This window comes from Centropristis striata, chromosome 18, assembly GCF_030273125.1.
Source record: "Centropristis striata isolate RG_2023a ecotype Rhode Island chromosome 18, C.striata_1.0, whole genome shotgun sequence".
In the NCBI taxonomy this organism is placed as follows: domain Eukaryota; kingdom Metazoa; phylum Chordata; class Actinopteri; order Perciformes; family Serranidae; genus Centropristis; species Centropristis striata.
The window spans coordinates 4,009,501-4,153,679 of NC_081534.1; the positions used below are offsets into that span (position 1 = coordinate 4,009,501).

At 39.3% G+C, this 144,179-nt stretch overlaps 6 protein-coding genes across 11 annotated transcripts; 2 read left to right on the top strand and 4 right to left on the bottom strand.

Moving 5' to 3' along the window:
* Window positions 1-22,830: 22,830 nt before the first annotated feature.
* ppp2r5cb (protein phosphatase 2, regulatory subunit B', gamma b) lies at window positions 22,831-52,636 on the bottom strand. Of its 5 annotated transcripts, none has more exons than XM_059356180.1 (16): window positions 52,567-52,636; window positions 51,972-52,031; window positions 47,136-47,298; window positions 33,852-34,051; window positions 29,510-29,620; window positions 29,312-29,404; window positions 29,066-29,196; window positions 28,906-28,965; window positions 28,556-28,664; window positions 28,373-28,426; window positions 27,619-27,789; window positions 27,394-27,521; window positions 27,183-27,284; window positions 26,883-26,955; window positions 26,471-26,587; window positions 22,831-25,706 (listed from the first exon to the last, which is right to left on the bottom strand). In XM_059356180.1, exons 1-16 carry the CDS (start codon window positions 52,591-52,593, stop codon window positions 25,572-25,574), a joined length of 1,734 nt encoding a protein of 577 aa, XP_059212163.1. In that variant the 5' UTR covers window positions 52,594-52,636; the 3' UTR covers window positions 22,831-25,571. The 5 variants fall into 5 exon arrangements, with proteins under 5 accessions (XP_059212163.1, XP_059212162.1, XP_059212164.1 ...); XM_059356179.1 differs by having other exon boundaries at window positions 47,136-47,301; window positions 52,567-52,635; XM_059356181.1 differs by lacking the exon at window positions 26,471-26,587 and having other exon boundaries at window positions 47,136-47,301; window positions 52,567-52,635.
* Window positions 52,637-54,005: 1,369 nt separating this feature from the next.
* hsp90aa1.2 (heat shock protein 90, alpha (cytosolic), class A member 1, tandem duplicate 2) lies at window positions 54,006-60,804 on the bottom strand. The gene is made up of 11 exons (XM_059356175.1): window positions 60,668-60,804; window positions 58,722-58,871; window positions 58,183-58,549; window positions 57,629-57,762; window positions 57,194-57,529; window positions 56,914-57,079; window positions 56,640-56,830; window positions 55,796-55,943; window positions 55,430-55,698; window positions 54,598-54,931; window positions 54,006-54,441 (listed from the first exon to the last, which is right to left on the bottom strand). The coding sequence occupies exons 2-11, from the start codon at window positions 58,869-58,871 to the stop codon at window positions 54,329-54,331; spliced, it is 2,208 nt and encodes a 735-aa protein (XP_059212158.1). The 5' UTR covers window positions 60,668-60,804; the 3' UTR covers window positions 54,006-54,328.
* Window positions 60,805-61,532: 728 nt separating this feature from the next.
* Window positions 61,533-66,097, bottom strand: hsp90aa1.1 (heat shock protein 90, alpha (cytosolic), class A member 1, tandem duplicate 1). Of its 2 annotated transcripts, XM_059355916.1 has the most exons (11): window positions 66,086-66,097; window positions 65,052-65,171; window positions 64,580-64,946; window positions 64,338-64,471; window positions 63,944-64,249; window positions 63,682-63,847; window positions 63,340-63,530; window positions 63,084-63,231; window positions 62,723-62,991; window positions 62,017-62,350; window positions 61,533-61,929 (listed from the first exon to the last, which is right to left on the bottom strand). In XM_059355916.1, the coding sequence occupies exons 1-11, from the start codon at window positions 66,095-66,097 to the stop codon at window positions 61,820-61,822; spliced, it is 2,157 nt and encodes a 718-aa protein (XP_059211899.1). In that variant the 3' UTR covers window positions 61,533-61,819. The 2 variants fall into 2 exon arrangements, with proteins under 2 accessions (XP_059211899.1, XP_059211898.1); XM_059355915.1 differs by lacking the exon at window positions 66,086-66,097 and having other exon boundaries at window positions 65,052-65,198.
* Window positions 66,098-69,472: 3,375 nt separating this feature from the next.
* wdr20b (WD repeat domain 20b) lies at window positions 69,473-76,215 on the top strand. The gene is made up of 4 exons (XM_059355917.1): window positions 69,473-69,727; window positions 72,930-73,112; window positions 73,241-74,740; window positions 75,020-76,215. The coding sequence occupies exons 1-4, from the start codon at window positions 69,479-69,481 to the stop codon at window positions 75,074-75,076; spliced, it is 1,989 nt and encodes a 662-aa protein (XP_059211900.1). The 5' UTR covers window positions 69,473-69,478; the 3' UTR covers window positions 75,077-76,215.
* An 8,792-nt stretch (window positions 76,216-85,007) lies between these two features.
* On the bottom strand, window positions 85,008-89,309 carry mgat2 (alpha-1,6-mannosyl-glycoprotein 2-beta-N-acetylglucosaminyltransferase). The gene is made up of 2 exons (XM_059355665.1): window positions 89,130-89,309; window positions 85,008-86,942 (listed from the first exon to the last, which is right to left on the bottom strand). Exon 2 carries the CDS (start codon window positions 86,681-86,683, stop codon window positions 85,259-85,261), a length of 1,425 nt encoding a protein of 474 aa, XP_059211648.1. The 5' UTR covers window positions 86,684-86,942; window positions 89,130-89,309; the 3' UTR covers window positions 85,008-85,258.
* A 2,786-nt stretch (window positions 89,310-92,095) lies between these two features.
* On the top strand, window positions 92,096-93,301 carry rps29 (ribosomal protein S29). Its single transcript, XM_059356578.1, has 3 exons — window positions 92,096-92,239; window positions 92,753-92,852; window positions 93,178-93,301. The coding sequence occupies exons 1-3, from the start codon at window positions 92,178-92,180 to the stop codon at window positions 93,184-93,186; spliced, it is 171 nt and encodes a 56-aa protein (XP_059212561.1). The 5' UTR covers window positions 92,096-92,177; the 3' UTR covers window positions 93,187-93,301.
* Window positions 93,302-144,179: the final 50,878 nt, after the last annotated feature.

The following is a 144,179-nucleotide window of genomic DNA, read 5'->3' on the forward strand; positions in this document are numbered from 1 at the left end:
TTGAAAATTACAGTGGTGGCCTGAGACTGACTGATAACAGGAGGGGGAAAAAAGAAGGCTATCACTGTCAAGCAGGGCGAACCTGTGTTTCTCTGCAGAATCTGTCTTGACAGCTTTGATGGTGGAAGGTGATTGGAGTTGGGAGGCTGACGTCAATGCTACATAAACCTCATGTTTTTTAATTACTCTGGATGCCAAGGATATTTACATCATATAACAACAACATCTGTTATAGAACACAATGTACATCTGCATAACAGGGCCAGTGTAAAAGAAAGATCACAAAGTAGCAGCCAAAGTGATCTCACACGGCTATAACACTGTTAACTGCATGCAAAGGCGTGATAAACTGTCATTGGGTGCAGGATTGATGTATATTCTTTGATTTCACAGACAGTTTTCTGGTTTAGTTTCTGCTTCAGAAGCCTGTGACATTTTGCGTGTGTCTCACCAACACCTGGGTCCTGCAGCCAGAAGAGGGCCAAAGGCACAAGATATCCTTGGAATTGGCTCACACACCATCTGGTAGCACACAACCAAAATGTGACGCACACATCCAGTAACGCACATTTCCAAATGATGTCTTATAGAGGCATTTGCACTTAGCTGACTTTCTAATGCCGCAATCCTCTGCACTGTTACGCGTGTCAGCTATCAAGCACGCTTCTCAGGCTACCTCCCGAAGCACAAGACATAGTGAGGGGTTGGTGGCATTCATAAATAAATAATAAATGAACCAGACTGAATCTCTTTTAGCCATGCTTTGACCCCAGGAAACTGCACAGCCATGTTATTGGCATCATCAGAACATCAGTTTTTTCTAGCAAAATGTTTGAAACAAAAAGGTTCAAACTTACGTATTTATAGCTCCTGGTAGCAGGGGGTGCTGCAGTCCCCTCAGCACACCAGTTACCGCTTAACAGCTCACTTTGTCTCAGATTTAGCTCTCTCCGTCACAAGAGAAAGCATTTAAAAGATTTTAACAATTAACTTGGTTAACTTGATTGTCACTGGGCTCATTGCAGGAACTTTGAAAACGGGTGTTGGTAGAGCGGTCGCACACTGATTGGGAGGTCGCTGGTTCGATCCCTGACCATGGCAGCCTACATGTGGAAGTATCCTTGGGCAAGATACTGAACCTGTTGCGTTCAATGAATGACTGTGTGTGAATAGGTTAATGAGCGCTGTCTGTAGTGTAAAGAGTAGTGCCTAAGTGGTCGCTAGGGTGGCCATTCATCCGGCTTTAGGCCGGACAGTCCGGCTTTTAAATGCCCTGTCCAGCTGCCACTCATTTGTCTTCCTTTTAAGAAAATAACAAAAAAGGTGCGTCTTGAAAAAAGCTGTGTCAAAATAAGTAATTTTGTTGGTTCTATTACATGGCTCATTTGAATATTCAAATGAGCCATGTGTTGATTCCCAACACCAGGCTGTCAATCAAGCTCTCAGCGACTGAATGTCTGAAAATGCCAAACGGAGACCTCCTTTAACCCGGAATGTGCAAGAGAACACGAGTTTGTTACAAAAAGTAAGAGGGACTTTCTTTTTTTTTGTACATTAGGTTGAAGCGATGTAGATGTGAGCAGCAAAGGCAAAGCAGCTATGAAGAGACATGCTAGCACTGACTAGCATCAAGCTAATCGGAGTACAACTCTGCTTAAAACCGGATCATACCAAACAAATATCTGCTTGCGTGTCCCCGTGTATGCAAAGTGTCCTCCTATTTGATGTGAAGGAAATAGCCACTCTAGTGGTCGCTAAGACTAGAAAAGCGCTATACAAGTGCAATCCATTCACCAAATAGTTTTTTTAAAGGTGCTGTGCATGACTTTATGAACAACATTCAGTCTGGGCTGAGATTGCCCCCACACAGCTCTCGCCTGACAAACATGGAAGTGTCTGAGCCAAAATGATGCGGCTCGCAGTGCTAGCTACAATTGCGACTGAGCTAACTATGTTTATGTGGGTTAATTCAAACTCACCAGAGCAACATGGCTGATAACACCGGACCGCTACTGTGGATCTGAACAACATTATAACAGTGGTACTGGGGGTTAGCTAACACTCACCAGGGCAACCTGGCTGACACCATGGTTTAGTCACGCTACCAGACCCACTGCTGTTGTGGCAGAAGCCATGCCGTTACCAGCTGTAACCGCCAAATGGAGATGGCCATATAAACAAGGTCGGAGCGTCAGCTGTTAGCTAGTCAGGAGGACAAGAACATGGGGAGGGCCAACAGTTTCAGAGTTAGGGACTTATATGCGTGTGTGGCAAGACCGACTTCCAAGAACTGAGAAGCTCAGATTGCAACACACACACACGCACACACACACACAGAGAGTGTGCCCTCATTCTCTGCTTAGGACATTATATGTACATACACCATATATTTACATAGCAAATATTTTTTGCAGCTATATGCATATTCTGCTGAATGTGTACACCATGACATACGTGGGCGGGAGTCAGGTCAGGCCTTTTGAAAGAACATGCCAGTTTCATGTTACAGCTTTACGACACATACGTGCACTGTACTGTATTACTTTCTAGGGACTTTCTTGTTTTGTTTGTTTGTTTCTTGTTTTTTCTTGTAGGAAAGGTTGGAATAGGTTGAAGTTAAAATCTTTAAATTAATATAATGGGACATTACAGATTTGAATATTAAATAACTGAATTCTATGTTATGTTATATATATATATAAATATATATAATTTAAATACATATATTTACTGCATATTATTTTTACAGGTTTTAAAAAGAAGAAGTTTCTCACAGTTTACAGTGTGGCTTGCATAAGGAGCTGTTAGACTCGGGGCTCAGAGATACAGTATGTTGAAGCTTATCAGATAGTTTGCATCAGACAACATGTTCTTATTTTCATGGGACCAATTGTTGCTATGACAGACTAGACTCAAGGGTTTACTTAAAGTGCTCTTTCTCAAAATACAGACAGTTAAAGTGTGTGTGTGTTTTAGTTTTCTACAAGATGCAATATTGACTCTTGAGATTAAAACTAAACTTTTTTCTTCATAATAATGAATAGATTACCTTGGGATCTGTTTTTTTTTTACCCATAATACCTCACTCCATTTACCAAGAGAAACAAATGCCTACATCTAATGGAGTCAATAGAAGATATTTACATTTTTCCACACATCTTGCGATTAAGTTGTTTCAGAGTTATTAAAACAAAATCAATGACATTGTATCGTCAGCTTAAAAGTCAAAAGGTGGAGCTGACGTGACTTCATTAAAGCAGCAACAAGTGTTTTAAACTCAAAGTATCAGTTTGTCGCAATTACATGAAAGACAAAGGCGTGAAAGCAACAGATAGTTTATCATTCCATACTGAACTGAAGGGAACAAACAAAGTTTGTCAAAACTGATTGACAGTAAGGCAAATTGTTATTCATACATCTAGAAATCCATGGTGACATTTTTGGAAAATGTAGCCCATTCTGCTGCTTAATTTCTACAATTATCTCCCAGACATGCAGGCACCAGACAAGCAGAAGATGCAAGAACACCCCTTTTGTTGTTGAGACTTTTATTGTATTATAAAAATGTGATTTGATTTAGACCAAACATTTTCTTTGCTTACTTGGACAGCACACAAACGATTTATAATCCCAGTTGAGGCGTCTCCCACTCTAATAAAGTCATGAACTGTTGACTAACACACACAAAACAGTCTCAGTTCGTAAATAACAAAATGTCTAGATAACATGAGTGTAGCTGTAAATCTGGTATGATCTATTAGCATAGCATCTTCTGATCCAACATCCCAATACATTGGTCACCACACACTGGATGTTATGGAAGAGGCTTGGGGCCAGGTAGAAGAAAAAAATAATGAGAAGAGGATTTTTTTTCATTATGCAGTTAGAGAAAAAAGTCAAAATTATGAGAATAAGGTCAACTTTTTGTGTTCGGTAAAGTTGGAAAGATATTCACAGATTAGTTGTTCCTTTGTCAATGCAATAAGTCATCATTGTTTTCTATCTGAACAGTTAAACAGACTGCAAGTCACAACCTGGTTTTCATCAGTGTCATAAAATGAGCAGTTAACACAATATTTAAGGGTTTAGTAGAACTAAAATCCACCTACACATAAATGCGCTATTTTTGGCAGTAGGCTACTACATTTTTGGGGAAAATCCTTTTCTATGTGATTTATCTGAATTTTTTTAGACATAAATTAGACTTATTGAGGAAAATCAGGTTTTAGTTCGCAGTCTCCTTAACTGAACTGAAAAATTGACTTTATTCTCTGCATTTCAGCTTTTTCTCGAACTTCTATTTTAACTTTTTTTTTTCTCTGCATTTCAACTTTTTCTCTTGAAGTCCATTATTCTTTTTTTTTTTCTTCCTATCATTATTTTATTTTCTGCTACCTGGTCCTGATCCTCTTCCATAGGATGTAGAATCTACGAGGCCAAAATTAATTATTGCAGTTTAAAATACCCACTAAAAGGAACTAAAGGCTTGTTGATATATTTATATATATATATATATATATATATATATATATATATATATATACACAGTACAGGCCAAAAGTTTGGACACGCCTTCTCATTCAATGTGTTTCCTTTATTTTCATGACTATTGACATTGTGATTCATCAAAACTATTAATGAACACATGTGGAATTATGTACTTAACAAAAAAGTGTGAAATCACTGAAAACATGTCTTATATTCTAGTAAGCAAAGGGTGGTTACTTTGAGGAATCTAAAATACAAGACATGTTTTCAGTTATTTCACACTTTTTTTGTTAAGTACATAATTCCATATGTGTTCATTCATAGTTTTGATGCCTTCAGTGAGAATCTACAATGTAAATAGTCATGAAAATAAAGAAAAACGCATTGAATGAGAAGGTGTGTGTCCAAACTTTTGGCCTGTACTGTATATATATATATATATATATATATATATATATATATTTACTGTTTTGTGTAGGATGTCCTTATAGTTGCTCCAATCACTCAACTCCACCCACGCCTCCACCCCTGGCATGTACGTTTTCTTTTACAGAGCATAAAGAGGCCCATTCTGGTGCAACAAAAACAGCGCCCCCACCTGCTGCTCTATCTCAGCCTGAAGTACGGACTCTGCACGTGCCAGAAATAGTCTCAAGCCCATAAAATAAAATGATCATTATGTTGTTTGAGGTGAGGTCCAGCTGACACTGCCTTGTTGAAATGTTATCTCTTCATCAAGCCAATCCCATGACTCCCCAGTTAGCTGCAGGCCCTTGAAGTCATATGATGTAGAAAACAAGGTTTGTAACCATGGGACAGTGTGGAGCACCGCTTTGTAACGTTATTATTTTAGATGTACTGACCTCAGTGACCCTGAAGGCACCTTTACAGTTTTATCACAAGAACCTTTATATATGATATAGGACTAGAGGCAGGTTCACCTTTTTCTAAAAGTCTAATAAATGGCATACAGTTGAAGGAAGGTATCATAAAAATGGCTTCACACCTGTTCCAAACAGGATGGCATTTTAATAGAATAGTCTGAGTCTTGTGGATATTAGTTCCTGAGGGTGAAGTCTTATATAGAAATGTACAGACACAGGCTAATAATAGATTGAAGTGACTAGACAACAACTTTGCACACAGCATAAGAAATAATATTATTACTGGAAGAATCATAGGAGCAGTGAGGAGGCATTTCCAGTGGAGGAGTTGATCAGAGGTGACAGTATGCTGGTGTTTCTATAAGTTCATAGAAGTTTGAACATGTATGAACATGACCATTTACATTAATGCATTTGCAAGAACTGTTCATACTATTTATATCTGACATGTCTGTGAAATGATCGACCCGTGGCTGTCATCAGGATGACGCAGATGGGGCGAAACCTTGGTTGGCATTTGAATCACATGCCTCAATAGGAAGAGATTCGTCATGGACTCAATGTACATGCTTGAGTATTGTACATGCTCATCATTCTGCCCTCTTTTATAGAGAATTGGGGGTGGATGTTTAGGGGGAGATAGCAGGTCAACAGTAAATGCAACATAAAAGTGGTGGACATCATCTGACAGATTCATTTGAAATGCAGCTCACCATTGTGTGTCAAGTTATTCTGGTCATGAATCTCTAATAAAAATGACTGAATTAATTATTAGTTAATTATGAGGGCTCAGAACAGTAGTATTTTTCCTTTTGAAGTCCATTTCCATGTTCAACTATGTCCCATAAGTTGTTGCAGCAATTTTTGGGTTGATACTACTTGTTACACACATTTGGTGCCCAATTAGGCTTTTTTATATCGAGAATGGATAAAAATCATCAAAAATAACATCAATACAACCAAGAAAAATCCATGCTGCTGTGTTTTGGTTTCAAAATTATTTCGGAGATTTCTGTATTTTAAACCGCTGGGGGGGAAAAAACCCTTTCTGGGTGAGGGTAAAAAAAAAAAAGTGCAGGAAAGTAAACATTGGGTTAAAATTAATTATTAATACTGATATAAAAGCATGAAATTGGCAAATAGAGAAAACACTTAAAATAGATTAAATGTACAGTATCTGAATTGCATGTTGGGTCTGTTTTTGTATTACCATGTAATTAAATAGACAACTATATCTCAGCTACATTAGATATTTTGGGATAGTTGGATTTGCATCAAGTACAGCCAACCAGAAAATGGAATTTTCCAACACTAGAAAAAAACAAGTTCTTACAAATGTCACTCCCAACTTTTACAACTATGACTGATCTGTACTGAGCAGAATCAATCACGGTGCGAGGAAGCTGCTTTGGAGAAATGGTAAGTAATTAGTGTTAAGAAGAACAGGCAGGAAATGGTAGGAGGCCAATGATGCAGACAATAATTTAGGGATGGAAACTAGATGAATCATTCAGTTATGTTTTTTCTTATTTTGGAAAAAGTGTCAGTCTGGCAGCCAGTCACTCTGCATATCACCTCAGCATGGCATCTGTATCCTGGTTGCCATGGCGATGTGGTTGCTATGAGATCATTTTATCTGGAGATCTGGCAGTTGCAGATGTCACCGGGTTCTGCTCTCCATAACAAAACCTCGGTCAAATTACAGACAGTTAACGCACATACACACCGACTAAGTGAAGACAGAAAACACATTCATGTAGATTATTCTTCTCATCATGCTGTGGACCAAATGCACACTGGGAAGGAATCATTATATCAGATAAGATGCCAGTCAAGATCAAAGTGCAGCTTGCCAAACAGTCCCCTCCCCTCCATGCTCACTCTCCTCTCCCATCCTCCTCCTCCTCCTGCTCCTGCTCCTGCTCCTGCTCCTCTCCGGGGCTGCGTGGTACAGTGCGGCCCCTGCATGACGCATGTCTCTGCACCTCTGACGTGTGGATCCGCACAGGAGTGGGAATACCACCTACTTGCTCTCCAGTAGTTAATACCCCTGAGGAGCAGATGAAAACTGCCTATTGCTCATCTGTATTCATCCCGACGCGGCTACAATCAGTATGAATCACCGCATGTGGAGACTGCAAACTGGTTCACGCAGGGTTAACTATTAATTTCATTAGACTTTGTTTGGGTTGAAAAATTGCAACAGGGATTAGTATTTACATTGCAAATAACATTCTGAAGCACACTAGAGAATGTCTGTGTTGACATTAGACCTAATCATCTCATCACTTGAAAACAAATTGATCGGGTGGAGGCAGTGTACGGAAGACTAAAGTGGGACCGACGTGTCAGAGGGCTCCATCTAATCAATGGATGAACTGTTGTGCTGCATTTGAAGAAGTCACACTGAAAACAAATCCATTATTTCACCTAAAATAGTAGTCAAGCATTTGACCTGATTTCTAAATTCAAACCACAACCAAAAAATTACATTAAGAACACAAGACTCAAATTCATGCTTGGCTGGATCAGTTGCGTATTGTTGCCTTGCCTGCTTTCACATTGTTGTTTTTCAGTGTGCACAGATTATTCTGCAAGGGAACTGAAATACATACACATGCAAATTGATCCCCATGCTATAGTAGCAGTCCCTTGTTACAATGCACCACTAACATAAAGGCAATAAGGCCCTGCATACACACACAGTACACAAGTATGTGAACAGAGCTGTTTGCTTACATATAAACAGCATGTATGATAAACCCTATAGGCTCATGCTCACTTGTTTTTCTAACATGTCTACAGTCGTGGTCTCTTCCTGACCAATGTTCATCTGACACGATCAATAAAAATGATTTATTTATCCTCAGATAAACCTTTACAAACAGATAGCCCACGTGTTAGCTCAGTGCACGCTTTGAGTGTCCTCGAACTAGGTGGAGCTCTCATTCATGAGGGTCCAAGGACCATGAGCCACATACTCACACAGCTCCTTTCACAAGACTCCTAAGGTAGCCTGAGGCTACATGCTTTCATAAGTGTTTTTCCTCCAAAGCGTGCAGACAGGGGTAGCAAACGACCATGAACTATGAATTATCTTGAGAGGCTGGAAAGTTAGTCCCAGCAGCAACAACAAGGACACCATCAACATCCTGTCTCCTGACACTGAGGTCGGACGTCCAGCAGATTATCCCTCCTGCAATACCTACAACAAAATCAATAAAGTCAGGTTTCTTTCTGTGTTTTATGAGAAACTCAAGGGCCTGAGCTGTACTAAGTACAACTCATAAGCTTGACCAGAGATCAGGATAACATTTCAATTAGATCCAGCAGAAAAGGCTCCTACTTGCTTGCTATCTCTGGAGTACATCTGTTCAAAGATTACGTGTGGCTGCATGACTTTCATGGATAGAATCATATCTGAAGTGAAGATTGTTCTCTGTTTGTCTTTTCTACAATTTCCAAGCTTGTTCCTATTTGTCATGTGTTTATATTCACAGTGCATAAAAAATGTACTGAAAGCTATTTTTTCCTGAAATGAATATGTTAAGATGCAGCAGAGACCCATGGGGGTACGTAAATGTTTACATCCTGCAACATGAGAGCTTATCCTGATAAGAGGCCCTATAGATATTACCTTGAAATTGGATGTTTGCAGTGTACACATGTGCTCAGAACATGTCTGAGTGGAACTTACAGCGGGTCAGATGAGGTGGAATCTACATTTTGTACAAATCGTTGTAACACATATACACTGGTGAACTTTGGAGGGGCAAGGGGGCGATTGGTGTTCCCATGAACATCCCAGAACGTGATAAACTGTGCCCTTCTGGTCGAGGAAACACGATGTGCCCTCTACTGTGTCCATAAATGGAGAAAACATAATAAAGTTAGAGGAGAAATTAGTGGAGAAAATCAGTGGAGAAAATCTGATGAACTTTCTCTCTAGGGTGCCCTGAAATGGAAAAAACATGAAGTAGTGCCCTCTAGGGTGCCCTGAAATGGAAAAAACATGAAGTAACGCCCTCTAGGGGGCCCTGAAATGGAAAAAATGTGAAGTTGCGTCGTCTAGGGGGCCCTGAAATTGAGAAAACGTGAAGTGAGGCCTTTAGGGTGCTGTCAAAAGGAGAAAATCTGATGAAGTTCCCTCCAAGGTGCCTGAAAATGGAGAGAACATGAGAAAGGACCCTGTGGTGCCTTTCTAGTGGAGATAGTGATGAACTGCTCTCTAGGGTGCCCTTAAATGCCGAAAACATGAAGTAGTGCCCTCTGGGTGCCCTCAAATGGAGAAAACGCCAAGTAGTGTCCTCTAAGGCAGCTGTTCTCAACCTTGGGGTCGGGAACCCAATTGGGGTCGCGAGATGATTTCTGGGGGTCGCCAAATCATTTTGGAAGTCAGCTCTGTCCCCACTGTGTTAAAGTGTTCATGTGTTAATGTGTTTTAGTCTTTTTGGTCATTTTGTGTCTTTTTTAAGTCATTTTGTATCTTTTTTTTAGTCATTTTGTGTCTTTTCTGGTCATTTTGTGTCTTTTTTTTTTGGTCATTTTGTGGTCAATTTGTGTCTTTTTTGGTCATTTTTTTTCTTTGGTCATTTTGTTTCTTTTTTTGGTCATTTTGTGTCTTTTTAGTGGGTTTTTTTTCTTTTTGGGGGTTATTTTGTTTCTTTTTTTGGTCAATTTGTGTCTTTTTTTGTCATTTTGTGTCTTTTTTGGTCATTTTGTTTCTTTTTTAGGGTGATCTGAACTGTGCGTGTGAGATTCTGTTCAGTGAGTGGGGGTCGCGGACAACATGCATGTTAAATTGGGGGTCGCGACTCAAAAAGGTTGAGAACTACTGCTCTAAGGTGCCCTTAAATGGAGCAAACATGAAGTAGTGCCCTTTATGGTGCCCTTAATTCAGAAATTATAATTTTTCTAAGAAAAGATGATAAAGTACCTTCAAGGGTTCACTTAGATGGATAAGATGTAATGATGTACCATCTCAGGTGGTCTTAATATTAAGAAGATGTAATAATATATTGCCATATAGGCTGATATATACTAAAAGCTTTCCACATGCTGGGGCTCTTTGTTGTTTTTCTGCCCCTAACCCCTCAGACAGCCTGATCCTGCCACTGAACACATACTTTACTTTGTAAAAAAAAGTGGGCAGAAACAATACATCTGTCGAGCACAGCCTTGTAACATACACAGTAAGTGCAAAACACCCATCAATGCACATCAATGCATCTGTACACATGCTGAGAAAAACCTTTCACCCAGATTAAGCCTCTCATCTGAACATCCCCTTTTGCAAAAGGTTGCCTCCATCAGTTTCTGTACATCCGTCCATCACTCAGCCAAGTGGAAAAAGAGCAAGAGTGTGAAAGACCTCTGCCCGCGTCTCTGTCTCTTCTTGTCATTTTCTCCATCCCTCTGTCTTTTTGTCCCTTATTTCCCAATTCAAGCCTCAGTGTTTCTGCCCTCCGTGTCCCTTAAGTGTGTTCTGACCTTGTGTGCTGGGAACAGCGAGGCACCAGACGGTCAGGTGAGGCTGCCGTGTCTACTCTGCTCTCTTCATCTGCCCTACATATAATCAGACGGCTACCTGTGTCCCTTGTACAGACTCAGGCTTATGTGTGGCTTCAGACAATGGGGTTGTCCCCGGGTGCCCCAGATACTGGAAGATAATAAAGGTTATATGTATGTTCCAGACAGTCACAGTGAAAGAACCGCTCTGTTGTGCCCAGACTGACAGGCAGCAGGATTATTGTTGAAGAGGTTATCACAGTTTTATCTCACAAATGGATGTGCACACACATATGCACGAGGTACACTAACACAGGGTTTTGGAGAACACACACAATGTCAACACTGTTAGATATGTTTGATCAGATCCTACTGATTGGAAGGTTGGTGGTTCAATCCCCAGCCTACATGTCGAAGTGTCCTTGAGCAAGATACTGAACACCAAATAGTACTGTACCATTGCAATTAATTGTTCTTTTCAAAATCATGTTCATTCCATAATCTTTTTCAAGTTAATTTACATGGAAACAAGGTGACAATGTGACAGTGGGCTCTTACAGGGCTGCAGAGCAAGGGTCCTTCCTCATCTCACATTTGGAATTCTGCGATAATTCCCATAACTTGTTCCCAATTTATTCCAAAATGACCATCATTCATCAAATCGGTCATTCGCTCCATTCTAAAACAACAAAATGCTTTCTATGTTTCTTGCAACCTCTGCAGCTCTTTGGTTAAACAATAAAAGTATTACGTGTTCATAAAGCAACATGTATACTCATATATTCTATATTTTTGAATAATAGACCAACATATTCAATAATTCATTAATTAATAAGGCTACAAAGTTGAATTTGGCGAGGGAAAAACTTTCAAAGGGGTCCTTTGACCTCTGACCTCAAGATATCTGCATTAGTCTAGAAGAGGGATAGGAGGGTGTCATGCACCCCCCGGAAATAAACTTCTAATCAGTGTTTCTAGATTGTAAAAAATGTGTAGAAAACAATGAGCTATGTTAAAAAGTTGTCAGGATGTCCCACATATCATTTTTATGCAAATGAGTGCCCCCATTATCGAAATTTTTTTTTACTATATCTCAGCCAGTATTGCAGATAACTGAACAAACAAGGTGTCTAGACCCATGTTTTGAGGGTCAGAGGTCATAATAAAACTATTCATAAAGTGATCACATGTTGGTGGCATGCTAGTAAGCAATGCTAACTCTTTTACCAATTACGAGACGCCAATATTGGATATACCAAATAAGGTGTCTCAACAGAGGTTGTTGTGTGTTTAACCAAGGTTTATTTCCTTTGTAGTACAAGGATCAAACATCATAACACAACTCTTCTTGATGTGACCACTCTTCTCTTTCCCATGCCAGATAAACAGTCAAGTAAATGGTTCTCCACCATCAATCACTCATCATGGTTTTTACTGAAATCATCAGAGTCAGACTCATCCTGTCCTTCCTCTTCCTCTTCATCAGCTCGCTTGTACAAGGCGACACAATGGTTTAAGTTCCTCTTTTGCCTCAAAACTGTGTGTGAGACATTGGAGAGGCTGTTGATGGAGCGATTCCCTGACGAGGAGAAAATCCTTATCACTGACCCTTGCCCCGCTTCTCAACATGACCCAGTCTTGCAATCGAGAGCAGCTTGATGAAGCCCTCAAAGACCCCTCAACTCTAACCTTTATTGTGAAGTATCATGCTTATGAGGAGAAGGTGCACAAGGGCCACCTGGGGAAGACATCTGCCTTCTGAATGTCCTTTATTACCCAATGTCATCTTGTCTTTGTGCTTCTTCACTCCGTTACATTACATTACATGTCATTTAGCTGACGCTTTTGTCCAAAGCCACTTACAATAAGTGCATTCAACCTGAAGGTACTAGACTTAAACCACAGGAATCAACTAAGTACAGAACTTTAAGATCCATCTGGAATCGCTACAGGAGTGCTTTACGTTAAAGAAGAAAAGAAGGAGAGAATTTTTATATTATCTTGTTTTTTATAGGTGACCATGACTTAACCAAGGTATTGTTGGAAGAGATAGGTCTTCAGCCTGTGGTGGAAGATGTCCAGGCTGTCTGAGGTCCTGATGTCGGTGGGGAGCTCCTTCCACCATATGGGTGCCAGGACAGAGAAAAGTCTGGAGGTGGTTTTGAGGCGAGTTGGCCCACGCAGGGTGGGGGTTGCCAGCAGTTTGGCTGATGCAGAGCGGAGAGGACGAGCAGGGGGGTGTAGGGTTTGACAAGGTCCTGAATGTAAGCATAGGGTGACCATATTTTGATTTCCAAAAAAGAGGACAATCGGCACGGCCTCGAGACACAAATACGTCGGAATTTTTTTTTGCAGTTCATCTGTGAAGCTGCACTTACGCTTCGGCATTTCCCGTCCAATGCTTCTCCGCTGTTCGATCTGCCCTCTGTCTGCTCTGCTCTCTGTCTCTCTCTGTGTGTGTGCGCGGCGCTGACCCGCCCACAAGGCAGCCTCTTGGTAATTACGTCTCACAAAATTGTGTGCAATTGTGTGAAAAACAGTGAACACCGGACATTTTCGTGAATTTATAAAACCCGGCCGGACGCCTCGGACAGGACATAAAAAAGTGGACATGTCCGGGCAAAAGAGGACGCTTGGTCACCCTATGTAAGCAGGACCTGAACCGTTAGCAGCGGAGTACGCCAGAGCTAGAGTCTTGAAGCAAATCTGCGCAGCCACCGGTAACCAGTGGAGGGAGGGAGGAGGGGTGTTGTGTGTGAAAATTTGGGAAGATTGGAGATCAACCGAGCAGCTGCATTCTGGATGAGTTGTAGAGGTCGGATGGCTTTGGCAGTCAGACCTGCCATGAGGGAGTTGCAGTAGTCCGGGTTGGAGATGACCAGTGCCTGGACCAGGACCTGAGCTGCCTTCTGAGTGAGAAACGGAACCGTTAAGACCAACAATATCCCAACTGTTTCACATTGCTGCTCATCAAGCTCCACTGGCTACCTGTTGCAGCCCGCATCAAATTCAAATCTCTACTACTGGCCTACAAAGTTGTCTCCGGTACTGCTCCTACCTACCTGAGGCCCTGATTCAGACATATGCTACCTCACGACCGCTGCGCTCTTCCAATGAACGGCGCCTAGAACGGGTTAGAGTTGAGGGGTCTTTGAGGGCTTTGTCAATCTGCTCTCGATTGCAAGACTGGGTCATGTTGAGAAGCCGGGCAAGGGTCAGCGATAAGGATTTTCTCCTTGTCAGGGAATCGCTCCATCAACAGCCTCTCCATTGTCTCACACACAGTTTTGAGGCAAAAGAGGAACTTAAACCATTGTGTCGCCTTGTACAAGCGAGCTGATGAAGAGGAAGAGGAAGGACAGGAAGAGTTTGACTCTGATGATTTCAGTAAAAACCATGATGAGTGATTGATGGTGGAGAACCATTTACTTGACTGTTTATCTGGCATGAGAAAGAGAAGAGTGGTCACATCAAGAAGAGTTGTGTTATGATGTTTGATCCTTGTACTACAAAGGAAATAAACCTTGGTTAAACACACAACAACCTCTGTCGAGACACCTTATTTGGTATCTCCAATATTGGCGTCTCGTAATAGGTAAAAGAGTTAGCGTTGCTTACTAGCATGCCACCAACATGTGATCACTTTATGAATAGTTTTATTATGACCTCTGACCCTCAAAACAAGGGTCTAGACACGTTGTTTGTTCAGTTATCTGCAATATTGCCTGAGATATAGTGTAATTAGATTTTTTTTCGATAATGGGGGCACTAATTTGCATAAAAAAAAGATATGTGGGACATCCTGACAACTTTTTAACATAGCTCATAATTTTCTACACATTTTTTCCAATCTAGAAACACTGATTAGAAGTTTATTTCCGGAGGGTGCATGATACCCTCCTCTTCCTACTAGAATAAATGGAAATGGTTTCAATGGGTCTCCACTTTACAGATCACATTATGCTAATCACATGCAGTTTGGGGTAAAAGCCATGCAGTTTTTCTCATTCAGTATATATTTGTTGTGTGTGACTGAATATTTTCATACACTGGGGTCCAGAAACGGCCTTGCAATTGCACAAAGTAGGTATGACTGAAAAGCTGTGACTCTTGAGGATTAAATGAACCCAACTGACCCTTTGTTCCGCCCTCATAAGCAAATTGGCCAATCATATTATAGCATCAGCCGGCTCTGACAACTTTACAGCTCTGCTCCATAGACTTTAATGCCATCGTGACACATTTAGTTGATTTTCAGGCTGGTCTCGTGGATTTTGAGCTAATCAAACGATATGCATGAGGTAGGTGTAATAATGATACTTGTTACACAGAAATGTTTGAAGGAGATATAGATATTTTTCAGATCAGATGGGAACAAAAACCTGTAGAGCTAACATTAGAAGAGTACAGCAAATCAATCATTGACTAACATTTCTGATACACCCGCAACTGAAGGTTGACTAAGGGTGCACTGTACAATGTACACATGCTGCTTATGACATTTAATGATTGTAACAGTGAATAAATTAAATAATTCCTACAGTAATAGGCATTTTTGTGAAAGAGTAAAATCCTTTTTGTTTAACCCAAAAACAGCAGCCCTCGCCCAAACACACCAGACTCCATTGACAAAAACAGTAATTTTACGTTTTTAAATATATATCACAACTTTCTATGCTCTTCTTTGAGGTCTTTGTTTCTTAATGTGATATTTCAGAGGGATTTTGACCCTTTTTATGAATCAATTAATTGAAATTAGTGTATAAGGATTTTAGAACATTATGATATGAGTATATAGAGGCCATTCTCATGCACAATTATGTCTCATTAGTTGCAAAATGTAACTATTTTGAGAACTTGAGAGTTCACAAATGTCACTCTCTTACCTTCTTCATGAATACTCACACAAGAACTGAACATTTGTGTTAATGAAAAACTTACAAATACAATTATGCTGCAACAAACTTTCATTATTAATTGATCTGCCTTTATTTTTTTCAGATTCTAGTAGTAAAAATCAATTGATTGGTGTCAGAAAATAGAGGGAAAATGCTGAGCAGAATTTCTCAGAGCCTAAAGTGACATCTTCATATGTCTTTTGTCCAACCCAAACTCCAAAGAGATTCATTTTACTACCATTGAAGATGAATAAAGACTTCAGTCTGTACCTGAGGGCAGCAGGGTAAGGTGTGTGGGTGTGTGATGTCCTGTTTTATTAATGTTGCAATCCGTGCAGAGGCATTATTGTTTGGCTCTGCGAGGCTGGGCGTGGGGAGACCAATTATCTTGTTGCTTTGACCTGTAACAGAGATGTTAAAGATGCAGTTCAGTAGGCTGGGCTGAATAATGTTCTGGAACAACAATAGCAGGAGACAGTGTGGAACAAAGAGTCCTTGAGGGTTGCGGATGACTGACACATTTGGAGACTCCTTTGTTGGATGTCATTTGTGTGCTGTTCAAGGCGGAGTCTATTGTCCAGAGTCACTCCGAGGTATTTAAACTGTCAACTATTTCAATTGTTTGGTTAGTCACAAGAATAGGATGCTGAGGTGAGGAGGGAGCAGCCACATGTGTAATTTACAACTGGGACATAAGCCATGCTTCCACTAGGGGGAAAATTGGCCACTGGGAAAGTCTCAGGCCACACCCCCTCAAAAGTCTGCTCACTCTGCGTGTCTCCATTACAAGTTGGACGGAGGTGACGTATGGTTTTCGACCGTCGCCTAACTGATCGCACGACGGATTAAACACAGGAGACTTAACTGTGGCCGCTGGCGCTAACTGTGCACAAAGTCAGCAGCTGATCATAAACAAAGCAGCATGGCTAATTATGCACAGCATCTCCCGTGATCATAAACATTGTGATTGTGAATTAACCAGCATCGCTAACTGTGCACAGAGTGTCCGGTGCTTGTTGTAAACAAACAGAGATGCTACAGAGCTAACTGTTAGCCTGTTAGCAATTTGCAGACTGGACGCTAAGGGGTTAACATCCCCTTCTCTGTGACTGCAGCTGGGAGAGACTGCTGCAGGAGGAATGTGCCGCTTCCACTCGTTCTTACTCTTCTAAATGAGCAGCCGACCCCGCGGCTCGTTAAGAAGAGTAAGAACAGGTCTCCAAAAGTCTCCAATAACATCAGAAAAAGTCGCTGGGTTTGTCTCCAGTCGCTTTCTTGAAAAATAGTCGCTAAGGTGATCCGAAAAGTCGCTAAATTTAGCAACAAAGTCGCTAAGTTGGCAACACTGCTTAGCCGGCTTTTACAAATGTCACAAATGTGTTGTTGTTGGGTAGCGTACTAAGTCACATCCTGCTTAGTAGATCACATCCCGCTTAGCGATCTATCCAATCAGTAACCAGGCTTTTTTTCAGGGACGAAAAAAGTCCCGATAAAAGTCCGTTCCAGACTGCTTGTATTCAAATTAGGGGCGTTTCGGCGAGTGAAACCCGCCTCATTCCGGGTATTGGGCGGTAGTGGAAACAGTCCTGTAGAGGACTTGTACCCCCGAAAGTTTCAGAATGCAATATGGACCCCTCCTCGGTCCCAGTATTTCTGCATACTTTATGGCAAATTACCCAGCAGGGAATTCAGGTCCATGGTCATAGAGTTTCTTCAACATGTGACAGTCTGCATTTCTTCTGTGCAAGTCACTTCATAATATGTACCTGCTTCTTTGTGGCCTTTATGTCGCGGTGGAAAAAGGATACTGCATCTTACCAGGGGCAACGTCAGGAACAGCTTGTATTGCTGTGAACAAAAGAAAAAAGTGAACTATACATTAACTCATCCGTCACAACTAACACGGCCTTCTCAATGTTTCCATCTCACCTTCTGTTCCTTTAAGCTTCCGTTTCGTGAGGCGTAATGCTGTCTGTAGAAAGTGTAGCAGGTTTCTGAGTCTACATCCTGCACTAAATGACAGAGATGACTAATGTGCACATGTGGAGGCACAATGTAGGTATTTTAAGTTGAATTTACTTAATTTTGACATATCTCCAGCCAGCGATGCATTGCCTCCAAAAATGTTTCTTGTAACCTCTGCAGCTTGTTTGGTAAACAATAAAAGTATTAAATGTTCAACAAGCAACATATAAACACGTATATTAAATTTTAAGCATAAGTCTCAAAAGTTTCTCTTTAACAGAAAATTGAGTATTTGGGGGGTTTTGGACTCTTTAAAATCTTTAATCAAGAAATAATCAGCAGATCAACAAATAATTAATTATTTGTGTGTGTGTGTGTGTGTGTGTGTGTGTGTGTGTGTGTGTGTGTGTAATGCATTTCAGAATTGGAAGCCTTTTAGCGGGGTTATTATAGTACACTAAAATTGAAATTAAAATGGAAACAAAAGCAGTAAAAAAATATTGTTCCCTTAAGAAAAACAAAACTTGAATTAATTGTTGACTAGTTAAAAATAAAGTAATCATTTATCTTTTTATCATTATTAAATCATTCATTTAAAAATAAATTAAAAAAGGACACAGCATAAATTTCCGTCTCTTGGGTCATTAACCACAGAAGTTGAACCAACTGAACACTCCAGGAGATGGCGCTATTTCCCACTTGCTTTGCATCGGGTACTAAAGTAGCCCAAAGACTAACTATTAAACATTATTGTCATTCCTTTACTGTTCTCCAACAACGTGTTTTGTATGTATATTTAGCTGCATATTATTGTACCTGCTCCTAACACAAAGAACCACTGAAAACTAAATATACTTTATTTAAACTTTCAGACTTAAACTAGCAAGCTACTATACTAAAACTATACAAAAAACAAATCCATCATAGCAGAAAATACTAAAAATGAGTGTTTACAACTTTTGTAGAAAGGTAAATGTGTTTGCATCAGTCTCATACTGTAAGTGAAGGGTGTTTAACCTAAGAAATTGTAGCTTATTTTCATTTTTAATTATGTTTTGTTCAACTTCATAACATCTTATCCCCCTGAGAAAAATACTTTCACCAGGCGTTGGGGTAAAAAAAAACAATCGTCCGAAAGTGTGATATCACCAACTTTGTCTTGTGCCCCCTGTAAGGAAGTTATCCTTGTTAAAGCCGGATGAACCCAAAGGGAAGACGGCTCTATCCTGTCTCTCTCTCTTGTGTGTTTAAGGCAGGATGCCGGGCCGCTGCTGGGCCTGAACCCAAGTCCCCGGCTTTGATGCAGAGGACTTTGAAGCCCAAGTGTCGAGCATCAAAGGAACTGGGACTGGGCTGCACCCCAACTCTGCATCCTCGGGGTGGGGGTGAGACGGGGGGGTGGAGGGTGATGGGGGGTTGAAGTGCAAGGTATGACTCGTCACTTTGCTCCAAAGGACGTCAGGTGCTACAGAGCTTCAGTGCGAGTGGAAAGAAAAGGAGAAAGGATATAAGACCACAAAGCTAAGTTGGATCTCAGCCCCCCTGGGTGCTGTGATGAGTCACTCTCTGGCTCACAATCCAATAAACACCAGCATGCTCATACACACACACACAGACACAATCCACCAGGCAGGATTGAACACACACACAAACCCAGACACAGAGTCAGTTGTGCACAGATGTACCCACACTGCACTTCAGAGTAAAGTAATGCAGCGCTGAAAGCTTTTCCTTAAATCTGATTGGACGTAGTCACAATGAGGGTCGACGCTCCAAACTTTTGAGCTCTGTTTCCATGGCGATAGGTGCTGACATCTCCTGTCGTGACAAGATGTTTTTTGGTTGCAAGGACCAGGGAGGGGTGCCGGTGGTGGTGGGAGGGTTGCACAGCAAGATCTGAACGCTGACAGTGAACGGAGGCTGTCAGAACATCCTGATCGTAAAAAAAGCAACACAAGATACTTCTGGATCGACAGCACAGCAACTCAGACTGCAGGCAAAACAATGAACCCAAGTGACCTCATCTGAGAGCAGAGAGAGGGAGCTTTTTACCCACGCACAAATACCACTGACGTATTCTGATTTCCAATGACGTATCCAGCCTGGAGCAATATTCCCTCTTCATCTTAATTGGGGTACAATGTGTTTGATAATGCAGCAAATTGGTGTTTTTTTGGTGGGAAACAATTTGCATCCTCATTAGGACAGTCTTTTAGAGACAAAGGCTATTATACTACAATGTTTTGCCCAAATAAGTTTATGTTTGGCCCTGAAAAAGGGATCTGTGGAATGCACCAAGGGTGAATACATCAGATAAAAACACACAGCAATAAAACATTAATAAGTTCAAAGGGGGTAGTTATAAATCAGTGATTGCAGAGTCGCATTCATTGTGTCATCATTGTCGTCGTCACAGCAGCAGCCCTGCATTTATTTGTGCTTTAGAGGCAAAATATGCACAAGTCTGTTTGTTTTTTCTCAGTCCCCGCAGGTTCATCTGGGTCCAGCGCGGATCCCAGCAGGAGTGCCAGACACAAGAGGGTGGGCGAGTGCCGAACCTCACTGTTGTCTTCAAATGAATAGAGGAACTTAAGTGACCTCAGACAAGCTGATCGAGAGAGCGTTAGGGCAACTGTGACTGGCTGATGGCAGCGCCTAGCAACATGTGAAGAGAAGCAAGCAGTGCCCTTCAAATTATACTGAATAAAAATATGCTTCTTATTCTTATGATGCGTACGAATTATATGAGAATATTAATGCCAGTTGAGTTAGTTATGCATGAGTTAAGTGTTGTGTGTTCTAATTCAGTACTGCAGCATGATAAAAGAAAATGAAATAAAATAAAGCAGATATATAAGATAACACAGCCTATAAAAAAAGACACATTTTATTCCTATAATGGAGAATAGAAACCAGAAAATCTAATTCATGTACACAGAATTTCATGAAAAAAAAGTATCAAGAGTGAGTAATTAGAGTATTAGTATGTTCACTGAGACTCGATATAATTGTGTTTACATCACTGTAAGTAGGGTCTATGAAACCTCATTAAAAGGTGCCCATTGTGACGTAGAATTACAGTAGTCTATGTTGGCTGGACAGATATATTCAATCACTAGATTTACACCTCTGGTAATATTACCAGTAGTGTGGCTTGGGTAAACAGTAATAGTGTAAGTGTTCAGTAATATTTATGATTAGGATAAGCCTTGAGATGAATCATCAGGTTTTCAAGGGTGTTGAATGGTTGCCAGTATAGTCCAGCAGGTGGCAGTAGAGGACTACATTTACATTTACATTATCAAATTCAACAGTGCTTAGAAGTACTCTTCTAGCCTGCTAACACTTCCTATGAAGCACATGTCTAAAGTGCATTACTCATGTGTCATAATCTGTTTATACCACTGTATAATTATAGTTACAAGTACTATAAAGGTTCATAATCCATTATAGCATTAATTGCATTTTATTATGTCAAGTATCATATTACTTCATAATTGCTGGTCACTTACTGGCATTGTTTTATCAAGCCCATGTCTGTAATGGATTGTAATCATACTTCTACTACTTCATAGGGAGAGGATTAGCCCAACCTCCAACACTAAGCCTAACCCAATAATCTCATTATAATGCAGCTATGAGAATTATACGACACTATGATGCTTGCAAAAAAAATGTCAGTGCCCAGTAATTATGAAGTATTATGATACTTTACCTTAGAAATCATTATAAAATGCTTAATAATGTGTTATGGTTGTATAATTAATAGTATAAGTATAAAAAGTATAAATATACAGTGCTATAAGATTATAATGCAAAATTAAGTGTTTATAATGCATATTAGAGATTGGCAGAAGTGTAGAAATTTCTACAACAAAATGCCATATTTCAAGAATAGTTGTTAGTGAAAATGTCTAGATATCAGCTCTTAAATTAAACTCTTATGAGCTATTTTTGTTATCATTATATTTGTCCAAACAAATGTACCTTGAGTTGTACCAGACATTAAAGTGAACAAGAAATTGAAGGAAAAAAGTGGTATAATATTTTTTTCCATGACTGTATATGAAAGCATGTACCAGAATTACAAATGACTAAATGGTGAATGAATAAACCATCCCTTTTGTATTCCCCAAATTCTCTGTATACTTATCCTGCTATATTGCTTGGTGACAGATGCATGTGGCGTTTTTTTTTTACCTCCATCAAAGAGGTCATGTTTCAGTTTGGTTTATTTATGTCTGTCTGGCAGCAGGATTAAAGAAAAACTACTGTCCCAATTTTAATGAAACTTGGTGGACGGGTGTGGCAGGGCCAAGGAAGGACCTATTACATTTCTGAGTAGATCTGAATCACGGGGCAGATATACAAATTACTGAAAATTTTAGTTTTTGTTTTACTGAAAACCTTTGCCAAAGTAGAGGTTTGTGCTTACCAAGGTCCTTTTTAGTTTAATGTAAAATAAATGCACGTTTTTACATTTATACATTTATAATAGTTATGTTATCCTGTAGAATTGAAGCAGTTACCTATTGGATAAAAAGGTGGAATGGAACAACTGATTAAGACTTCTGTCAAGTGATCCAAACTCAAGTCACAGGTTTGTTGATTTGAGACTTCATGTGACTTTGGTAAGTCAGTTTACCAATTTAATTGTTTTGGTTGCCAAAGTGAAAGTTCGGCATATTCCAATTTGCTGTACTAAATTGAACCAGACTAATTTCCAGTCCAAGTCACAAGAAACTTTAAACTTCAGTTGACATTAATGATGCTGACTTGCTGTTGATTCACAGCAGGGACTATAATAATGGGTGGAAGTATCATGAAGTGGCTGCAGATAAAGACATTTTTATACACTGGAAACATCTGTAAGTGCCATATTTCTCCTCCTCACCCCTGAGATATAAACTGTGTTTATGCTAACCTGACACTGAAGACACGAAAAGCTGCAACATGTCACCTCTCCAGGAAGAAACATGTGGTTGTTTGATTAAAAACTCTCTAACGGGCCTTCTGGTGTTCATCAAGAGCGCTGAAAGGGGAAAAAAACACAGCGTGAATGCGACCAATAACAACTCGCAGAACAGTTTGGGGGTTTTTTAGGATGAAAATATAAAACTCACATGTTCTCTTTATTTGCTGTATATAGATAGATGTACACCACTGGAGATTTGGATAAAAGCACACACAAAAAGCTCATGTATGTAGAATCTCAACACATGTTTGAAGATGAAAAACAAAAAAAACGGAAAAAGATGTGGGATTACAAATAGATAAAAAACTATCCAAATTCTACACGGTTTCTAAATGTAAATAGTCACATGTGTTGAAGTCTGTGCCACATACCAACTGTCTGCAGTTGCTAATAACCTCTGTATTCTGTACATGGGGTATTTTGTACAAAATATGAAATCTACCATATAATAATAGATATAGCATAAAATAAAAGTACATTATATGTACAATATTAGATGAAGCCATTTAGTATGAGACATATACTAAAGGACACTTCATTCTTTTCAAAGAAAGAGAAAACAAAGCTTATGTAAAATGAAGAGAGCTCCAAAGAAGCCAATATTAAAGCCATTTCAAGAAGAACAGCAGTCACCAATCAGCGAACCACCAATCAGACGATGAAGTTTACTGAAGGGATGGAATCACTTTCATCAGATCCACTGAAATACCCAGAAGGCAACGGGAGATGAGGTTGGGCCTTTGGTGAATGTTGTTCTCCGAGACAAACATGGAGAAAACAGAACAATGTAACTGCAGTATTATTTACAATTTGCACATTCAGTTGAAACACTGACAAGAGGTTCTGCAGGCAAAGGAAGAATAAAAACCACAACAAAAAGAACTTGCAAGCATCCAGAAGCAGATCAAACAGGTGTCCAGATAACGAGCCCTACAGGGCGGTTGGTTCTACTGAAAGGGAGGGGTTACAGTCAGTGTGCAGGTCTGGGCAGAGGGGGTCAAACAATGGTACAAATGAAAAGCGGAATGGGACAATAGAGGAGGCGGCACAGAATGGAAAATTCACAATGGGAGGTGATTTCCTCTCCTGTGGAGGCTAGCTCTTATCCACCCCACCCAGGGGAGGTGACCCCCACACACCAAGACAGACAGCATCACGGATTTCAATTCTTTACTACTTTTTTTTTTCAGTTGTGTTTCTGTTTTTCTTTCAAGTTTTATCAGGAAGTGCTTCATCGCTGAAGTGGCTTGGGGCGACCACTCTGCTTCTCCTCTCTAGCTGTTAACTACAAAATCCACTTTGTAGCTTGGACAAGGCATGTGCTGGAGTACAAGCGGCGAGACTTGAACGCGTTGGGGGTTTTTTTTGGAAACTGATGTTACAATTGTTTTTTTTTTTTAAATGATCTGGTATTTTAGTTTATGCTACTACTCGATTCTCAGTTGAGCAAAATATCCCCTTAGACTATAAAAGGCACTGTGAAAAGAAAGGCTTATGTTCGACCTCTTCAAACCAAACATACCTCATCTACGGAGCAGTCTAACAAGTGTTTTATAAATAAAAGGGTCTTGCTTGAGAAGAGTAGAAAAGAAGCGATCACTATCAGCACAGTTTCTGCCCCGATTTTGACGTCTCAACACACACCAGCATTGTGTAAATCCCAGACGAGCGACTACATCTCTCTGACCTCTCGTAAGCTTCATATGAATGACAGCGACTTGTACTGAATGCTAATGACCATGTTGAACACACTCCGATCGCGGCTGGATGGGAACGAGCGACCAAAAATAAATCCCACAATCCCCTCTCATGTAACTGGGCGCAGCAAACCGGGATGGGCCTGGACTCATCCCAGTCACATCTCAACATGAAACAAACTATCTGACCATTGTTTGAGCCACCGACACACACTGCAAACCTGTTTAACTTATTGCCTACACAGTTAAAATGATCGTTTGAAAGAAAGGAACTAAATGAATGAGGTGTTGGCACCAAACTCGGCTTCTACGCAAAGATCTGTTGGATGAAAAACCATGACCTCTGTCAGGCCAGCACTGTTTGATGAACAGTTGTACTGCTGGTAGTCCCAGATGACCCTGTCCTGATTAACAGAACGATCAATGAATCTTCACAGCCAATGGAAAAAAGAAAAAAAAAAAAAACAGCAAGTTCCAAACAGAGCAGGAAGTGTGTTTTACTCTGAGAAGAGCTCCTAATATTCTAAGTAGGATAAAATAAAATATAAACAGCTGTCTAGTTTAAATGTTATGAGAATATTAAATATATAGAAACAACTGACAGTTTTCTCATCAACTGATGATGAGGGCTGTTTTTGTTATTTTTTTATTTTTGTTTGTTTTAAATCAAACCGAAGGCTCATATTATTTGAACAAGCACCTGACATCTATAAAGAAGAGGCAAGAAGAGAAGACAGCTCACACACAGAACAGAACACCTGAGAGAAATGACCAGAAGGGGGCAGCACAGCACCCCGAAAAACACAACAAAGTTGAGAAGACAGGAGAAGAGAAAAACGAGGGGTGGGGGGGAAGAGATCATGAAGTTCAGAGCCTCGGTGTGTGTCGTGGTCATGCAGGACCTGACGTTTCTGCTGGACGACAACCAGGTGGATAAAAGAGGGGGGGGGTCAGTAGGAATCGAGCGCCGCTTGTCCCCGATAGCCAAATGAGGCTTAGACGGCTTTAGACATTTTCTGTGTCAGGTGGAGCAGTTCAGTTCTGTGTTGTGCTGGACTGAGATACCAGAGTTCTGTTGTGCTGGCCTCTGGGGGCCTGTGGTTCCTCTGTGGATGCTGCTGCTGCTGCTGGTTTATGGTGGATCTGGGGTGGTCTCTTAGTGGCCGTCGTGCGTTGTCAACATTTCCTCGGCTCTGCGGTGCAACTCCAAGGCTGTGACAGTGCAGATGTCCTTGGGGAGTTCGGATTTCCTCCTCATCAGCGGGCGCTCTCTGCGCTGATCTTTTTGGATCTGGACACAAGGAGACAGTGGGACAGAGAGCCGTTAGCATTCAGCACTAACACACGCTGCAAACCAACTTCACACTTATTTCACTTCTGTACAGCAGGTTGTTTGCAATGATGAAAATCTGTGGCATTTATTTTTGCACTTTTTCTTTGTCTGAACTTATATCCAGACAGAAACATCTTGATTTCACACACACAGTTCAGCACAAGCCAGTCTGATCCAAATGAGAGATACAATCAGTAGGATTTGTTTGCTGCGGTTTGTAAACACAACATTTAAAGTTGCCCCCCTTCTCTCCCCCTGACCACAGCGATTAAAGACTAAAGCCAACAGGCAGAGGGCAGTGTCTCTGCAGATACACACACACCTCTAGTGGGTCATAAGTGAAGATTGAGCAGGCTTTTTTTAGTATGAGTCTATATATTTTTTATAGGGAAATCCTACTCATTCAACCTTAAAGGCAAAGAATATATTTCCATAATTGTTTTAAGTTTTTCCAATGTCTCACTTGGAAGTTGGAAGACAGCAGGGATGTCATGTCTGTTAGCTTTCAAACATCATCTTGACAAAAAAAATATTTATGGTACAATGTAGGAGGCTGTTTTTCTTCTTACATTACCTGAAATGGTTTTAAAAGTTTTAGCTGTAGTTGGTTATAAAAGTTAAGTTTGTGTACGTGGTTTCAGCTAAACGCTATTGATGATGGAATGATTTTATGAAACACTAGGCAATGTAAGACCTTAGTGCACAGTAATATTTACTGCTACCTGTATGGCTTCCTCCTCTACCGCTTTCTTTAGCATGTTGACATCGTCTAGCAGCGGCCCGTCTGTCTCCATGTCCATCGGACTACCTGAGCCTATTGAGTCAACGTATCTCAGAAACTGTACAGGGAGAGGAGAGGAGGAGATACGGTTAAAGGAAAAAAACTTTCCCGTTGTGTGCTGAATTACTACTGCTTTTATCTTTGAATCTTTGATTCAACTTTTAGAAATCTGACTCGTTTTGATACTTCTTGCCACTTCCCCGACCCAGCTTGGCTATGGGTTGGTGAACAGTGCCTACTCAAAGGTTGTGACTGGATAAGTGCAAACTGAAGCACTTCTACTAGACTGGGTGTTTATTGTCATACAAGATTACAGTTACTGAGGCAACTGAAGTTCTATTCTCTTTTCTCACTTGTGGGTTTGACTTTGCAAGATTCTCGATCTTCAGCCACGCTTCTTCTCTTTCTTTCCATTTGGCTTTCTCTCTGCGGCACAAAACAAAAACAGACACAAAAGGAAGAAATTACTTACTGATGTCACAAATCTGTTATGTTCAAATTATGTCAGGAGGTTTGTGGTTCAGCTAAGGTTTCTGCTTAGTCATATTTTCCATTTCTAATCATGTTTGCATGATATTTTTTATGTTGGTAATAAGACCAAAAGAGCTGTAGCTGCGCTAGAAATACAAAAGTGATTTCCCCGTGTGACTTACTTGCTTTTCTCTGCCCTGAACTGTTGAGTGCAGTCATCAAACAGCTTCTGGTTCATCTCCATGAAGAGTTTCAGAGCATTGTAGATCAAGCCATGGATCGTCCTGCAGACGGACAAAGATTAACATGGGTCACTCGATTTACGTGCTTCGTATCATGACAAGTAAGCGGGCAGCAGAAGAGAAGCTATGGAAGGCCTGTGGAGTGACTCACTTGTTCCAGTGGGTCTTGGAGTTGCGGTAGAGGGATGGGAACATGATGGGCAGGATCTTGGCTGCATTGTCACTGATGAGGCTCATGATGTACTCATTGTTCCAGTAGTACAGCGCTCGTTCTGCCACCTGAAGACACATGAGTTTACAACAGAGTTATATGTATGGACAGGCAGCAAAAGAAAGTGCATGTGACTTTATATGTTTACTGGGATGAATGTCGCACCTGGAAGTGTGGGCTGGACACACACTTGGCCAACTGTCTGAACAGCGGCTCCATGACTTTCACAAACTCCGAAGGCTCGATGACGTCCAGGATCTCCTCCAGTTCATTGAGGAACATCACCTCTTTTGGACTGTGGGTCTTTGGCCAGTACTTTAACAAAGCCATAACCGTCTGTGCAGAAGGACAACAGGATTATAAAGCAGGAAGAAAAAGAATGAATGGACAACTGATCAGTCCAACTAAAGCCCCTTTCAGACGCCTCTGTGATGTTTCGCCTTCAATCTGAACGTGCCAGAGGCATGATGGGGGAGCCAGGTGATCCGGCACTGTATGAGCTTGTTACGGCATTTTGTGGCACTCTGAAAGGGGCTTAATAATCGGTTGATGAAGTGTGGTAAGAACTACCATTAAAAAAAAATAGACCCAGAGAGATAAAGCACAAATAGCTGCATGTATACTGTGTTTGTACAGAACTTTATTTGTTGTGCGAGACTAAGGACCTTTTAATCCACTAAATTTAGCTTAAGTTTGTCTTCCTTTGTCACTCATACTGAAATCACAGAGGCAAAATAAAAAGGCAACATAAAAAAAAATAATGTGTGAATTTTACTGCACAAAAACAATAAAACCAGGCACTATAGTAAATAAAAAATCAAATTGTAATGAAGCAAAGTAAAGAATTGTCAAAATCAGACTTCAGCTAATTCAATCAACAATATTAACTACATAACAACATTAATAAATCATGTCTTACCGGTTCTGTGAGGGTGCTATCCTTCTCTAAGAACTGTACCACACAGTAGGCCAGCTAAGACAGGAAGACAACATAATGTTACCGCTGAATACAAAACGGGAGGATTGTAAACATTTTTATTATAAGGTTTTGTTAATAAAAGAGCGAAGCATAACACAATATAAAGACTGACAAAGTGGTTACCTGTGGGTGATATACACTAAGAGACTTGACTTTGTGCAAAGGCAGCAGAACTTTCAGCAGGAAAATCTTGTGCTCTTCTTTCAATGGTAACGCAAATCCATTGATTATGCTGTAAGTGTAAAGATGGTTGTTAGAAAAATAAAAGCTAGAGTTGTACTTAAGACTTCAAAGAAGTTCAGACACAACAGAAAGATGAAACAAAGGAGATACTTATATGAATCAATATGAATGTAGCCATTTAATCAAACCAATACTAAAAACCGTATTCGAAATGAACCAAAAACAAAACAACACCCTGAAGCATAAACATGAAGAAAGTTTGATGAGTGCACCTCTCAAAGATATCTTACCTGCCTAATATTTCCAGTAATTCTGCTATTCCATTATGATGTTCAGTCTCATAAATGAACCTGGAAAAAAGCAAACATGGTGAACCATTTAAAAAAAAAAAATACACTCCATTAGTCACAAACACGGCATGTCACTAATGTTCCTAATGCAATGACTCACCTATAAAATATGTTATTAATGTGTTTCCTAATGTACGCTCGCAGGCCCAGGAACTTGCCATAGATGCGATGAAGAGTGGTTTTTAAAAAATCTCTTTCCCTGGGGTCTTCACTGTCAAACAGATCTAAGAGCTGTGCAACATTAAAAAGGTTACTGAGACACTGAGAGAAAATGCAACTGAGCAACAAGTACACTCAATGATCCAATGCTATTCGTTATTTATAACTTATATCATTATGTGCTCACCTGCATTACAAACTTCTGGTCAATATACTTTTTGGCTATGTTTGGTTGAAAGTCAGGTGACTCTAAGAAGCGTAGGAAGAACTCATAGACGAGCTGTGGAAAGAAGAGCAGAGGTTAAAAGATGTGACAGTTACAGCTGTGTGGTTTTACTCACATTCATTTACAGTGTGTGTGTGCATATGTGTGTGTCCTGTGCACCTGTAGATGCGGCCACGCAGCCTCTAGCGTGGGCTCATCTTCCTCTGGGTCAAACTCAGCACCCGTGGGGTTGGATGATGGCGGCAACGTCCTGAACATATTCACAGAAAACTACGTGGAGAAAAAAAATCAGAACACAAAGTCAGTTGAACAATCGAGTGAAAAATAAGCATTCAGTCAGAAAATACCGTGTTTCAACTACTGACATATAGGGCTGGGCGATATGGCCCTAAAAGAATATCACGATATTTCAGGCTATTTTTGCGATAACGATATTCTATATAATATATAATATAATAATAATAATACTTAAAAATATATAGAAAATATGATTTTTTTTTAGTCTGTATAAATACATAAAAATCTAAAATGTAGTGTGAAGTGCAAATCTCAACAGTTGCCAAATACTAAAAAATTTACTCTTGACTCTTGAGTATGAGAAAATAATAAAATTAACCATTTAGGGGTTCCCGGGGCAAATTTTAATGACATTTTGTAAAGGAGAATAAAGGTTCTTGTATATGTTTTATTTAAGGCATCTTATTTTGACGGTCTTCTTGTAAGTTCTGTGGTGGATTCTGTTAACACACTGTGCTCTTATTTTGAAAGCTGCGTGTGTTTAGCGACAGAGAGTAAGTAGCTTTTTGTGATTAAAACAACTTTAATTGTTAGCTAATGTTAGCTTGTGGCTAACGAAATGCATAATGCAGCAGTGTGTTTGGAGGGCAGCTCAGTATAGTCAGTTGTGTACGTGTCAACCTTACACCACTACATCAAGAAGTAGGAATGTTGCCAATATCATGATATGCATTTTTTTTTAACCATAAAAAAAATATATCGATATTATCGTGAACGATACGATATGGCACACCCCTACTGACATATTATATTAACTACAGATTCAATCAGTTTAGTTTATAAAACAAATACAAAAATATTAAAATGACATAATTGGCCATAACAAGAAGTGCCGATACCCTAAATGTGCATTGCCCTATCATCACCTTTTATGTTGCATTTAGCCTTACATATAACCAGGGTGAAAGAATAACACTCGCTATTGTCAAACCCAAGCAAACATTAGCTCTGGCTGTTTCATTTGTCTACCCTACCAACCACTTTGCCAACCAATGATTGAGTGCTTGCTTCTTAAACACACCTGACAGCTGAAATAATGAATCTGATGGGGAACTTGTGAATCCATCAGCGACAGTATTTGACAAGCAAACAGTAACTCGTCCCATAAAATCACAACAACTCAATAGGTTGTTAGGGAAGTTGACTGCTATGTATCGAAGGGTTAAAACAAGGCTTTTAATTGCCATTTGTCATTTGAAAACTAACTAAAACAGTGAGATATGCTGGTTACACCCACGGTGTAAAAAGGAACGCTTCCGCAAATCATTCTTTCCAGCTGCCATAAGACTGTACAACACCAACACAACCTGACATTTTGCATAAATCTGCACTCTGCACATTTCTCCACTTAAATTTGCACTAAGTTGTATATAGTATATTATTACTATTATTATTATTGTATATTTGTATATTGTTAAATGTCTTTTCTTAAATTGTTTATTTTTTATCTTTATCTTAATTGTGTGAAACTTTGCGGCTGTAACAAAGAAATTTCCCCACTGTGGGATTAATAAAGTCAAATCTGAATCTGAATCTATTTTACTGCGCAGATCGCAGGAAAAACACGTTAAAACAAACACTTGTACAATGTTACACAAGCTCTGCAAACTGGTCAGGTTTAATTTTGCTTTTGAGAAAAGCTGTCCAATGAAAACTAAAGCCAAAAATCACTTTCTTTCAGTACTCCACCTAATGCCCCAAACTGTTCCAAGAGACAAGTCAATAGAAAGAGTGTTTTTGAATGCAGATATGTTATTCCATCCTCTTAATGTGCCCTAAAAATGTTAAATTAGAAAAAGTTGTGTTTTCTTTATGAGAAAAAGAATGAATGGAATTGTGGACTGATGGTTGAATATTCCCTATTGTGTTTGTCTGAGATAGCAGCCTGTTTCACTTGTTATTCCCCAAGCTGGGAAGCGTCCATCTATTTTCTTTCAGGGTCTATTCTCACTTACAAGACAGCACACTTAGACAGTCCCTCCAGAGTGCAGTCGACCAGAGGTCAAAACACACTCACTCACCATCGTGTTTATATTCTCAGCAGAAACCATTTCTTACTTCCCCAGAGGATGGGACTAATGGAACAACCACTGTCGTGTCATCCAAAGGTCTGCCAAAATATTGTTCTAAAGCTCGAACACCGAGGCATCAAACAGAACAAGGGGCTTTTGGAGGAAATCATATACAGCCTTAACATAAGAATACACTCTTTATGGCTAAAAAAGGAGTTTGTCGTGTCAATCTGTGTACTTTGATGATGAAAGCCATCAGTGGACTTCAAAGAGTTCTTGTCTTTAAGGGGGCAGAGGAAAGGAGCCATCAGGAATAAGAGTACATTTTCATGCAGATTTGGAAGCTCTGTTGCATTTTCTGCAGCACTGATCAAATGAAGCCACGACAAGGAGGATGGGGGGAAATTTGCACCTTGATCATGAGCAGTTTACCATGTGGCATTGAGGCAGGGCTTTGATTAAAATCAAAGGCTTTTGAATTTGGCTTGGGAAAGCAAACCCGGCACCATGAACACATCCGGGCCACGACATGTCTAATAAATATACAGTAGTAGTGACCTCGTGTGTGTGTGTGTGTGTGTTAACTTTCTTGGCCATCTTTAGACAAACACCACAAAGTGACCACTTGAGGGAAGCAAAATAAATGGTCCACTTAATGGCTTACCAATGATTTAAAGGTTGAGTTGGGTTTATGTGACACAGAACTTTGGGGTCAAATTGAGGTCATATATGTTCACGTGACTTTTCTATGACTCATGAGGAGCCAAAAAACAAAGATGAAATACATCCAAAACAAGTACTGCTGGCAGCGAGGTAGAAACCACAGCGCACTGTAGAGAAATGAGTCCACGTGAAAACAAAGAGCTATGTTCTTAACAACAAGCAGATCCTTATACAGCGGTTAATGGGACATAAAAGCTACATTCATTTGAGTCAGGTGACTTTTTAAGGTCACATGCATGAGTGATATACAGCTGAGCCTTATTCACAAATATGTATCATAGAACTTTACGGACAATGAAAGAAAATCCTTCTCACCCTAGTGTGACATGACAACTCTAGAACATGTAACAGTTAGTAGGCGTTTTCAGACCAGACGAAGTGGTAAACCCCCATTTTTATTGTCTTGCAAGAATAAGGAATGATTGTAGTTCTTAGAATGGCATTTGAGTAACTTTTTTAGCTCCTATTCACAATGAAAGGCCTGTTGATGTTCCTCCTCAAAGACTAAAAACATGTCAGTAAGTCTGTATGTGTTGCGATTTTTTTTTTTTTTTTTTTTACAAATAAAGCTTTTCTAAAAACTCACTGCCTCACTCTACATGTAACATTAAAAATAACTCTCCAAATTTAAAAAGGCAAACCTAAAAAAAAAAGGAAAGGAGATGTTATTTCGTAAAAAAAAAAAGAAAAAAAAAAAAGTAGGACATTTAGCTATGCATTTTTTGTAACTTCGCCTCAAAGTAGCTTCAAAGCAACATCCATCCTGTATCAGCACAGAAGAGGCCACATTATGAAGGAAATGAAAATACCACATTCTCTGTCGGGCCGATAACATAAGCAACCGATTTGCCCTATATATGGGAACTTTCAGTCTGGAGTTTAAAAAAATGTACAGTAGTCACAGAGCCAATATGATAACATAAACAGATAGTAAATAAACAATACCAAGCAGAAAGACAAAACTTTAGTCCACAAAATACAGTACAGGCCAAAAGTTTGGACGCATCTTCTCATTCAATGTTTTTCCTTTATTTTCATGACTATTGACATTGTAAATTCCTCAAAACTATTAATGAACACATGTGGAATTATGTACTTAACAAAAAAGTGTGAAATAACTGAAAACATGTCTTATATTCTAGTAAGCAAAGGGTGGTTACTTTGAGGAATCTAAAATACAAGACATGTTTTCAGTTATTTCACACTTTTTTTGTTAAGTACATAATTCCATATGTGTTTATTCATAGTTTTGATGCCTTCAGTGAGAATCTACAATGTAAATAGTCATGAAAATAAAGAAAAACGCATTGAATGAGATGGGTGTGTCCAAACTTTTGGCCTGTACTGTAAGTCCACTGTGGACCAACTAAAACCATAAGTTCTTGGACAAGTCATATACTTTGACATTCTCCACATTTTTTCAATAACCTTCATATGAATGAAATATCCAAGTGTGTTTAAATACTGACCATGTGAACCACCTCTGGGTAGATGGGTTCGGTGATGACGTTCCTGTTGTGCGTGATGTACTCCACCATCTCGCTTATCGCCGCCCGTTTCACCTCCTTCCATTTCAGGTCACTCAGTGGGTCGGAGACAAAATCGAAGAGGACGCAGCACTGCCGCAACTTCTGAATGAAGAGCTTCTCCTGCTCCGCTGGGGGAACATCTGCAAGACAGAAAGGGAAGGAAAGTAAGAATTAACAGATCTGATAGTGTGTGGCTGGATCTCACCTTTAACCCATTGAGGCCTGAAAAATCGCTGGGCAATTTTAAAATAAGCCTCTAATTTTCTGGAAATTCTGGAAAAAAAAGTGTCAACTCTTCTACTAAATAATAGATTTTTCAGCCTCTGTAGCAGATAGAAATGAAATTCAAAAAGGTATTTGAGAGCTTATACAAATACTACAAAACGACGTATCCGCTTTCCAGGCGTCAATGGGTTAAAACAACTACAAGGAGTTATTTACCATCTCAATTTAATACTGATGTTGCTATATGGCACTGGTTCAGATTATGAAAAATCAGACAAAATTATTTACAGGACACAGACTGGAGGAGTCTGTTTACATTTTCCCAGGCAAGGTTTGGCAGTGAAAATGCGGTTAAAAGTAGGCAGAAGGAGATTTTTCTTTAGAGAATTTTATTTTTCAGGTTATATTTTGTGATTATGGCCGATACTGCGGCAGGAGGAGACACCCATGGGAACACTAACGCTTCGGTTCAGGAGGACACCAAAATAAACACAAGTCTCTTGTAGTTGCTGTATCTGGGAAATTGTCCCCCATGCTACCAGGTCTGTCTCAGAACAACATCTTAGTTGCTTAACAATCACTGTTGAACTACCATGTTGATCCTACTGTCATCATCATAAAATAAAAGTGTAAGACTGTTTAAGTTAGATGCTTGACTAGAGCAATCCAAAACTAGACTAAATCCCCTCCCTCATCAAGGCAAGGCAAGGCAAGGCAAGTTTATTTATATAGCACAATTCGGACACAGGGACATTCAAAGTGCTTTACAGGGGCAAGATTAAAATACATAAAACACATTAGAAGACATTTAAAAGCGAATTTAAAAAAAATAAATGTATAAAACATTTAAGAGCGAATGAATAAAAATTACAGGTTAAAATGGAAACAGAAAAGTCTTCAGACTTGATTTAAAAGAGCTGAGAGTTGCAGCAGACCTCAAGTTCTCTGGGAGTTTGTTCCAGAGATTTGGTGCATAAAAACTAAACGCTGCTTCTCCTTGTTTAGTCCTAACTCTGGGGACTGTAAGTAGACCCGTCCCAGACCACCTAAGGGCTCTGGACGGCTCATAACGTATCAGCAGATCGGTAATATATTTTGGCCCTAGACCATTTAGGGCTTTATAAACCAACATTAATATTTTGAAATCAATTCTTTGAGTGACAGGAAGCCAGTGTAAAGACCTCAGAACTGGGGTGATGTGATCCAATTTTTTGGTCCTGGTGAGTACTCGAGCAGCAGCGTTCTGAATTAGCTGAAGCTGTCTGATAGATTTTTTTGGAAGCCCTGCAAGGACACTGTTACAGTAGTCAAGTCTACTAAAGATAAATGCATGGACAAGTTTTTCTAAATCTTGCTGAGACATAAGCCCTTTAATTCTTGATATTCTTGATATCAGTATAGTCATGTATACCAAGGCTTACTAACAGAGAGTTACTCAGGTTCAGGCTCAGTCCAGCTGTATTTTGCTACTGTGACGTTCATGTGGTGACATGTAGACACTTCATTAAAGACTTCATAAATCAATAATTCATCCGTTTAAAGACAGTGCCACCACTACATCAATGATGCAGAGGCTCTACATCTGCCTCCAGGAATATTGAGCCACACCTGTCTGTGTATAATCATTAATTTGCCATTTAAAAATCATTTCACGTTTTGTAGCTAGTGCACGCTCACTGCCAATGAGCCACTCTCCATTCTGAGCCAGCATGCATGCATTATCACCATATAACAGCTGCCTCGAATAAATCAATGACTGCTGCTTGCTAAACATAATATGCTATCAAATAACCATTTTATTAAATAAGTGAATAACTGTTCGAATGTTGCACCAAAAATGTATGTTTTGAGCTCATGTTAAAATCAACATCCCCCTAATACTCTGAGGCTGTGCCAGAAGCTAGCACAGGAGCTGAATGCAGAATCACCAAGGATTTCTGTACTGCACTTTGGAACTGTTACAAGTCTGCTCCCAGAGGACCTGAAGGGCTTTCCCAACTCGCACACCAAAAATATTTCTGACTTGCAAGGAATAAGGCCATGGAGTGCTTCATAAACCACTAAAATAACTTTAGAACTATGCTAAAAATATAAGTACCATTGCAGGGATTTGGAAATGTGTCCTCCTTCTGGTTCATGTCAGTACTCAGGCAGCACAGTTCAGGACATACAGCTTTTTGGGAAGCCCAGAAAGGACACTATAACTTTAATCTATGTATTAGTCAATAGTAATAATATACTGTGCCATGATGTATGTAATAAGGGAATAACTATTTTGATTTCAAACTGACAAAATGTCAGTAGCAGTTCCCCCTGCAAGTCATTTGACCACAGTTAGTCAGATTCCCAAGCTACAAAAAGGCCCCTGAAACCACAATGAAGTGCAACGGTGGCCATTCATTTTCATCCAACATGGGGATTAGAGACTGAAACAAAAGGTCATCCTATAAAACCTACCCATAGGGCAGCATTATTCTTTTCGTCACAGACTGTGATTTATGAGTCAGTCTTGTCTCCCCATCAACAATCTACATGTGTACCGTGCATCACCATGGTGACCACAGGCAGAGAAAAGGACTTTGGACCAGGGGTCGACTGCTGCTAATCAAAGATGCATGCAGGCTGCTACCGCTGTGACAATGGAATCATATGCTGCTCATTTGTTGAGCCTATCAGCTGAAGCAAAGAGACGTGTCAGCTCAACTGGCCTTTTAATGCAGTAAAGTGTGACCTGGCTATGGTGAGATGCCATGCAATGTCTATAGAAAGCTACTGCATTCGTTTGATTCTACAAACAAACTAAAAGTTGGGGATGGTTTAACTTTTGGCGACAAATTGCAGCCAGAGGGCACCGGCAGCCAATCAGAAAGCAGAGGCCTGTGACTTCTGAGACATGCCGACAAAGAATTTCTTCCCACTTGAAAGACATAAACACACCTCCAGGCCGCAGAAATATTTAATTATATGTGTGTGTTTTCAGTGTAAAACATGAATGTTGCCAACTGGGAGTCAAGAGAGCAACCAACACTCAGTCGACACTTTCTTAAAGGATAAAAATGTAAATGTAAAAAGGAGAAAAGTAAAAGTACTCCACTATGATTCATATTTTGTTTAACATGGGTTTCAAAACAACCCCAGGTTGAGAAAAGGTCTCAGATATGTATGACAGATTAAAATAACACTTACAGCACCTTACAGAAACATGTTCTGACACGAACAGCTTGTGAATGCGTTGTAAGCTTACATTGCAACCACGTACTTGCATCACAACAAGTATCGGCATGAAGAAAACAAATGTGCAATATGCAAATCGAAAGCGACCCCACCCTTTACTACTACAACGAATTCCAGCACATACAGTGCATGTGTTTACCACAAATACCAAATACACAGAAAATAAGTCCATACCAATTCAATGGAACTGCGGAACTATGACTAACTTGCACATTCTCTTAACAGGAAATAGATACATGACATCACGTAAATCATCTCTACATACACGGTTGTGGCTCAGATATGCATGACACAGAAAAAGGCTTTAGTCTCGCTAAGGCACATTTTGTATCCATTTGTTTAAGGAAGCAGTCAATGTTGTGGCACTGGTGCAAACATTAGAGGTGATACTTAATTAACACTTTAATATAATTACCAAGTCAATTCTAAGAGATCCAGTAGTGTGGGTTGTGCACACTCCCACACAGGCTAGAACCTGAACCTGGGACTGACAGCACCAACAGGCGGACTTTCCCTACACCTCCACACTTCTGAGTCACAGTGGCACAGCTGATATTCAACACATAGCATGAAAAGCAGGTACCTGCGAGCTACCTGTAAAAGCAATGTGAGCAAATGTCTTCTTTTCTGTGCATGTACCTTATTTACTTATTTCTCAAACCAAAATTCTTCTGTGCTATATTTCTCTTATGAGGTCACGAGTTAAAACGTATTTACAACTTGGGTTTCCTGAGGCGGGGGCCGAGGCTTCATACATCTTGTTTTTTAGAGAGTATATCCGCCTTTAGGGCTTGCTTGTACAGCACAGTACTTTGGAACAAGCAGTGCAGCCAACTGATTACAAAACACTTTTAAGTCTATATTCAGACACAGTATAGAATAGTGACAAGTCTGTAAGTAGCTCTGCAGTAACACCATACCTCATTCCCTCAATCCAAACTACTTGCCACAAACAGGATCTAATCAACCACATCAAAAGGTCACACAGCTGGCAATTTGCTTCACCCCTGAGCTTTGGCTACCACATCCGTGAAGAACCCTAATGGGGATCTGTTTTATGTTTCAACGCTGTGTTTATGTAAGCCCTAGCTGAGTATATTCTTTTGTTCTGTCTTCCTTTCCAACTAGCTGCCACTGAGTCAAAATATAACTTTTCTGGGGAAAACTTTCTGTGTCCATTAATGCATTTCCCTGCCTCCTCTTTAGCAGATGCAATACGTACAAAAATAGTGCAGAATTTTTGGACACTGAAGAGGAAAAGACATAACGTTAATGTGTCGCTTTAACTTAGGCATCCCCAAATTAACACCTGGGTAGCTAAGTGTTTATAGAAGTCTTAAACAGCATGTGTTCATATTTAACAAGTTATTTCAGGTTGTATTAATTACTACCTGAAAGGCTGGTGCTTATTACTAATGAGCTGGAACACAGGTCCACCTCATCTCATCAACCCCTGAGTACCCAAAGGTCTACCAGCTCCTGTTACACAACAGCACTAGGGTTTCTGAACAAGCCTAAAATATTAAGAGACATGCTGTGCGACTGCAGACTTCACACACAGGCCTCTCTGCATGGATGGGCAACTAACCTTTGCTCATCTAAAGTCTCCAGCGTGCACACAGGAAACCAGTCATGGACACAAATTGCTTCCAAGTACATATCTCTAATCCCACGATGTCTACTGGTGAGTGGACCGTTAAATAAACTTCCACCAAATACTTTGTACACCTTCTGTGACAATGCAAACATAAAGCCGTGTAGCTTATGTGTAAATATGCAGCTACAACTGCCTGGATGATTTTAAGCATCATGAGGTTATTTTTTACAACCGTGCAAGTCACAACATGACACCAACATGCCACCTATAGTAGCACATGCCTGCATTATTAGGCTGCACGTTAAACATAATGTGCCAAACCGGTTTCTGGAAAAACATTGGAAAGAACATAATGTATGAGCTCTAATTTAGAGGTAGTCTCTGCACTGATCTAGAGTCAGTTTCTGTCTTCCCTGCTCAACACTTGCTGTGGGTCCTTGCTTCACACTTGTCTGACTAGACAGTGACTCTATAGCCAAGTGGAGATTCAGCAACAACAAGAAGAGCATTTTAACTTTCCAACCTGCACGTGTGACACCAGATACTAAAAGAATACAGACGCACACACTGACAACAAGCTTTGACCTCACTTCCTATGACATCAGCAGTCTTGGTGGGGGATGGGAGACTCAAAACTAGCACTCCTTCTCACTCTCTCTCACCCTCCCTCTCTGACTGAAGCTAGGCTATGCAATGTCTTGGCAAAACCCTTCCTCGTTGACATACAAACACAATCCCCTGCTTCCTTTTCCAAAAACACTCATGCCACTAACACCATGGGGAGAAATGCTCACAGTCTCTTGCAGCAACTTTTAGAAAAGTCATCTGACACAAATCTTCTACAAAATCAAAAATTAGCAGCTGCAGTTGCTAAATGGCAACAACATTCTTGCCCATCTCCCCTTGAAACACACAAACACAGAACAGCAGAGGAGGCAAATTTCCTGTTCTCACCTCTAAAATGCATGAGGGCCACAGGCTGGAAAGGCCCATTGGTGCTCGGTGCATCCAGAACCATCCCACTGGCAGTTCTAGTGCATGCCAACATCAGTGAGCTGAGACAGGAGACAGGGGAGAAGAGGGCAGCTCGGGCTAAGGCGAGGAGCCAGCCTCCATTTTAGCACGAACACTCGGAGCAGAAAATGAAGCTCCCCTGCTGCTGGAGGGAACCAGCTAGTTAGTGATGTCATCCCCCACTGCAGCTGCCCGGTTGGCTGGCTGCAATCACATGGCCTGGCTGTCAGAATAAATAAACATGAGGGAAGGGATTGGCTAGTGGGCTGAGGGGGAAGGGGTGGGACTGTTGCTGTGATTGGAGCGAGTGCAGCTACATCTGTCAAGAGTTTTACAGCACAAACTACAGATCTGCAACCAGTTTAGCCTATTTTGTTATTCAAATACCAGAATGAGGCAAGGAAATACACATTCCTTTCTAACATGTGGGCTGTTTGTAAGAGCCAGAGGAGGGGTTAGGTGACACTTCTAATTTCTCATTCACAGCTTAACACCCAACAACCAACCCAATACCACAACTGACAGAACAAATTACAACACTTTGTGCAAAAAGTTCAATACATTGAAACGACACACCTGAAACCACAAGTGTTAAGCATGCACGCCACAGGGCATGTTAGACAGTTTTTTCTATGCAAAACAGCTACAAGAGGTAGCATCAACTAACAGCAGAGGTTTGTACGAGACAAGAGACAATCTAACACTGTTTGTCAGATAAAAGCCCTTTCATGTGCGTGCTGTCTTTGTGTGTATGCGTGAGTTTTTGCATGACAGATGGCACTCCAGGAGCACAGCCTGAGCCCAGGTGTATGTGACACAGAAACAGGAAGGCAGGAAGTCTCAATGCGAGCAACACAGGATGTGCATGTGCAGAGAGCAGCACTGTCTGTCTCAGCAGCGCTGGGGACAAAACCCGGCACTGTAAAGCTGTGCAGGAAAGGGCAAAGCTACAGTGACACAGACACTTAAACACACAGAGATCATTCTCACAAAATGTATTGAAACAAGCCTTGCAAATACACAATCACTCTCCATTTCATACATTGCCCTATAAAATCATGTAACCATTTCACCTTATTAGGTTGAAAGGTCAATTCATAGTGTGCAGTGCATGCATCGTTAAACACATATCCTGACATATACAATCACTAATGTGTACTGCAATGATTTTAACTAATGCTTTTGCAGCCCAGAGTAAGCAAAAACAACAAAAAACATTCAGTCTAAACTGCAGGAAAAGTAATTTCCTGTGCAATCCGACTTTGCTTACCCAACAAGGATTAGCATTTTATAACCAGATTTGCACCAACAAAGAGAATTCACTCACATTTTCTATGTAAAATGTAATGCTTGTGTATAGCACACTAACCTTTGTGTAGGTGTCCTATTTGTTAAGTACAAAGCCTTACAACTGACACATCATTTCTTATATAAAAGTACAAATAACTAATTACTTACATTCATGCTGAGTTTTTCTCTATTTGCTATTTCTGTGCAAGGAAAGTTATACTTTGTTGCATGTAGAAAATGCAATTCATATCAGTTTTTTCACATGCCAAAAAAGTAAGCCACTGAATAATTATTTGTTGCTTATAATTTTTCTTGGTCGCAATAAAAATACACTTTTATATAATATATTTGGGGTTTCCAGTTTCATAATGAAGCTAGTGTGTTTTAGGGCAAGCACCCAAAATGTCTCTAATTACTTTTTATAATACATGTGTATCATTATTCGCAGAGCCCAATTATTCTAACAATGTGACACAGCTCCTCCCTGTGGCGCTGTACTTTTGCTTTTGAGGTGCAAAATGTGGTTCAAGTCAGGATGTCACATTTGGCTCCAGCCCCTGAGTTTGTGGTCTGATTGCGTGTGCTTGTTAGGTTCTTGTCACCTGCTGAGCAGTGTGGTTTGTGTTCAACTAAATTTGACTGCTGAGAACAGTATACAAGTTTCTTCTTGCTTGATTTTTTACAGCTGGCTTCTTGTTTGACTAATGTTTACTTTTGCTACGCAGGCTCGAAACTGTAATCTTAACCATCTATGTTTGTCAGCAACGTACGAAACCGTTAATGTCTAAAATTAGGCTACACTGGGGAAAAAAGAGGGAAAGAATTCATATCCAGCATAATGATCTAGTCTCCAAACACAATTGCAGCAGTGGGACAGAGCTGCAACATCATGTCTGGCTGCTTCTAATATATACAATAATGGGGTATTTCAGCAGCAGGGCCTCGTCTGAGTGTATAAAGGGCTCTTTCTTGCCATTCAGTTCCCTAGTCATGGGGCAGTCTCCCATCAGAAGACCTGTTGTTCTGACCAAGACAACGTCAAACGCACCCTCTTGTTACAAATGCTCTCCAAATGCTCGTTTGGCACATGCATTCATGAGCTTGAGCTTTTTGCTGTGTCTGTGCTATTTCTGGCAGTGGCAAGAGAGTGAACTTGTGTGAGGCACCATGAGTCTGGTCCTGGACGGGATGGAGAGTGTGCTCGTTTGTGTTCTAAATCCATCACTGATAGCAGCAGGTCGGCCTAAAATACACAGTTGAGTGGTTCATTTACAGATCTGCTGATGCTGATCTTCAATGTCATGGTTCTGTTAAACGCTTAAGGCGAAATCTATTTGGAGAAACAGAGCCATCAACACAGCTGAGGCTCTTTTAACAGTAGCTGAACTTAATTTTCCCCTTAAGCAGCTTCCAGTGATAGAAACACAGGATCCTAAATCAATTCTCATTAATCTGCTTGCTCTAATTCTTATGGAGAGTGATCTGTTCAAGTAAGTGATGTCATGTTCATTATGCTGCTCTGTACTACCTAGTACTACTAACTTAAGGGACAAACGGGTCATGTTCTCAGCTGCAGTATATTGGTATTATTTTGGGATACGTGCAAGCACAAACGTAGACCTAGTACATGCTAAGTAGGAACACCTGATGCTGCATGACTGCAAGCGGAATACACTCAGTAGAAATCACCACAAATACTGCCTCTAAACCGGTGTTAGCTAACTGAGGAACATTTGGTCATAAACATCCAGAAGTTGATCATTTACTTTTGTCGGCTGTTGAAAAGGGGGTTGGTCTGTCTCAACGGTTGTGTGTGTCTGTAAAAATACTGTATATGATTACAGTTTAAATACATTGCAGCTCATTGTGGACTAAAGGGCTATTGTTTACAAACACCATTATTAACTCTACATTATGCCAGATTGTAGAATACTAGTGTCTGATTGGCTGTGGTGCCATTGATCTCTGTTTCTGACTAGTGTGATCCAATACAGATTTACAATAACCCCAGAGTGCTGCAAAATCTAAAAGTTAAATTGTACTGAAAAAACATAGACATCATCATTTTGGAAAATATGCAAAGTTTGATCCAACAAAACATTCTGCTTCAATACGTACTTATTGGCATTTAGCTTTCTCAAAAACATGAGGCCAAACTCCTGTATTAACAGGGCATTCTAGCATCCACCTAAAATGTATCTATGTTGATGAAAATGGTGAGTTATATTCATTTAATAAGAATGAATTATTAAAAAAAAAAAACTAATTTTATCCAAATGATTACTTTATTTAAATTAAGTATTTAATTTTAGATTTTTTAAGGCTGATTACATCATTAAATATAAAGACAAACATGCAGGGCTTTATTTGAAAACCTTAATAGAAGTGTCCAAAAGACACTTTAGTATAGCCCTACAGTCTATGATAGTTTGTTTTTACATTTATTTCAGATTTAAACTGACAGTTGTACCATGACTCTCTAACATGCTCTAATTTCCTTCCTCTGTAGGTCAAGCAATAACGTGTTTCACTGGAGACACTATTCCTTCAGCATTTGCATTTCTTCACTTACTCAAGGCCTTTTTCTTAAAATAACTTGCATGAGAGTAGATTCCTGCCAAATCATTTTGAGGTGTTTATTTACAGCTTCAACAGCATGATCACATCTCGTGAGTTATGTTTTTATGGAAGATGTTAAACCAGGGAAATCTCTTTCAAGAGGTGCTGGGAGTCTTTTCCTCTACCACCTGCTGGAGTGGGAGAGGAAACCCTTCCCTGAAACCTGCCTTGCCCTTTTGCATCCTGCTTTTAAGTATCTGCCCACAAAATAAATATATCTGCATTCAGTGTGCATTCACCTCAAACTTTTCTATCTTGCAAGACACTAAAACTTTAAGTTTTACCCTGGCTGTTGATTAAACAAGATAATAACAAAAACAAACATAAAGAGTTTTACAAAGAATGGAACAACATTAAGCATTCTTCTCCAATTTGTTTGACCCTTTTGTTTTTCCTGCATGGCTATAAGGAGTAGGTTATATTACATCCTGACAATTAAAGAGTTTGTTCAAATTAACCAACACTTTGGTAACAGTAATATTTGACACTCTAACCAGCAGATGGTGACAAACCCTACGAGACAGACGCTTCATTCAGGAAAGAGCATGCTTTAAAGGGGAACACATACAGAGGCAACAACTGTTGTTATTCTGTGCTTTTTTTGCAAGGATGTTTACGCTTGAAACAAGACCACAATGAAATAAACAGGAATGTTTAAAGCTTACAATCTGCAGGCAAAACGATCTCCGGTAAACATTTATCTAAAACACAAATTTCCTGATTTGTGTACTTTGGAAAAGCTATACAAAACAGGCTAGCCCTATCAGATGGGATCTAACATGAAACGCTGAAACTACTATGTGTAAATGCTTGCGCAGGTTAAATGCACTCTGGAGTCACAACAAGCACATTGGGTTTGAGGCTAGTTCGTGGCCTCAACCTTATGGCTCTGCGGGACAGGCTCTCAGACATGTGTTTCCATCGGGAGGTGGTGAACATGCCTGGAATGAAAACAGGCCAAGCGAGGAGCCTGTTTGGACAGGACTGTATGATAACATCTACCGGGCCACTGTGGGATAATGTTTTGCAGAATGTTATCGAAGCTCCCATTGGGGCTGTGGGAACTGTGCAGCTTTAATCAGAAATTAAGTTAAGCCTAATGGATTCTTGACACAGTACAAGGGTAATGGGGAACTGAGATAAAGAAACAGGTACATTTTATGATAGAATCAACTCTACTGTGTGTCCATTAAGTCACAAAACACAAAAGACTGAATTGTAAACAAATGGCACAGAGTCACACGACAGCTGCTGTAGCCTTTAGTCACAGATAGTAACTCCACTTTGTCCTATTAGCCAAGTCTTCCAAAGAGAGAAATAACATTTGTGAATTCTCTCTGAAAAGGAATGCTGCCTTTGCTCTACTGCGCTGCACTGAGGGACTCACAACAAGTAGGGTATTCTGACTTTTAAAAAAGCAAAACAAAAGGCATTCTTTTTTCACTGTTTCTGAAGAATAAATCACATCAATTATATTATTTTAGTGGCTAAAACCAAAGTCTTGCTTCAGAGAAGTCATTTCTCTTAGTATCTCAATTTTATATCACAACAGTAAAACAGTGAGATTATATTTGATACTATTTAGGTTATCACAGTCCTGTAGACTTTGTCATTGCTGTAAAGCTGACCATCAGAGCATTATTACAGCAATAAACAATTATCTATGTAAAGATATAGTGTAATGATGGTGTCCTGACCAGAAAATAATGTCACGATCCCTCTGTGTGCGTTTTAATCTGAGTTTCTATTTTGACAACAAACAACAATTTTTTTTGGGCTAGCCGGTCTGGCCGCATGTGCATGTGAGACCCTGTGTGTGTGTGTGTGTGTCCCACTCGGGGACACTGCACTGCTCTCATACGGTGGTTCTCGCTGATGACACCTTCCCAATCCCAACCCACGGTGCTGTCACCACTGTTGCTGTTTTTAGGACTGTTTGCCGTGGTGGTAGCACTGTCGCTGCTAACTGGCTCAGCCACGGCCTTGTTGGGAGCTGTGTGCAGGCAATCGATATGCCCTGAATTCAGTACAGCCACTATGAACAATTCAAATATAAAAAGAAAAAAACATCTGTCTTTGACAGGAGATGTAATATTCTACCTGTCCACTTAAACACCTCCAATGTCTAATCTCTAAGAGCTATACTTTGCTTCTGAAATGTATAATAGTGAAGGGATACTGCTACTGCCTTTTCCCTGCCTTGGATTTTTTTTTCTGTTTCCCAGACATAGAACTATTACAACACTGTGTTAGGCAATAATAAGCAACCTTTTATGCATCCCACAGAGTAACTGACTCTCTTGCTGTCAGTCTTATTCCCACCATCATTTGCAAAATCTGTTTCTTTAAAAGATGTTTATTTGTACCCGTACATAATGACCTATAATGGATTTCTGGCTGTTTGTTGTCAGTGCACTGCCAGGTTATATAATTATTGTGATGGGAGAAGGTAGAGGACATCATTGTTGTGTGTATTCATGCATGCATACACAGAAACATGCATAGATAGCATGCCCACAGGCTTAACAGCACTGCCCACTCCTTGCTTTTCCATCTGGTGCTGTGCTGGCACTGATTTTAGACATTAAAGTAAACATCAATATACATCTGCAAAAAAACCCTCTAATTTCTCTTCTACACGGGGAGGAAGAGAGAAGGAATAGTAGTATGCCTGGCAGACATTGCTGGTCACTGGCAACATCCTGAAACACAAGGACCATGGAATTAAAGCTTTATCTCTGGATTACCACTAAATATAGACGCTTGGGTTAAATCCAGCGCAAAGTCCATGCCATGTACGTCCTCTGTTTGTTTCCATGTATTGCGTAATGTCATGTTCGGCTTGGTATTAATGAGGGTGATGCAGCAGGGGATGTTCATAGATGTTTCAAAGTGGAAAGAAAATAACTGAGTGTGCGCTTGTAAGTATGCACGTCTGTGAGGCCTGCACTTATCTGTGTCAAGATTACAGGGATTTCTTGAGCAACCTGCCTAAAGGGAAAATCTGCTTTATGTATGACTTCTTTCTTGAGTCACGAATTGGGGCTCAAAAACATTTCAAATTCATGACTTTTTCCCCCACAAAAGGCAGATTGTCTATCACTCCACAACCATGTTCAGAGCTTCCCAGCACCAGAAACGGCACTTTACTAAATGTGTTTATATACGTGCAAAACCTACAGCAATGGTTGGTTAGTAAATGATGTGATTGGATGACAGGATTTAGTGATTGTACCAGTAAATACCTTTGAAAGCGGGCAGTTTCTGCAGCTCCCTTGTGTTGCTCAAGCTGAAACGAGAGGAGCTCTGCCTCTTGTCCTTTTTGACAGGTGTCTGGGAACCTGGCTGCTTCCCCTTTAGCAGCTGAGTTGTGGGAGGAACACTATTGCCTGCCTTCCTGTTAGAGCTCTGCTGAAACAAGAGAAAAACCCACATTAGTGACACTGAGGTAACAAAGAACATGTGGTGTCTGTGTGAAACAGAGTGCAAGCACCTCTTTAGGAATCTGATAAAACTGTGTGACTGCCAGACACTAGATGGGACATTTTACAGTATGTCACTATGTGCTAAACAGGACAATGCTGTGCATTATGCAACTAAGGTCATAAACCACACTTTACCCAATGTACCGATTCTATATATAGCTGTACATGTATCTTGGCACACTTTAAGGTCACATGGGAAAAAACAAACCATTCTGGCTTTTTTATCTACATCTTTATCACAGCATACCCAGCTGTGTCTCAGAAGACTTGAAAACACCCAGACCTGTTATGAGAGCTGGATATAATCCTGATGTGGGATCAACTGAATGTGACAAGTTTCTCACAGCTGGCGCCATCTACACCCATTCATCAACACACACCTGATGGCACAGAGCTTACTTCACCAGATGCAGCTGTGGCACTGTGTCAGTCTGAGTCGCATGGGGAATTATCTAATTCAGTTAAGACCCAGCTAAAGTTGGTCACAGTCTGCAGGCAGCACTACAAGACAGCAGCTTAAGAGCTAGGCCACTAGCAAGCTGTCGAGTAAAGTGGGAAAAAAGCTGAGCTGGCCTCTACTATGAACTAGATTACATATTCATGTAATACAAAGATAGGAAGTAACTCATCTACTTGTAAATTCATTAAGCTAACATAGAAACATCTGTCATCTGGGATTTTTCTGAATCAATGCTTTGAATGTATGTACCTCGTCACTAATATGATTGTTAACAAAACACAAATTAAAGCCTTCCTTCACCTTCAAGCATGTTTTAAACATCACCAGCACCCTAAACTGTGGTAAATTGTATATTTAGATTAAGATTTAGATTAAGATTCTGTTATTTGTCCCACAATGGGGAAATTCAACCTCTGCATTTAACGCATCCTTTTTGACACACCAGTGAACACACCATGTTTAGGAGCAGTGGGCAGCACATTTCTGCGTGGGTGTGGGGGGGTTAGGAGCCTTGCTCAAGGGCAACTCAGTCCTTTACCTGTCCATCCTTGGATTCAAATCTGCAGCCCTCCAGTTACACACCTGATTCCTAACCTCTAGGCCACGGATATACAGTGCATATAATATACTCATTATTTAACTTCTTCGTCATGTCATTGTACTTTAAACAACATACAATATGTTTCTTAACAGCATTCTACATAGCAGATTACAGGAAAACACAACTAATGTTTCAATATAAGTCCTCCGTTTGTTAGTAGACTTGACATCCTAAATAACCTAAACCTTCTGAAAATCCAAACTATTAAGAAACCCTGTAACAGCACCTTAAAATTAGGAACCCAGTATATATAATGAACACTCCCTTTGGCCACAACACTTCTGGTTACCAAGAATATGAGACAAAAGGGGAGGGGTGGGGGTTAAAAGAACAGCTTGCAGCCCAGCTATTTCAATTTGACACTAGGTTGGGACAATGGCAGATCTGCGGCATGGCTGCTGACACACAACAGAAATCCTGATTGCTGCAGTTTCTTGCTAAGAGACAGCTAAGAGGCTGCAACCACAGTTGAAACACAGGTGAAATAAGAATTCAGAAGGTTGAATATTTTGGAAGATGAATTTAAACTCTTCTTAATAACTGACATGAAGATAAGAAGTCGACATTGTGTTTTGGGCAATACTTTAAAGTGATATTTAAATAACAAGTAACAGTCTGTCTTGGTTGCAAATAGGGAGCAGATAATTTGTTTAAGCCTTATTATTGTGATCATTTTATATTACATGAACTGAACTGTGTATTACAGCAGCCACCAAAACACTAACAGGTGGTCAACAGCCGTTGGAATATGAATATTAAATGTCGAGCAAAGAGGAGAACCACATTTTGCTGCACAAACAGATGTCAGCTGTCATACCAGCCCTGAAAAAAGGACTTCCCATGACAAAGAAAACCCTTCAGTTCTTTGAAGATTAAAGAAAGATTAAATCTTTCCATGATAGTTCAGTAATGTTTATATATGTTGATTACAGAGGTCATGGAAGACCTTTTACTTTAATCTGTTGTTTGTTGAATGTGTTCACGGATGCATTTTATCTTGGAAATATCATGGGAGTAGTGTTTGAAACCATACTGTGCACCTGGTCCCATTGGATGCCCTCATACTTTTTTACAAATACAGTATGTGATGGCAGTGCAATATAGTGACGTAATGATTCACACCAGATGCATTTGCTTTTACAGGACCAACACAGTGTTTAACAGTTTGTAATGTGGGCTGTATATACCCCTTTAGCTTTTCCAGATGTGACTTCAGATGCAAGCAAAGGAGTCAAAGGCTGTTACCAGTTTTCAATGTTTTATTATAAATCTTGACAGGTTATATAGATTGGTGCATTGGTGTCTGTGATCACTTCTGTAGTAATTTCTGAGGCACCAATCCTGTAGAGTGTTTCCCTTTCTGTTTTGTTGATTTAAAGATAACCAGTTCTGCTCGGCCAGTACAATTTGTTCATATTTGTTGGATATTTGAGTATGGCAAAGAGCTTTTAGCCTCCTTAGAACTGTATTTATTAGCTCATGTTATGCTGAAAGTAAGTAAAGTAAGAATATAGAATGAACAACAACATGATTCCACTAGGTGACACATACTGCTTGCTGAACATAATGACTTACTCATCTAGCTAGATTTATAATTCTGATAAGCTTAGTACAATGTTGTTTTATCTGGATTATTGGCTAGTAAAGTATTATGGGAGGCATGCACAAAGGCCTGCACGGACAACATTACCTTCAACCTCATCTAGATTGTTTGATTGACAGAAAAATAATCAGAAACTATTTTGACAATAGATTAATTGTTAAAGCAAAATTTCAAGCAAAACAATGGCAGAAAATGCCTTGTTCAGTTTCTGAAATATGGCAATTCCCTACTTTTCAGATTAAACTAAATAACGTTGGGTTGTGTATTGACAAAACAAGATATCACCTTGGATTTAAGAAATTGGAATGAACGTTTTTCACGATTTATTAACATTTTATAGATGATTATTCATAATAATGATTTACTGATAAATCAAGAATATAATCAGCAGCTTATAATGAAAATAATCATTAGTTGCAGTCCTTTCTAAGACTTTATCTGCATATTGAAAAATGTCAGTTATTGTACATGGAAGTTGTATTAGAAAGGATTTTAGAAAGTGTGTTAATATTAAATAAAAGCTTGTCTTCTATTTTCTATACTATGATAATTAAACAGTCCAAATAGCAAGAACCTTGTTGAACTGCTTGGCTGGTTCCCTAAACTAATGTCATTTACAAGCACTAGATTATCAACATACACGGCATGAGTCACTAAAGGTCAACCTTGATCCAGGTACAACCAAGTCCTGTCAATGAGTGCAAGACAAAATCACTGCAAAGGACATGAATAGAAACTGCGGTTGAGCGTATTGATTCATTATGTCACTGATGTTGCAGTCCATTTTCATGCTGTTATGTCAATGCCATTTCAACTTGTGTAAAACAAAGTCCTACTGTCTTAGAGGAAGTTTCTGTATAACATCACCCTGCCAACTCATTTTTTCCAGTTTTGCAGGAAACACAAAAAACTTCACCAAAAGTGAAGTGAATATGAGATTTATTGATAATTTCACTCAAAAAGAATGTAACAAAGGATGGCTATTATGTAACAACACTGTGTGTAAATTATGTAACTTGAGAAATGACTTAAGCATTTTTTTGAACATGCCTTTGTGACTTAAGCAAGATATAGTAACACTTTATTTTGAAGGTGTTTACATAAGAGTCACACAAGCCTGTCAGAAACATGACATGACAAGTATCATAAGCATTAATGTTATTTCAAAGTGTCATTAATGTTCATGACACATCTCATGTCATTTTATGACATGCTCATGTCACTCTTATGTAGACACCTTCAAAATAAAGTGTTACCATACCTTGCTTAAGTCACAAAGGCATGTTCAAAAAAATTGCCTAAGTCACATTTTATTTTGACTTAGGCATAATAAATCCACTTAACATGGACATGAGAAGTATCATAAGCATTAATGTTACTTCAAAGTGTCATTAATGTTCATGACACATCTCATGTCATTTTATGACATGCTCATGTCACTCTAATGTAGACACCTTCAAAATAAAGTGTTACCATACCTTGCTTAAGTCACAAAGGCATGTTCAAAAAAATTGCCTAAGTCACATTTTATTTTGACTTAGGCATAATAAATCCACTTAACATGGACATGAGAAGTATCATAAGCATTAATGTTACTTCAAAGTGTCATTAATGTTCATGACACATCTCATGTCATTTTATGACATGCTCATGTCACTCTTATGTAGACACCTTCAAAATAAAGTGTTACCATACCTTGCTTAAGTCACAAAGGCATGTTCAAAAAAAATTGCCTAAGTCACATTTTATTTTGACTTAGGCATAATAAATCCACTTAAGTCACACACTTGACATAGGCTATAAGGGGTAAAATCACATGATCTGATCAACTGAGGATGTAGGCGATTTCTCCATGGGCGTCATGAGGAGACGATTTAGGCAAAAAAAAATGACTTAGGCGATTATTGTAACAGTGTCCTGGACTAATGTTACCTCATGCTCTGAATTCTCCTGTCCTCCACTCTTGCCCACTTTACCAGACTTGGGGGACTCCTGAAAGAAAAGGTGGAAGTAGTAAGTAAATGGGTTGACAACATCAGTAAGCAGTCTATCACTGGATTCCGCCATGCGAAAATCCTAGCTAAATATAGCATGTCTGCCCACCCAGTCTCACACTCCTGTTTGAATACACTGGCAAGTCTGCTGCTAGCCAGCTAGCGTTCCTTCAGAGCCAATAGCATTCACACGACCCCGGCTTCCAGCTTTAAGATTATACAAAGTACAAACTAAACACCTAAAACACAAATGTTTGCAAGCATATGCATCAAAAGTATACCATCTTACATATGGGTAGCGGGGCTTTATATAAATGAAGCAGCACAAGTGGCAACATGCTGGCAGAATAGCAGCTAGCTGGTGATGAAGACTGCAGGTATGCTAACGGTAATATGATGGGACACTGCACTGATAGCTAACCTTATATTAAATGCATTGTTTTAAGGTTGGTTCACCGATATATAAACTGAAATGCATCTCATGCAAACTTTATTTTCAAACTCCACAACCTCTTTGAAATTCTCCAACTCACCTTGTCTTTTTTCGTTTTATTCGGCATTGTACAACCGTAACCGCCCTTGCTCCCCTCTCGGATAGTCCACAACCAAAACCTTGACAACTCTCAGGGCACCAAACTGAAAGGCGGTTCAGCCCGTTCTCGCCCTCTGATTGGCTGCTGTCTGTCAGCTGACTGCTACGTCACAGAGTGACACGCCGAGCATTGGTGAACAGTGGGAGCTCCCTGCCGGTGACAGGTGAGCTATTACAACCATACAGTCTATGATTACAACACGTCATGTTCTCATCCAGGGCTGCATTAACGTGCAGGACTTGCCTTATCTTCATAATCTTTTTCTTGAAATCCTATAGTATAGTTCTTATATATAAATATATATTTTAATACTCTGAGCTATCTGTTGTATTTTGTAAATGCTCAAATTATAATGCAATGATAATTTTACTCAAGGTTCCCAGAGGAGGGAGTTCTAGTCAGATGTTTGTATCTGTAGGACTTAGCACACTGAAAGCACTTTTAAGAAATGTGATGTTTAAGTTTATGCAACGTCTGGAGTCCACCAACTGTATCATGGTGGTAATCTGAGATCCCTTTGTGAGCTGCTCCAGGTACACATCCAGACTGAGAGTACACTGGCTGAAATGTCTGTATGTATTTTAATTCTTGTATTTATTTATCTTTTTGTTTGTTTGCTTGTCTTGTTTTTTTGTTTTTTTATCTGTCCTGTCTTGCACGGAGTCTGGCAAATAAACTGAATTGAATTGATAAAGACCCCCCTTTTTTTACTTGGGGATGATCAGTCACTATAATAGGCCAATATGCTGATTGTCTTTCAACTAAATACATTGTATTGTTGGACAGCACAAAACTTGCATATTAAATTCCTGTACCTCCTGCTTTTTTTACTGAATGACTTTAATCACATCCTCTAAAAGTAGGTTTTCCCTAGCTACACAGTTCTTTGGGATATTTAAGCACCTGCTAGAGCTTTCTTTGAATGAAGCAGCCGGCATCATTAGTGTTGCATTACTGCCATCTATTGGAACTTTTTTGTCTCTTACAATGTCTTTTTTTATCCCCAGTTCTACCAAAAAAATCCAGGGGAAAGAACAGGTGCAAATAATCATATAAATGATGTCCGAATTCCTCAAGTGTACATCCTGGCTCACTGGGACAATACAGCAGAGCCATCATTAAGGTGATTGTTAACACCTGTGGTCTTAGTGCTATGACAAGCCAAAATGTCTGCTGCTATGGTGAGTAGCTGGGTGATGTCCTTGGAAGAATAAAATCCTCCTTTTTAGAAATGTGTTTATCCTACGTGACCTAGTGTAGTAGACAGCAATGGATAAATCATATGAACATTATGTTTATACACATAATGCTAATTTCAGGCAACTGCAATGTCTTTCATCTTCATAAACTGATGATCAGTAAGTAACAAGACATGACTTCTTAACATGGTGAACCTTTATTTATGGGTCCCAACAGTATCAATTTTGATATATTTACAGTTAAAGAACACACAAATAACATTGGAATGTCAATAAATACAAAAACAAATGCATTGATCAAACTCAAGTTACAAAAAGTGACAACTTAAAAAATAAAGTTCTAAAAAGGAATGAATTTGAATTGCATATGTTCAATGCATGGGGAAATAAAGGGAACTTGGTCAAAAAGAGGGTGGAGGACCATCCCAGGCTCATTTACCACGTTAAACTCTCAATTTTATACAACACTATTTCTGAATGCTCACAGGCAAAAATAAACAGGCCTAGTCCACCTCCTCCATCCTAGATGTATCATCATCATCCCCTTCAAGAGGGGGCATGTCCTCACTGGGAGCTGTGGTGACTTCTTCTGGTGTCAGATCATCTTCATCAATACCTAAAACAGGATGGAAGCATATGAAGGAGTCAAGACATATTATTGGCAGATGTGTTGCACATTAAACCGCAACAATTTATAGCCCCAAAATGTGCAGGAAGCTTATATAAAATTGGGAAAAAGCTTAACATTGTGTCAATAAACACAGGCACTCACCAAGACCTAGCTTGATCATTCTGTAGATGCGATTGGAATGAGTCTGCGGGTCATCCAGGCTAAACCCTGAAGAGAGCAGGGCAGTCTCAAAGAGCAGGATGACTAGATCTTTAACAGACTTGTCATTCTTGTCGGCCTCTGCCTTCTGCCTCAGGGTCTCCACGATCGGGTGGTCAGGGTTGATCTCTAGGTGTTTTTTAGCAGCCATGTAGCCCATGGTGGAGTTGTCCCTCAGAGCCTGGGCCTTCATGATCCTCTCCATGTTGGCTGTCCAGCCGTAGGTGCTGGTGACGATGCAGCAGGGGGAAGAGACCAGGCGGTTGGAGACTGTGACCTGTGGAGGTCAATAATAAACACCATTTAATAGGAGCAGACAGAAGTACTGTAAGGATGACCCTGTAATGCTGTTTTGTACTGTAACATTGTACTATGTTTTATTGGGTCTAATGATTAGTTTGTATTACTTATATTTCATTTTGAAACTCCATGGTGGATAATTTCTTTTTTCTATTTGCTCTTTTACATATGTCTACCTTTCCCAGTTTGTTCAAAGTTCTCAAATGTAATACGTTTAACTTTCTGTATCTTGCTTCTTGTTTTGTAAACAAAAAACCTTGATTGTGAGTGGCAGAAATACTATTGTATATTGTCTGAAAGTAAGCACTGTATGATAATGCTCTCACAAAATAAAAATAAAAAATATAAAAAAAAAACAAAAAAAAAAACACCATTTGATAGCTGTAGTTGCACAACAGATTGATAAACACAATATTAAGTTCTATGACACCTCACGGGTTGTTTTAAAGCAGTTTAACTATTGATTCCTTCTCACCTTCTCCACTTTCTTCTCCAAGATGTCCTTCATTATCTTGCACAAGCTCTCAAATTGAGTCTTCTTTTCCTCCTGCTTCTTCTTCTCATCCTCATCCTCAGGCAGCTCCAGGCCTTCCTTAGTCACTGAAACCAGGTTTTTGCCCTCAAACTCCTTCAGCTGCTGGACACAGTACTCATCGATGGGCTCGATCATATAAATGACCTCGAGGCCGGCTTTGCGGAGGCGCTCCACGAAGGCAGAGTTAGCCACCTGGTCTTTGGTCTCACCTGAAATACATGGCAACACATTCATGTTATATCACAATGACAATTAATTATGCTTTTTAAAACACATGAACAGTTTATGGATGAAGAGCATCCTTACCAGTGATGTAGTAAATATGTTTCTGGTTGTCCTTCATACGTGTAACATAGTCCTTCAGGGAAACCACCTCGTCTCCAGAAGCTGAGGTATAGTATCGCAGAAGCTCAGATAGCTTCTTTTTGTTTTGAGAATCCTCGTGGATGCCAAGCTGAGAGAGGAATAAAAAAGGTAAATGTCGTTCAAATGTGCAACTAAAAAAAAGTTCCATCAGTAAATCAGCTTATCAATGACTATTTTTTAATTGCAATATTTCACTCTTTTTTTCTCTTTGTTTCCCTCTTGTTACTTCTTAATTATATGTATTACCACTGTTAATAAATAAATAACAGTAACATTTTTTGTGGTTCTGTGGGGTGGGAGAGATATACTGAAACTGTTATAAAATTGTTTTCTCAATTTACATTTTTATTTATTTTATTGTGCTAAGAAAATTACAACTATATTAGTGTTTAACATGTTAAAACACTGATATTGGTCTCCAAAGTGTAAGCATTGATAACCAGAGTGCCCCCATTTAAACATAAGATGGAAGTAAGGAGTAACCAACTGAGACTGAAAGCAGCTTTTCTTTAGGACAATATGGCCAAAGGATGAGACAGATGGCTACTGTTTAAAAGGTCAGAGGAACAAATGGTAATCATTAACAACAATTATTTTCTTTTAAAGCTTTGCATGTTTAGCACACATTAGCTCCATCTTGCTAAAATTCAGATTACAATTGGTAGTGATGATGTAATGGTATTAATAAAGTATCAAACCTAGGAACAAGGGTTTAACACAAGGTTCCTGTGTGATAAGATTAGGAACTCTTGCAGCTTACATGGTGCACTGTGAAGACACTAACCTTGATGTTCTTGGAGAACTGCTCGTAGTACTTTTTGTAGTTGTCCTTGTCTTCTGCGAGTTCAGTGAAGAGTTCCAGGCACTTCTTGACCAGGTTCTTGCGGATGACCTTCAGGATCTTACTCTGCTGCAGCATCTCTCTGGAGATGTTCAGGGGCAGATCCTCAGAGTCCACCACACCCTTGATGAAATCTGAGAAAACAGATAAAGAGCTGATTACTTGATTTATGAACTAATTATACATACCAGTAGACCATATTCAGGGTGATACTCACTGAGGTACTCAGGGATGAGCTCATCACAGTTGTCCATGATGAAGACCCTGCGCACATAAAGCTTAATGTTGTTCTTCTTCTTCTTGTTCTCAAAGAGGTCGAAGGGAGCGCGACGAGGCACAAAGAGCAGGGCGCGGAACTCCAGCTGACCCTCTACTGAAAAGTGCTGTGAGAAAGAGGGTCATTCAGATCAGGGTCAGTTTTCAAATATCACACAACTTTATTTTATTTCATATTAAAATATGTTTTAAATGGATAAAGAAATCATTAAGAGATCTACCTTGACAGCTAGGTGGTCTTCCCAGTCGTTGGTAAGACTCTTGTAGAACTCTCCGTACTCCTCATTAGTGATGTCATCAGGATTACGGGTCCACAGGGGTTTGGTCTTGTTCAGCTCTTCCTGGTCAATATACTTCTCCTTGATCTTCTTCTTCTTCTTCTTTTTGTCTGAACACTTGTCATGGTCGTGGTCATGGTCGTGCTCCTCATCTGACCCAACATCCTCAATCTCAGGCTTATCCTCGTCCTTGTCCTCTTCTTCATCCTTGTCTTTCTCCTTCTCCTCCTCCTCCTCCGCCTCATCGTCACTCACCTCCTTGTCACGCTCTTTCTCCACCTGAGTAAAAACAGAACTCTCAGTCACTGGCTGTGGTTTTTGGGTTACTTTTTTAATGTTGGTTAATTTATTAATTAAACAACTTAAATGAGTACTTACAAAGAGTGTGATGGGATAGCCAATAAACTGTGAATGCTTCTTCACAATCTCTTTGACTCTTCGCTCCTCAATGTATTCCATTTGGTCTTCTTTCAAGTGCAGAATCACCCTGGTGCCACGGCCAATGGGCTCAGCTATATGGGAAAAATATTAATCAGTGCAAATTACAGATAACCCTCCACCTTCTATAGGTACCATTTATCAATAAAACTAAATTGTTTTTTTGTTTTTTTTATGCCAGTCCAGAATGTTGGTGTCATGTTGTTTAAGGATTTACACAGAGTAGTTTGAGTCTTTTTTTTTCTTTTTTAATTATTTGGTTATCGTCAATGTATATTTGTTTTCCTTTGATGTTCTGTCTGCCTGACTGAAACATGAGTGTTTAAGTGGACCTGGATTGGGGGGGGTTCACAACTTTTGTAAAAAAAAATGCTTAACCAATGATGTCAATGTTTTCACTATGAAAAAAAAGTAAATAAAGTTGTAAAAAATAAAAAAATAAAATTGTTAAATAGTAAAAAAAAAGAAAAAAAAATGGCTGTTATATTACTTACAGGTATCCACTTTAACAGTGAATGAGCCTCCAGCAGAGGATTCCCAAGCGTACTGCTCATCATCATTGTGTTTGGTGATGACAGTCACCTTCTCAGCCACCAGGTAGGCAGAGTAGAAACCCACACCAAACTGACCGATCATGGAGATGTCGGCTCCAGCCTGCAGGGCCTCCATGAAAGCCTTGGTGCCAGACTTGGCGATTGTGCCCAGATTGTTGATCAGGTCGGCTTTGGTCATACCGATACCTGTGTCAATCAACGTTAGGGTGCGTTCCTCTTTGTTCGGAATGATTTCGATTTTGAGGTCTTTGCCATTGTCAAGCTTTGTGGGATCAGTGAGACTCTCATAGCGGATTTTGTCAAGGGCCTAAAGGGGGAAAAAATAAATAAATAATTAAAGATTTGTCCTTGATTATTAGCATATTTGTATGCATCATAGCCACAACGTATCACAATACTTAAATCAAGCTCAATATACATCCTTGACACAACATGATCTTAAGGAAAAAGTGTTAGGCTTAATGCTATGACAAACTTACATCTGAGGAGTTGGAGATAAGCTCCCTAAGGAAGATCTCTTTGTTGGAATAGAAAGTGTTGATGATCAGAGACATAAGCTGAGCGATCTCAGCCTGAAATGCAAATGTCTCAGCCTCCTCCTCCATTGGTTGGTCGTGTGATTCAGGCATCTAAGCAGGGGGACAAATTATCATTTTTAGAATTTTTAGAGCATGCATATATCATGGATTACACAAGCACATAGACACAAAATAAATCGTATGTTCTATCAGCTGGCACCATTTTCTCTCCCTAGTGCAGTGCAGAGAGGCTTACACAATTATTTTAATTAGATTAGAAAACTGAATGCATTGCCACAAGGAGTAACCTTGGACACTTTTGCACGACTAAGTCTGACCTAGTAGTTGTTCTCGTCCATTTTTTTTCAGGCATGTTATGGCACACACAGCACAAGCATGTTCATTGGTGAGTGGATCCACTGCAGCACAGTGAGTCACTACACTGTCACACCTACAGCAAGCACTGCTAATCACCCATGGGTAATATGTAAGTAGAAGTTGTACTGTACTATATAGTATAATTGAATCAAAACAACAACAAATTACCAATCTCAGTGACTGAATTAATACATCTGACATATATCTGTAATTACTTCATGTAATTAAGTATGCATTAATTTTATCCGTCCCCTGTCAGTGCCACTCTCAAAACATTGACCAGATAAGCAGTTCAGTTGTCTAAAGTCTAAACTAATAGCGTGGTATGGCTCAGTACTGGTTATGAATAAGCATGTGTAGCTTGTGGTGGCAGGTGGTGTGACAGACTGCCCAGCTCTGCTCAGTGCCCCACCTGCCTATAATCCATCTTTGGCAAATTCGACAAAATCCACCTGCTTGTGCCATTACACAAGATTCATGTACATTTTGGTTTCTGTAATTACAATAAAAAGTGTATGTGGAGATCATAGAAAGTTAATTGTACTGAGCACATTTAAAATAATCTAGATTGTCTGGAATTACTCATTAGACAGACCTCATAGATGGATGAAATGGTGTTTTGTTGCAGTTTTAGCCCACAAATGTTGACAGATCATTCCAGTTTAATTATAAACAGTGTTATCCTCTATCCTAGTGCATTGATATAGTAAAATATTGGCTGATCAGAGAGGAGAGCGTGGTTAGGATTACATATCAGTAAGAATGACTCCACCTGCCGGTTTCCCAGGTGAATTGCACGTTTCTAGAAGGTACCAAGAGGGGAACAGAACTCTCTAGCAGTTTCCAAAGGGATCGAAAGCTCCTCCTCTGAACCGTCTGATGAGGTTCTGTGAATGATCACCCTGTACTTCATTGAGCTTACACTGAAATCCCTGTAGTGGTGTCGTATGGACAGTAAATCTGTGGGAAATCTGACTTGAGTGTAACGAACCTAAATTGTGTGCCTGCTTAACAGAATTGCACCTGACAAGTGCAAGCATCATGTAGTCCATGTGGCACAGCTTAGAGCGCTGCAAAGGTAATATGGTCGGGATAGCTGCCAAGATAATGTTGGAAAAAGTTTTGACGTGGGCAATAAACACTGACATGCCATGGAAATTATTTGTCATTACCATTAGACACCTTGATGTAAAGATGTAAACATAAATTGCAGGCCTATGGCTATAATATTGTCATAAGCTGATTATAACACGGTGTGCATGGACAAGATGTACTCATAGTAACTACCATCAGCATCCAGGCATGTCAGAATATTTTAACATTATTGTCATGTTATAAAATATTAGCTTCGATAGAAAACGGTTAAGCGATATATTATATATATATATATATATATATATATATATATATATATATATATATATTAGCTAATATAACCAGGAATTTGAAAGTGTATTAGTATGTAGTCATCCGTTGCATCTCGTTTTAATTGTATAATTTGTATAAAAAAAATATGTCAATTTATTTACCTTGGTCCTCAGTGTATCGCAACTCCCGTGGAGGTCGATGCTAAGTCGTAGACAGCCCGGCTACTGAGATATTTAACGCTGACAGGTTAGCTGTGCAGCTTTTCTGCCCTTTAGAGCGTTCCAGAAATCCTCACATGAGCTTCCAGAACCATCTGGAATCTTGCTCGCTTCAGCTCGGCGGGGGCCGCTGATTGGCCCGCTGGGCTGTCAATCATGATGTGTGTCTACGCCTCTGTCCATTCATGGCTAGAGTGGGCGGGGCTTGGAGGAGGGGGAGGCTGAGCCGGCTGAGGAGGGCGTGTAGGAGCTGAAGGACTCGAATGAACCATGCGGTGGTCACTGAAAATTCCAGAACTCTCAATAAAATAAAAGAAGTTCAAAATGAAAGTTAGCCTACTTCACTAGTATTATGAATAGAACTTTTTAACTAGGGCTGCAACTAACTTATTTTCATTATCAATTAATCTGTTTATTATTTAAACGATTAATCGATTAGTTGTTTGGTCAATAAAATGTTGAAAAATATCAATCAGTGTTTCCCAAACCACACGATGACGTCCTCAAATCTCTTGTATTGTCCACAAACCAAAGAGATATTCAGTTTATTGTCATTAAATAACAAAGACACCAGAAATATTCACATTGAAGAAGCTGAAATCAGTCTTTTTTTTGTCTTTAAAACTGCTCAAACCAATTTTTCGATTATCAAAATAGTTGACGATTAATTCAATAATCGATTATTGTTTGATTAATCGATTAATTGTTGCAGCTCTACTTTGTAGGAACCTAAGTGATGAAAGTTGCACTCAATGGAGTCAATAAGTGAGATTGAAGGTCTTATTTCTAAATATTTTTTATTACAAATTTGAATGCATTTCATAAAAAATGTAATAGTTACAAAAAGAGACATAAGTCAAATCCCCAGTGACTTTATATTACTCTTAATGGTTGTCAGTAGTTTTATCTAAGCAGCTGAATCAATGTAGACGACTAAGCCACACTGTGGCCTACATTCATTCCATTAATTAACTTGTATTGACCAGTTAATACTGTTTAAGAAATGCCAGTTGTGTAAGAGTGACACACTATCAGAAGAAGCAACATAATTACAAAAATAATTATTAAGAAAGCAGGAAAGAGTCTCCTAAGTATTTAGTCAACTTCCTCCATTCTTGATGTGTCATCATCTCCTTCCAAGACTGGCATATCTTCATCTGCGGGCTGAATGAGGTCCTCAACTGCGGAGTCGTCATCATCAATGCCTGCGAAAGAGAATGTATTAATTAGCAATCAAGGTTTCTTGTAATGCAAAACAAGCAGACTAATTCATGAGAGGGGGAGAAACGTACCAAGACCAAGCTTGATCATTCTGTAGATGCGGTTGGCATGTGTCTGTGGGTCCTCCAGTGTGAATCCTGAAGACAGCAGAGCGGTCTCAAACAGGAGGATGACAAGGTCTTTCACTGCCTTATCGTTCTTGTCGGCCTCTGCCTTCACCCTCAAGGTCTCAATGATTGGATGCATAGGGTTGATCTCGAGGTGCTTCTTAGCGGTCATGTAGCCCATGGTGGAGTTATCTCTCAGAGCCTGAGACTTCATGATCCTCTCCATGTTGGCTGTCCAGCCGTAGGTGCTGGTGACGATGCAGCAGGGGGACGAGACCAGGCGGTTGGAGACTGTGACCTGTCAATAATGAAATGTAATATTGTCATGATTAAAAAAATACATTTTAAAAATGGCCAAAATCTTAGAACACTTGACATCCTCTAAGTTGTATTATTACTATTTAAATGTATCTCTTTTATTTGTAAGCCTTATTATTATTGTTTTGGTATTTGATTTGACTCCACCTAGGTTTTTGTTGTTGTTTTTTATTGCTTTTTTTTTAATACTATCATTCTGATATTTTGTGTTGATTTGAAGCATGTATCTTCTTTATTTTTGTATGTGCACGAAAGCAAAAAAACCCAATAAAGAGAAGTTGGAAAACAAAATGGCCATACTATATTAGCATGACATTACTTTTTAGTTCTTTTTTTATGCCATTTCCTTTACCTTTTCAATCTTCTTGTCGAGGATATCCTTCATGATCTTGCAAAGGTTTTCAAATTTGGTTTTGAGCTCCTCCTGCTTCTTCACATCTTCCTCATCCTCAGGCAGCTCCAGGCCTTCCTTGGTCACTGAAACCAGGTTCTTGCCATCGTACTCCTTCAGCTGCTGGACACAGTACTCATCGATGGGCTCGATCATGTAAATGACCTCGAGGCCGGCTTTGCGGAGGCGCTCCACGAAGGCAGAGTTAGCCACCTGGTCTTTGGTCTCACCTGTGAAAGTTAATGTAAATTAATTGAATTGATACGTTCATTGCTAAATCTCTAAATCTCTGAAAAGAAAAGAAGCAAGTTGAATAGCTAACCTGTGATGTAGTAAATGTGTTTCTGGTTGTCCTTCATGCGTGACACATAGTCTTTCAGGGAAACCACCTCATCTCCAGAGGTTGAGGTGTAGTAGCGCAGCAGATCAGACAGCTTCTTCCTGTTCTGAGAGTCTTCATGGATGCCAAGCTAAAATAGTAAATAAAGTGTTAGTAATCATAAGCATTACATGTGAAATTCAGATTTTCTATGTGAAGAGTTAGAGTTAAAGACATTAATCCAGATGGATCAATCTACCTTGATGTTCTTGGAGAACTGCTCGTAGTACTTTTTGTAGTTGTCCCTGTCTTCTGAGAGTTCAGTGAAGAGTTCCAGGCACTTCTTGACCAGGTTCTTGCGGATGACCTTCAGGATCTTACTCTGCTGCAGCATCTCTCTGGAGATGTTCAGGGGCAGATCCTCAGAGTCCACCACACCCTTGATGAAATCTGAATAAAGAAGATAAAGACTGCTAAGCCTTCCAAAGCCAGAAAAATGTAACTTTTTAAAAACATTATCATGTTGCTAACAAAGAGACAGAATGTGTAATTTGAAGTCATTAATATCTTAAAATCAGAAATATATGTTCATGTTACTCACTGAGGTACTCAGGGATGAGCTCATCACAGTTGTCCATGATGAAGACCCTGCGCACGTACAGCTTAATGTTGTTCTTCTTCTTCTTGTTCTCAAAGAGGTCGAATGCAGCCCTTCTGGGTACGAAGAGCAAGGCCCGGAATTCCAGCTGACCCTCCACTGAGAAATGCTGCAAGACACAAGAATGAAGCATGAATTTATTAGCTAAAAGACATTTGCCAAGAGGTAGTTTGGTGGCAATGTTCAGGATGTAGACCCAGCTTACCTTGACAGCAAGGTGGTCCTCCCAATCGTTGGTAAGACTCTTGTAGAACTCTCCGTACTCTTCATTGGTGATGTCATCAGGGTTACGGGTCCAGATTGGCTTGGTCTTGTTCAGCTCCTGGGCATCAATGTACTTTTCCTTGACCTTCTTCTTCCTCTTGTTCTTGCCATCCTTTGAGTCTTCGTCTTCATCGGAGCCCACATCCTCAATCTTAGGTTTGTCCTTGTCCTCAGCAGTATCTTTCTCAGCTTCTTCTTCCTTTTCTCCGGCTTCAAGGTCCACTTCCTTCTCCCTTGTCTTCTCCACCTGGAATATATGAAAAGTGTTGTTTAGAAATTGTGGCATTTTCATTTCAGACTGAACATTCTTATTGGTAATAAAAGTTGGAACTTACATAAAGTGTAATAGGGTAGCCGATGAACTGTGAGTGCTTCTTCACGACTTCCTTGACGCGCTTCTCCTCACAGTATTCTGTCTGATCTTCTTTGAGGTGAAGGATCACTTTGGTGCCTCTGCCAATGGACTCTCCTGGAAGTAGCAATCAAATCAATGATGAGAACAGTGTCCAGTTATGAGTCAAATTATATTCAACTAGAAAATTATTGAATATTATATCATCTCAATGAGAGATCTTACCATTATCAACTTTGACTGTGAATGAGCCTCCAGCTGCAGACTCCCAAATATACTGCTCATCATCATTGTGTTTGGTGATGACAGTCACCTTCTCAGCCACCAGGTAGGCAGAGTAGAAACCCACACCAAACTGACCGATCATGGAGATGTCGGCTCCAGCCTGCAGGGCCTCCATGAAAGCCTTGGTGCCAGACTTGGCGATTGTGCCCAGATTGTTGATCAGGTCGGCCTTGGTCATGCCGATACCTGTGTCAATCAGGGTCAAGGTGCGAGCGTGCAGGTCAGGCTTGATTTCGATTTTCAGCTCCTTGCAGGAGTCAAGACGGCCGGGGTCTGTCAAGCTTTCGTATCTGATTTTGTCCAAGGCCTGTCCAGAGGAGACAAGCTTGTTAGTGATGCTTGCATACATGTGAGGGCTGCTTACATTTAAGGAACCAAGCAACTAGTTTAATAAAGTGTTGATTTTACTTACATCTGAGGAGTTGGAAATGAGCTCTCTAAGGAAGATCTCTTTGTTTGAGTAGAAGGTGTTGATGATAAGGGACATAAGCTGAGCGATCTCAGCCTGGAAGGCAAAAGTCTCCACATCCTCCTCCACAACGTTTCCAGCAGCAGGCATCTAAAGGAAGTCACATATTATATTATGTTATTCTGGATTCGTAATTGTGCTTAAACATACTACTTGGCTGCAAAATAAAATATATTAACATGTAAAACCTCTTGGAAATCATTCCCTGCTGTTACTTTTGAAATCTCTTCCTCCCCCCTTGTTAAAGGCAGCCGCATGGCATGAGGAGGGTCTCTGTCGGTAGATGAACACATGTTGCTTCTGTCAATCAAAGCCTTGCCATTTGCTAAATGGGTGGAGTTCTGCCTCTTGTCCCAACCCCCAAAAGCTTCACCATGTGTCATTCAACACCTTTATCTTAAAGGAATGAATTGCAGCTAGAAAGTTAAAGATGGAATCAAAATGAAATTAGCTTTTTAACCGTAGAACAGTGATGGTTTACTATCTTTTTTTTAATGAGTGAGGCATTTTAATTGCAACAAAATAATTCAGTTTTAACATTTTGTTACTTATTCCTTTATATTCAGGATTATAGGCCATACAGACATCGGCATCTATGGGATTCCATTGATTTTAAGTATTTCTCCTATAATGGTTTTGATACTTTTCTGCATCAACATGTGAAACTGCTGTATCTGCTCTTTGTGCCACCCGGTGTTCCTGATCATCCGCCATTGCTCCCACACTCAGGGTCACCCTGCTTGCCATGTGTTCCTTGCATGTTGCAATCTCACTAAAATAGTGATCTTGAAGGAGCTATTCTGGCACTCTATAAATAACTAATATCTAAATATGTCTTAATCAACCATAGTTTGCTTTTGCTTATACTTCTGCAGTTGTATCAGTTATTTGTTTCATGTTCATGTATTCTAATTTGTAGCAAGTATTCTTGCTGTTCTGCCTGTGCTCCTTCCATTTAGGCAGCCAATATAATGTACATTTTCTCTCATTTGTTTTGATCTTATTTTACTTTTGATATTTTCATGTAAAAGCATAAAGCATAGTTGGATTAGAATTTAGGTGTTGCAGACTTACCTTGAATTGAATCTTTTTCTACAGTCGCTCCTTGATGATAGTCGTCAAATGTATCACTGAGCTTGTCTTCTCTTCTTGAAAAGTGTGCTCCAAGTGTGCCCTTTGCTGCTCCTCCTGTAGGCAGTAAGTCTCGCTTGCTGTGTTCAAGTGACTCTATGAAGGCCCGACGGCATGCGTGTCTTTTTATACTCAAGGGGTGGTTTCCAGAAGCTCCCATTCAGAAGCTTCCAGAAGATACGCTCACTACAGTAAAGGGGGTGTTAAGGAAAGGCCTGGAAGAGGGGGAGACACCAGAGCCCTAAAGTTTATGTGCCCTTATAGGGGTGCAGAGTCACAAGGAGTGCCTGTCACTCACAATGAGAGCTGTCCTGATAGCTTGTCTGGCTTTTAAGCCCCACACCCGCCTGTAAGCGTCACAGCTGTGCCTTGCCTTTGCTATCAGCTGCTGTCATGGTGTCTCATTGGACACACACACACACACACACACACACACACACACACACACACACACACACACACACATACCATAAGGCTTTCTATGTACAGCAGGCCTGTTTCTTTTTTTGGCATGCAAGATTGCAGTGAATCTCAAAAGTTTCACAGATTAGAAGCAGTTTCAACTCTCAAAGAAGCTGTTGTCCACATTAAGAGAAGTAGCTCCTGAGATGCTTTGTTCATGTTATATTCTAAAACAAAATAAAATAAATAAACCTTGTCATAGAAGTTTGCCAAAGCATTCTTAACATGAGGTCCACCAACTGAAACATTTCCAGAACTTTCGGTTGTATCTTGTGGCTTTCATCACTGAATGGACAGAATCAGCCCTCTTAATATGAGTGTTTTGTAGTTTATTGGTTAAACTGTAAAATGTGATTTGTTGGGATCATTGGCAGGCCCTGGTCGGAGGGACAAAGACCACATTAAGGGGATTGTGGATTCAGACCTATAGACTAGGCAGTGCCCTGAGGCTTTGACTGTACCATATGAAACACTTAAATTTCATGATCTGATGTTTAGCAGCATGTCTACATCACAGTCGAAGGAAATGACTCATACAGTTTTATAATACGTGGTTGTTAAAATGTTACCAGTCAAAACTAACTTGACAGGTGATGTCAAGTACTGATGATGTATGGCTTAGTAGGGAACATAACAATATTACACAGGAAAGTAAAAAAAAAAGAGTAATTACACAAAAATAAAAGGAGCAAATTTGCACAAAAAAAAAGTCATGTTGACAAAAGCTATCATAACCAAGAGAGAAGGGAAACAGGTGCAGGCTTTATAGTATGGTGTAGTGTGTCTGCTCTTACCCCCAATGACATTTGCAATGTACCATAAACAACTAACACACAGGGTTTTCAAATGTGGCACTGCAAAGTAAATACAACCTTGTATAAGACCGAAAACTAGAATTCTCTGGTCCAGTGAAAGTGTTAATGACTGCAGCTGACCAGAGGATGGCACTGTATTTCATTTGCCACTGATGTGTTATGTAATCGAAATGTCTCCACACTACTAGAAGCTGGCTGTTCATGTAACTGAGAAACATGGAGAACTGTCGCAATCACTGTAAGATGATATTTTACAAAGGACGGATTCAGATTCCCCGTATAGGTTAAATAGTTTGCTAGACTAACATGGTAAACCCATGCTTATGTGAATTGAGCAATAGTACAGAAATGGATGTTCCTGGAATTTGGAGCTATATGGTGGCAGAGTATTACTGGGATGTCCATGATCCATTATTCCTATTTTAATATTTGATTACAGCAGTCAGGGTATCTCACATGGATTTATTTAATTTTTAGCTCTACTCTAATAACCTAGTGTTTATTTGTATTTAGTCCGGTTGATAAATTGACCAGTATAAAGCAGAAACTTGTTAACTTGAAACACTATTATCATTCATTTAAAAGACTTTGCAGTTAGTATTTGAACCTCAGAGTTGCAGTTAGATGTTTGTAAGCCTGCATGTGACAGGCTACATGGATATGATGGGTTATTTAGTTATGTTTTGGATGAAAAGCTGGATTTTTTTGGCTAATTTTTCAGCTTCTTCCCTGTGTAAAAAAAAAGAAGAAATATACAATTTCAAGAAATCTAAGCATAGCCTACCCAAGCATAGCATAGTAGACAAGCAACCCAAAAGTGTTGCTTGTCTAATAATTAGATAGGCAGGTATTGTTTGTATTTGTTATGTAATTGAGCCTTTATATTGCTGTTCTATTGCAAAAATGTAGTTGTATCTGCGTTTGTAATATCAAGCATTCTGTTTATTGCATGATTATTGCTGTTTTTCGAACTTTTTCTGTAACGTGTATTAAATTTACATTAATTGTCCATCATGTGCAAGTTATTGGGTGTATTTTTCCTTATATGTATATATATATATATATATATATATATACATATATATATATATATATATATATACATATATATATATATATATATATATACATACATACATACATATATATATATATATATATATATATATATATATATATATCAAACAGCAATACATTGCAGGAAGCCTTTCATCAAAAGTGCATATCATAACATATGACATTTATTGATCATTATTTGAAACATGACATGACAAGTATCATGAGCATAAATGTTACTTCAAAGTGTCGTTAATGTTCATGACACATCCCATGTCATGTTTAAGACACGCTAATGTCACTCTTATGTAGACACCTTAGAGTAAAGTGTTACCATTATTAGTGTCAACAATAAAACACTGATAAACTAAACTGATAACTAAACAATCTCCCTCTAGGTCTTTTTTGATGGGTTCTTATCTGATGCCTATGAATGTGGCAAATTGTCAAAGAAGTGATGATCATAAAGGGGTAAAATCACTTGATCTGATCAACTGAGGATGTAGGCGATTTTACCATAGGTGGCCGGCATCATGAGGAGATTATTTAGGCTAAAAAAAAACCCCAATTTGGAAAAAAAATGACTTAGGCGATTATTTTAACAGTGTGAAGATATGTTGGTCTTCACAGCTTTTTTGTTTGGTAGACAGGAGAGAATTGAGATATACTGTTCAAACTCTGACTTTTTGAAATTTGGTTTTGTACTTAAAAATTTACATTTGTGTATGTGGAGTTATTGGGCGTAACAGCGGTTTCTTCGCGCACAGCCCACACGCTGTTTATATTTCTAGTTGCCTCACATGACTAATATTTCTCTGTACGCATGGCTGCAGGACTTCAACGGTCCAGCGCATGCGCTGTCGGTAACATCCGGGGCTCAGACAAGGATGAACGCCAATTTCCAAGATGGCGGCGGAGGGAGGAGGGAAGGAGATGAACGAAATTAAAACTCAATTCACCACACGAGAAGGCGTCTACAAACTCCTCACTCACTCCGAATACAGCCGCCCGAACAGGGTGCCTTTCAACTCGCAGGGCTCCAACCCCGTCAAGGTCTCCTTCGTCAATGTAAACGACCAGTCCGGCAACGGCGACAGGATCTGTTTCAATGTGGGCCGGGAACTCTACTTTTATATCTACAAAGGCGTGAGAAAGGTAAACAGTATTGACTGCAGCGACGAAGCGCGCGCTGTCCAGGAGCTGCCCGTTGATTTGGCATCTTCACACGTGTAGCAGCCTGGCTGTCAACTGTGTTAGCTTCTGTCATTGAAGTGCGCAGGTTGTCAAGACAAGGCCATGTAGCAGACCTAGCTAAGTTAGGAGCTAATTAGCATTCTCGGCTAACATCGCCACAGTAGTTGTCTCTGCCTCCATGAGACTTGTGTGTACTTTAGGGTCCGCCAGTTTTTTGAGTTCTCAGTCGGTGATAAACCATGACACGACAATTTCAAGTGAAGTGAATTATGTGAGAAAATGCTTGTCATGTCCTGTCATGTCTGATGGTGCGTTTGTTTATCCTCCTTCTTTACATAGTGAAGCTACTTCAGTTGTCAACAGTGCTCCACAGCGGGGTCATGTCAGGTGTTTCTACCTCCACTAGGAGTGTTCACATTGTGCTAGTGTGCATTGTTTGATATTCGTGATGTAATGAAGTGTGCACTCTCCTGTCAGGGTTTGGATGTGATGTAATATGATCCACTGTTTGGTTGCACACAGTGATGATGTCACTGCAGCAAGTCACGTTTGGTCTTGTTTAGCAGGGCTGGGGACTGTGACAGTGGTGATGATGTGGTTGTCCCTGAAGCAGCGACACAATACACAATCTAACAATAGCAGCCTAGCCTCCCTTATACAGCTCTGCTCATGTTACCCAATCTAGGAGCTCTTAGTGGTCTCTCACCAACTCACAGCACAGTACAAACACGAGTATGTTTGTTTCTTTTTGTTTTTTACTTTAGACTCAACCCAGCTAAAGGCATGCTAAACTGAGTATTTGGTAATCTGCAAATATATGCATGCATGTATCAGTCAGTATCAGCATTTCAATAGCAGTATTGTTGACATTCCAGTTTTATTTTAATGCAGATAATTACCTGATTATGACTTAAGTGTATTTATATTTCAATCAGGATGATTCCACCCAATACAACAGTCAGTTTAGCAACATAATTAAAATATGCTTTATTTTTGTTACCATTTATATCACTGCAAAAATGGGCTTGTCTCGAACACAACCAGCTTTGCACACTTCCTGTATGCTGATAACATTTAGTCACCAGTAGTAGGGCTCGGCCCTTGTCTACATGGAATAACCACTTTGTAAAATCTATTTTCATTACTCCATACTCCCTGTTGACGTAATGGGGCCTTTGTTCGCTCCATCTTGGCTCCCAAATGCAAGCATCAGGACGTAACCTGTCGCCCAAATCCCATTCAAATTCCTGTAACCCAGCTTGGCTGCTGTTTTTTTGACATCTTGATAGAAACAATATGGAAAGATAAATGCAGCAGACATTTTAATGTTGTTTAAACAATATGTATCCTCCTATAACTCAGACCTAGCCGGTAGGTGGTAAAGCATGGGATCATCTTTCATTAAGATGATTTTCATTACATTTTTTTTACCTGATATAACTTAGTCTAATAACCAAATTACATTTCAGTCAGTGATAGCTGGAGTTAATGATGAAATGCTCAGTCAGTTAAGTGGCATGAAGAGATGTTGTGCTGAGAACGAAGGTGTAACTGTGAGTTGTGGATATCTGCTATTTGCTATTTATATATTCATAGTTTGGTGGTTTGGCCAAACTTTAATCAGCACCTGTTCCCTGCAGCTCTTGATTTAACTTAATCTGACTGCACCTTCTCCTATCCTTCATCTCTTACAATATTTCAAATGCGTCCACTGACAAAGAGTCTTTCAAAATGTCTTTCAACAGGTAGACTTGAGGTCAAATAATGAGTTTACAAGGTCTCTAACATCTAAGGCTCTGATAGCACACAGATTATACAGATATTATCTGTGAGATGAAAGTCAGAGAAGGACTATAGAAGATTAAGAAGTCATGCTGCCTGTTGGTTTGGGAATTGTTGGATAAATTGTCGATATAAGTGTCTGGCCCATCCACCTATTTCAGTAGCTAGGAAAACCATGCGTATCTATTCATTCAGCCTGTCTCTTCTAATATTTACTTTAATTGTGTGTCTTACCTCTAATTCTGATGTTACACAAACCCTTTCCTCACTGACTAGACCTACAGAAGTCTACTGTTGTACACACAGGGAGAAGTCTAGACCCAGTTTGTGTTTGACATAATTAGAAAAATAAACAAATGAAGTCTCATTATTGTGGAAAATAGTTTGGTAGCCAATAGGGAAAGCTTATCATTATTGTAGCACTTTAAATGTGAAAGTCTGCCAAATGTCCTTATTTTATTTAGAGCAGCCTCACTTTGACAACACTGACAGGTTTTTAATTACATCCCCTAAGGTTTCTCTATGCCTTCTTGTAATGCATGAAAAATACCACAAGAGAGTTGCAGGGATAAAGCATAAACCCCATTGGATATTTAAATGTCCACTGGTCAAAAGACAGATACAGGTCTGTCTACAGAATGTTTTTCAGTGATGAATAGGCTCAGTTTGAAAAGATTGATGCTAATGGCTGTGGTCATTCTATTAAAGCTCACATGATCGTGTGGTAGGGGGAAGCGATGGCTTAGGGGGCAGTAAACTCAAAATAAAATATTTTATTTTATTAAATTAAGTCAGTGTCATGTTTGATTTAAATTAAGTTATGTTGTCAACTGCCTGTTGGAAGACAAACCAAACGGTTAACCTAGAGGATCTGGTCTGGCTGGGCTGGTCCTCCTCTATTTTGGGATAATGACTTTCCACATGTCACAATTCATTATAATCATCCACCAGGAACATTGCTTTGTAGACACCAACAAAGAGTAGAAAGCAGCCAGCAATGCTCTTGAGATGTTTGTCCCCAGCAAGTATGGAGAGATTATAGTTTTTCTGTAGACTGTAACCCAAATTGACTCAATTTCTGGCGTTATGATCTTGGATAAGTTGTCTCTTGGCGGTGTTTGAGAAAGTCAAATGTAATTTCTGTGCTTGATGTTGTTTATTGCAACTAAAGTATAAATAGATTATGTGTCAAGTTCTGAGTTGTGGAGTAAATCATTAGAAGTCACCTTGAAGGAAAGGCAGTGTCTGAAATAATCTTAATATGAAGAAATAAATAGAAGCAAAGTAAGTTTGGAACAATCGCAGCTGATTGTCTTTTCTAAGACGTGTCAACATAGTTGACCCTAAAACCTGCTTTACGTGTTTTTTTTCATTGTTCTAGGCTGCTGATCTTAGTAAGCCCATAGACAAGAGGATATACAAAGGAACGCAGCCCACGTGTCATGACTTCAACCCCATCACAGCGACAGCAGAGAGTGTCTCCCTGCTGGTGGGCTTCTCAGCAGGACAGGTGCAGCTCATTGACCCAATAAAGAAGGAAACCAGCAAACTCTTCAATGAAGAGGTGGGTCTCAGCATTTCTGATTCTCAGGCAACCTAAATCATACAAACATTTAGTTTCAGTGGTCCACTGTTGGTGAAATAATCGCTGACCACTGTCTTTGTCTTCTCTCTGTTTCTTTGCCCCCTCAGAGACTCATAGACAAGTCCAGAGTAACGTGTGTAAGATGGGTTCCTGGTTCAGAGAGCCTGTTCCTGGTGGCGCACTCCAGCGGCAGCATGTATTTGTACAATGTGGAGAACACCTGCGGCACCACGGCCCCTCACTACCAGCTCCTGAAGCAGGGTGAGAACTACGCTGTGCACACCTGCAAGAGCAAGTCAGCTCGCAACCCGCTACTGCGCTGGACCGTGGGCGAAGGTGCGCTCAATGAGTTCGCCTTCTCCCCCGATGGCAAGTTTCTGGCTTGCGCGAGCCAGGACGGCTTCCTGCGGGTGTTCGGCTTCGACGCGGCAGAGCTGCACGGGACAATGAAGAGCTACTTCGGTGGCTTGCTGTGCGTGTGCTGGAGCCCGGACGGACGGTATATCGTGGCGGGAGGGGAGGACGACCTGGTGACGGTGTGGTCATTTTCAGACTGCAGAGTGATCGCACGGGGACACGGTCACAAGTCGTGGGTGAGCGTGGTGGCGTTCGACCACTGCACCACCAGCGTGGAGGACGGGGACCCCCCCGCTGAGTTCAGCGGTAGTGACGAGGAGTTCCACGAGCAGATTCACTTTGGTGCAGGCAGAGACAGAGCCAACAGCGCTCATTCTCGGCTTTCTAAGAGAAACTCTACAGACAGTCGGCCTGTTAGTGTGACCTACAGATTTGGCTCAGTGGGCCAGGATACCCAGCTGTGTCTGTGGGACCTAACAGAGGACATTCTCTTCCCTCACCTCCCTTTATCCCGCACTAGGACTCACACTAATGTTATGAGTGCCACAAGCCCTCCAGCCACTGGACAAACTACTACTAATACTACTACAACTACTAATACAACTACTACTGTAACCGCCACTAATCCCAGTGGCACCAATGGTAAAGACAATGCGAGCAATAGCAGCGCCAGTGGCAACTCGGCTAACTCCCTCCCCAACACCCTGCCTCGGTCCAACAGCTTGCCACACTCCTCCAACCCAACAGGGGGCAGCACCCCCAACAGTCACACAGGCAGCAGCAACAGCAGCACCACCACTACCACTACCACCACCACCACCACCACCACCACCTCCTCCACCTCCACCTCCACCACGGCTACAACCACAACCACCGCCAAGGGCAACAGCATCATCGACAGCGCTTTCATTGCCACCGGCGTCAGCAAGTTCGCAACTCTGTCGCTACACGACTCGCGCAAGGACCGCCACGAGAAGGACCACAAGCGAAACCACAGCATGGGTCACATCAGCAGCAAGAGCAGCGACAAGCTCAACCAGCTTAGCTCGACACGGACGGCAAAAGCGGAGGCAGCTAAGACTCTGGGCACGATGCTGTGCCCGCGCATGGAGGACGTGCCGCTGCTCGAGCCGCTGGTGTGCAAGAAGATCGCTCACGAGAGACTCGCTGTGTTAATCTTCCTTGAGGACTGTCTGGTAACAGCCTGTCAGGAGGGTTTCGTTTGCACATGGGCTAGGCCTGGCAAAGTGGTGAGTGACAGGCCTCTAGAGGATACTGTCATGTGACACCTCTTTACTTACAGTAAAGGCATTTTCTTGCTGCATTCAGAAGCTGTTAACGCCACTGTGTGCAGCCAAAGGTTTTGGTTATTTCAAGATTTACACTAAACCCTCAGCTTTTGGTTAATAGCATGGTTAATAGCACATCCTTCTCCGACAGTAAACCTCATGGCCTCACTATTCTGCCTCTTTCAATACATTTAAGTAACACTGTTGTTTGTTATCAATGTGTTATCTGTCTCTCCGCAGGGTTTGCTATCATCTCAAAACAACCCAGCCAACTCCCCCAGTGGAACAGTAGTATAGCCCCGGTGCTGGTGCTGCTAATGACAGCTCCATGCAACAGAGACGGGGGATGACCAAGGCCAAGGCCCTGCAGCGCTTCTTCACACACTGTCACACACCACATGACCTCCAGTGTCACCTTCATTCTCATCACTACAACCACCCAGATGCCCTCTTGTGTTACTGCTCATGTTTAGATAAGCGATGTTGGCCAAGCCAGGGTTAGAAGAGTGATGCTCCTTTTTTGTCTGGGTGCAAAAAAAAAAAAAAAAAAAAAGGGTGCTATTGGAAGTAAGATGGCAAGCTTTAAATCGTCCAGGGGTTTTATGGGAGGGATTGACTGGCTCACTGTTCCATCTGTGGTCATATCAAATCTTGTCTAGTCCAGAAATAACAAACTCTAGTACCCAATCCTTTGTGCCTGTAGATCCTCAAAGACTAGACATGGTGTAAGCATTGTGGTGATGCCTCAACCTAACCTTTTCTATGGGTTTAATTTGGAAAATCTTTTTGTTTCTTTTCACATAAAGGGAATAAGATGAGGGATTGTTTTGGAGCAGCAGCAGCAGCAGCATATCCCCCAATGCCAAGTCCTTTTCATTTTTCACTTCCTGGGCGATCTGTCGTGCAGCCCCAGTCCTCAACACCTGGAGCTTTTTACTTCCTAAACAAATATTTTAATCAGTGGTATCACACTGTAAAGTGTATTTGCACATTCATTCTCGGTTCTTTTGTTGTTGTTTTTTCCCCCCTTTTGAATTCATGACGGTGGAACACAAGCAAAATATTTGAAGACAGCTTTGGAAGCACTTGGGGAAACGGCTTGTTATTGCCCTCTGTCTCAACGCTGGATGCTGCAATCATAGTTTTTATATGGAAAAAAAATTGTTTGCACTTAATAGTTTGTTAGAGGAGAATGGCTTTACATTTTTGGAGTGTGTAAGGACTCCTTGACAAGGTTGAACTATAAATAGAATAAAAAAAAACCTTTGTATCTATTGAACATTTATTTTAATATTGTTTCAGATTAAATGGGCTCTGTATTATATGTAAATATTGTACTTCAATGATTTATGGGTGAAATGATCATTATTGCATTAGTTGAAAGATCCTCATTTCAGAAAATAGTGATATTTCTAATACAGAAGATCTATACCTAATATTAAAATGAATCTTGAATATGCAGGTGAAAATGTTTCTTTTCTGTTGTACATAAAGAGAATTCAGGTGTATTTTTATTAATGAAACGTTTGGTATAGGAGACATCTATGAAATCCTCTTATCTAACAGGTAGTGCTGAATGCTAGCTAGCCTGTCGCTGCAGATTCCTTTTACAACATAGGCAGGGTAGGCGCAGATGCAGCGGTCTAATTCAGCCATCACTCCGAGCTCAGGTAAACCACAGGAAGACTAACGCTGGCATAGTTCCCCCTCACTAGTCCCATCCATCAACATGTGTGTGAATTCACTTTAACTAACAAATAAGACTGACAACCATGTTCTGCAGACGGGGCTGCAGAGTCCTGTTTTTGTGAGTAATAATTACTGAACTGATGCTGAACTTGTGAACAAACATTTGACACTGTGTTGAATACCAAGTGACTAACGTGAGCACTTGATGATGGTGTAAGTGCTTGAGGTGAGCGTGTTTTTTCAAGCACCCACATAGGATGACTGAGGATATTAACAGTGGGAGCCTTTTCCTCCATGTGACGCCTATTAAAACAGCTTTGACAGATTACATGTTCCATTTGTGTTACTTTATTAAGTTGACGTGCTCACTGCATGAATCAGTGTCTTCATTAGTCGGGGAAATACCTTGATGCCTCCCTCCACATGGGGCTGGAGGCCAGGCTCGGCACAACATGAATTTATTGATCAGGCGTCCTGCTGACAGGATGGACAAGCAGACACTGACTCATCGCTCATCTGGCAGTCATATCATTTTCATTACTGTAGCATTTTACCTGGAATTATATTACGGAAGGAAGTAGAGAGATTGTGCATAAGATGAAAACACCTTTGACACGCTGAAACATTTCTGTTTGATAATATTGGGATTAAATCTGATGTAGCGGATCATGTTCTGACGTGATCACATTAGGAATTCAACCTTGAGCCTCAGGCTGAAATAGTTGCTTGAATAGATAGATGTATGTCAGAAAAAGTGCCATAAAATGATAGGCTATATTAATATATTTTTTTCCACTTTCACAGAGGTAAATCTTTCGCATTAGTCATGATCATAACCACCAAATGTATTCAAATATTTACACCCACATAATTTGAATTCATTTCTGTATGCTAAATGCGAGGGGTGATTTTACATTTTTCACAGTTTGGGATATGTCAGTGATTATCAACACTGATTTTGCTGCATTGCATCAAGCATTGCAGTGCTCCATAATCATAGGTGGAAAAAGCATTCAGATCCTATAGTTAAGTAAAAGTACTTATACCACAAAAACTCCACTATTAGAAAAAGTCCTGCATTTAAAACGTACTTAGGTAAAAGTACAGAAGTACCAGCATCAAAATGCACTAAAAGTATCGGTAACGCTTTATAATAAGGTCCTTAATAACCATTAATTAACAAGTAATAAGGCATTGTTCTCGCTTTAGATCCGGTAGTTGCAAAAAGCATAGTTATAAAAGATGAGCAATAAAGTATATTTTAATATCAATAAGCAAACTAAATAAGATGAATAAAGGCATGGCAAAGACATAATGGGTGGGTCATGGGTGTTTGTAATGCCATTATTAACACTTATATAAGCTTATAAACACACAATAATGTTAATAAGCATCTTGTAAGGACTTACAAGTGCCTTATTACTTGTTAATTAATGGTTATTACAAGGACCTTAATATAAAGCGTTACCAAAGTATCAAAAGTAAAAGTACTCATTATGCAGAATGGACCCACTCAAATTGTTTTATATATTCTAAATATATTAATAGATTATTTGTATTGATGTATGTATGTAAGCAGCATATGTTGTAGAGATAGGGCTCATTTTAACTACTTAATAGACTGTTATGAGGTAATGTATGAGTAAAGCTGTCAGCTAAATGTAGTGGAGTAAAAAGTACATTTGCCTCAAAATATAGTATAAGTGTAAAGTTACGTAAAATGGATATAGTAAAGCAAAGTATATGCACCTCAAAAATGTATGTAAGTATACTGCCCTACAAAGCAAAAAGGCAGTAACTACGCAGAGTGCAGAACTGAGAAAAATCACTTTAAAGTTATCCTGTAATCCAGCCGTTTAGTTACTGTACAAACGACTACCATTTTTCTCCAAAACGACACACATTTGAGATAAGATGTTTTGTCACATAACAAAGGATGCCTTGAAAGTCATGAGAATGATAATAACTCATTTTTGACCAAAAATGCAGTTACTGCCTTTTAGCTTTGTAGGGCAGTATAGCACTTGAGCAAATGTACTTAGTTATATTCCACCACTGTCCATAATACAGCAGCAATAACCATAGTGGAAACTAGGAAAATAGCAAGTATATGCCCATAGGGCAAACATGAACATCTATCTGGTGGAAAATAGTAAAAATTTCCTACATAATTTCCAATTATGAGCCCAATGCTCTTGATTGAAAGGCTGATATAATAGAATACGCTATAATGCTTTTAATGGAACATTTTTGTGTGTGTATTTTGGCTACACAGGTTATTTCAGAGTTATTATGGAAGCTGGGATTGAATTACCAAAAGGAAAAAACATGCCCTTGTCTAAATGCCATATGCATTAGGCTAAGAAAGCCCCCAGTGAGGCACAAAGGTTAAGAGAATCGAAATACATCAGCTCCTTCGTTTAATTGAATTGGCTTAAGAAAAGCCCTGCCACACAGGTGTTCACAGTTATCAGCTAATGAGACCTCTGCCCGGGAGCCATGCTGGGAACTACAAGGAGTATTAAAACCAATGAGTGAATTACTAGAGGTCACTAAGCCCGTATGCTAATATAAAAAGGGCAAAGGTATAATTTGTCCCACTCGAACAGGTGGGTGCTAGAAGGCTCACAGGGGACTGAGGGAGATGTCCATCAAGCAGCTGCAACAAGCCTACGCAGGCCTGAAGGCTCTAATCAGGCACTGTAAGTGAAAACACCTGTGTGGGTGCAGATGTGGAGAACACTGCCAAAATAAAAAATAAAAATACTCAATTAAAAACATGGCATTTAAGATGTTGTTGTTTAATTAATTGATAAAATATGCTATAAACTGATATTTCTGCTTTAATATTCATTTTTTATTCATTAACCTTTGTATTAATTAACCTATTGTTTACACTCCTATTTAATTCTTCATTTTTATATATTTATGTATTGCTTTTACAATATCCAACTAAGTGATGTTTATAGATGGTTTATAGACCAATTATTAACCATTTACAAAGTGCTATACATATTTAATCTTTAAATGTTTTAAACCAATTTCATAAAGGTATATGAAACATTTCAAAATCATTAACATACTTAATATGGTGTTAAAAATGTTATAATGAGTGCAACTAAAACTATTAATAAACGATTAATTATAATTGAATTGTTTGTAAATGTAAAGTAACCATAAACTTACATTAATATACCATCTATTTGCCATTTATAAATTATTAAGTTAGTTCAACATTAATAAATGATGTATTTACCATTCTAAATGGCCTCTATGCGGTTTACAAATGATGCTTAAACATTAATAAACTATCTGTTTACCATTTATAAATGATGGTTATTGTAAAGTGTTACAGTTTTTTTATGTATTTTTTTTTTTTTTTACAATTATTTATTATATTATTTTTATTTCTGTATTATTTTCTGAGGGGTCATTCAAAGTGTGCCATCTTCTCTTTGCTTATTGACATCTAGGAGAGCTTTTGTCACGTGTACAACTTTAATAAAAATGCTAATGGAGCTATACACACAACAAACAGGAGAGTGATGAAGACTCTAAAGGCCTTTCTCCTGGTTGATATTTCTTAAAAAAAACTGTTATAAATGTATGAGGTCAAATTGAACATTGAAGTATAATGTCTCATAAATAACTAACATGCTACTAAACTGACAGAGAACAGCTGTTAAGTCTGGATATGTTTCCTAATGTTGTTACACACACAGTACCTGAATCCTGATAACCAGTTTGTGGCATATTTGGGTTCCAGTTGGCCAGCAGGGGGCAGTGTTGCTCAGACAAATGAGAGATTGAGCAATAACCATAAGGTGAACTAGCCTAAATAACAACTGTCACATGATCATAAAGGGAAAACATTATCTTTATATGTTTATCCTGTTGTCTTTATCTTTACAGATGTATTTCTACTACTTCACCATACTACTTCATATATATTTTATATTCCAAGTGGGGAATAAAACTGCTCCTCCATAATTTATGAGTCACTTTTAGAAGAAACACGAGCACTCACAGCCATTAAACCAGCAGCCTGTGGCATCAGGCGGAGGGAATGGATGGAGAGTGTGATCAGCAGGCTGGAGAGCCCCGATCATCCTGTCAGGGTGTCATTCAGCACATGACGGGCCCCTGACGGACGGCCTGATCCCCCCTGAGCTGTGCACATCAATGCTGAGCAGCCATCAATCAGGATTGGTGCTTACTGAGATGTTTTACATAAAAACATCACACCGACAATAATGTATGCACTTTTATGTTGTTTTCTGCCTGGTTCGCTGTCTACCACATTCATTTATCATATACAAACCCAGCCACCCTTTAATCTAACTGGCCATTTGAATAGCAATCAAAAGTCTTAGAAAAACAGCTACATTTATCTTGCATCCTCAGGGAAATAGGTCCCACTTGATAGGAATTCAATGAATTGAGAGAGAATCCTATCGCTTCTGTAGAGTCCTGCTTTAATCATCTTCTCGGTGTTGCAATTCCCTCGTCTGCATGCCTCCATATATTGACCCAGAGTTTTGTTTACCTTGCAATGTGTGCAACGGCTATGAATGATTAATATAGTCTCTCAGAGCCATAAACCTTAAGGATGAGCAGCAGTCGATGTGTTGCAAAAACTTGACAGTTTGCAATAATGGGCCAAGAAAAATGAATGCGTACAATTAAGTTATCAAAAAAAAAAAATCAGTCAGTGATGGATTTTCTTGAACAAATAGATCTAGTCGGATTATGGAAATTAACAAATTAACTTTGTTTTTCACAGATTCCACAGGGATATCTGTTAAGCACATTCTTGAGGCCTGTGGTGAGTTCAGAAATGAGCGATGTCAGGAAGTGAGGATAATGAATAGGATGATAAATTAAATGGAACACGGGAATCTGAGCTCCTTCAAAATAGGTGTATTGGCATTTGGCAACTGGGAGACTTGGACTCTAGTGTACAGGCAATTTTCTACTTAGCACCTAGTCCAAAAAAAATAATTAGATAATCGACTGTGTATCTGGAAATTAGGGAGAAGACAAAAAATAACAGGGACACAGATGTTTGGATGTGGGATGCTAAAACCTACTGCTAACCTTCAGGAGGTCCTAATAAACCAATGACATATTCATGTTTTAGGTTACCTTGTAATAATCTGTTAGCAAACACTTGCTAATGTAACAAAGAAAAATTAGCTTTTATATGGAGTTGTCTTTCTGGCCACCTAGAACAGTGGTTCCCAAACTTTTTCTTGAGGGACCCACATTTTTACCATTGTAAACTTGTGACACATATCTTTGTAATCAGCATAGTTTCTGCTTTCAGGGGCCACCAAGTTTGTGTGGACTCTAAATTTACACTTATATGCTAAATTACTTACTTTTGAAAAAAGCAGACATTCAAACATGCTTTTTTCAAATTTATAGGTATAGATGCATATATTTAACCCATTGGATTTATTACACCCCTTAAAATCAAGAGGGCTTCGCGACCCCCCGTGGATCTTTGGCGCCCCCCCGTTGGGAATCACTGACCTAGAACATATAAGTCCAATAATCACTCTCCTTTTAGTTCTGTTTTTAAGTCCTGAACAAAATATCATACTATTTAGCCGCAAAAAGCTACACTGCTGACGTATCTGTCTTGCTAGCACCTTGCTAGCAATAAACTTTTAAGCTAACAGCTTCAACATCACTAAGAGAACAAAAATAAATAAATAAACAGCTGAAAGACACTTGCTGCCTTTACTTGGAGTTGTGTTTACCATGTTCAAGATCAGACTTTATATATACGCTCCCCTCTTGAGTCTTGTGGTATTCATGACCATGCACACAAGATGTGCTAGCTAATGTTTACAGAAATGGTTTAAGTTCATTTTATTGGTGGATACGTTCTAATTTTCAGGGCCGGTTATTCCTACAGGCCACCAAGGCGGCTGCCTAGGGCGCCAAATTGGCAGGGGGCGCCCCCTTGTGGCGCCCTTAAGCATACATCTTTGTTTTAACAACATTGATTAACGAAACATTTTTTAAAACGCATGGGCCATAAAACCCTCATTGAATTAAATGAACATGCCCCAACCCATATTTCGAATGAAAATGTAATATTATATTATATAAAATATGATGTTTTCTTATTTATTTATTCGTATTTTCAGTTCAGTTGTTGTTGGTAAAGTTCCAAAGTTTCTAAAAATAAAAATGTTCTGAGACCATTACCTTGCTTGTAGTTCATGTATCAAATATTAGTGGGGGGGAGGGGCGCAAACTCTCAATATCGCCTAGGGCAGCCAATGGGCTAGAACCGGCCCTGCTAATTTTAGTCGTATTCCTACAGTTTTTCTTAGTAAATGTATATGTCAGAGGAATATATTTATATTTCCAAGGGCCTTATATTTTTCCTCTGTCGGTATGCCATGCATTTCTTGCCTACTTCTTAGCTATCTTGCTAAATTGTTTGCCTTAGTGGCTTGTGGATGAACAATAGGGCTAATATTAGCCTCCATGCTGCCGTTGCCTGGGGGTAGTGCTCTACAATTTCACCACTTGAACAGCGAATATATCATGCACACAACTTCCCTTGTAGTAACCACAAGCTCACAAGTTCCATTTGAAGATAGCAACTAAAATGCTACATACAGCTTATAGGGGAACTGCAGCATTGGTGAGAATAACCTACAGGTTCATTTGACCTATTGTTAATACAAAACACTGCTTTATTGTTCAATTAAAATCAGGTACAGGTTGAGCTGTTAAGAAGAGTTATATTGTTGTACTCTTAGTCTTTAATTATGTAATTAAAATGGCACTGAAGCCACTTATGTCATGATAAATTCAAAGTTTATGATTTACACCTTGTGTTTGACTTCAGTAGCTTATTATTCACCCCCAACAATTTCTGCTTTTACAACAATTAATTCAGAGGAATGATTAGCCTTATGGCTATTCATTAATTTAAATTATAACAGACAGAGGATTATTTTCAAACTGCTTTTTCAGCCTAACTGTTAAATAGAAATACTCCATGAATTTGGTTATCTTATACAGAATGTATGACTCATCTGTGTTATGTGTGATTTTGTTTGTTTTCTCTGTTTAATTAGTCAATCTGCACTCCGATGTTGTTTGATTGCCTTGTTCCAGTGCAATTTAAATAATGTTTTACTGATTAATGTAGAGTACTGATAACTAGGCCATCAAAATATGTCATGCATGTGTTTTTCCTTTTCATTCTTGCCCTCAAATATTAAACTAAGTAAGGCACTTTTAAAGGCATGGGTACATTACAGTTTCAAAGTCTCCAGCATCAGTTAACCATTAGTCAACAAGAATCAAGAGCACAGTGCCACTTCTTTCTATTCTCAATTCTATTCTAAGCCATGTCCCTTGAGGTGTGGGCCCAATTATTGGGCCTGCACCATGGGAGCAGCTGCACAATTTGTCACATGACCTCAGCAGTCCCAACTCACATGTCTTCACACTGCATTAGGAATTAAAAATTCACACATAGGAATTGAAAATGAGCAGATTGTGATGTCTGTTTGTCACAGAGGAAGCTTTGTTAGGCTTCATCAGTGTTGCTCAGACCAGAGCGTTTGTCTCACTGTGCTAAGGATACATCTCTTAAATTTCGCATGTCATATTTAATTCATGCAATGTTTAGGTATTCAATATTGAGAGCCCGGTCCCTGAAAGGCCTAGAAAAGTCTGCCAGAGGATTGTATTTAAAATGAACCATACGGATAGTCCAGTCAGCGATAACTTTGCAGTTATTTCAGATTTTGAACCGTGTGCAGAAGTGATTGTTAAACATTGCCAGAGGAGGGGGGTAGGGGGAATCAATGCAGCTTCAGAGAAGCCACCGAGCTCGGGCCTCAGCGGAAACCATCAATACTGAGCTGTGGTCTAAGCACTTAAAATGTAAATGCATCTTCAACAGCAACAACACGAAGTTGTATCAGTGTCTTGGGATCTCTCCAGGTGCAACGTGTGCATTCATCTGTGAAATCAAAATCTCTGCACAAAGATACAGGTGCCTGAATTGGCATATTCTATTCCAAGTGCTGTACTGGACAGTGATGCATTGCAACAAAACAAAACAAAAGCTCTGCACTGACCATACACTCCCTCTGTCAAAAACTGCAACTTTTTTCCTCTCTGTGCCCTAGCATGCAAGTACCATTTGCATGTTTATTAATGCTGTGTACCTTAAGTGACACCCTTTCTGCAGTGACAGGAGTAATGAGATCTCGGTGTGCTCTAGAAACCTGTTGCAGCCAAGCTAAGTGGAGGATTATTTAAATGGAACAAGGTGTCTCAAAGGATCTCCTTTGATCTCAGCAAATTTATGTGATATAAATATCTTCAAATTAATTATGCATGCACAGTGGGATTGCTAAATCCACAGATTTACCAAATTTATGACTGCCCCGATGAGCATGTGCCTGCTCTTCCCAATTTAACACTGTTTAGAGATGTTCTACATGTTCGGCAACTTAAAGGAACCAATCTGAACGTCTTGTTAGAGAAAACACAACAATATATTGTTTAGTATATTATTGTTAATTACATATTACAAAACAAAGCAGACTTGCCAGGAATCACTTAAATAAGTCGATGTAAAGATATATTTGTGTTAAAGAAGCCAAAAATCCAACATTTCTCTTTATTTGGAACAGTCCGATAAAACAGGCAATATGAAGAATAGTCCATAAAGATTTACTTTTAAAAGGCTTTTTTCTTTATAGAGGATGCAAAAAGAGACAATAATATATAATAGTAGCAATAAGGTCACTGTAATCGAACATAACTCTTGCAGAGTTCATGGTCCCTGATATCACCCCAGCCTCCGTTTTTCACGTGTGGGGCCACTCCTCCGGCCCCGTTGGCCGGCAGTCTCTTTGTAATCAGGAGGTTTTTGGGGAACAGCTGGTTCCCACTGCTCTGTAAGATGTTCTCTATCTTGGTTTTCTGGCTGATCGGCATGCAAGAAACCTTCTTGTGGTGCATGCCACAGTCTCCGGCGTGGAAAATCCGTGGCGCCTCACTCACCATGACCTTCCAGTAAGAGGGCAAGCAGGAAACGGTCAGGTGCTGTAAGGACCAGTCCCAGTTGTAGTCGTCGTAAGTGCAGAACGTGTCGGTGCATTGGATGAGCTTCTGGTACGTCTCTCTGCTCAGAGCCATCCCCATGTTGTGCTCAGTGGACTTCCAGGCCTTCACCTCCACCTTATTGGCTTTGCTGGAGTAGCCGATGTGGCTGTAGCTCCCCAGCGAGAGGATATCGCAATCAGTGCACTGCTCCCGTTTGAGAGCTGACATCAGCTTTAACAGATGGATGAAGTCCGGGGACATGTAGTGGTCCTCCTCAATCAACAGGACCACACCCTTGTGCTCCTTCAGGACTCGGACCCTGTCCCATACAAAGTGCAGCTTCCACCACCAGTGGTGCTTGGTCTGGGAGAACTTCGCCTCCCTGTAGTGGCCGAATGAGTCGGGGTACTCTGCGTTGATGCAACCCAGCTTTAAGGCGTCGTTTTTAGGAATGTCTCTGGGGCAATCCCTGGGGTCGTGCCCGGGGAACTCCTGGGGGTACAGCTGGATGCTGAAGGGGAAGAAAATCTGAAGTACCTGACAAAAATCAACAGAGGCCACAACTTTATTTATCTCAGGGGACCAGAAATCATGGCTGAATATCAGCAGTATGCTCTCCACACCTCTGGCCTTCCTCAAACTGTCCACCAATAGCTTAAGGTAGTCTGGTCGGTTATGGACCTGAACCACCACGACCAGATCGTCCTTCTGCCGTGCCGCCTTAAACTTTTCCTCATTTCTTATCGTCTGGTCGAAGTTAAGCTGGAAGACAATTCCTCGGTAGACTAAAGTGGTGTTATCTGCTTCTGGCTTGGGTATCTTCTCTTTTTCCTTTGCTTTTTCCTTTCCTTTTTCCTGGTGTGTGTCATTTGCTTGTATTATAATGAGGGCTGGAGCAGGCGCCCGGCTGACTGCAGGTGTGACCTGCACCTGGATATGACTGTTGATGCTACTGCTGCTGCTGCTAATGCTGCTGCTGCTTTTCTTCACCGTCTCCACTTCCTTGGGGAACGAGCCGCCGTAGTTCTTCTTCTGCCTTCCGCTGCTCCAGAAAGCTAGGCCACAGATGACAACCACCACAGTCAGTATCACCACCTTCCTCTTGTAGATTCGGAATCTCATGATAGGGGGTCAGCCTCTTGCGAAGGGAGAGAAGTTGATTGCGGCAAAAAGCGAAAAGCACAGGATTGCAATTGTGATGGTGTGCTTTTGCAAAGGGAGCAAGCCTGGTTAAAAAGAAGCTGATATGAGGCTAATTCTTGGCAAAATGAGCTGTTGTTGTAAACATGGGTCCCGCTGGAATGTCATTGATGGCGGATGAATATTCCATAAGGCATGACGGTTGCTGGGAGGCAGCAGGGTAGCAGTGTGCATGAACCACCTAGATGAAAAATAAATAAATCAATAACGTCATGTGCACTATGGCAGTTAGGGCAAAGCAATACGGCTGACATCACTGCTGCATCTTAATCATGATATTTTCTATATCAATATGCGGTATTTCACAATATGGCACGTGTTCAAATCACAATTAAGAGAACAGATTCAAATACTTTTTAGAAGTTAGAACAAATGCTTAAATAAAGATATTGTTTTTTAGTCAATAATCAAAATTGTTAGATTTTTTTTATGTGTATCAACTAATTGAATAATCACCTTTTTTTTTTCAGCTCCACAACTGAACTCCATTTGCTAATGAAGACTTTGAGATGCAGTCGAAAGCTATGGAACACACTAATGAGCTTGTGGGGCCAAAAAAATTCAATAACTAATTTAGTAAGATTCCAATTTGGATAGCAGAAATCTGTAAAACGGCAACGTGATGAGATCATATCATTAAAAGCACTAGTGGAAGCACACTCAATGTTTTCCCTCCACATAACAGGACAGTGATCACTACGAAATTCTCCCCAAAACCACTAACTAGTTTAATACAGCCTAAGTGGTGCTTATTCCTCCTCTTTCGCTATGTTATTTCTCCATGCTTCTATATTTGCCTCTGCATAAATCTCTGTCCTCAACTGCATTATCAATATTGATTAGCCCTCTTTGCTCAGATCTGCTGAACAAACCTCCATCTTTCTTTGTTATTACATTAGTGGTCTTCCAGGCTTCCTACCTGACCCCTTTATTTTCCCTCTCCCTGCCTGGACACTATTCAACTCAACAGTCACTGTGTGGCACCATTACAGTCATCTATTAGTCTCTTATCATATTAATAAGATAATATATGTTTCAAAGAGTATGGGAACCTTTTATTCATTATATTAAGAACAATAATCTGGCTCATTTAATAAATGAACCTGGAGCAGAATAATTTTACCCTCTGCATATTTATACTTATGTTTATTTGCTCTATACTCATGTACTCTTTTTTTTAAATGGATCCTCAAGGACTCTTGTTCTTGCTACTATGTTACCTTTGGCTGCCATGTTATTGAATGTTTACTTGTTTTTTTTCTTTTAATGTCAATTTTGTAAAACAAATCTCAATAAATATATTATTGGAAAAAAAGCTAATGTATTTCTGGTAGCTACAAATACTACCAATAAATATGCACTTTAACATGGATATTTATACGTTGAGGACAATAGTTTGTAGCTGATAAGTGGTAAAGCATTCTACCCTATATACCTTATACCAGGGATGGGCAACTGGAGGCCCGGGGGTCGCATACGGCCCACACCCTCACTTGAAGTGGCCCTCAATACAACTACATTTGAGCATGAAATCTTAATAGTGCAGTGTAAAAATGCACAAAAGTACTACACAATTAATGTTGGTCTGCTGTTCTTGCACTGAAAAAAAAAAAGAAATCACATTAAGTGGTTATTTTGTATTTGCTTCAACCCTTTTGTATTCCTATTTATACTGTTCTACATGCATTTGAGCATGGAATATGTTAACTTACTGCACTGTAAACATATTTAAAAATGCAGTCTTATCATATCTGGTTAAGTGCACTGTCCTATATGTATATGTATATGTATATATGTGTCCCTATGGTAGTGTCGATGAAAAATTGTGGCCCCCTCCAGCATTTAAGTTGCCCATCCCTGCCTTATACGTTTGCATTGTGCCTGTCCCTGTATATACGGTTTCCCACTTTTAATGGTTTCCATCCAGCTGAAGCTTGCCAAATCAAGTGAAACGTTTCTTCTGCAGCTGAAAGTACTGCAGCTGTATCAATTGTATTTGTTTTAATATAAACTGAACCGCTTTAATCCACCAAATGTCTGCCTGTGTGTTAAAGATACAATATTTCACTTGAAGCCTACCCACCGTTAGTTTTTCTGTCCTAAATTGGCCGCTGCCAGCCACACCGAGCCAGCCACAGCTTTAATGGATCTAATCATGAGACACCGTTAGCGGTGCCTCGCGGACTCACATCAAAGGCTTTCGTAGCAACTAAAAACAACAGTTGTCGTTGCAGCTTCGCTCGCGCATCCTGAAAATGCTAGCAGTAAGTTAGCTTCGGCTAGCAACTTAGAGGCAGCCCGTCCAGACCGAAGCCGTCAACAACAGCGTCCATGGAGAAACACAACAAGCCTTTTTTACAACACGTACCGAAAACTGGAGCAGCCGTGCGGTCCTTTCAGCGAGAAGCATCAGCACGGTGGCGTCCCGTTCTCCTCCATACCTTCATACAGGCTGCAGGGAAACGTAACTATCAGCTAGCTGTGAAAAATCCCAAATACGGAACCACTGCCTGCTGCTGTCCCACAATGCACTGGGCCAGCGGGGGGCACCCGAGACACCCTAAATATCATACAGCGCTGCTGCTGACAGCCTCTCTGCTGCTCTCCATAGGCTCAGATAGCTCCACTATGCCTTTAAATACTTAACTAGTTCATACCAACGCTGCATATATACATATAGACAGTCAGATGGAAATCCAACCCAAAACTAAATTTTATTTCATACAGACAATATAAACACAATTTTCTTTATAAGTCTGTTTACAAAGTGGTATAAAAGCAAATAAGAAATATGAAAAGATAATGCATGTGTGATAATGTATATCCTTTACGTATATATACATTTTTTTTTATTGTCATGCATCAATCTATTTCACTATTCTGTAATAGATAGATAGATAGATAGATAGATAGATAGATAGATAGATAGATAGATAGATAGATAGATAGGCCGGTATTTAAGTACAATAAATTACAATAGAATAAAATACTGAGGTAGAATTAATAAAAACAATAGAAAAAACACAGAATAGAACAAGCACACTTAAGAAGTATATATATATATATATATACATCCCCCCTGGAAGAACCCTATGTGCATTAATAACAATAACGATCAATAGCAGTCAACTATTTTGATAATTGAATAATTGGTTTGACTTCATTCACTTTGTCTCATATTTATTTATTTTCTCAATTTGTGATGCCATACTTTGTTTTGTTCTACCCAAGATTCATGTTCTGACTGTACTTGGAACTTCTCAATAAAGTTTTGAGGAAAAAAAGGCAGTATACGCCATAAGTTGTCAATGTAAATTTTTATTTTTTTAAATTTTATTTTTAGGGTTAGGGTAGTACGTTTTCCAGGTCTTTTTTTTTTTAATTCCTTTTTCAATGCTTTATTGAACATTACAAAAATAAACATAAATAATTATTCATACCAACGCTGCATATATACATATAGACATTCAGATGGAAATCCAACCCAAAACTAAATTTTATCGACAAAAATATTTCATACAGACAATATAAACACAATTTTCTTTATAAGTCTGTTTGCAAAGTGGTATAAAAGCAAATAAGAAATATGAAAAGATAATGCATGTGTGATAATGTATATCCTTATATACATTTGTTTTATTTATTGTGCCATGCGTTAATCTATTTTCACTATTCTGTATAATATAGATAGATAGACAGACAGATAGACAGACAGACAGAGAGACAGATAGATAGATAGATAGATAGATAGATAGATAGATAGATAGATAGATAGATAGATAGATAGATAACTTAAGAAGTTAAAAAGAAGATGAGTTGGTAGGTAAGGTACAATAGCTACAGTGATATGATGGTAATAATGTTATTGTGACTAGACAGTATATAATAATAGTACAGTATATAATATATAATATAATATATAATAAAAAATAATATATAATAATAAGGCCAGTATAATAATAGTAGTATATCACAGTATATAGTAATAATAGTAATGGCAGCAACAGTAAATGTATATAATAATAATAATAGTAGCAGCAGTAGTAGTAGTAGTAATAATAACATAGCAATGTGTCACATATTTACACATTAACATATAAACACAAACATAATATAGTGTGTGTGTGTGTGTGTGTGTACATACGTACATACATACATACAAGATATGATATAATATGATATAATATGATATATTGTACCTGTGCTATACAACATCCCCCCCAGAAGAACCCTATGTGCAATATTAACAATAACGATCAATAGCAGCCATGTAAATAATTTATGTATATAATGTGATTAATCGAACAATAATCGAATCGAACTATTTTGATTATTGAATAATCGATTTGACTTCATTCACTTTGTCTCATATTTATTTATTTTCTTAATGTGTGATGCCATACTTTCTTTTGTTCTACCCAATATTAATGTTCTGACTGTAATTGGAACTTCTCAATAAAGTTTGGAGAAAAAAGGCAGTATACGCCTTAAGTTGTCAATGTAAAAAAAATGTTTTAATTTCTGTTTTTTTTAGGGTTGGGGTAGTAAGTTTTCCAGGTCTTTTTTTTTAAATTCCTTTTTCAATGCTTTATTGAACATTACAAAAATAAACATTTCTGGCACGTACCTTACATTGGTGTAGAAAGAACATCAATCAACAGTAAAACTTTTAATAATTGTAAATTCAGAGCAGTTTAACCCTCTTATTACGTTTGTTTCTCAGGAATAAAAATAGTGTGTTTAGAATGTTTAATTATCCAAAGGTGTCAGAAACTAAAAAATCCCAATAAACATTGTTTATATTTCATTATTAACTCCATTAGTAACCATTTCAATCAATATTTAGTGCCATGGTGTTCTTTACCTCTCACAGATCATGGTTCAATGAGGATAATTCACTCGTTTTTCATAGAAAATGCACGTTAAAACTTTTTTTTTATGTACATTGGAAAGACCTATATATAAAATACAATAGTTTTATATGATGTTGAGTTTTTTAAAATTTTATTTTACATTTATTATTTTTTTATTTTATTGAGTGATGTTGATAAATTAACATGAGTCACCTCTCAGTATCTATGTAATATAAAAATGCAAATATGTGAAATTAACCGTTTTCTTATTTTATATGTTGATTACTCTCATTAAGACATGCAGAAGATGTTTCATCCCCGAAAAAAAATATTTTAACAATTTTTTTTAGAGTTTTAGACTTTAAAATGGGTCAATTTGACCCGCAACATAACAGGAGGGTTAAATAAATATCTGTAACGCCCCCTCAGGCTGCCCTGGTGTTCTCCACCAGCAGGCGGCGCCACACAGCAGCTCCGCCACCGGAAACACGGCGTCGGAAAACTTCATTTGCGCACGCGCGTCCGTTTTTCTTCCTTTCCGACGCTCGAGCGAAAGAGACAAGATGGGCCATCAGCAGCTCTATTGGAGTCACCCCAGAAAGTTCGGTCAGGGATCCCGATCCTGGTCAGTTCTGCCTTCAATGTCTACATTATCGATATGTGTGCTAAAGCTGGGCATTTTCGAGGTGTTTGTGGCTTCCAGGACTTTAGAATTTATCAACAAAAGTGCACCGCATGGGAGCTGCTCCGGAGCCAATATGGCGGACGAGGATGCGCCTAAATAGCTCTAGCATTGTGCTTAGTTAGCCGCGCGCTATTCCTGAATTAAAACTACTTATCTTCAGAATGCAAATACCATGTTCAAATATGAGCTGTGGACTTCGTTGTAATGTTAACCTTCCTTCCGTTCAGCTCTAGCTTAATGCTATAGAAGCTAATCATTTTAAAGGAGAAGCTAGCCGTGTGTTTAGAAACTGCAGAGATGATAACCGGCTTTCAGAGGACTTCCGCACCTATAGTTGTATAGGTGAATAGATAGTTATAGAGTGAATGGATGGATGGATGGATGGGAAATATGGACATTGATGTCAAGATTGACCCATATGAAAGAATTAACCAAATGACTTGTGTATTCCAGCCGGGTATGCTCGAACAGACACGGTCTGATCCGTAAATACGGGCTCAACATGTGCCGCCAGTGCTTCAGGCAGTACGCTAAGGACATCGGCTTCGTCAAGGCAAGTACTCCACTCCATTCTGTCTTATTAAATTGATAATCAGATGTGGGAATTCACTTGTCGAAGTAATGTAAAGTTAGGCTCAAGTTAAGGCCCATTGTAAACATTGGATGAACTGCAGGAGCCATGTACACAATCTTATTTGATTAGTTTGTTTCTAAATCTATAGTTGGGTGTTTTTGTAGAAAATAAGCTGAGTAGGTTGGTTTGTTGCACATCTTTGCAGGAATTCAGCATCCTTGTTGAAGCTTGGTTGTGAGTTTGTAACAATAGTACTAAGTACATCATGTCACTAACATGTTTTTATTGTTTTATTTCCACACAGCTGGACTAAATGTCACATCCTCCGATGGGTTGGTGGTACCTGGAAAACCCCCAAGATGGGATGATTCAGCACTGCGAATACATGCTTTTTCTCAATTAGAATGGGAACACGGGAACACGATTCTTATTTCTAATTGAAAAAAATAAATGTTTTTTTGTCCAAACTGAATGTGTCATGTTTTTTCATTCTTTGACACACATTTGATATGCATGGAAGATGTGAGTGCCAAAATCTACACATAAAAGGGAAAAAAAGCATAAGTTTGTTAAACACTATACTTAACAAGTAGCCATGTCTTTATGTACAACCTACATGAGCATCCTGTCCTGTGCAATATTTGTATACATGTTATGACTTATATCTTTTAACAGTCTACAAGATAATTGTTTTTTGACAAATTTCAAAGTTTTTGGATGATGCATGCTCATGTGGGACGTACAGGGCGGGGGATACTGCTTGGCCGTTCAAATTACACTTGACAAGATTTGTGAAATTTAACTTCTTTGACTTTAACTAGGCGTGGTGTTGCTCTTTAAACACACTTTACACTTTGGTGTCATATGTCTTGATATGTAAAAAAAGGAAAATTGGACACCTGCCAGTACAATATGACAGATGATTCAAAGGGAGGGAAGATAGACACTGCTTAGTGTTGCATCTAAAGGTTTTAGGTGTGTAGGCATTTGTCGGTAATAACGTTGGAGAAACCAGTGCAATGACTACTGGTGAGGACAAAAAGTAAAGAAATGCTGTAATTTGACAGAAGAAACATCAAACCAGTTAACATGGAAGCCAAACAAGGTTGTAATATTGTTGGGTTTTTGTTTAGTTTTAATTTTGTCAATTTTTGTTTGTTAATGTTAGTTTTAATTCGTTTTTAGAGTGAGTTTGCTAGTTTTAAGTTTTATTTTTTTGAAAATGGTTAGGTTTAGGTTGTTTTTTTTTCTGTTTTTGTAATGGGGTATTTGTTGGGTGCGAGATTCAATAAGGTCACAAATGTTTCCTTTATTTCCTTTGTCTTATAACCCCAATTAGTTTATTCAGTCATAAAGCAAGATAGATGAAATAAATTAAATATCAAACAAAAAGGTTTACGTATGAAAGAAAGTTGACAAAGATGAAAACAAAGGACATTTTTACTATAATTTTAGTTTTCTAACCACAAAATACAGTTTGTTAGTTATCTTTTTAAAAAAAAACTTTATTTTTATTTCAGTTAACGAAAATGTTTTTTCAATTCTAGTTTTAGTTATTTTGTTAGTTTTCGTTAACAATAACCTTGATGCCAAAAACCTTTTATTAAAGGTTTGAAAAGTGGTTGGATTTTGATTAAAGTGATTGAAACTATGTAATAAAGGGTGCGAAGTCTACAAAAATAGGTTAGAGAATTTGAAAGATATGTTCTATTTCAATTGGTCTCTCTTTTAAAATGCTCTTTAGCACAATATATGCAATTAAGTGAAATAATCAGCATACTGTATTTACCACATATACATATTCAATTCACCATGACTGGAAAAGCTTTAAAATGCTTAGAATAGATTTTTGAAAAATTGCAACAACATTGCAAATACAGTTTTGGAGCTAAACTTTAACGCTATTTTGTGATCTAGTCTTTACATTTATCACTTTATACACTTTATTACTTTTAAAGGGGCATTTGCAGAATTGTTATAAAAAGAAAATAAGTAGCACAATTGATCACTGCAGCTGTACAGAATTATGAATGACACTGCTGTAAAAAGATTAATTTCTCAGAATGAATTCATATTAAGTGACATTCCCCCTCACACCCAGGAGTCGGTAACATGCTGAGATATGGGTCTTGTTCTAAATGAATCAAATCTGATAGGTCCCCTGTAGTGTGGCTAATTGCATAGTGCCTTCTATTTTCAACTACCAAATTTTAAATATGACTAAGCTCAGCACAGGTATCAGCTTATCAAATGTTGACTTCAGACTTCAGAATTTGCTTATATATGTCTTCATCAATACACCTCCATATAGGCACCGTGGCAGGGATTCTATGCAGACTTTGGCCAGGATTAACTGAGGTAATTCATGTCTTTCTTTGTCCTCCATCTTTGAAACAGAAGGTTAAATGGGAAGCACTAGATGGCAGCAAAACTTCACGATAATGATTCAAGACCAGTGACAATGAAAATAGCAATAGCCATTTGTACATTCAGACATATACAGATAACCAGACGTTTCATCAAGCAGTTCTAAGAGCTTAATTTCAGGTCTTGTCAGTAACTAAGTGTGTGGTAAATGTGAGGTTTCAGGCACATCGATTAAAAGGATTTCATGACACGTTAAAAGAGCACTGAAAATATTTTACTCAGGTAGATATGCTGTTCCTTTGATTTTTTTTTAAAATAATAATTTGCAATATTCATCTTCTGTGTATATTTAGATCACACCATGCACTTTGATGATTTATCAGCCGGAGGTTTTAGCTTGGTCCTGTTTAATCCGTAGCAACAAATAAATAATGTCAGGCGAAGTCCTGTTTATCATAAATAACAGATCTCTTTGTGCTCTGCAGGATTAAGATGAAACTTTAATGATCCCATTGGGGAAATTGGAATGTGGCAAAGAATAAATGAGATCACAGCAAAGTGAAGGTTATATGAACACACCACCTACAATTCAGGCACAAAAACAAAACTGAATAAAGATGATCAGACTTAGGAAAAAGAAAATAGTGTGCAAAATTGGATTTATTAAGGTAGCAAAAATCCAACAAAATTAAATGTCAGTCACAGATCTGAAGAATCAGATATAGGCGTATATGAATTGTTTATGTATGTATTATGTAAGCACTAACTCATATGCATAAAGTGAGGACTGTGTGTGCAGGCTGGCAGAGGCTGGGGCTGTTTGGACAGAGGGAGCTGAACACACAAGTGCTCCATGTTGCATCAGCCCAATATGGAGGCGGCTGAAAGGTGTTGTCTTTGATGTTGAGTTCATTTTTAAAGAAATGTCAGCAGTATATTAATGCTCCTGTTATGCTGCCTCCTCAGCACGCCACTGCCAAACAACCGACTCAGAAGACATGTTTCATCCAACCTGAGCCCTCTCGACAGCGCACTTTCTTCTTCACTGACTTTGCGTGGCCAGACCAGTTTGCTGGTCTCATGTAATATTATTACATTCTATTTAAAGAGTTAAGTATCACTTTTTTGACTTTTTAGAAGTATTTTCAGTATATGAACACACGCAAGGAATTTGATTATTTTTTGTTGTTGATATAAGCCCTTTTCAGATTGCTTTCCGTAAAAGTCCCGCTATTATGCCGTAACGAGCTTTGCCAGCATCTAGCCTGAGGAGATTCATACTGATTCTGCAACAGTTGGCGTCCATTGACATTGCAATTTGGCACTGCAGAACAAAGTGGGAGGAGGGTTATGGCGGCACAGTAGCACAGCACAGTATAGCCATGTTTCCTTTAGGGGGCCACCGAGAAAGTCTCAGGCCACGCCCTCTCAAACGTCCGCTCACTCTGCGTGTCTCCACTACAAAAAGGCCCCCAGAGGGATTTAAGAGACTCCGGAGGTGACGGTTTTCAATCATCGCAACGGATTACATACGGGAGACGCAACTGTGGCCTCCGTCGCTAATTGTGCACAACGTCAGCAGCTGATCATAAACAAAGCAGCATGGCTAATTATGCACTGGTGCTTGTTGTAAACAGAGATCACTAAGTGAACACCTCCTGCAGCAGCAGCACATACACATTGTACTGCTACAGAGCTAACTGTTAGCCTATTAGCTTGCTAGCAAACTTGCTATTAGTTTGCAGACTGGACGCTAAGGGGTTAACATCCCCTCCGTCTCCAGCAGCAGCTGGGAGAGACTGCTGCAGGAGGACTGTGCCGCTTAGACTCCTTCTTACTGTTCTTAACGAGCCGTCGAGTACTATGTCACATCCTGCTTAGGGATCTATCCAATCAGCAACCAGGCTTTTTTCAGGGGAGAGAAACGGCCCTGCTCTTCCACAGGGACAAAAAAGTCAGGTCAAAAGTCCGCTCCGGATGGCTCATATTCAAATTAAGGGCGTTTCGGCGAGTAAGACCCGCCTCATTCCGGGTATTGGGCTGTAGTGGAAACAGCCTTTATGTATGTGCTGCGGCAGTATGTGTACAGTAAGCGTTTGTGTAAAATTGCCCCCACTTACTGAGTGGGAGGCGTGTTTCTGATGATACGTCACATATTTTATGTCTTGCTGGCTCCACAGGTTCACATTGATCTCATCCAAACAGTCTCGCCAATTAAATGCCTCTGTTACTACCTCTGAAGGCGGAACAGAGCGAGGATCACCTGGTACCACCATCAGGCCTCCGGAGCATTCAGATTGCAGGTAAAACGTCACAGAGGTTTGCAACAACAGTCTGAAAGGGGTTTTACATGTATAGATGTCTATACGGTCTGCAGTGGTGTTTTCTAAAACCCCTGAGTGGAGTTTATGTTGGCACTAGAGATTTTGTCTGCTGTCCTGACTGGCCGTTGTTGTCTGTTTCTATTGAGTTCAGTGGCCGATCCAAACCAGGCAGTGATTGATGTGCAGAGAACAAACTGGATTACTGTCGCTGTAGAAGTGGATCAGCAGCTCCAGAGGCAGCTTAAACTTAATATTTTGGCACAGGAAATACATCCTCTGCTGGGCCCTTTTTCCCTGATTGAGCCTTTTGTCCTGGGACATTGTGGATCCAGGAAACCTGAAGGTTGCCACAGCAGAAACAATGCTGTGTTCACCTTTCCACCAGAGGGCCAGATCTTTAACCTCCAGTCAATATGCAGACTTGACACAGTCCCAAATGCAGCTGATGATCTTTGTGCTGTCTGCAAATTTTTCTCAGAAAATCTGATACTTGCCTCTGTGACTTAATTGCAGTGGTTATACACGAGAGGCATAAAGTGGAGCATTTCCATCTCTGAATGTTGCATGATGTCAGTGGCTTCAACCACCAACAGCTCTTCTGTCTCATTGCCATGCAGATAGGTCTCCTGGCCCTCCTACATAGCTCCTCACAGACTCCTCGTCTTTGTTAATAATTGTCAGTTTACATTAAACGTTTTGGTGGCAACATGGGGCAAGCTACAGTGGTTTAGGTGAAAGCAAACACTTCCCTATTTACAAATCTAGCAGACATGTGACAACATTAGTATTTTAATGGAGTTATGTTTCTTGCCACTTCAAAAATGCAAGTTTGATATTCTCTATTTTGTTTGGCTTTGGCTTAAAAAGAGATATCTCTGCCTTCAGCTAATAAACATTTTTTTTTTCACCAGTCACTAACGTTGTCAGTTTTACAGTGAGTTTATCAGAGCTTGTTTACTGAGAACAGCTGCCTGCTCCTGGAAACGGGGTTAAAGCACTCCAGCAATTTAGCATTACATTTCCATCAAAATGGGGACTCACAAGAGGAACATTTAAAAAGGGTCAAAACTGAAGCAGCAGAGGCTGCAATATTCTGGATCCAAAAATACAGGAGCCTACATTTCCCATTGATAGCATATTTAATGTGTCTATTTTACTCTAAATGGGGCCGTTAGTTACTAAATGAACATCATGCTGTATTGAAGAATCGAAAGTAGCGATTGAGACCAGAAACTCATTAGGAAAACGTTAACTGAGGTAATAAATCTAGTGAGAAGTACAGTTATTTTCTAATAGAGTTCTATACAATCAGTCTTGTTTTACCAGTGTAGTCACCCCCTGCTGGCCATTAAAAATAATGCAGGTTTAAGGCACCTCAACATAGGGCTGGGCGATATGGCCCTGAAAGAATATCACGATATTTCAGGCTATTTTTGCGATGACGATATTCTTCACGATATTAGGAAATACTTAAAAAGATATAGAAAATATGATTTTTTTTTTTTTAGTCTGTATAAATAATTAAAAATCTAACATGTAGTTTGAAGTGCAAATCTCAACAGTTGCCAAATAAAAAAAAATTCTCTTGACTCTTGAGTATGAGCAAATAATAAAAATAACCATTTAGGGGTTCTGGGGGGCATATTTTAATGAATTTTGTAAAGGAGAATAAAGGTTCTTTTATGTTTTATTTCAGGCATTTTATTTTGACAGTCTTCTTGTAAGTTCTGCGGTGGATTCTGATAACACACCATGCTCTTATTTTGAAAGCTGCATGTGTTTAGCGACAGGGAGTAAGTAGCTTTTTGTGATTAAAACAACTTTAATTGTTAGCCTTACGCCACTACATCAAGAAGTAGGAACGTTGCCAATATCATGATATGCATTTTTTTTAACCGTAAAAAAAAAATACCGATATTATCGTGAACGATACGATATGGCACACCCCTACCTCAACATTGACTTCCCTCTTCATGCCTCTTGATAACACCCTGTGACATTTATTGACATCTTGTAACAAACATGATTAATTCCTCTTCACTTCAATGACATGATGAGGCTGCTGCATCTCCACCAACAGGGGGGTGCTTTTGTTGTGCAGCAATGGAGATGTCCATGTGGAGGAAAATCAATTGTTTTTCTGAAAGTCTGTGTGCACCCATGTGTGCATGTCGAGCTTCTACATGTTCCTTTATAAATATATTAGTGTGTGCACACCACATCCTAACACTGAAAGTAAACCTGACTAAAACAACCAGCGCGAGCAAATCAGAAGGGAGCGCTTGCTTGATGGCTTGGAACCTCGAAGTCTCAGTGCTGCTCTGAATGACTGCTAGGCACATCACAGAGGCCTTCCATCCATCTCCTAGATTATAGGGAAAGTAAGTGACTTGAACGTGTTACGGCGCACTGTTGGCATGGAAACATTCCTCTGGGTTTACCTGCTTTCAATTGTTAGACCAAGAGGCACTTCTCGCTGCAAGGTTCCTCAAAAGAGCTGTGAGCAAACACACGGCTCATTCACAGTCTCCCTCAATTTCGACGGAGTGGGTTTCGGCATTGGTAGAGTAATGGCAAAGAAAAGAAAAGAAAAAAAGTGCAGCAACTGGGGACAGGAAGAACAAATAGAAAGATTAATTGAAAAAAGAAAGGCAACAGTATAGGCTGGAGCAGTTTCTTCTCACTGAAATTATTCAGTGGCTAAGAGGCTGTGGTGTAAGCAGCTCCAACTATTGATAGTTACTGCATGTTTTGTTCATGATACCCTCGTGTTCTTTCAGCAATCGTAACTGGAGAGGTTAGGAAAATAATCCTTTTATTAGAAAACAGTGATATTTGTAGCCACAAACGTCACCACACTGCGGTGTTCTCCAGGATATTTTCCCTCGTTTCTGTGTATTCCCTTGAGAAGTGAGCTGTGCACTACGGCAAGCTTTATTACAGTCCAGTATGGAGCACCTGGCTGACTCAATTGTTCCAGTCAAACTGGGCCTAATTCCCAAACCAACATGCAATAAGCATTCTCCTGCTCCAAAGCCCCAATTAAAGCTTAGATGACTTTAGCAAACATTCATGTCTCTATAGATTTCATGAGAGGAAACTAAGAAGTGTGCAGTCCATAGTCTTCAGGCTAAAGTCATACAAAATGATAAAAATGTCAGTCTCATCAACCCCATCAGAAACACAGCCAAAATAAAGCATCCCCAGCTGATATGTCACACTGGAGGTGTAATTAATAACACTAATGATGGCTGCCGTCCTTTCAGGTGAGCTAGTTCCAGGGTCCTGCTGCATTTTGGCTCCCATGCATGGCTTACTGGGACATTAAAATGGAACACAGCCACCGTTAGTGTTTTAGTTACACCTGCGCTTCCCCTGCTACAAGTCAAAATGTCTGCGGTGAAAAAAGACCTATTATGTGTTTAGTGTGGCTCTGCAGGCAGAAAAATGGTTTCCTAATTGTGCTCCTCATGCACAAACGTAATGTTTATGTGACTTATCGTTTGCATTGATCCCCTTAGCTTTCTTGAAGCCTATCCTTATGAAGTGGAAATTATTTTCACCTGACTGGTGGTACTACAGGAAAGATATTACAGGCAACAAAAGCTGTTTATGAACCATACATATTTACAGCAAATTTCAAGGCCATATGTCAAAACTGTTATCAGCATCTTTAGGCTGTGCTACCAGAGGGGGTGGACACTAGCGGACTCAGGATGTTTGAGGGTCAGGGGTGAAAATAATAAAAAGGGCATCTGCTGTATGTGTACATTTAAAGTTGAATAGTTAGAAACCCTGTGTAAGATTTAACATTTTATTATTATTGTCATTTTCAGTATTGATAGGGCACTCTGGAGTGAACTTTACCACGTTTTGTCCACCCTGAATGGGAGTATATCTATCTAGGCTTCTTTGTGTATCCTGAAAAATGCTATATAAAAACTAATGTATTATCATTATTAATATTATCACAGAGGCATTCAAAAGGACACTTTCACTGTGCTTTTGTTTAACATTAAGATACCAGAGTCCACCAGTGGCTGTGGGGGACACCATATGTATCCTCAGACTTTTGGATGTCACATGTTAAATATTTGTAAATACATTTTAAGGATTTACCAAAATACTGAAAGTGGAGTGTGCATGGACTGTAAGTAGTGTGAGTGGAAAGTAAGTAAGACCTGTGAAAAGTGAAGTCAATGAAGAAGTGCCTTAAACCTGCTTTCTAATGACCACCAGGGGGCGACTCCACTGGTTGTAAAAAGAAGTTAGTTCTATAAATGGAAGTGGTAGAAAAAGTATTCCAGGAGGACTGTTGTAATGTTCAGGTTGATCCAGAGCCATTTGCAACCCGAGACAAGTTCTTCTTAAGTAAAAGTACTAATACCACACTGTGAAATGACTCCGCTACAAGTAAAAGTCCTGCATTCAAAACTTACTTCAGTAAAAGTACAAAAGTATCAGCATCAAAATGTACTTTAAGTATCAAAAGTAAAAGCCCCACTCAGATAGTTATATATGCTCTAAATATATTATTACATTTTTTGTATTAATGCATTTTTGAGCAGCATTTAATTTTGTAAAGATAACTTTATATGTATTATGTTTTTCATGTAAATATTGACCTGAAAAGAAACTAAAGCTGTGAAACAAAAGGATTGGATTTAAAAGTACAATATTTGCCTCATAATGTAGAAGTAGAAGTATAAAGTTACATAAAATGACAATACTGTACAGTACAAGTACCTTTATAACATACTTAATTACATTCCTCCTACTGTATAAGTCTATGAGAAAATTAACCTACTTCTCACTTGATTTATTACCTCAGTAAACATCTTTATAATGACTTAATGGTCTCAATCGCTAATTTCAAGTTGTCTACAGTACAACATGATGCTCATTTAGTAAACTATGGTCCCATTTAGAGTAAAATAGATGACAGAGCCCAGTATGCCATCGGGCACGGCTACCTTATGATTCACAAGTCTCTACCGTGCTGATCTTTGACCCTTTGATGGTTTCAGTTCATGGAAGTTAAACCAAAAGGTATGAACATGACTGGCGAATACAAGTTGTCTCACCTGTTTGAAAAGTTAGGCAGATGATCTACTCTTAAACCTCTTAAGTCTCTGTGTAATTTCACAGCTGAAGTAATAAGTGCAGAGCCAGAAATGAAAAATGTGTTGCTTACCAGATATGACAAATAGAAAATGTATGCTGCTTAATGCCTTTTTGGTATTCAGCATGTACTGTATTGGTTGGCACGAAGCTCAATTTAATAAATTACACGGCGCATGCAGAGGAATCCATCAAACATCTACGCACAGCTGATACACAAGATCTCAGCTGCATCTGTTCTTTTCCCAGCTGTGGACTTGTAGCATTTTATGTCTTATATATTTGAAATGAATAGACTTGAGCTGCACTTGACCCTCGTTTATTAGAACGAAAGTCATGTCAGAAAACACTAGTTTTCTGCACTATGAATAGAAATGGGAAGGGATTTAAAATCGCACATCATCTGGTATGACACCCACCCTCTCAAGCCAAACAGTGCAGTCAATAAATCACAGTCTGCTCTCCAGCATCGAGTAAAAATGAGAATGTAGTACCCAAACACACCTGTGGGGGCAGTGTTGCACCACAGCTGGAACTGAAAGTGGCAGGGAGAGGAGGCACTGGAAGGTGAGGTGACAGGAGGTGTTGTGCTGCTCTCTGGGGAGGAGCTCTCCAGTCGCAGTGGGTAGGAAAAAAAAGAGGAAAAAGATGCAGAATGGTAAGAAGCAGCCTCGATCAGGCTGTCAGCTTGGGGCATATCTAATTGAATACGCCATGCCATTTGAAGTGGAGAGTACAGCTGGAGCAGAAAGGAGAAGCCAGCATAGGGCAGACGCAGCGGGAGAGCAGCCTTCGCCAAACAAAAAGACAAATCAAAGAGTGAACAGAGAAGATGTTCAAACAGATAGCCCTGATCTTTGCTCTGTGTTCGACATCTCCCACTGTCTGTATGCATGTGCTGCTGGTGTTGACGAGTGAGAGGCTGTGAGCCTGTCATAAGTGAAGGTGAGGGATAAAGAGTGCCATTTTGTCATCATTTCCAGCCTGATTTAAAAACACACAATAATTCTAAAGGAAGGTATTGGTCAGGTTAAACAACCTGGAACCGTGCTTTGGAGACTCACGGGAAGCGTCGGCGGAGGTCAGTGGCTGTTTCAGCATTTGGCTGGCCTGTTATATGTAGCTTAGCACAGCACAGTGCTTAGGGGCAGCAGGAAAAAAATATTACTCATAAATGGAAAAGATCAAATAGTGGCATTTAACAATCCGCAGAGAAATGGTGTCACGGAGGACTCGCGTCTTTCAGCTCTCCTCGGGCTAAGAGGATGTGATGTTCTGTCAGCATTGTAATTTATTTCTCACACAGGTCATGGCTGGGCAATCACACCATATACTTTAGGTGGTCCCTCGCTATAATCCCCCATTACAGTCATGCACATATAGAGTGTATATTCACCGAGTTAAAAGTATGAATGGAGCCATATTCGTGCCTCCAAGAGACTAGACATAACCATAACTCCTTTATGCAATATGGAAATATCCGCCCATAACCACGTCTGTCAATCTCTTTTGAACACTGGTTTGAATGTTAACCTTTTCATTTCACAATGCCTGGCCTGAATATGACCCATGCTAACATTTTTCATCACCCACATTTATGTATCTGCGAGACAGCCTGATAGAAAGTGAATATTTAACCGGATTTGCATGAGCATTATGTTGTAATGCATATAAAAGACGCGGGATGTCTTCAGTATGCTCGGCGCCAGTCGCGGGGAAAGATGACAGCAGGAGAAGAAGCAGAAATGATGGATCGATATGCGATTGCCATTTTTTTTGCAACATGTAAACATTTGTTGTATGCTGCTGCAGAATCGCTCCCTCTGAATTGTAAATTCCTGATTTGTTTGATATGATAAACAGATGTTCAAGATGGTGAGTGAACAGCTGCCACCCGCTGATCTTATTAGTAGTTGCTAATTCTTTCCACTGTGCCTCTAGTTGTGAAATGTCTGTCTTCGCCATCCAACAGTCTGCTGCTGCTGCTCGGCCTGGCCGTCTCTCTAGCTCGCACTTCGGTGCTAGCACTTCTAATCCAGGAGAGAAAATGAGCTGTCACGCATGTTTGACTGTCAAAACTGGCTGCTGGTTTCATGACATCACCTCCTATCGGTTGGGCTCGGAGTAATGGGCAGGACTTTTTTCCGCTATAAAACCTTTTTTTCCTCACCCCTCTCTCCTTTTTTTGTATATTTCAAGGAGGTAATTCAAACGGAGGACGTTTTGCTGAGCGGCAATGTGACAGATGCAGCTCTATTTTTCAGGCTGAATGTGTGAATGATGCAGCCGGAGAGGATCAGAGAGTGCGGTGTAAAACCAAGCAGCTCAGATGGAGGCACAGAGAGCACGCTTTCCAGCTCCAGTCCTTCTTACTTATTTTTTTATTAACCCCACTCCTACTATAACCATTATGCCTCTGGCTATTACGCACAACATCTCTGCGGACCAACCAACATGTCAGAAAATGACTGGCATTAAATATGACACACACTCCTTATGCCATCATTGCAGAGAGGGCCATTTTCCTCTTGAGTGAAATGGAGGACGGTGCGGAGCAGATATTTTTGACAAACAGGCCTAATGCAGCGTTGGACTCGTCTAACTTCCCCAGTCTCTCACCTGAGCTGCTTTCAAAAACCCACAACAAGCCTCTTAGCATCCACACACACCTTTGTCCTGCTGTGGTTGAGTATCTTCTTGACTGACGCAGTTTGTAGCCACTAAAAGCTGCATTTAAAATGCAAATCAACAAGCGTTCGTTGTGCAGTGTTGACAGCCTGGTACTGTCTCCGCATGAACTGCCATTCTGACCTTTCATCACTCACTGCTGATGATGTTCCTGTGAGGTGAATGCCTCCCCACCTCTGCTGAATGGATGTCTTTCCAGCTCGATAGCCTTTCAGAGCTGTAATTTATATGTTGTAATTACATGTTGTTGTGTTGGACAGATGCGAGGTTATGTAAAGATTTGTTACATATCATTATATAAGTGAAGCCAATGCGAAATTGCCTTAAACATGCATTCTTTCTGATGGCCAGCAGGGGGCGACTCAACTGCATGCAAAAAGGAGTTTGATTTTTTTTTTTTTTTTTTTTTTTCGTAATTCTCTGCTTTTTTACATCATGGCCAGGGGACTACAGATGAAAACTAGCCTTCTGGCTAACTCTGGCTTTTTTAACCATGTATAATCATGTGTTTTATGAAATTGCACTGTCCCCTTTTAAATAAACTAATAATTTTATCGAAGTCTATGAGAAAATTTCCCTTCTTCTCACTTGATTTATGACCTCATTAAACTTTTTCTAATGAGTTTATGATCTCAGTTGCTAGTTTCAGGTCTTCTTTAATACAGCATCATGTTTATTTTGTAAATTATGGCCCCAATAAGAATGAAAAACATGATAAAGCCGAGTAGGCCATGACTAATTGATTGACAAGTCACTACCATCACATTTTGGTTACCTAAAAATGTTTGGTTCAGCCTTCAGTTAAAAGTAATTCAAAGGAATCAGCTTTTCATTTTGAATAATGGATGCATCTCGCCAGCTAGTGCTAGCGTAAGCTGTGAACTTGGGGTCCTTCTTCCACCTTTTCATACACATATAGGCTGTATCCCAGTGTCAAGGAAGGATCCTCAAACGGCTGAATGTGAAGGATACTACGTCATCAACACCCGTCAGAGGACTGTCCCAATGTCCAGGATCCTCCAGAGGACAGAGTCCTTCTTTTGCCCAAATTCCAAGGATGCATGTGTGTATCCTCCGTGCGCCCCATGTACCCATAATGCCTTGCGCAATATGCATTTAAATATATACGTATTTCCAGTTTACACTGAATATTTGTTATCATATCATTTATAAAACTTGTGTTCAAAGTCAAGCAAAAACATATGTACAAACAAATGACAGAATATTTAGCTAAAAGATGATAAACATCATCTTGATACATTGTCAGTTAAGTTAATTGGTGCTGTTTCAATCGGCTAAAGTTATAAATTCATATATATGAGTCAGATGATGATGTACTACGTGCGAAGTATATGTAGCTATGTCATTCAGAAAGTTATACATGTTTATTGTGTTAACAGGGACTGACGGTCCGCAATTATCCGTTATTGTTATTTATAAATAACTGTTATTGTATTGTACTGTAAAATAAAAAATAAAAAATCACAGAACACATCTCCATGGTTAGTTATAGGCCGCTGCTTTTATGAAACTAAGTAGCGGCCAAATTCAGCCAGGATCAGTGAAATATTCAGGTTTAATCCACTTTGTGGCTTTTACTTGCTAAATCATGGAGATTCAACCTTAAAGCATCTTCTTCCATTTGCACAAATATGTGGCAGAGTGCTGATGCCAAAGACACATCATGTCGTGAACTGGTTTTGAAATTGCGCCGCTGAATTTAAGAGGACGTCCAGTTACGCAATGATGCACAGCTACACACTGAAGGCTGCTCCATTAGTGGTTAAACCAGTGATAGGAAGGACTCTGGCCTCGTCTCTGGAGGACCCGACTCTGAAGGAAGGAGCCTACCAAGGAAGGATCCTTGACACTGGGATACAGCCTTTGTCACTGCTGCCTCAAGAAAACCAAGATCGCCACAGCCATAATGTGAAGCAGTGGGTTTTGATTTCACATAGTAGCCAAACCATGAAATTACAACTTCCTGGTCCATCAGGTGATGCTTTGCCCCAAAATGACTTTTTCTAGATTGACTTATATTGTCTGTGAAAAGCCTTGTTTACTATGACAATTTGATCCATTTGGTCCGATAATATTTGGAAGTCTAGAGCAGCCAAATTATTGAATTATTTCAAGCTAGGTCAGGGTTAAACCAGAAGTCTCTAGTTTATATGGTCTATGAACCCCACTGGGCCAAAGATGCACAAGCTCCGGGTAATTTGATACACAGAAGTTGAACTTTTTTAGCTTCATGCACCACTGAACAACTACCACAGGCCCTGCCTCCAAAGCTGTTTGTCAAAATGCCAAACTTGTGTCTTCAGAACTTTGGTTCACAAAGCAATGGGTGACGTCAGGGTGAATACGCCCACTTCTTTTATACAGGCCTTGTTCCACATCTCAATATAGTGCAGAGTCGGCACAGTGTTATTCCCTGAAATCGCTTCATGTTCCTTTGACTGATTTTTTCCATGACTTCAGGAATCTCGAGAGGTTAAATCACTTGGTTGCAGCAAAATGGTTTATTGCCCACAGCAAAGACAGGATTAAGAAGTACAGGATTAAGAAGTCACACAGAAAAGGATAGTATGGTACATTGTTGTTTGGTGCTGAGATATGTCTTTCCCTGTAGATTCGCTGTCTGTTCGCCTGCGGCAGCGTGACCTGCCCACTCTCGGCTGTGTGCTGCTGCTGCACTGGGAGCCTCTCTGCGTTTATTGATTCCAGCCTGTCCGCCCACAAGAGGATCCGATACCAGTTAACATGATGCAGAGTCCACATATTTAGAGGCCGGAGGGTATCAGCAGACCAAACTCTGATTGGCGTAATTGAGAGTGATAGGGATCAGTTAGAGCCAGGTTACAATTGATTAGGTGTGTGTGTATAAACAGATAGAGAGATCAATGGAGACGGCTCAATAGAAATTATAAGCATTTTAACAAGCACCAGTGAGAGACACCAAAAGTTAAGAGGGGGTATGGATCGGTGCCCAGGACTTATTTTAGCATTTGGGAATAAATAAAAGACTTCTTAGTGAAAATAATATTTACAGGTATAATATGTAGCTTTACATTTCTAAATTCACTACATCTAGGGTACACTGTAAAAAAGGTTTGTAGAAATAACAGTAAATCTCTGTCAAATACATCAGAAATAGGGTATGAAATGAAAAATTGTATATCACCGTATTAGACACTTTTAATTACCGTAAATCAAAGAATAGTGCAAAACTTTTACTTTTTTCTGTCATAAACTGGAAGAAACACACAGTTTTGCTGTAAAATATAACATTTTCATGCAAAATTTATGGATAAATACCATGATGTGTGAATGAATAACACAATTACCCTAAATATTACAGGATTATTCAGACTAAATTACAGTTTTTGCTGATATTTACATTTAAATTTAGAATAGAAAATCCACTCACTGTAATTTTTACGGTGAAGTTCTGGCAACCACAGCTGCCGGTATTTTACCGTTAATTAAACAGATTATTTTTTGCAGTGTATGCATTTTGATGAGTGCTATTAAAATGATCCCAAGTGCATTTAGTCACCTGTCAATGGCGTCATATCCCCTTTGCACCAGTGATGTAGTTGTCTGTTAGAAGCAAGGTTATTATAGTTAACGAAAACTAATGAAATAACAAAAACTAGAATTGAAAAAACATTTTTGTTAACTGAAATAAAAATAAAAAGAGTTTTTATAAGAATGATAACTAACTGAAACTGTATTGTGTGGTTACAAAACTAACTAAAATTATACGGAAAATGTCCTTTGTTTTCGTCTTTGTTGTTTTTCATACGTAAACCTTTTTGGTTGATATGAAATCTATTTCATCTATCTGGTTTTATGACTTAATAAACTTATTGGGGCTGAGATGGATAATACAAAGGAAATAAAGGCAACATTTATTGTGACTTTTTAAATCTTGCTCCCAACAAAACAAACAAACTAATTAAAACTTGTAAACTCACTCTAAAAAGGGATTAAAACTAACTGAATTTGAAAACAAAAAATAACAACGAAATTAAAACTAAAACTACTGAAAAATCCAAAACTATTATAACCTTGGTTAGAAACTGTCCTAAATTGACTCCTCATCCATTTTTAAGCCACATTTAATTAAACCTTTTTAGATAGATAGATGGTTCTAACTTTATATTGTTACCAGATGAAGGATTTTAATTATTAGTCTTGATCTGAAGATGTTTAGCCCCTCTGGCATGTGCTGTTTCCACCAAACAGCATTGGAGAAAGATATATTTTTAATGTGAAAATGCCTTATTCAGTGTTTTTACCACTTTTAATCACCAGGTGAGATTGTGTTGGAGAGGAGGAGATCTCTGCGGATAATTCTGCTCCTGGTAAAAACCTTTTGAAAAATGAACACTGAAGGAATCCTAATTGGGAGAACTGGCTGCAGTGACCGCAGTGCTGGTGAAAACTTCCATGATCCCACGCTGCTTTAGGACATCACACTGCAAAAAAGCCAACTTGTATTTTTTTGGCCTAAAACAGTGATTTATGTTGGTAAAACTTGGAAATATAAATTATTGACATTTAGGGCAATAATGTAAGTTAGCACAACAAAGGAAGCCAGTTGTCTGCTCAAAAACAAGTTGGTGAGTTGTTGTTACTTATATCTTTAAGTTGGGGTTCACAACAAGGGACAATAGTTCTGATAACTCTTATTTCTTTGTTGTGAAATTCGGTCATTAGCGAAAGCTAGCGGCTAACTGATGCTAGCGGCTAACTGATGCTAGCGGCGCTGCTTGTTACAGCTACAAGAGTAGCCATTAGCGTATCAATGCTAACTCAAAATTGTGGTCACAACATTAGCTGACATTTCATAGCGGCGTTACAATCATGCCAGAGAAATTCAAAGTTGAGAAAACTCAAAAACAAAACTTAAAATATTTAGTTTAACTGTCCAACTTAAAATTTTATCGAAGTTTGTTGCCTTGAAATTTCGAGTTCACCCAACTTTTCATTTTTTGCAGTGTACCAAACTTGTTATTATATTGATTGAGAGCTTGTGGCACAAAATTACATATTGTTTTTTGTGTGCTTTAGGTTTTAACTGTAATACAAATAATGGTACAGAAACTGGAAGACACAGCAAAACTGCAAAAAAGTGTGTAAAAACAAGATAAAAACACTAAATCTGAGGGAAATGATCTTGCTGCATGGACAGATAATTTACCTTGACAAGATTTCTTAAATTAAGACTATTAAATCTAGAAATAAGCATGTTGAACACTTAAAATAAGAAATTAACTCTTTAAACAAGATACATTATGTAACATGTTTTTTTTATCTTGGTAAGAAACAAATATTTTTTTACTGCACTCTGTTCGGGCCAGTTCATCGCTGCTTGCAGCTTTAATTTATCTTGTTTTAAGAGTTAATTTCTTATTCTAAGCGTTCAACATGCTTATTTCTAGATTTAATCATCTTAATTTAAGAAATCTTGTCAAGTGAAATTATCTGTCCATGCAGCAAGATCATTTCCCTCAGATTTAGTGTTTTTATCTTGTTTTTAGACTCACCTTTTTTTTGCAGTGAACACTTAAAAGAGGTAGAATAGATGATAGTTTTGGTGCAAAAGGACACCCTGGGCTTGTGGTTCAAGGCTGAAACAAATCTTGACAACTTGTATGGCCAGAGGGTGTCTGAGTCTGCCCAAGCATAAAAAACAAATGTCTGTTAAAACCACTTCTGGTTGTGAGTAATGTCAGCCACTTAGACCCCAATATACCTGATTGCAGGTCTAGTTTCTGTTAAATCTACGTCTTGAAAATGTCCTTCAGTTTTACTGCTCTTATTACAATTCCTACTGTGACTGCATGCACAGTTATTATGACTAATACTGCTATCACTACATATTTTCATGAATGACTGGGTGCACCTTTACTTCTTCTACAACCTCTTCTTGCTGAGAGATATTTTACAGTAACCAGCCCATGTGTCTGACTTGATTTTTTCTCCGACTACACATCATTTTATAGAGAGATATCTTTATTAGCCAATTTACATATAACTGCTGTAACGTTGGCATCTCATCATTCATTTTCTCTTTCTACGATAGCCCGCTCTACATCATTACACTTGGATTTGGAGTGGTGCTCAATCAAGCCTCAGGATGTTAATAAAATATGCTGGTTACCAAGATGAGATGAATAATCACAGGAGTCAAGTATAATTTCCAGCCTCAGCAGGGTGAGCGCGTGTGCAGCCTACGTCACACTCCGGGGGGGCGGACCGATCCGTGGCGCCTGCCTATCGCGGTGGTCTCGGGGTGGCTGTAATGGTGGCACAGTGCACAGCATGATAAGGTTTCTGCACCACTGTGGACGGAAAAAGTGAGATTTAACTGTTTTTTTAGATCGCTCTAACAAAGCTATTTTTTCATTTTTCTTAAAAAAAAAACATATGTAGAGGTTCAGGAAGAACTCAGGACGCTCAAAGTGAAGTCGGATCAATGATAGGTATTATGGTTTTGCCAAAAATGCTTTCTGTTCGAGGCCAGAAATTTCACTCTGCCCACCTCTGGCTGCTTTCACTCTGCCAGAAGATTCCACAGCTGTTAATTCCGTTGATTGCTCTGCTCTGATTGGTCGAACCCAACGCTTTGATGTTTTGATGTGATTACAGTTACAGATACACGCACGCACGCGCACACACACACACACACACACACACACACACAGGTCATTTAATGTAATAACAGTTAAAGATACACGCACACACACACACTGGTCATTTAATGTAATAACAGTTAAAGATCCAAGTTACACTTGGATTTGGAGTGGTGCTCAATCAAGCCTCAGGATGTTAATAAAATATGCTGGTTACCGAGATGAGATGAATAATCGCAGGAGTCAAGTATAATTTCCAGCCTCACCAGGGTGAGCGCGTGTGCAGCCTACGTCACACTCCGGGGGGGCGGACCGCTCCGTGGCGCCTGCCTATCGTGGTGGTCGCAGGGTGGCTGTAATGGTGGCACAGTGCACAGCATGATAAGGTTTCTGCACCACTGTGGACAGCACTGGGGGATTGTGGGAGAGCGCTTATCAGTCTGTGTCAGGGTCTATCAGCATCTGTCATGTTTACTCCTCAGGTGTGCTGGCTGCTGGCTGACTGCTCTGCCAAGGCTCCTTCATATCAGCCAGCTGAGAGCTAACCGGGAGCGCAAACAGAAACCCACCCACTGCTGCTGCTGCAGACCAGACCCGTCCTATTCCTCCCTCTTTCTATATATAAACCTCTTTTTCACAAAGTTGCATTCTCTGCTTGTCGCCGTCTCATCCTTCCACATCTTTTTCACTGAGTAACCCCTCCGCCACTCTCTATTCACCTCGCTTGGAGTGGATACGGGCTGAATTCATGGACGGATTATGAGACAATGGGCCCCTGGCTGCAGACCATCAAAAGGCTTCACCATCTTTCCTACATAGCAGCGAGTCCTGCAGATTTTATAGTTGTTTCACCTCTTTTTCATGTTGTTGTGTGTCTCTTTGTAGTAATTACACACCTCTCTGTAGTTTAGTTTGTCTCCTTTTGTGCCACTTTGTAATTGATGACATCTTTTGTAGTTCTTTAGCTGTAGCTGCACCTTTTTGTAGTCATTTTGCATCTCTTTGTAACTGTTTTGTGTCTCCTTTCTTTGTGGTTGTTTTGACCCATTTCATAGTTGACTCTCATAGTTGTCTCTTTATGTCTCATTTTAGTTGTTGTTGGCTCTTTGCAGTTGTTTAATGTTTCATCATGGTTAATCTGTCTGTCTGTAGTCAATTTGTGTCTCTTTGTAATTGTTTTATGATTCTTTATGGTCTTTTTGTGTCCCTCTGCAGTCATTTTGAGTCTCTCTTTGTAGTCATTTAGTTTCTTTGTGGTTGTTTTGCCCCTTTTAATAATTGTTGTGACTCTCTTTCTTGTCTCTTTGCGGTTGTTTTGTGTCTCTTCATAATTGTTTTATTTTGCTTTGTGGTCATATTGTGTCTCTGACGTCAATTTGGTTATTGTTGCTGTTGCTTTGTGTCTCTTTATGGTTGTTTTCCCCTATTCATAGTATATCTTTATTGTTTTCTGTTGCTTTGTGGTCATTTTGTGTCTCTTAACAGGTCAATACGTCTGTTTTAGGGACATTTCCCAGGTCAGGGTCAGGGTCAGGGGCCCCTGGCCCTGTGCCCAGCAGGCCTGTTCATTGATCCATCCATTGGTGTATCATCCCTTAACAGCTAATCAACACATCTGACTAAAAAGACCTTGACTTACCCCAGCACATGCTGCCTTTTTCCCAGTCAAGTGGAGCTTTATCACCATTAAGTCAATTTCCTCTAGTTGCTTTTCACAATTGCTTCTCTGCTCTTACATAAGCTAAAATGAGGTCTCTAAAGAGGTCTAAAGTCCACGGAGAGAAAGCGAGATAGCAAGATAGAGAAAGAACTACATAAAGAAAATGGAATACACGTTTTCACTATTTATTCTTTGCATACTGGCTGTGTGTGTGCAGGGGACAAAGAGAGAGACACACAGAGAGAAAGGTGAGAGAAAAAGTTCAACCAAGAGAGAACGAGAGATTTGAGAGAGATTGTCAAAATGTCGCAGGTGGAAATGTCAGCAGTGGGGTGGAGAGGAGTCAAACTGAGGGAGTGCAGGAGGTTGAAACCATAATTAGTGTCTGTGAGTCACTGCGAGTGGCCCTGTGTGATGTCACCGGCTCTCCGTCCTCTGTATCCACCACTGAGGACAAGCATTGGGACTAGCACGTTCTGACCTCTGGCCTTTCTGAAGAACATGCTGTACGCTCTTCTGTTTTACTGCTGCACTGTTTCCAGTCTCCAGGGCCCCGGCTGTGGCTGTGTCGGCTGTAATGACCTCATCACTATTTGTGGGGGTCACATACTCATGCCTGCTGTGACTATTGATGTGTGTGTGTGTGTGTGTGTGTGTGTGCCCCCTTTTCCAGAGTGCATCTCTTTTATCCCTAGCAGAGCATGAGCAGCTGCTGCGTGACTGACAGTAGAATCAGACTGCTGTAGCAAATACCGTCTGCCTGGCCATCTTTGCAGGAAATCAATGTAACATTGGAGCAAATCAGTGCAACATATGAGATGTGGCCTCTGTACGTTCCTTTTCTGTGAGGCAGATGACCATGGTCCGTGTCATGCTGTTTTCTCCTCACTGTGGTATCGCAGGGAGACAGGCAGCCAACCACTGTGAAGGAGTGTGCTTGGGAATGACAAACACCCACTTGATCTCATGAACCTGCATAACAAATGGTTCTCAGAGCCCCGGACATGGCCAGCACCATGAGAGATAAAAAGGTTGAAGCATTCAGGCGGCTCACACAAACAAAACACAGCGGAAGTCCCAAATTGTGGGAAAAAATGAAATTCTGGTGTAACAAGTTTATTTGTAGAGAACCTCTCAAACAGAAAGGCAATTTAAAGTGTTTAAGAAATGCTTCAATGTGTGGGGAAATAATAAAATGTATTAGGCATTTTGAGCACAGTTGTTAGTGCAGTTAATAGCACTACACACTGCAGAACACAGATATTAAGTGTTTCTAGTGGAAGTAGAGATTCACACATGGTTAAATATGGTGTATATGACATTCAGGACATTAATAGCAGTCAAAAAATGTTGCTATGTAAAGAAATAGTGAAGTAATGGTGTCTCTGTTCCAAGGATATAATAGTTTTGGATTTTTCATTAGTTTTAGTTTGAATTATTTAGTTTTTATTTTTAATTTTTTGGGAAATGCTCAGTTTTAGTTTAGTTTTTATTAGTTTTAGTGTTAGTTTTAGGTTTTTTTGTAATGGGGTATTTGTTAGGTGCCAGATTCAATAAGGTCACAATAAATGTAGCCTTAATGTCCTTTGTCTGATCCATCTCAGCCCCAATAAGTTTATTAAGTCATAAAACTAGATAGATGAAATAGATTTCATATCAACCAAAAAGGTTTACGTATGAAAAAAGCTGACAGAGACGAAAACGAAGGACATTTTCAATATAATTCTAGTTAGTTTTAGATAGTTTTGTAACCACACAATAGAGTTTCGGTTAGTTTTTAAAAAAACTCTCATTTTTATTTTTATTTCAGTTAACAAAAGTGTTTTTTCAATTCTAGTTTTTATTATTTGGTTAGTTTTCGTTAACTATAATAAACTTGCTCTGTTCTTTTTTTCTTCTTTGTTTCTTTTTTTGCTCTGTCAGCACTTGTCCAGCTATAATTGTTGTTGGGACAGCTGATAAAGTTGGTGGTATTGTGTTCAGACATCCCTGTGTTAAGTATCCCTCACTGCTGTTAGCTCTGTTAGCAATTTTAGCACTGATAGCACTGGTAATAAAACCACCCGACCCAGGGTGGCGGTGTGGCGTTCTCAGCCAGATCCGGTGCCCCACTGAGTGTTAACCCTAATTAACACTGTTAGCTCTTTTGTGATTGTTAGCACTGTTCGTGTTGATTGCACAGCTGTCGGCATGTTGGATTAGCCACCATGTTTGCTTGTGACGTCAGGTAAAAACAGTGCAGCCAAATGAATTTCAACCTAATTTCATGTACAAGACCTTAAAATTACACCTCAGATTAACTTAATGAGACCAACTGACAAAAGTAACGTTGCTAACTCATGAGCCGTTTAGACTGAGCAGTAGTGGGATATTCTTGACATTTCTGACCTGATAACCAAACAAAATTTTAGTTATAGAGACTCTGAAGATTTTAGGTTAAATAAAAAAATACACAGTATGTCAATTACAAAATGTTATGACAATGATTTTAGTTTAAATAACATAAAAACGTTGGTTAACTGGATAAATACTAACATGAAAAAACAGCTAATATTTAATATTTAGGTAATGGTAAATGTATTGGTTCATTTTTGGAATGGTGGTATCAATATTTCCTTGCAACCTTTTTTAACACAAATCTTGAGCTAATTCATATCCTTTTTTTAAGTTTTAATTGTGCTTATGTAAATCACTAGTTTGAAGCTAACTAGGTTTTGCTAAATTCAGGAAGAACTTATTTAAGGCTAAAATTGGATTCATGAATAGCTGCTGAAACTCAGTACAGACCTGAAAGGTCTGGTTACCTTGTAAAGCAAAAGCAGACTAGAGAGTATTTCCAAATGAGTCACTTGACAGGAATGAAATGAAAGAAACTGTGCTGTGGTGTTAATACACAGGTTTCTGTGGCAGTTGTTCCACAAGTATCTGGCACACAGCGTGCCAGTATCTGCCGATTGTGTTAGTAATGCGCCATGTTAAACAGATGGGACAAAATGGAGGCAATAGCACAGTGCTTGTGTGTCTGACCTAGTGATGTATTTCAACAGAAAAGGCATTCAGGGACTCTGAGCAGAAATATCCAACTGGTGGTGAAACTAAAAAGGCTCTTCTGTCTGTCTGGTGTAATTCTCACAGTGTTCAGCCTCTCATGAAATTATTAAGTCCAAAATCCTGCGCTATAGGGATTTCTCTGTTTTCTCCTGATCAGTGTAGCAAAACATGATGTATGTAGATGGTCTCCAAGCTCAACTGTCATTAAACGGAGACACTGCCTCATTCCACCTGACTGGGAAATGAACACTTTTCTGCATTCATCTAGTCTCTGCCCTGCCCTGTATGTACCCACCCCCACCACAGAAACAAATGGACAAAGCTTACTTTGTGCTTTAAATGAATGTTGCACTGGGGCATGGCTGTCATAGCAAATCACAGTAACACCCAGCATGCTTCTATCCCCCTGCCCAAAGAACAGCAAGAGCTCCCTCCATTTATCCATACTGTCTCAAGCTCCACAGTGCAGGAAACCAAATAGGGCATTTTTACTGAATACACAGTGGTATGTTCTTCATTATGTATCAAGTACACGCCATTTAATGCCCCATTTGGAGGAGCTGATGTTATATATATATCTTTGTGTGCATATGGCAATGAGAAAGAGAACACCAAGAGAGAATGCTTGTTCCTCACTGTGGACTTAACATAAGTGTACCTGTGTGTATTTAACAACATGATCTCACAGGAATCCGTGAAATAGCCACGGATTCGCTTAACTCAAAATCCGTGGAATAGCCACGGAATCACTCAACTTTCCATGAAACTGACACGGATTTCGCTACAATGCAAGTTAATGACAGTCATATCCCGTGGCTATTCCATCATACAAAGTGATTATGTACAGTCACTGAGTGAATATTTAGAAAATAAAACATATATTTCTCGCTAAAAATGTGATCTAAACCCATTTTTATGCAGAAACTAAGTCAAAATATTGATTTTTTCACAAAAAATGAGAGAACTGTCCGCCATGTTTTTTGTTCTGACCGCCGGGACCTTGAAAGTCACGTGACTTGGAACAAACCAATAGGAAAAAATATTAACTTGCATTGTAGCGAAATCCGTGTCAGTTTCACGGAAATTTGAGTGAATCCGTAGCTATTCCACAGATTTTGAGTTAAGCGAATCCGTGGCTATTTCACAGATTTCTGTGAGACCAGGTTCGTTTTTAAATGTATGTGTGCTACAGTGGGAGGGAGTCTTAATGGGAGAGTGCAGGGTACACAAATACTATCTGGGCAAACCTACAAATAGACATTCTGCCGTCTTTTTATTAATTCATAAATGTCAGAGAGGATCACCACAGGGAAATGACAAAAGATTCAGGGAATCTCAAAGTTTTATTCATGAAAGTGATTTAAATGGAAGTGTCCCACGTAGGGCCCATTTCCCCCTCTCCCACTCCACATTTCTTTGATCATCTGAGTTTGTCCTCACCTCTCCCTCTGCTTCAGCCCTTCCATATCAATCACTGTTTTATATACACTTCATCAAAGCTGCTTCGGGGCAAAATAGCAACACAAAACCTCTGCGGAGGGCGCGGTTTGATTTCCGACATGGATCCAAACCAAATGGGAGAGTCTTGTTTTCCTGCCTGAAACAATCTGCGTTAATCCTGCTCCCATGGAGACACAGAGCTGAGGTGAGGAGTTCTGTCCACTTTCTGACCATTTGCTATTATATAAAATGGAGACCTGCGATAACTCAGCAGTGGAATTATACAAGTAGGAAACAACATAAATTCTATTAATAAAATATCCAACACAAACAACACAAACGCTCTATATCATGACCCCCTTGCTCTTCCTGGCCTTCAACAAGCTGTATTTATGATTGCAATATGGCATCTCATCTGAGTTTTGAGGATCTGGGAGCCCAAGGGCAGTTGCCCATTTTTTCCACAAGGCAGATTGATTAATTATTTAAAAAGGTTGTTGTTTTTTTTAAGGGCGAGAGGCGGCAATCCCTCAAAATGTCTGAAAGAATACACAAAATAATGGAGCTAGATTTTTCCATCAGCTATGTGCACATTAGTTTATTATTATTATTGTTATTATTATTGTTATTATTATTATTATTATAATTATTATTATTATTGTATTATGTTGTCTGTCTGTTTGTCTGTCAGCAGGGTTATAGAAAAACTACTTTGAAAAATTGGTGGAATGGTGTGGACCAAGGAATAACCCACAAAATACAGGCATTTGTGTTGCATTCAAGCGGTGTCATAATAATTGAAAAAAAAATGCTTTCTGATCAAATTTCATGGCATCCAACAAATATGTGAATGTGCTCACTGAATGGCATTCTAGTTAATAATTTTCTTTTCTTTTAGGAAGGCTGTAAGCTATTTAACACCAGCATCAACTAACTGCACCATCTATTCACCGTCCACATGCATAAAAAGGCTGCTGCTAACTAATTAAAAAACAACATTATTCTGAGTCTTTAGCTTTTATTTTGTTTATTTAAAGTCCCGCAATAGTTAAAAGACAGAAAAGCCCTCAGCATAATTTTATAAATTTCATATTAATGAAAAATGTGACATCCATCTGTGGTAGGCAGCTTGTTCATTATATTTATTTCTAATGGCTCACTGACATGGCTTTCATCTTTCAGTCTTTTTAAAACATTGTTTTTCTTTCTTTTATTTTTTCCATCGATCCTTGCTTTCATGAGCTCAAGCTAGGGAATTTTTTCATGGCAACACTTCTTTTTATGTGTTCAGAGGGCAGTTCGATCTCAGGTTAGGTTCATCTCTTGTTCTTGTTCCTTTGCAGAAGACCACCTGGGAGTGTCTCTATGCTCCCAGGGTCCTATGTTCCCCAGCTCACTAGCCTTGTAATATCACACATTAAAGAGCCCTTTCAAAGGGTCAGTGTTGTTTCTACCTTAGGTCAAATGTTCAATGTATGTTTCCCCGGGTCAGCATGTTGAAATCACCCACCTACGGCTAAAAGCCTACTGATGTTATAACCTTTGACCTGATATTTGCAGGCAGTTTTCTTGACTTTAGACATTGATATCACCACAGTGGCTGGATGGACTTCAACCTTTTAAACTGCATTTGAAATGCCACCTACCTTCATTATTTTTGCAATTTGAACAGCAAATATAGCACTTAACAATCTCAACACAAGGCTGGGCCAACTCAGAACAGAAGAAGCAAAAGAACAGCTTTGGAAAGTAGCTCTGGAAGGATGCAGTAACTGTCTGACCTTGAGATCTTTTACATCACAAACTTAATCATTCGGTGAATTCAAAGGAAAATGTCCAATGGGGTAAATTCATGTGATCTGTCCTGTAGACTATCTGAGAGATTTGTATGTTACTGACCTAAGAAAACTAAACAGCGACTCTTTGGAGTGTCTGTTAGTCCAACCAAACACTGAACAAGACATTTTTACTGAACAAAACGTTCAAATAAACTGTCACTAAGTGAAAATACAGTGAAAGGGTCAAAGTGATGAGACCAAACTGGTAAACGTCCTTTTTTATATCTATATAACGTTATTTATAACTTTATTGACACGTTGCCATGGATACGCATTGTTCTGCTTCTCTCCTGATGACGGCTCGCCTTGTTAGTGACCTGTCAATCAAAGGTAGCCACGCCCCAAATCATATGATTCTTTATCTTCTATTTTCTTCTAAATGGGGCCATTATTTAAACTATTAACATCAAATTGTCTTAAAGAAGATTTTTTTACTAGCGATTGAGACTTTGGTGTTGTCCTAAAAAAAATTCTGAGGTAATAAATCAAGTGAGAAGTTTTCTCATTTTGCACTGAAATGAATGGACAGAAATGTTTTTGCAGCCAAATTTAGTGCCCCCTATTGGAAATTTCGGCAGCTTAAGGCACTTCCTGGTTTGCCTCCCTGCTCAGACCAGGAGGTTGCAGCCTGGTTTACACCCACACTGCCATAGATATTGTAGGAAAATGGTCATGTCAAATGTGTTTTCAGGTAGACGGAGAATATTTATTTTATGGCGCTAAAAGGCTTGAATGGACGGGATTATTTCCTTTTTAAAACACTGTTGAAAAATGAAAATGTATTAGTGTGGATGTGGACTTAGCTAGCTTCACCTCATGTAGGAGGTGGAACAAGAGTAAAGTTTATAGTGACTGAAATAATTATACCTTTATAGCTGAATGTCAGCTCTTTATCTACATATAGGGGGCTGTGACTCAGTTGGTAGAGCACTCGCCCACTGATCGGAAGGTTGGTGGTTTGATCCCAGATCATGGCAGCCTACATGTTGAAGTATCTTTGGGCAAGATACTAAACCAAAGATGTGTTCCTCGGTGTGTGAATGAACTCCCTGTGGTGGCACCAGTGTGCCCTGGTGGCCTAGGCCAGTATCACCAGTATGAATGTGTGTGTGTATGTCATGTCTTGGAGCTGCATTTACTCAAACAGTTAATTAGGGATCTTGTGTGGTTGTTGATGTAACATTTCTGTCAGGTTATGTATTTTATTTTGTAGTCACTTCCTGCCAAATGTCATCCGCCCTGTGTGATTTACCTGTTCCCAATTACCCAGTGTTCCCTGAGTTTTTTCCTTTGACTGTAACAGTTCAAACTGTCTGTTTCCTAAGCATTCAAGCCTGTTTTTTGGTGTTTGTGACTTTTTGTGTTCTGGACATCTGGTGATGAATCAAGACACAAAATTCAAAAAGTTAAAGTCCCCCACTTATCTCTATGTATGTATATATGATCTCTCTTTTGTTAATTTATGTATGATATGGCTTACCCCCTGTTGTTCTTGTTGTTATGGTTGTTTTTGTGGCTGTCTGTGCTAGTTTGTGTAATGTATATTTAGCTACTCATAATGACATGCTGTATGCGAAGGAGCAGAAAATGTACAACTTTATTTTTTTAAATACATAACATAACCTTCCACTCATGTTTCTCCAGCCGATTGCTTTATATTTGTATTTATCTTTATTTTATTTGTTGTTGTTGTTTTTGTTATATGAAAAACTCAATAAAGATATTGAACACAAAAAAAAAGTTAAAGTCATATTTTATCTTTTTATTTGAATACAGTAAAAAAAAAATACAAAAGAATACAATTCCGAAGTAGAACAAAAAAACAAAAAATAAAGACAAGGACACTTAAAAAACTCAAGATAAATAAATAGGTAAATAAGATGCAGTGGCAAGATGGTGGTAATTATACTGATGCTATGATGGTCTTGTTAGCTCGTGTTGTTTTACAGTATTTAAATCAACCTCAATTATTACCAATATCCACAAGTATAAGTGGCGCAGTAACACTTCCCTACATAACCACCTTTATTGTGTTTAAATTAAAAAATAAAATATAAAAAAGATATATGCTAAGCACCAGTGGCGGTTCTACACAGTCCTTGGCCCCTGCTGTGGCCCCTGTGTCAAATTAATAATAAAATGATCAATTTATAACGATGAACGAGGGAACAATTCTTACCTATTTTTTGTTCAAATAATATCTCATTGTATACAAAAGGAACCCACAATGTGCGCATTGTATAATAGCGCTAAATATAAAGATCATTCTCACTGTACTGCACCTTCAAAATCAAAAAGATTAATTGTGCACAAAAATGAGAAATGTCATTGTCGTACAAAAATAACTGTTAATGTTGGTAAGTCTCATTGCTTCAATCAATGTAGTTCTTCCAAATATGAGACTTTTAGCAAAAATAAAGGTTTTGAATGCCTTAATATCATTTTTGATGATTTTAATGTGCCCCTCTGATTAAACACTGGCCCCTCCTTGGCCCCCACAGTAAAACTGGTCTAGAACCGCCACTGCTAAGCACCATGTTATTTCCCCCCCAGATGCCAGGCCTGGCCTTTCTCTGCAAACAGAAATACTCATGTGAGCTCCTGCTCATGCCTGTCTTCACACATCCCAAGAGTGCTTTGCTTAACATTTCAAACAGGGTAAATGTGCACATTATACATGTATGGAAACACAGGAAATCTTTAAATACCTCTATTAGTAAAACATGAATAATATAGCAGTTCTGGACCTGAGGGTGTTATTTATAATCAAGATTAGGGCGACAACATGGGTTTTATGATTTATGAGTGCTGGGGTCAAGGGTACACTGTCGTCGCATCTCTCTTCACCTCAGTCGTAACCGCTTAATTATGCCAATGACACGTGCAACACATGAGCCAGGCCCGACTGGCCGGCTTCATCTTGGGGGAGGTCGCAACTTGATTACGCTGTCCGAGATCAGCGCGAGAGCCTGCTCAAACAAGCTAAGACCAATTATTTAGATTAATTCGATACACCCTTCCCAACCTCATTCTGCTCGGAGCATCTGCTTAGGCTCAAGGAAATGATGATGTACGAGGCGTAATTTAGCCTTGAGAGAGAGAGAAATCACTGTGGCTGATTGTGGCCAAATGGAATTCAGATGAACTGAGCTTATTAAGAGGTAAAGGGGATTGGAATGTACAGGTAAGAGGTTTATCAGTGTTAATAAATGCTACGGCCACCTCATCTGCAAGCTCTGTCAGGAAGGAGCCGGGGGGGCCTTCAATCCGCAAATGGACTCCACATCCTCCGTGCCTCCGAATGATTGGAGATATTACATATGCTCATTTCTGGGAGTTAGTGCCGCTTTTATGAGTGCATTTCTCAGCAGTTGATGAGGAACATGTTGGATGCGTGTCCTCTTACGGCGCTGGCGTTACGCAGAATTAACAGCGATGCTTCTGAGTAGTTTCCGATGAAGCATCCCTGTTGACTTTGCCTGGCGAAATGCCGTAGATATCGGGTAGAGGCACAAAACTGCAGCGACAGTGGGCCCAAATGTCATTATTACTTATGAATTACAGCAGAGCTCATTTTAGCAGCAATGAAATCTTAAATGGGGTTATGAGAACATCATCACCACTGTGTATCACTGAGCTTTAGAAAGTAATGGATTTAAATGGAAACTCACTGCTAGCCTTAATGAAGCATGAAAATCATTCCCAGTTTACACAGAGAGAGGGAGAGTGAGAGGGAGGGGTGAAATGATAGAAGAGGAAGGGAAGTCTGTTGTCGTATGTTTGTGAAATGGAAGGGCCATTGAGGGAAACTGTCTATTTTCTTTAGTAATTTTATCTGAATGGACATCAGCAGGATCATTAAGGTTAGGGGTGGCTTTATGTGAAACAAAATGAGAATGTGGAGAGCTTGAAGGTTGAAGGCTTTTTAAAAAATGGAAGATGACCGAGAGACCAGCATTAAGTCTTGTCACGTTCTTTTTAATTAGTTGTACTTTTCCATTATTCCTCATAATTACTACCATAACTAAGCACTAGATATGTCAATCATGAAGAAAGAAAGTTGTTACTGCTTTTAATGCCTTTCATATCCAAAGTGTTTGTGTCATCACTGACATATTATCAGACATAACGCTGAATATTCATTACCCAACGCGACAGCAACACATGTATTGTTTTCACCTTGTGAGTCTGTGTGTCATTGTGGCAAAATGTGGTCCTGGAGACACCGACTCTAGAGGGAACTGCCACAGAAGCAGATATTTCTACTTTGTCTGTCTGTGGACCAAAATCCGTGGAATAGCCACGGATTCGCTCAAATTTCCGTGAAACTGACTGATTTCTGAAACTGATTTCGCTACAATGCAAGTTAATGACAGTCATATCCCGTGGCTATTCCAACATACAAAGTGATTATGTACATTCACTGAGTGAATATTTAGAAAATAAAACATATATTTCTCGCTACAAATGTGATCAAAATCAATTTTTATAATATATATATTTTATTCAACCACACACCTGACAAAACAAGTAAAGTACTGAAAAAATATAAATCAAATACAGCAATCAAGTAAATTTGCTTTGTTAATGCCAACTACTGACATCTGGACAAAAAACAAACAAAATGTTTTTGGTATAGAGTAAAGATAATAATAAATAAGCAACATAATACAAATAAATATAATACAATGTGCAAAACAGCAGCATCCAACAGTTTTAGGTGTCTCTATGAACTAAACACCATCATCTATCTAGCTCCATCCATCCATGTATCTGTAACTTAAAAAAAAAAAATTCAGGGCAGATTGGCATTGAGGAAGACCAATTATATATATCATATCATATCATATCATATCATATATTATATTATTTCTGTCATTGTCACCATCTCAGCGCTGCCACCCCCGCCCCTCCCTGCTTGGTGGTATGATCCTTGTCAATCCTCACATGATTGGTTCACACAGCATGCAAGTGACACCTGTAGTCAGCGTCCGCAGCACCCGCAGGTATTTTTCAGAGAAAAGTAAAAAAAAAAAATGGCTCGTTCACGACTGACAAATTACTACTGTAATGTGATTGGTAAGTACTTTTTATCCTTGGTAGCAAGCTAGAAATGCTGCTAAATGAGTTGCAAATGAAAATTCAACAGCTTAATTTTTCATCCACACTCTTTTCCATCCAGTGTGGCATCAAAAGCATGGAGCAAAAAAATACAAGCTAACTAGCCAGTTGCAAAGAACTTGATGTTTTATCCATGTCCTTGCTAGCAAGCTAGCCAGCTCACTAGCTTCTTCTTTTTTCAACATATGTACATATACAACAGGTTTAATTAATCAGGTATAATATATTGATATACAGTACAGGCCAAAAGTTTGGACACACCTTCTCATTCAATGTTTTTCCTTTATTTTCATGACTATTGACATTGTAAATTCATCAAAACTATTAATGAACACATGCGGAATTATGTACTTAACAAAAAAGTGTGAAATAACTGAAAACATGTCTTATATTCTAGTAAGCAAAGGGTGGTTACTTTGAGGAATCTAAAATACAAGACATGTTTTCAGTTATTTCACACTTTTTTTGTTAAGTACATAATTCCATATGTGTTTATTCATAGTTTTGATGCCTTCAGTGAGAATCTACAATGTAAATAGTCATGAAAATAAAGAAAAACGCATTGAATGAGATGGGTGTGTCCAAACTTTTGGCCTGTACTGTACATATACAACAGGTTTAATTAATCAGGTATAATATTGATGACTTTGAACATTGTTATTGTTATAAACACAATTTTCAACAAACAGACAATCATATTGTGTATGACATCCCTGAGACAATCAGGCAGGCTGAGGACATCTGGTAGCTATGCCAGAAGTAGATTTACGCCCCAGGACTGATTTGGCATTGTGGCGGTTTTGATGCCTTTGCAAGAAGATCTTTTGTTACATATTCATGTGTAATCTCAAGTAATCATAACACATCTTTTGTTGCTATCCTCATCAGAGTTTCTCTGGTGGAGAGCAGAGGGAGGGGCATCAGACAGCACAACCAAAGACATGTAACTCTGTACAGCATGATAATTATTTATCTTTCTCCCTAAACTGTACACCAGCATTTTATAAAGTTTGACAAGTTGGACAGTAAAAATCCTTCTGGTCTTTATGTTTCAACTAGATGAGATACATATCTAGAGTTAATGAATTGAGGAGTATTTATTTGTTTAAATATAACCCTGTGTTTTGCCTATGTTTACCGCATGACTATATCTGTGTATACGCTGCAGTCCACTCCGAGCTATAGATTCACGCCTTTGTGCGCGCCAGGATGCAGCCATGTGTTATGCTTGCTAATGAAGCCGAGGGATGAGAAGAAAGAAACCTTGTTTACTCAACGGAGATAACAACAGCTCAATCACCTACCTGACCTGAATCCTTAATTGGTATCATTATTAAACTGGGGACAACTAAAAGAAGATAAGTTTCCCATTTGCATAACAGACCGGAGATGATAACTGACGCTGCATGTCACCTGAAGACAAAGAACTTCAATCATACTATAGGTTAGATTTATAGTTTGCTTACTTACCGAGCAGGAAGAATTTCATCTGATTAATCTTCTGTAAATAGCAGACGAACACATGCATAGACATATCACGTTTTTAATGTTGCCTGGCTTCTTTACCATATGGTAATCAAACCTATAACTGTCGTTGCTAGCACTGCACAATCCTGAAGCGCCATCTGGAAGTCTTTCTTGTGGATCTATAAACCCGGTCAACCCTTGGTGAATGTGCTTTAGTGGACACCAGCTAATCTGAACTAATCCATTTATCAGAACAGAGCTGAATCTGTGATATTGCTTTCTGTTGAGTGCCGTGACAGGTGCCATCTGATGTGCGTGCATGCATTATCCGGCCACACAGCAGCCAGCTTAAGTGAAATGTCACTTTTTACAGTGTGCCTGATTGCATATGTCTCTCCGAATGACACCGACCCAGGCGGGACTCACTGGAGGCTTCTCTGGTAAGATATTAATTTCACTCAGATGTGCCCACAGTGGGCCTGAGTGCATGAGCGGATGAATGCACACAGTCACACATATACAACCGCAAAAACCTCACTTTGAGCCCCTTGCTTGAGATTTCATTATCGCTGTGACTTTATTGCCATTACCGCTCTGCTGGCAGCTGATTCGGGAATGAAATGTCACTTTCCCTTGTTATTTGCATGCTGATTATGGTTCTGTGTCTCTACATTATGTCCGTACCCGTCTCTCTCTCCAGAACACACATGAACACACAAGTGATGGGTTCGGACATGACTGCTCTTGATGGGTAAAGTCAGGCAGTAGTTATAAATGTGTGAAATGTGACAGGCAGCCAATTTTACACCCCGCTCTGTGATCAAACAAATCAATTTTATGGCCAGTATGTGTCTATGTAGAACTGACACATTCTGGCTATAGCAGTAAATGTGATTCACGAGCCAACCTGTTATCAACATTGGGTCATTTTACTCAGAGTTTAGCAAACAGTCCAACCCTAATGGAGACTATGGGAGTAAGGGTTACTCAAAAGGACACAACATTTTTTGAAATTAGCTAAAATTGCATTTTATTCGGAGGTACTAGTAACATAAGAAATAAAAACAAGTATGTTCTATGAAAGCAGAAGGTCAGCATTTTGGAAATACACTTGCTTTGTCCTGAGAGATAGATGAGAACATCTAATATCTACAATGAAAATATAAAGCTACAACCAGCAGGTGCTTAGCTTAGCATGAAGACGTAAACCTTTGTTTAACTGGACACTATACGGATACAAGAGCATCAGATTGTTTCAGTTTTTCCAAATAAAGGAAATTTAAAAAGCGAGGGGTCGTCTGTTTGAAAAATTAGATAAGTCAGTTTTTCTGACAGTAAGTGACAGCGTATCAATACCACACTATTACAACCTAATTGTAAGCCTATATTATAAAAAACTTAATGTTTACCTTACAGACCTGTGATTCTTACTGAACTTTCCAAAACAACGACTCAAAAAATGCCAAATTATTTCTTTAACCCATTTGTGCCCACTCTAGACCATCTTACCTTTCTAAACATGAACATTCTATATGCATCTCAGTTTGTTTATTATTATTCACTTTCATATGCTTGCACTACTAGTTTTGGCATACCACGAGTAGATGTAGTGTCTCTGTTGTTTGTTTATGTCTTAGTTCAAATGTTTGGTTTTATTTTATACTTTTATTTTACACTATTTACTTTTATTTTATTATTCTATTCAATTTATTTTTAAATATTATCTTAACCTGTTTTACTCTACTCGTGCTGCTGCAACACCTGTATTTCCCCCATGGGGATCAATAAAAATATCTTATCTTATTTCCTGTTGCAGTGTATGTGAAGGACATCAGCTGACTGGAATAGAAAGATGGAGCCAAGCTGTTGCCGAACAATGAAATCCCACTGAAACAGTCTATTTACTATATTAAGAAAAATTGCCGTTTGTTCTGATTGGTCTCTAAATCTGGTATGGACATACTTTGGGCAAGTGTCTAACAATTCAACTTGGACATTTTTTATTAAGGTAAAAAAAAAATCACACTTCAGTCAAGGTCAGGATATTTAAAAGTGAGGAAAAACACTAACATTGTTATTATTAAATGTTTTCCAAAGGCCATTAGATCTATTTTTTTTTTTTATACTGCATATCTTCATTCTTTAACTTGTGTGAGTTCATAGATACCAAATGCCTCATTATGTGGCTTGTAGTTTCATACAGCCATTTTTTTTTTTATCATAGTATATTTAGTCTTTGAGCAAATGGGACTCCTATTTTTTTAAAGTCACCTGTACCCAAACTCAATTTTCAGCACGGATTTACAAAATGTTTTCACATTTGTGCTTTTGCAGGTCCAGAGAACACTCACCAACAAAGGAAATAAACAGTTGCAAGCACAAATGGTTGATCCCATGAACTTACCGTGCCTTGTCGCCACTACGAGATCTTCAGTTTCCATTGGGATCACCAATCACTCTAAGACCTGCAATGAAATCACTCTTTATTTTCAACCCCTGCTGTGGGAAGAGCACATGTATTTTTATTTCTTCATTCATATGCAGGCATTCAAAGCATCCACTCAGCAGTATTGGTTGGAACCAGAGGAAGCCATATTATAGCCATAAATTGGCCCAGATGGGAGTGTCTTTGGAGACTTCGATTCATCAGGACGGTAGGACAGGAGGGCTGAGGGGGCAGATCTTAGGTTTCTTATTGATGTGCTCATTACTGTCAGTTCTACCAACCAAAGATGGTTCCAGCCGAACAAGCTCACTCCAGCAACTCCAAATTGGCATGTATGAAACAAGAAAATAGATTTTATCCATTACCTTGCCTCCGCAGTGTGCGTTTTGCATGTCATTACCCAGCTCCTATGTATCAGGCTTCCAAAGCCATTACAACAGGGAGTGGGAGGATAACTATACTCTCAAACTCTATCTTTTCTATAAAGTAATTTGTAGCAACGGTGTTTCAGTCAGGCCTCTGACAGTGGCCTGGAATATTGAAGAGTTTGTGTCATTCTTAAGTGCCAAGTGTTGTGTATGTGTTTGTGTGTGTGTGTGTGTACCTGTGTGTACTTGTACCACCTGAATACAGATGGTCTATTATGGATATAGAGAGCACTGAATGACAGGACTTGCTGTTCCCGCAGCACAACAGCCAACATAGGAACATTTACTGCGACACCGACTGAACTATGACGGCTGGATGTGAACAAAAGGCCTTTTCCAAGCTGTTTTTAAAAGTAGCCAGTGTACTGTGGGTTTAGCAGGCTGGATCTCAGTGCCGAGCAAGGACAAGAATTGATTGATCATTTCATCCGGAGCTCCTCGGCTTAAAGTCCTTGCATAAAGAGTAATTGGTTGGCAAACGATTTGAATGCAAACATTGGCAGTTGCTATTGAGTCTGTTCACCAGGGTGGGTAATTATTCAACAGCATTAACTTAAATACACTGCCGTTGTCTACTTCAAAATGGGAACGCTTCAATCATGCCACAACTGCTCTTATTAGTGTTGAGTCTCATTTGTTGGCCATTTGTTGTAGCCGGAGAGTGCAGTTAAGGGGACAGTAAATGAACTGTCTAATATAGTGGTTTCAGTATGTGTATTAGTCCGTGTCAAGTTTGGGAATTTAGAAAGCCTTCATGGAACAACACCCCTGGAGGTTCATAAAATGCAACTGAGCTCATGAAGCGCTCCTAAAAATTAGTTCAACAGGGCGAAAAAAATCTATCCTGTTATATATTTTAGCAACGTTTATGACTTAAACAATATGGGCAAAGATTATTGGACCATTAGACATTAAGACAGTGGGAGGCTTTTTATTCTCCAGGATGGTTGTATCATTGTTGTCACCATCAAACGGCCAGTTTAAACAACAGGAGCATGAAGTATTTTTTTTTTACAAAATAGCACTGTAGTCAAATGAGGCATGGTGTCTGACATGCTTTCACCTTCTCAAGGCTGTATTGTGAACTGGGCAAAGTGTTACTATTAGCCCTTTTCGACCAACGTGAACGTAGTTCTAGTGCTGTGGGCTGCTGCTGGCTCATAGTTGGTTCAACTTGCAAACCGCCTGTTTGCTTTTCCACAGGCTCAAGAGCCACGTCATTATATCACTGTATGTCAGTATACATCATAGACTGTATATAAATAATGGACGTAGTCACCTTGACGTCACCCTTTGGTTTGTGGACTGCCCGTTGGAAGCATCGAGTTCAGCGTTACACTCGTCGCCATCTTGCGTCGCCATCTTGTTTCCGATACAGGAAGCAGACCATATTTGGACTGTGGAGGAGGAGAGGGATCTGATCACTGACTACAGCCTCTCTACACCTCAACCTAACTGAGAGAAGCTGCTGCTAATTCATGTTAGCATTAACTGGAGCATTAACTGGGATGTTAGTTTTAGCTAGCAAAAAACAAAACAAAATGTACGTTACTGACCTCAGAAAACTGAGCAGCGACTCCTTGGAGAGTCTGTTAGTCCAACTAAACGCTGAACAAGACATTTTTACTGAACAAAACGTTCAAATAAACTGTCATTAAGTGAAAATACAGTGAAAGGGTCAAAGTTATGAAACCAAATCTGTAAACATACTTTTTTATATCTGTATAACGTTATTTACAACTTTATTGACACGTTGCCGTGGATACGCATTGCTCTGCTTCTCTTCTGATGATGGCTCCACTTGTTAGCCACCTGTCAATCAAAGGTAGCCACGCCCCAAATCATACGATTCTTTATCTTCTATTTTCTTCTATATGGGGCCATTATTGGAATTCTAACATGAAATTGCTTGAAGAAGATTTTTTACTAGCGATTGAGACCATAGTGTTGTCTTAAGAAAAATTCTGAGGTAATAAATCAAGTGAGAAGTTTTCTCATTTTGCACTGAAATTAATGTACAGATTTTTTTGCAGCCAAACTTCAGCACCTCCTGCTGGAATTTTTGGTAGAATGCAGGTTTAAGTCACTTCCTGGTTTGCTCCCCTGCTCAGACACGGAGGTTGCCGCCTGGTATACATATAACGACACATTCTTTACAAATGTTGCTCCTGGCTTTGCAAGCCTACATTGGCATCCAAACACAATTGGTACAACACATTTGTGCTGTTTGTCTTGAATGCTACGGATGGCGATTACATTCTTATTAACACTGAATGTGAGATGTTGGTGTTAGCCTTTTTTGTAAGCTAATGCTAGCTTGCTAATGCTAGCCGGTTAACGCTAGCCTGCTAAAACTAGCCTGTATCACATTGAAATTAAACAAATCAAAAACAGTATATAATACACGTTTTAGTTGGTCTTGTTGGTCAACTAATCCCGCCCCCAGCCACTGACATCAGTGGTTCATGGTTGAAGACCAGCAAAGGCTTAATGGGGCTCTGGAACAAGTTTTTCTAGCCGAGAGCTGGTTCTTTGGCAGTCGAAAAGTGAGGATTAGGCACCGGCTCCGAAACAACCCTGGAACTGCCTTGGTCCAAAAGTAATCTCACACGTGATTTGATTAATTACCAATCTGTTTCATTAATGTGCCTCCAAACACAGTTAGATTAAGGTTTAAGGCCCTTAAGGTTTCTCCTGCATTTTTACCCAATGTTGAGGACTTGTCTTATTGAAGGAACCTATGTAAATAATAAAAATAATAATAAAATAAAATCTATAACTTTTTATTCCTCAAAGGGACAACTCACCCAAAATTACAGTTTATTTTTTCTTTCACCTCTAGTGCTATTTCTCAATCTAGGTGTGAGTTGCCGGCTGGAAATATCGACCGTGGAGATGTCTGCCTTCTCTCGGATGTAATGGAACAAGATGGCAGTTCACTTGTGGTGCTCAAAGTGCCAAAAAATACTTTTGAGAAACAGCAATGACAGTTTTGAGAGAACATGAACCAGTGATTGAAGATAATCCACAGACCTTTTTGTGAGTAGTTACATGTAGGAACTATATATATAGTTAAATAGTTATAAATAGCTATAAAAAGCTCCTACTCATAACAAGGTCTGTGTTTTTGAAGCTATCTAGCAGAATTTTAGCTGCAGGACCACACCTCTACAGTGGCACTTCCTTCCTTTTTTATACACTACTTTGCCCTCTCCTCTTTCGTAGTATTCCAGTGTAGGAATACAGTGTGGTTTCCTGGGGCCCAATAGGGACCACAGCTCAATTTTGCCCCAGGGCAGCTAACAGGAAAATCTTACCCTGCTACTGTAAAGGCAGCAGTATGCTTGAAAAGAGTCAGTTTGTATGACTTGCTGCCATAGAGGGGGGATATGTGATATGTTTTTAATAAGGTTGAAAACATTGCACATTATTTTCCTCTACATTTGTATTCTTGCACCCATACTAAATATTAATATTCCTTTGATTACAACCACCAGTGTACCCTTTAATGTTTACTGTACTGGAACAATGAAGTAGTAAAATCATATTTTCCTTTGTCACAAGCATATCTCAAAGGACTATAAAGAGAAAGACCCAATCTGTTTACTGATAAACACAGGACAAAATTAAGCAATTAGTATGCAGCAATATAAAACAACTATACATTAAGCACAGCAAATTGCATGATCCTAACAAGGCTACCATAACCCAGCCTGCTATATATATATTAACACTTACAGAATTAAGTCTTAAACTAGACAGCACTAGGGTCAGTCATATTAATAATGTGAGAATGGATGTGTTTGATTTTGGAAGTTTTGAAGGTTTCCACTAGAATTTAATTGCAACAGAATTTGGTGCCAGAGATGAGCAACTGGGGAGGAAAATGTTCTGCTGCTTGCAGATTTTTTTTCTTGATTCAGCAAGCTAACAGCTTCCTGCAACTGGAGGACATGACAGACGAGATGAGGGATGAAGAGGCTGAATGATTGAGAAAAAGAGCTCGTGTAATGATTTACAGCACAGCATATGTCAACAGAAGCACTTTAAAATCCAATCTTGCTTGAATTTGAGTCAGTGAAAGGATGTCAGAACAGGTGTAATTTGGTCAAAATGTCTAATAAATGTCTAATTTCCAGTTGATGTTTAAGAAGGCATGTGTGACTTTTCCCACAGTCTTTAGTTGAAAGGATAAACCCAGTTTTTCAAAGTTTCTGAGCTGCAGGGAACATGATTGGACAAAAAAAAGGATAATTCTTGCCAAATTTTATTACATGGTTTGATAAAGAACCCAAGGATAGCTGAACTGTTTTGACAATGAGCGATGGAGTAGTGATTAATACCTTTCTTTTCCTTTTTTCTCAACATTTAACTGCAAAAAGTTTTGGTACATAATGAAGAGTGCCATGGAGAATCGATAGTATATGGATTTTTAGAATTACAATTAATAGAATGAAGATAAATGTTCAACCATGTATCATCTGCGTAAAAATGGATGTAGACAAGATTTTGTGACACGTACCCTAATATTATCTTATAAAATATGTATGCATTATTTAATATGACCGTTCTACTTCAGGCTATGAAGCGGTCACATTCTTACTGTTTTGATTATGTGCTTAATGTCCTGAAATGTAACTATTTTGTAATGTTTAGACAACAAACCTACTTGGTTTAGGTTGATAAAAACATCAGTACGTACTTCCATATGTGACTACTAAACCTATAACGCAGGTGAGGTAGAATGTGACTTTTTACGTATAAGAAATTTAATTTACAAGTTAAAATAAAATAATTAACATGTGGTTTCACAGTGGACATAAACACTGGACTTTATACTTAACTGCCTCACTTCCTCCTTTAATCCCATCATGATTACTAAAGCCAAACAAACATTAATATGGGTTGTAAGCAGTTGAACCTCCTGAGTCACAATAACATGGGTTATCTATACATTATCACTTTTTGTAGGTACTTGAGAACAGCCTTAAATAGAAAACAGTATTGCCCCCAGGATGAACCCTTGGGGAACACCAGTCAAGTTATCATGTCTTCAGGAAATCAGGCCAAGTTTTATACAAAAGTTTCAAAATATTTATCACACCAACCCTGAAATGTAAAGTGATGCCCAAAACATTTTGTAACAACTGACATCTCAGACCCAAAGCCCATGTTGACTTGTTTGTTGCGGGAATACCAGCGACAGCTATGTTAGTTTCAGAGGATGTCACTTGCAAGAGATACAAGGTTTTTTATGGGACTTTGTTAGTATCAAGAGTTGTTGAGCCTGTCTCCCAGTTGCTCAGGAGTCATCAATCCACAAGAGCTGTATCTTGGACCCGTGGTTAATCTCTCCACTATCCTGCTCTGTCAGGACAAGTAACAATACTAAGTCTTCATTTGCCTCCTCTTGCTGCTCGCCTCCCTCATAAATAAACTAATTAACTTGGGCAGCGCTGGGTGTGTGAAGGGGACGTAAGCTGCCCCACACACACACAAACATACACAAGGAGGCATACACCTAGACATGCGCGTGTACTTGGAGATATATATCACGAACACACATATACTCACATATTCTTGCCTGCTCACTCCTCCTTTCCTTCCACATTGTCAGGTAGTGTGGAGGTCCAGATGAATACAAATCAGCCCTCTCTGTCTGTCTGGGTTTAGGGGATTGCAGCTCGGTAAATAACCAGAAACAATGTGCGAACAAATGAAAGAAGAGATATCACGAAGGGCCAACAGATACGGGGATGAGCAGTTGGACAGCTCTCTCATGATACCATTAGTCATCAGTGGGAAGAAAATGTGCTGGAAATCCTACTTTAACCACAGGGACAGGGCTTTATGTCAGGGATAATGATTATTATCAAACATTTGTGGTCCTTACTGTAGGTCTGCACATGGATTCCCAAACTGCCAATCAGCCAAAGCAAAGATAGTCCAGAGTTATAAACATCATTTAAATGATAGAGGGAAATACATGACTAAGGCCCCAACAAATGCTCAGATGCAACTGAAAAATCTTAGTAATTGTTGGATTTTCATAAAAAGAACTGATATTTGTGGTCCCCAGAGTATGAATCATAAAGACTTTGGTGATCCCCTGACTTTTTCTGTAACGCTGCACTGCAAAAAAGGTGTGTCTAAAAACAAGATAAAAACACTAAATCTGAGGGAAATGATCTTGCTGCATGGACAGATAATTTCACTTGACAAGATTTCTTATATTAAGATTATTAAATATAGAAATAAGCATGTTGTACGCTTAAAATAAGAAATTAACTCTTAAAACAAGATAAATTAAAGCTGCAAGCAGAGATGAACTGGCCCGAGCAGAGTGACCTGCAAATTATTTGTTTCTTACGAAGATAAAAAAAACTTTAGATTTAGAAGTGTTAGATAATTTATCTTGTTTTAAGAGTTAATTTCTTATTCTAAGCGTTCAGCATGCTTATTTCTGCAGCATTATTCCATGCAGCAAGATAATTTCCCTCAGATTTAGTGTTTTTTATCTTGTTTTTAGACACACCTTTTTTGCAGTGTGACAGCAAAGCTTTCATCATTTCATTGGAGTATCTTGAACTCTACGATATAAATTGCTACAACATTTTTCCCCACATTCATTGTTGCAAGAGGTTGAATCCTAATGCTCTTGGTGATCCTCTGAGGTTCTTCTAGTGCCACCATGAGTTTGGGTTACCATGAAATCTGGCATATGCATTAATGTATTTCAGGATGAATTGTAATAACCCCGGTGGTTCTTCATCTAGTGACATCGTTAGATCAAAAATGCATTTTGTCTAGTATTTTGTTTGTCACCAAAACATCCTGAGCTGAGCTTTTTTTAAGCGTTAATTAGCAAATGATAATATGCTAACACATGTTTAATATGGTAAACATTACACCTTCTTAACATTGGCATGTGAGCATTGCCATTGTAGGCATGCTGACATGCCCTGCTGTGCCTTAGAACGGTCTCACAGAGGATGTGGACTCTTAGGTTCATGCTAATCACTGCATTGAGGAAGCCTATCAGCGGAGCCCAAATGTTTACTCCATACAGAAAAAAAAGTATTTTAAAGGTCTTTGCTTGTTGTCTTGCGACATACCTGACAAAGCATGAATTCAGACTTATAAATTGAAATCATGATGTAGGTATTAGTTACGTTTTAAACGATGTATTGCAAATTAAATTATACACAAAAAATGTTTAGTTTTAGTTTCATTTTTTACTATAGTGGCAGTCATCCAGATGCAGTTTCTAGAGCAGGTAGTGAAATTTACCAAGCTGTGTGCACCTCCGGATGATGTTATGAACCCAGACACTATGGTTTTTGTTTTTCCAACAACTCCCACAACTTTTTTTTTTTTTTTTTTTTTTACTTTTTAGCTCTGTAGTTAATCAGGAAGGTCACACCAATGACCCCGGACCTCCTGGACAATAACTGCAGGGCATCTGGACCAAATCCATTTGTTTAATGATTTATTTATTTGTAAGATGTTTACTTTTTAGAAGGTTAGAGGCCCACGGGAACAAAGAGAAAGACAAAGCAAGTGTCACTGTTTTGGTTCATATAGCATTATTGTTTTTTTATCGACTAACTGAGCAATTAGTTCCGAGATATGAATCCTCTATGAAGAGGGATTAAGTAGAAAGTGATAACCTGTTATTGTGTGAACTTGCCTCTTTGAGGCAACACTTCTCAAATTTAAATTGCTAAGTTTGTTTGTCAGTTTTATAGTGAGGTACACTGTCCACTTGATAATTAGTTGGGCTTTATTACTGTGTATCCCATGTCAGCATCATGCAGCAATAAAAAGTCACTGATTGAGTCTAATGTACTGGTAGCAGATAATAACTGCAATATTGTATATTCCCTCATGATACTGTTTTTTACCTCCTCAGCAAATCGCTTCCTCCACATCTACCAAAGACTCCAAAATAACCTCTACTCCTCTGGGAAACAGATATTACAGATACAAAAAGCCAATCTATTGCGAAGGCTCTGACAGAAAACTTATACATTATTTTTGGTGAGTGCAGAGCAAGAGTGAGAGAGGAGGAAAAGGTAATCCATTTTAATAGAGCTGTCTCTGTCTCTGTATTATTGGCAACTTTTTTCTGTGTGCACCTCTTTTGAGTTTCATATAAGACACTACATGCAGTAGAGTGTGTGTGTCAGCACAATACTGTAAATAATAAAAGAGCCACAGTAGTGATAGGAAACTGCAAGTCTTGAAATAGCTTTGAGGGGAGAGAATATTTATTCACTTTAATGATCAAGCCCTTTATTGACTTTTTGGAAAATCCAATATTCAGCCTGCAAGCCAGTGAGAATCTTTCTCATCACACTGCAATTTCATGATGGTCTCTGGGACTATAAGCATTTATAACCGTCCAACACACATCACACACAGGCATATACAGACATCTCCACAGACATAAATGTAGTCAATGATGTATACATATGTGCACACATAACTCAGCAATAGCCTTTAAAGTGAATCATAGATTATAAATAAATGTCCGTCTTCTGTGCCTGATTACCTTTTTTCATCACATTTTCAGGCAGGACACCATATTCATGCAGATGAGCACAATGCATGACGTTCATATATACATATGGCAGCGTGCATATGCACATATGGAAACGTAAACCTCCTGTCACCTTTGTCTCTGTTCACACCTGGCTTTCTTTCTCTTGTTCCCAATGTCATATGCTGTTGGCCCTCATCACACTGCAGTAGCCAAGGATGAGACAAAACATGATTTTGTCTGGCAGCCAGTTTCTGGCACTGCATTGATACATGGTAATCCAGCTGTCAGCGGGGAGCTGGGGGGGGGGGAGCTGCAATAGGGTAGAGAAGAGGAACACAAAGAGAGAAACAAGGACAGGAGAATAGAGGAAGTAAAGGAAATGAGTGGAAAACTGTGAATAACATGCAATACAAATATTAATGGTTTGCAATTTGCACAAAATTGCAATTGACATGTAATGTCAAGGAATTCAATGTTGAGCTGGCTGTGCAGAAATAAAGTCTACACATATAAAAACCTGCTAGTAAAAGAAAGGTACCTCAAAATGACTGCTGTGATAAGGATAGATCAGTTCGAATAGATTGATGTTAAAGCAGCTATAATCAATATTTCCATGTATTCTCATGAACAGGTTCCTATGATATCTTAGGAAAACGTATACACTGCCCTAAACGGACTTTCTTGGTCTTTATACTACGTTGCTAAATTTTTCATTTACTCCCGTCATAATTACTGCAGCCACTAGAGGTCGCCACTTAACAACAAAGGTCATTATGGGGTGTAACAGGCCTCCCAATTATGTGGGTTATTTACAAGTTAGAGTACATTACTTTTCAGTCATTGTTTTACCGACAACCGATCTCAAAAGTGATTCAAAGTCATTTTTGACTACAGTAGGCAGCTGTTTTCTGTATTTAAAAAATTGCGGACATACCCAAATCTACCCAAGCTTCCCAGCACCAAATGGAACAGTAATAAAGCATTCAGCAGCTAAAGAAAGAGATTTCTATCAGGAGTTGGTGGAGACCTAAAACAGAGTTAAAGGACAGTGAACGTTCACCAGGCGCACACAACCATGACTGAGAATGAATGCTAATGTTCATGTTAACCATATCAACTTCGAAGCTAATGGTGTTAAGCTTGTTTCTGCTTCCCCAAGGTATAGCTTTAAAAAACAACTTAAATGTCATTATCTAAATATCAACTTTAATTGATGCAGCTGTCTTTTTGTTGTTTTGCATTTGTTTTGTGATGTCAACCATGTTTTATGTGAAATGTAATTACGTATTGTCTTTGTGTTCTTTTTGTTTCATGTTATGTATTCATATAATGTATGTCATGTCTGTTATCATTCTGTGTATTTCTACATTGTATTTGTCACCCCAAGAAGAAAAGCTGCTGCTTTGCAAAAGCTAATGGGGATCTAAATAAAAACAAACAAGGTAGCCAAATAATAATAATAATAATAATAATAATAACAATAATAATAAATAATGATTAAAGGTTGTCATTGTAACCTTTAACTGAGAGGTCTGATATTTTCAGTTCAACGTGACCAAATAGACTGCAAATTGTAGCTTGAAATTTTTTTTTTAGCCCAGACAACACATATTCTTTCACACTGTTAGCTAGCCAACTAGTTAGCTAGTCAGGAAGAAGTCTAATTCATAATCAGTGCTATTATAAGCAGACAAATGCTAACCACTTGTTAAGTTATTTTCAGGTTATCTCTATATGGACCATTTTCTATATATTATCTAACCAATCAAAATAAAGCAGTTCCTAGCTTAACTCCTCATTTACTGTGTATGTTGTTGAGACAGCAGAGCTGGACATGCAAAAGTGCAGTCAGCTTTTCACTGTCGTTACTTATCAGCCCTCACTGACGTTCAGGAAAAGCCCACTTCCATGCTGGTAATTGGTCTTGCTCATAGACAGCACAGAACATGATCCTGGAACCCAAGACTTGATTATTAGCTGAGCAGGCAAGACACATTCATCAGCGTCCCCTGACCATCAGAAGCTCTGAACGGTTGCCAGTAACGCATTTGTGTGCAGATAAATTTGAGATATTTCATTAATGTCAGTTGGAATATGTTCAGCTCCTGTGTTCACCAACCCCGGATATGATACCAATCACACATTGGTGCATAAATGCATTAAATTATCCTGCTATGATAGTGAGAGAAGCTATCAGGAGACGAGCTGTCTGTACTGATGAAATATCTTCAGTCTCACTATTGATGATGTATTGATTTTGCAGTTAGATGTTGAGGTTGATTTGATGGCAAATGTCCAATGAAAGCTTTTCAATAAAGATTCTTGAGCAAATTATATTTCCTTTGGAACCACTTAATCCTTAACTCATATCTTAACCACAAAAGGCTATAAATATAGAAAAAGAAAAAGAGTAGAAATGGGCAAAGCACATGCTTAATTGTATGCAGTGTGGTTAACAGGTCTATAATACACCCAATGTGAATTAATGATCCCTAGAGGAGCTATCTCATCAGGCTCTGCACTCAAGTTGGACATTGCTTTATAAGTGTTCCTGCCCTGTTGCAACCAATTTTATAGCCTATTGGCGTTTGGTTAATTTAGGCCCATATCTCATTGTTAAAGCCTGTACACTTTGCCCTTTGATCTTTACTTCTTACTTCAATTCTCAGTTCCTCATGTTATGGCTTAATTGTTTGAACTGATTCTGACTTAGACCCAAACTTTTAATAGGTTATTTAAAGCAGCCCTGTTTCCATCTTTTTGAAAAATGAAAATGCTTTTTTCTTATGATCCAATGGGATTTTAGATGTCTTATTCCGTTTAAAGAGAAAGAGAATTTTCTCAACCCATAAAGGAACACTTAAAACTTAAAAATCAACAAATTTGGACATTAAGGACAAATTAATTATTATTTTTTTTTTACTAGACTCTGACACAATGTGATCTGTTAATCGTGTTAATCAATGATTTGATTATTTTGTGGATTTCCAAAAATTATAGTTCCTTGACCTGATGAGCACTTAAACAGATCAGAGGTGCAACTACAGGCTCAGTGATGTTGTTATGGGCGGTGAAGGTTGGAGTCATTAGTAGTTTTTCGTTTGGCCCATGTCCCATTGACTAACATGTAGGGGGCGGGGCTTATAACCTCTGCTTCAGCGAGCCATCAAGGGGGGATCGAAATGTTTCCCTTCAGTTTTGGAGAGCTATGATGTCTTCCATCTTTTTAGACAGTCTATAGTTGTGGTTGGGTTGCATGGGCTTTTAGAAAGTCACCTATGCAGGTGAGTTGCTCCTGTTGAAGGGTGGTCTGCAGCCACCTTGCTGCCCAGTTTCAGTCTTAAGGTGGGGACACACGACACAACTTTCACAGTCTTTACAATGTTGAGTACACACTCCATGACAGGTTTCTGCACATTTTTGTATGACGACTGAAAGACTGGGGATCACACACTTAACAACTGCGCCTGATGAGGAATCACAGACTACATGATTTGTCAAACCAGCTAAAGCCAAATGAACTCATTAATTTCTCATGCACATATCAGTTGGTGGTGGTAATGCGCCACTTTGTTGTTTGCCAACCGGCAATAAAACTTTAAGAAGAAGAAGAGGAAGAAGTAAACAAACATGGTCAACATATTCCCTCTACTTCCCGCCGTTTTTTTTTTTTATGCACACTGTTCATTGCACCTTATTTGTTTCATAGCACCAACATTTTTATACTGCATATTCATATTTATTCTGCACTGGAATTCTACTCCTTAATACATACTCTTTCTTTAGACACTTTATTTGTATTTTTACATTACATTTTATTGTATTTTATTGTATTTTTATATTTTATTGCTTGAAGTATGCCTAGGTTGTTCTTTTTATTTAGTTATTTAATTGTGTTGTTATTGTCTCTGTGTGTAATGCTGCTGCTACACTGTAATTTCCCAGCTTGGGATAAAAGAAGTATATCTATCTATCTATCTATCTATCTATCTATCTATCTATCTATCTATCTATCTATCTATCTATCTATCTATCTATCTATCTATCTATCTGTCTATCTATCTATCTATCTATCTATCTATCTATCTATCTATATATCTATCTATCTATCTATCTATCTATCTATCTATCTATCTATCTATCTATCTATCTATCTATCTTCTGGCGCTATTTCCTGTGTCCCACCCTTTGTTTTTCATTGGCTGTTGGCAACACTTGTTTGCAGTTGGGTTGGTAATCAGTTCACACTAGCCTATTGGGTCCACATTTGACGAAAAAATTCAAAACATGTTTGATTGACTGCGACTGAGGTCAGGTTGTGTCTGTTCACCTCACACACTAACAGATTTTTGTGCCAACTAGCCATGCCGACTGTCCCCAACTAATGCAACTGGTGCAAACTTTGCCCATCAAGGCTTATCGTGGATAAAATCTGTCAAAAAATCTTGTAGTGTGTCCTCAGCTTTGGTGTAATATAATGTTATGTATTGTGATGTATCAAAATAATATTATAAGATGAAAAACAACAGTTTTTCTGTAATTCATTCTGGTTCTTGTGTTTCACAAAAAGTAAAGCAAAAAGTCAAAGTCTGAAGTTAAATCCTGCCAATGTATTTCAGATTGTAAGATGTTTTTTCATGCTGTGTTCGCCATGTTTACTCTCGGGATAAAACTCAGTCTGCATGACATGGCTGTACAGATTTTAAAGTTTTCTGTTTACTCTGTTTTTCTTGCTGTAGTAGTGGAGCACAGTTGGCATACATAATACACTTAGCATTACTTAACTCCCCATGGATACATGTTGAGCAGCACCAAAACAAGTGGTGGTAGTAGTGGTGGTTAAAATCCTGAGGCAGTAGCACACAAACAACAGCAGCAACATTTGTGGCATGTTGAACAGGCTGTATGCTCGGCTTGAATCAATATGGGTCGGGTCAAAGCAATCATGACAACTAATATCTTGAGCAGTGTCTGCAGTACAGACAGCATAACAACATGTCCAGCATTAGTGTGGCAGCATGTAGCATTAACAAGAGTGCTGTGGAGCCCTGAGGAGGGCACTGTGGAGACGTGGACAGAAACAGACCAACCTGGATTTAAAGGATACAGTTCAGCAGCACAGTTGATCAGACTGGAGCTCTGTTCTAATAGGGGCCATGGGATTGGCTTATTATGCATCTTGATAACTTCCTCTTGCTCAAGGGAAACAAAATGAACTTTGTACATGAGTAATAAATACACACAAAGGATGCATATTATTTTTAAAGGCAGTGTTTGTGAAGATGACATGGATTGCTCCCATATGAATTTCTGCCATGTATACTTGCTCTTCCCTTATTTATTTTAAATTAAAGAGGAATCAGAGGGTATAAAGAATAAGGGAATGGACACCTCAATTCAAGCTCCTTAAGAAACTCATTTATATTTATTTTTTTTATTGGAATTTCAGATGGTGGCATTGTCTGCTGACAAAGGAGGCAAGTGTGTATTTGAAAGGCAAGAAGTGTGTATTAGAAAACAACATTAACACCACGGCTAACACCCTGTAGGTGTGTGTAAACGAGAGATAGAAGCAGCTTGGACAGAAAACAAATCAATACGTGGAGTGCAGGGCCGATGTGGAGCAGACACTCATCTCTGAAGGCATCACATATCATGTAATGTACCATATTGATGATTTTTAGTTAACAGTCATACAGTGCAACCATAGAATCCAGACTGGCTTGATAAAGAAAGATACTTAAAAAAATGTTTCTGTAGTGAGATCAGTTCAATAATGTAAACATACATTTTTTAAAGTTTGTGCTTCATATTATGGTAACAACATGTGGATATTTGTTCCTATGATATTCTAGATGTTGGGAGAAGGGATGCAGTGTGAATTAATAGCAATAGAAAACACAGTAGTGTGTGTGTGTGTGTGTGTGTGTGTGTGTTTGTGTGTGTGTGTGTGTGGGTGGAGAGACTGAATAGTGAATTGATGGACACCTAATCAATAGAAGATGGAGAGCAAAGCAGATGAAAAGAGCAGATATTAATTTCTGAAGTAAATAGCCCCACGCTTGTGACCAACTGAGTGTGTGATTGATTATTAAGCATACTCAGAGGAGACTCTGGGCAAGAGCCACAGTGAGACTGTTCGCTTCCTGTCCTTGGTCCAGAGGCA

Excerpts from the sequence above, each read along its gene's own strand:
- wdr20b (XM_059355917.1), top strand. The coding sequence starts at position 69,479 with ATGGCGGCGGAGGGAGGAGGGAAGGAGATGAACGAAATTAAAACTCAA. Across the intron at positions 73,113-73,240 it reads GCAAACTCTTCAATGAAGAG|AGACTCATAGACAAGTCCAG; the intron begins GTGGGTCTCAGC and ends TTGCCCCCTCAG. Across the intron at positions 74,741-75,019 it reads GGGCTAGGCCTGGCAAAGTG|GGTTTGCTATCATCTCAAAA; the intron begins GTGAGTGACAGG and ends GTCTCTCCGCAG.
- ppp2r5cb (XM_059356179.1), bottom strand. The coding sequence starts at position 52,593 with ATGCCGAATAAAACGAAAAAAGACAAG. Across the intron at positions 27,790-28,372 it reads ATAGCACCCTCACAGAACCG|ACGGTTATGGCTTTGTTAAA; the intron begins GTAAGACATGAT and ends CCTTCTGCACAG. Across the intron at positions 25,707-26,470 it reads TAGAGGAGGAAGCCATACAG|ATCCAAAAAGATCAGCGCAG; the intron begins GTAGCAGTAAAT and ends CCTTGTGTCCAG.
- hsp90aa1.2 (XM_059356175.1), bottom strand. The coding sequence starts at position 58,871 with ATGCCTGAATCACACGACCAACCAATGGAGGAGGAGGCTGAGACATTT. Across the intron at positions 57,080-57,193 it reads AAGACCACCTAGCTGTCAAG|CACTTTTCAGTAGAGGGTCA; the intron begins GTAGATCTCTTA and ends TCTTTCTCACAG. Across the intron at positions 55,944-56,639 it reads AGTTCTCCAAGAACATCAAG|CTTGGCATCCACGAGGATTC; the intron begins GTTAGTGTCTTC and ends TTCCTCTCTCAG.
- rps29 (XM_059356578.1), top strand. The coding sequence starts at position 92,178 with ATGGGCCATCAGCAGCTCTATTGGAGTCACCCCAGAAAGTTCGGTCAG. Across the intron at positions 92,240-92,752 it reads GGTCAGGGATCCCGATCCTG|CCGGGTATGCTCGAACAGAC; the intron begins GTCAGTTCTGCC and ends TGTGTATTCCAG.
- mgat2 (XM_059355665.1), bottom strand. The coding sequence starts at position 86,683 with ATGAGATTCCGAATCTACAAGAGGAAGGTGGTGATACTGACTGTGGTG.
- hsp90aa1.1 (XM_059355915.1), bottom strand. The coding sequence starts at position 65,198 with ATGCCTGCTGCTGGAAACGTTGTGGAGGAGGATGTGGAGACTTTTGCC. Across the intron at positions 63,232-63,339 it reads AGTTCTCCAAGAACATCAAG|CTTGGCATCCATGAAGACTC; the intron begins GTAGATTGATCC and ends TTACTATTTTAG. Across the intron at positions 61,930-62,016 it reads AATGATCAAGCTTGGTCTTG|GCATTGATGATGACGACTCC; the intron begins GTACGTTTCTCC and ends TCTCTTTCGCAG.